General features: G+C 42.8%; 3 protein-coding genes across 9 annotated transcripts in view; 1 reads left to right on the top strand and 2 right to left on the bottom strand.

Annotated features, from left to right (window-relative positions):
- The window catches only part of MTUS1 (microtubule associated scaffold protein 1), a 161187-nt gene extending 136977 nt beyond the window's left edge, over positions 1 to 24210 (top strand). For 6 of the 7 annotated variants that reach the window (XM_069977677.1, XM_069977679.1, XM_069977678.1 and 3 more), the window contains 8 exons: positions 2566 to 2632; positions 16462 to 16676; positions 17049 to 17154; positions 17894 to 17967; positions 18058 to 18156; positions 18872 to 18988; positions 20173 to 20270; positions 22381 to 24210. In XM_069977677.1, the coding sequence (XP_069833778.1) occupies positions 2566 to 2632; positions 16462 to 16676; positions 17049 to 17154; positions 17894 to 17967; positions 18058 to 18156; positions 18872 to 18988; positions 20173 to 20270; positions 22381 to 22594 (990 nt within the window). In that variant the 3' untranslated portion in view covers positions 22595 to 24210. Of the gene's footprint in view, positions 1 to 1393; positions 1632 to 2565; positions 2633 to 16461; positions 16677 to 17048; positions 17155 to 17893; positions 17968 to 18057; positions 18157 to 18871; positions 18989 to 20172; positions 20271 to 22380 lie in introns of those variants that run through there. The other variant, XM_069977682.1, reaches the window with a different exon arrangement.
- A 14370-nt stretch (positions 24211 to 38580) lies between these two features.
- LOC138796843 (cleavage stimulation factor subunit 2-like) lies at positions 38581 to 40252 on the bottom strand. The gene has a single exon (XM_069976555.1). It carries the CDS (start codon positions 40122 to 40124, stop codon positions 38697 to 38699), a length of 1428 nt encoding a protein of 475 aa, XP_069832656.1. The 5' UTR covers positions 40125 to 40252; the 3' UTR covers positions 38581 to 38696.
- Positions 40253 to 47976: 7724 nt separating this feature from the next.
- PDGFRL (platelet derived growth factor receptor like) lies at positions 47977 to 130838 on the bottom strand. The gene is made up of 6 exons (XM_069977683.1): positions 130611 to 130838; positions 112176 to 112467; positions 80805 to 80956; positions 64816 to 65109; positions 63536 to 63675; positions 47977 to 50602 (listed from the first exon to the last, which is right to left on the bottom strand). Exons 1-6 carry the CDS (start codon positions 130663 to 130665, stop codon positions 50414 to 50416), a joined length of 1122 nt encoding a protein of 373 aa, XP_069833784.1. The 5' UTR covers positions 130666 to 130838; the 3' UTR covers positions 47977 to 50413.
- Positions 130839 to 144179: the final 13341 nt, after the last annotated feature.

Below are 144179 nucleotides of genomic sequence, written 5' to 3'. Positions count from 1 at the left end.
TTCTATAAATGTAGGATATTGCAGTTTAAGATTCTCTATATAGTGTACTGTATACAATATAAATGTAGTGATGAAACGGTCTGCTACACAGATTGCAGTCTTACTGTACAACATTTGTCAGCTCTCCAGAAATTTGTAATGCAAATGAAGCCATAATTTATAATTATAAACCAATAGCTTATTGATTTCTATTGACTGTCCTGTTATAGTGCATGTACAGCAATTCCCTCATATTCTCCTATTACAAGGAGGGCAGTACAGGGATTGGGTAGCAGGACGTATGTGATTCCATATGTCTGTCCTCTGGTAATGATTGTCTCCCCTATATACAGGAGGATCAGCACTTTTGAGAACTGCAGATGTTCAGGTTGTTGCTTCATATAGACCTCTCTTCCAGCCTCCAGCTGTTACATGCTTTACTAACGACTTTTATTAATATTTACTAACTACTTTTATTAATATTGCATAGAAATGTCCTGTTTTTTTTATTCTCATGCATATTCCTATGGACTGCAGCTGTTCCTATCCTAACCGCCACTTGCAGTCTTTCAGGCTTGGTAGAGGCTGACTATGGTGCCTTTCATTGCCCCATGATCATCGTTTCGCATATTTCCAGTTCTAAGAACTTCCAGTCACATTTACATACTTGTGTTGGAAGAATATACACTGCTCATCTGATAAACAGCGGCATTAAATGTAATATCTGCAACTTTCACTTACAAGTTTTTTTCATCACTTTTCACCTTTTGAACTAAATCACAAACATCGGATTGCAAAATATATATATTGATATATATATATATATTGATATATCACGCCCCTTGATAAAGCGACCTGTACGCAAAAGGTGCGTCAGGGTTATTGGCGCCAGACACACGATGGGTAAGCATCTTGTATGTTCACTTTATATAATTGTGGGATTAGTTGGATAGTGTATTTAGTAATCCTGCGAGGCTGTGTGGATACACCGCATGGTTACATACATTGACTTTCTTTGATGTTTACATAATATAGTGGCATATTCCAACATTTTGTAAGATCGAGGTGTCTTGGCTGTCATTTTCTACTGGATTCCTTTTGCACTAAAAAAGATTTTTTATGTGATTTTTAATCATATCAAATAAAATTGTGATATTTAAACTTTAGCCTTGTTGTGGTGTAATTATATTGATATATATGTTAGAGTGCCTGAAACCGTAAAAAGAGGAATCCCCCTATGTGCTAAATGTAAGCTGGGTGGAGCTGTGAGTTCAGCCCTCTCCCTCGCCATCCAGGCTGATATTTGAGTAAGTGGCAATCGATCAGGCTAATGTCTGCCTCTCGGTTTTCATATTCGAAAGGGGTTGTGGCTTAAAGTAAGCACTGGCTGCCGGTGCCAGGAGAAGGGACTGCAGTATGTGCTGGGAGCTGGGAGGGATCACTACAAGAAGCACAGGAAACCTGCAAAGCATGAGTGTCAGGCAGACAGGCTGAGTCCTATGGAACTCCTATCAGCTGCTAGTTAAATGTGGCCAGACCAGTTTTGGCTGCAGTGTGTCCTCCAGGAGCGTACACCTTGGGAATACAGGAGCTGTAATATGGGCTGCTCAGGCAGCAAACTCTGCGTCTGCGCCCCATGTGCTGCACCCCGGGTAACTAACGTATTTTTCTTTTTCTATACATATCTATATGTATATACGTTTTGCTTTTTATCATGGAGTTCCTCCAGCTGCTGCAGCACAGGGAGCAGTGCCAGCATAGGACCCATAACAAGAGAAGACGCTTGCAGTTACTTGGTCTGCTTTTTCAGTACTGTTTACATCTAGGAGTGTCTCCAGCCGGATATTAAATATAAGCGGTGAGGCTGCTCATACTCCTTCGTCATCCTGGGATTGCTTTGTTCTTCATAACAGATGATTTTTTATTTTTATTTTTTAGTTTGCTTTCATGCATGCAGTATTTTCCGATTCCTATACATATGCTTTGTTTGACTTTAAATACATTTTGCCCTTCTATATGATGCAAAGTTCTCTATCTGTGCAGCTGTAATGGAATTATGCTCTCTGGGGATTGGCTTGTGTCCATTCAATTATACTAATACAAATTCCTCCTCACATAGGAGATGGTGCACTGAGCAGGGGAGGGGGTGCAGGCAAAGGACACTGTTTTCATTAAGCAAGGAAGATAAATCTTGCAGATCGCTGTGTTTTAGTGCAGAGACATTCACCACTTGTCATGAGATTAATATGCAATCCTTGGCATGGAGTCAGTGGCTGTAGTTTAACATATGTTCATTCTTATGGGTGGATTGATGGTGGTTATTCCTTTTTGTTATTTGAAAGCAAAAAAAAAACCAACAAAAAACTGAATCAACCAACTTTCTTAGATATAGCGTCCATAATCAATGGAGGACTGTATTGATCCCAAGTATCTAATGGCCATAAATACAGTTCACATGGTTGACCACCATTCTGCAGGTGTATCTGGTCATGAAGCAGTTAATAATAAGTCCATATGAAAGAACAATGTTTATACTGATCATTGAAAGATATGTATGCTAATTATAGCGCGGTTCTTGTCTTACAGCGAGAAGAGACGCTAAAGAAACGGAAAGAGCTTTCTCAAGAACTTCAGAACTTGCGGGGAGACTTGGGTAAGTCAGCAAACTTCTCGCTTCATATAAGACACCTTGGGTTGTGTCATATCTCCCAAATGTCCCTCTTTTGGAGGGACAGTCCCTACTTTTGAGCCAAGTCCCTCTGTCCCTCTTTGCCCCTTAAATGTCCCTCTTTTTGACCTAGGAATTAGATTGGCATTATGTAGCTCTAGAAAGTGTCTGGTTTCTTACTGTATAATAGACCCAAACTTGCCTATTATTCCATCATGTGGTGCACGATGGATCCTAAACATTGTTATATTTGGATGAATCATGTGACATTATGTCCCCTGTCACATGCAGATCATATAGCCCCTGTCACACATGTCACACAAGCTGTTCATGTGGCCCCTTACACACATCTGTAGATGTTACGGATCCATTTTTGAGACATGATCTGTGCCATGAAAAAATGATTGAGCCATTGTGCGTCCATGTCCCCTATAGGACAGTGGGTCCCTGCAAATGGGGGCAGTTAGTGAAACCCATTTGCCATCATGTCTGCACTTACAGACAGGGTCACTGATGTGTGACTGGGACCTAAGGATGCAGTCACACATACAGGACCTGCTGCAGATTTGCAGATATCAATCTAACTAAATACATCAATCTGCAGCAGATCCTGTATGTGTGGATACATCCTTGAATTAAAAGTATAGAAATGTCTGCAAACTTTTCCTATAGTGAACCACAAGTGTCCGTCCTTGGCTGTCCAAGAAGTTTGGAGGTATGGGTTGTGTGAACTGTCTTGAGTGTACTCCTCTGGTGCTTGATGCCTTTGTAGACTTGCACTGTGTGTCTATAGATGCCTATGAAGGTAATTTCTCATTGAGATACTCTTCTTTTTGGTCTCCAAAGAGTTAAATATTTTTGAAACCCTGTAAATGGCCTTTCCCCTAAGGCAGATTCCCATGGAAACTCTGCAGTTCTAAATTTCTCTGGAGCCTGTTAGCTGACCCCGGGTTCATCGGATTCCTGGCACTTATCTCAATGAGGCACACAGGGCTGCTTTCTGCTAACCCCTCGCACTGCAAAGCTGCTCTCACAGGTCTAGTCACAATGTATCGAGCCGCAATGGCTTTCTGATAGATCTGACATCTATGGAAAAATCATATTACATGTGTGTTATCTCAAACATCCACAGATTTTAAGAACAAAGGGGCTCTGCAAAACAATGAAACCCCTTTGGCACTGTTCAGAGATTTGTTACTGACACACGGGTCAGTTCACACCTGTATCACTACACCATTCACTCTGTCTTTACTAAAAATGGAGGGAGGCTGATGTCTGAAAGGATCAGTAAGAACCAAGAAGAACAAAAAAAGTCAGTTTTGTGATTGATAGCTTTCACGTGCGTGGAACATTCCTCTTTCCAGTGGGGAATGTGGTCATTGATATCAGTGGGGATACAGAATGAGATTGACCTTAGCCTCTTCTTATCTAATCAGGTTTTTTTTTCTTGAAACTTGAGCCTGATCAGTGTGAACAAAGCCCAAGTACACTGCCATTGGCGTGATTGATTGCTAAAAATGTTGTCATATTTTGGCATAGCTCACAAGTCTCTGAGCAATGCCAAAGGGCTTTGTGTGCATAGAATGCATTTCATTCTAGAAATTGCTGGTGTCATCTGACTGGATTCACCCATAAGCAAACTTGTATATACTCTCTTCATGCCAGTATATGTATCAGTGTCAAACCTGGCTCTCTATCGCCTATCTATTGCTTCTATCTATCTCTCTCTTTCTGTATTTATCTTTGATTCTATTCTTAGCACATGGCCCACTAACAGAATGACCTGGTTACACCAATTCACCCAGTTCTACTCCCCTTTATTTTTTTTTCTGCCCTTGTTTTTAATATGGATGGCTGAATGCCAACTTTTATTTCTCCACCATTAGCTCAATTGGTAAAGCTGGCCGAATGTTATATTGTGATAGCGGGGTAAGCCAGTTTAGACACCCTTAGCACTGCTTGTATTGTGAAACATGTTAAGGCTGGGTTCACACTACGTATATTTCAGTCAGTATTGTGGTCCTCATATTGCAACCAAAACCAGGAGTGGATTGAATACACAGAAAGGCTCTGTTCACACAATGTTGAAATTAAGTGGATGGACGTCATTTAATGGCAAATATTTGCTGTTATTTTAGAACAACGGCTGTTGTATTGAAATAATGGCAGTTATTTACTGTTATATGGCGGCCATCCACTCAATTTCAACATTGTATGAACAGATCCTTTCTGTGTTTTCAATCCACTCCTGGTTTTGGTTGTAATATGAGGACCACAATACTGACTGAAATATACATAGTGTGAACCCAGCCTAAAGGTGTTGTCTGACACAAAAAAACATACCTGCTTTATTCCAGAAACAGTGCCACTCTTCTCAATTTATGTGTGGTATTGCTGCTCAGTGCCATCAAAATAAATAAAGCCTAGTTGTAATACCTCACTCAACCTGAGGACAGGTGTGGAGCTGTGTTTGGAGTAAAGCAGCAATATTTTTCCTAGTGCCACCTTTTAGAGGTAGCTACCTTGTTAGTCATTGTCTGACCCATAGATAGACTTTAGCCAATCCAGAATCCCTACACTATTTTGGTGGTCTCCCCATGGGGTAACCATATCCCCTCAGACCTATATAAACAGGAAACATGTTCTACCTCCATCTGAGAGTATTAACCGTGTCAGTTGTCAAAGGTTTGACATAGACACAAGCAATAGAGGATTAACCAGATGCTCTGTATAGCCTTTCCCTGACACTCTGTATTTGTCCCAGGTCTTAATTTGCAGTGTATTGCTATCAATTCAGGCTGAAGACCCTGAGAACTTCAGAAACTCTTGCATTTCCGATAGTTGTCAATGAGTGCGAGTTCTTGACTTTATGGTATACAGACTTATTACACTTAAATGGATGTGGTGGTAAATAATTTCGATCCAAGTATTATTGGCCAACAAAAAATTGATATATTTGTGATTCAAAAAATCCCTTTGTCAGACAAATTCTCTACACTTAAAGGGGTTATCCCAAGACTTATACTGTATCTTGTGGAAATGTGATAAGTTAAGTATCACATTGGTGGGGGTCCAACTGCTTGAACCCCCCATGATCAGAAGAACAGGGGTACCTTGTCTCCTTAGTGAATGGTGCAGCATGTATGTACGGCTGCTGTACCTGTTACATGCTATGGAACACGGGAATTCACTTGGGAACCAAAGGACTCAGTTTTCATTATTAATAAGGGACCCATAGGTCAGACCACAACCAATCTGATAGGTGTAAAACTTGTTTTATGCTACCTTGGTGGAGAAAGGGGGGGGGGGGACTTTTTGTAAGGTCCTGAGGGGTTAATTAGGAAACTAAAATGGAAATTCTTATCTATTTACTTAGTATCACAGATGTATTGAGTGCCCTTTGAAGAAAGCAAGCTGCTTAACACCTCTTATCATGCCGCTGTTATTTCTGTCTGGAGCCACCAGCCTTGTAATGACCTTGTATCTTGTTTGTATCCCTTTTGTACCCTTTTAAAACTCTTGTCAGATGAGGCACTACTTGTTTCGAGGATCTTCTCAACATTTTGGAAAATCTTTGAACAGTAGCAAAGTGCTTGATAGCTTCATTCTCACACTGGGCTGTAATACTGCTCCGCCATCAGGACTTACATTTCTGACTGTTGTGCTGTGCAGTGGTTAATACCGCGATAAGTAGAAGATAAATGAACATGTGTTTTCCATGCTCCTCTATCCCGGTTGTGTTATAAGGAGGTATAAACCCATTACAAATACTTTCCATCCGTAATCTGCACCATGAAAGTGTCTGGGATCCTTCCCTGTGTCAGGTCTATTGTAAAGGTTGACTAAAATGTGAGGGAAAGCTATTCTTCTGTAATACATGGCTCAGGGTTATGTGATCTGGAACCAGTGCTGGGGATTGGTAAAAGTGGAAACTTTGTAGAATATGTGAGGAGAAAGAATAGAAAATATTTCTGGTGTAATAAACTCTTAAAGGGATTCCAGTAGTATCACTTGAAGGGAAGACAATTTCTCTGTGCCACCTTATGGTACTCTGTATACTGGAGTGCATGCTGCTAGTGCACAACCTAACAAGACTCTGTGGATTGATACGCCACTATTCCAACACACAAGGATTACTATTAGCATACAATGATTTTGGCAGGACAGTTTTTCTATAGATTTTTCTTTCATATTGTAAATCTCCCTGTGTAGCCAGCTATAATATTCAGTCTCCTCACAGGTGAGCGCTTGCTTACAAATTTAATTGTTTTTTGTAGACAATGTAATTATGGTGTACATTGGATTGGATCAGCGTTATCTCGAATAATAGATTACCAAATGGCTTTGTGTATCCATGTATTAAAATGAAGCGAATGTTTACCTGGATGGCAAGATACAAGTGATTAGCCTGGATGGCTGGTGTGTAGCCCATGGCCATACATATTACTTACTGAGCTTTGTCTTCCTGGCCCCTGGTGAGAGGATAAAGACATTATTTTGTCTGGTTCTAATGTAAGCTTGTCATTTCTGTAGGGGTGTGAACCCCATTTGGTTTGTTGATTTTGGTTGTTCTCTTTTCTTTTCCATTTTTGTCCCCCTGAGATGTAACTAGATTTTGGAGATGGATTTTTCATGTATTTTAGTCTGTGGATGTGCAATAGACAGAGTCCTGTGCAGTTAAACCACTGCAGACAAGTAGAATGCACTCCAAATAATAGGCCCCAATAGAGCAATGATATGAGGCCAGCCATTATAACTGTGCTTGTGTGGTTCATGGGTCAAGAAGTAAACAATAATTAACCCCAGAATGCTCATCCATGGGGCTTGCCGCATTTCTTTTGTGTGTCGATCTATTTTTGTGACTGATATAAAAATAAAAAAAACTAGTTTGACATTAGGATAGTTAATGGACACAGAGTATTTTATCCATGACTGAGAAAAATGAATAAGAATGGATTGTTTTAAGGTGCTCATACACCTAAATAGGTGTCTGTTGAATTTACAACAGTCAGCTGTCTCTGTAATTCACCACATACACATGAACATTCTGCTCAGCTGTCTTATACTCTGAAGAAAGAGGATCCTTCTGACTAATGCTGAGTTTACACGGAACGATTATCTTGCGAATTTTCACAATAACTATCTAATTCGAACGATAATCGTACGTGTAAACGCAGTGACCGATTAAGCGACGAGCGAGAAATCGTTCATTTTGATCTTTGAACATGTTTTCAAATTGTCGTTGGTCATTTGCAAAAAATTTGCAGATCGCTCCATTTAAGCAGTCGTTCACCGATTTAACCTATGTGCGAGATAGCCTTAAGCGATCGCAAAACGATTTTTACGTACGTTATATCGTTCCGTCTAAAGGCTGATCGTTATAAAAAGAATTGTTACTTCGAAAACGTTAATCGTACAATCGGGCAAATTATCGCTCCGTGTAAACCCAGCATTAGATGTATGGGGGCCTTTAATCGTATAGACCAGTGTTTCTTAACTCCTGTCCTCATGGCCCATCAACAGGTCATGTTTTGAGGATTTTAGTATTCCACTGGTCATATAATTATACCTTTTATTTTTAATTCTGGATACAGTGATCTTTATTTTCTATTGCAAATATTCCAAAAAACTCTTACATGACCTGGGCCAAATTTATATTAAGACGTTTGTTTACGACACTTTGTAACCAGGCGTGACTAAGGGGGCCTGACCTCAATATAAAAGGAATGTGCTATCTATTGAAAGTTGGCTGTCAGTATAAAGTGTCTCCAAAGTCTCTATTGACTGATGATGGAGATGGGGGTCGGGTGTGATAGTTTTTTACTGCCCAACCCCTTTTATTTTTATACATGATCAATGCAGATGTTGCCATTTTTGTCCTATGATCTACTGACACAAGCAGTGCCCAGATCATGGCTTGTGACCCATTTCATAACTAATTGAATACCCTGTTTGTAGCAGTGTACACTTTATAGCATATATAAGGGGGTTTATTCCATCCACATACATGCTAATGTGACAGAACAATCAATAAGCCTAGTTACTCATTATACAGGTTTCTCTGAGTAAGCGGAATGCATCATTAAGTTGGATTTACATGGCCTGTTTACTGCTGTTCCGTGACCCATGGTTGTAATTACCACAACATCCTCATGGCCCAAGCTCACAAACCTGGACACATTTCAAGAAATTGCCACCCAGATGGGCTACTTTACATGTATTTGAGTAGAAACTTTTTTTTTTTTGTAGCACATATAGGCCTCATCCATAGTACAAACTACATGAAAATCTTCTGAGGTTCTTATAGAACTTTCATAATAATACGCTCCATTTTATTGGTGGTTAGGTAGGTGTATAATTGCAATGGTTACTGCTTTCCAGTTTGCTGTGAAGATTCTGAGTAAGATGGTGGAAAAACCAAAACTTTATAGGGGTGCCTTGTCTAGATCTGATATGTCAACCAACATATCTCAAGTGTCACTGTTGCTTGGGAACATTTTTGACGCGTCTGCTCCTGGCTCTGTGTCACGTGATATCATTTGGGCTCGATAGACTTACATAGGCATTCAGTTGGAGCTCAACTGATCACGTGACACAGAGCTGGGAAAGGATTGCCCTTAGCGCGGTCTTCTCTCGGTTTGTTCTCACAATCAGTAAGGGTCTGAACACTGAGATCTGGATTAATCAAAACTTTTCACATGTCTCTGTGACATGTCAAAAGTTTTTTTCAAACAGTGACACTTTAAACTTGTAGGGTACGTTAAGTTAAATATTACTTTTATTTCATTTAGCACACTTGCCTCCTTCTACTGATATGCTGCTCTTTCCCTCACATTGTTGATGTCTCTTTTTCTGTGTTACCACCCACCACCCTGCTCTAAAAGCAGTGGTCTTGATGGTAAATATAACTATGCTATACGTGTGTGTATACTATATGATATATATGTATAAATATTTATTCTATAGCACTATATACACCTAAGTATAGTCTATTGACATAGCAATACCCCTTTAATTTTTTTGCATTAATACGTTGCCCACCCATAGCAGCTTTCCATCTTTCCAATATCCATTTATTATGGATTCTGCACAGTTTTGCTGTTATCAGGTGCATTTACCCACACTAAACACACAAAATCAACAAATCTCAGTCCACTCTGACACTGCTCCCTGCTCCTGGCCGTGTCGGGATCACGTGTCCTCAGTCTCTTCAATGGGCTGGGTTAGCGCTTCTAGGAAGGACACTGACTGCTGCTGCTGATCACCTGTGGCTGCACTCCTGTGGCCCCCCTGTGGCTCACCCGTGGTTACCCACGCCCTGACTCAACCGCCCCTTACCTGCGCCCCCCCCCACCCGCTGCGCCTAACCTGCGGCTCCCCCGTGAGCCACCAGTGTCCAAGCCCCCCCACCCGCGACTTACTCGCACCGTGCGAGTAAAAAACTTGTAACTATGGAGCGGAAAAAGCTAGAAAGAGGAGAGACTGCTCAAAATACTCAGGGGGACTTGGTGAGTATGACCAGCTAGCTTTGGGAGCATTTTATTTTTTTTAGCTCTTGGGGGGAATACCCCTTTAAGTCCTTGATGTTGAGGGGTATGAAAAGAAAAAATAGACAAGCATACACAGCTTTTGGTCTCATGTGTGGACAGAATTTGTATGGCAGCACCTGGCTGTATTACTTAGTTAGGTAATTTGTAGCCACACATACAGTATGGTGCCTTTATATAGTACCACACACTTGGCGATGGTTAATGTATTGCATTACACACACATTATATTCAGTGTGAGCCCATAGATTTATGTGTATTGTGTTATAGATTTATACACAAATCTGTAATGACTGTAAGAGCAACCCAATATTACATTTCCATAGTATGTTTCCATGTTAAGTAAATGTATGTGTATATGTAGCTATATATTACCATATATTATAGATCCGATCATTTGTCCTGTACCTGTTCCTGTGATTCTTTGCCAGATGAGGATATTAAACTGTTCCATAAATAAAGCACTCCTTGAAGTGTCTGCTTTTTAAGAGGATCAACTATACAACAGTACAAGGAGTGTCTCCACTGCCAACTTCTGCCAACTTCACAGCTGTAATCTACTTTCTCATATTCCCAATGCAAGTGCTAAATTTATCGGCGTCAGGATGACTTTCTTGAAGTGTAGTGTAATTACATCTGTGGTTACAATCGGGAATTCTGTTGCCCCAAAATAAGCTGGGTATGGCCCCATAATGCTGCAGTATTGTGCAGAGTAGCAATCAATTTTTTATTTGTAAAGTAAGTAATATACCATCATATAACCACTCCTTTGAAACCTTTAAAAAAAAAAAAAAAAAAGTTATTCCATATGGAATATTTCCAGGTCGGTCTGACCTCCTCACCTGATGAAGAGGTTGTTCTGACCTGGAAATGTGCTGTACAGAATAAAGCTTTTTATTGTTTCTTGTATTATATTTGTTTACATGCTGCAGCTTTTGAGCAGCTAAAAGGTGTGGACTAGTCTATGTTTCTTTGGAGTAGGTGAGTAGGATGCCGATGCAGCTGCTGCCATTGGTTTTGATATAAAGGCATTCTGAGAGTTGTCTCTCCTGTTGCACAGCGCTACCTGTTGGGCTATTTTTCTTGTTCAGTTATTATACTGGTCTATACCAAGAAACTGTGTTCTCATTATATATTCAAAATATCACCTGTCACTATATTATGAGATGAACATCATTGGATATAGCTAGCAGCCACTTATTCCCTGATGTCTATTGAACTAAACATGCATCCTCAGCAGATCACCAGCATGCATATTTATGATTGGCTGAATCTATAATCTATGAACATGTTTTTTTTTTTTTTTTAATAAATCGTATTTTTATTAAAAATAGTTTTCCACAAGTTTTCATAAAACACAAAGTATAAAACAGTAGCATAATGGGTTTCAAAACAATGTGGGTTTTTTTTGTTTTTTTTACAATTAAAGGATTTTTTTTTATTTTGTATCACATAAAGTATACACAAATGCAGCAAAGGGTGCTGTAAAAAAAACAGTAAGGTGGTAACTATAATAGGCTTTTTTTTTTTTTGCATAGGCTATCAATAGTTTGGTGGGTTGCCGACATCTGGCAACACTGTTCAGCGTCCACACTAGAGTGAGAATGAAGCCAGAAGCAGTAGGCTCTGTTCCCTGTGTAGTGGTGTCACTTCAATAGGAGCTAAGGCTGCAGTAATGTAGTGCCACGCTACACAAGGAACTGAGCCAATTGCATCCAGCTCTGCTCTTACTATAGTGCTGGCACCAAATGCCCGATCATCATGAGAGCAAGGTGTCAGCCCCTTACGATCAACTACTGATAGTCCTGTGGCGATCAATTGTTTTATCTCAGTACAACCTCTTTAATGCCGGCATAAGATAAAAAGGTTCAAAATTGAGACTAAAATGGATTTTCTCAGATTTCACCATTGGTGGGAGAGTGTAACTGTAGAAGAGAAACCACCATAGTAAGTACATAGCAACAATTAGAAATAAATTCCGAGGTGAAATCTTCTGCATGCTTTTCACTTTCATACCTGTCAGCATGCTGGATTCCAGCTCAGGTTGTGGCATTGGTTGTGCAGTGCAGCTATACTCTCTGTACTCTCTGCTAGCTGTCCCAGTTTTAAACTGGGGAATGTCTACAGGTCATGAGTTTCATATTATTGCCAGTTATCTGAATGCATGACTTGCCCTTGTTGGCTTGAAACGTCTCTGTGTTTGGGAAAGGAAAGAGAAATATTAAGCAATTTAAAGGATCAACTATAAAAAAATATCAGAATTGTGTGTATGTTGCCTCCTGTTTTGCTTCAGATTATCTTCTATGACAGGGGAAGGGAACCTTGGCTTTCCAGTTGTTGAAAAACTACAACTCCCTTCATGCCTGGAAAAGCCAAGCTTTAGCTACAACTCCCATCATGCCTGGACAGCCAAAGCTTTAGCTACAACGCCCACCATGCTAAAGCTTTGGCTGTCCAGGCATGATGGGAGTTGTAGTTTTACAACAGCTGAAGAGCCAATGCTATGCGAGTTGAGTGTCTGTTTTCTGCTGCTTCTATATTATAATGATGGGGTGGTCTCTTATCAACTCCATTAATACCACCATGACAGAGTACAGAGCTGCATACATGTAGTGACAGCTGACAGACAAGGTCATGATTCTGGCTACAACCAGACAGTAAGGGCAAGTGAGGTGAGATGAGCTGCGCTCTCCTGACCTCCTCGGCCCCAAGTCTCCTCATTCTTCCTGGTATTAGTTTACATAATCCCTGTACTTTCTAATTTTTAGCAATTTTCTCCTTTATCTCTGGAGAGCTGGCATCTGTTTGTGCAGCGTACGCTTCCTCGCCTTACTGCTCTGATGCAGGATAGTAGTCTACCGTTTTACTGTAATTTTACAATAAAATGGTTAGAGGCAGACACAAACTGTTTAGAATATAATCCCCAGCAATGTCTTTTTGAAATATCCCTACGCAGATACAGTGTATTGTCTGTACATTTAGATTGCCTTCCCATGCAGCACATATGGATAGTGGGATGGTACGCCAAACATTAGAGTATACACTGTATCCTCACTTGACTGCTGGTAAGTGCTGGTTTGACATGATCACACTGACTAATGGATAATTCCCTAATGTCTGCTAATATAAATGCAGTTTAACAAGATAAATCGGCCAGACCTCTCAGTGACAAAATCCAGGCAGCAAAGTTTAGTGAGATCAGCCCTGACTAATGCGTTTAATTACATTAAAACCCAGCCAGCAAATGATTGGGCAGTAAAGCAGTGGTTATATGTGTACGGCACCCCGCCAAGGACTTTATTATGACGTTTTGTAAATTATAATCTGCTAATACATAGTGATCAATTGTGTCCAGGTTAGAGGCCAATCACATCATTTTTACTCTTCTTTTGGCATTTGCGTTGAAAACACTCCCAAACATACATAATAAAAAGGGTTCATAGCCAGACAGCAAAAAGTGTAGTGGTGGTGGTATTAGTCAGTATATTGCAAAAATGGTATAGGATATCTATACATGTAACCAAAGCAATGACTGATTCCTCTGGTGGCATCCATCACAGGCCCCTGGGTAGCTCTAGTAATATCACTCCCTGTATAGGTCTATAGGTCACTGGAGCTTACCTGGCTGAAATAAAAAGCAGGGGGCCTAGAGTAAATCAATGGAGGTTTGGGGGCTTTACTGAGAAGCAGGTACTGGAAAGCTTTAGGATAGTGATGGTGAGGTGTAAGGATGTGTTCCTGCATGATGCCAGCAGGGAGGTCCCAGGAATACAGTAGGCTATGAGAAGACATACTGAGCAGCCCAGGACAGGGGTATATACAATAGTCCATACTAGCTTGAGGTCAATGTAAAGGTGGAGCGGGCTTTATAGATTCTGTCCTCCCCGGACGCTTATATAGATGGATGCATTTCAGCCCCCCATCTGATGATGAGATTAGTCACTTGTGGTGTTGAAGGACGACAACACTGTCTATATGTTCTGTTATGCCCCATGGACCTTTTGTGTGCCAGAATTTAGAGCTGTTCTATGGGCAATGATGTCCATGCATTTCACACATTTGCGTGAATGGTTGACATGTTATGTAAGCCTAGATGTCTATCTAGACCTATGGCAAGGTGTTGTCATAGGACCACACCTAGGCATCTAGTTTGCCATGGGCAAGGATGACAGGTGGTGTTTGACCTGGGGATATGTAGTTAAATGTTTTCTACATACAAGAAATACTTTTTTAAACTAGAAATTCTACTCTTTTTACTAGACTAAAATTACCGGATTGCTTTGTAATTCTTATCCCTGAGTTGACAATGCATTATGCCACCAAGCAGGCATGGGCCGAGTCGCTTTGACAACATGGAGATTCCTTGCCCAGAGATTGTTTCTCTGCCAGCATGCTAGGGTAAAACATTTGCAATAAAACCTTGGAAAACATCTAGCAATTATGAATAAAATATGGCCTTCCTGAGACAGCACATAATGAGAATTGTAATTCAATTAGCTTCTTCATGTGAACCAGCTTGAACTCCTCTGTAAAAGCAGGATAAGAGCATAAAATCCACTATTGCTAGAATATGAGCTCTATTACATTGTGTTTCTTCTAATGCAGGCTGGATAACTCACTTGTAATTGTGAACACCCATTTTGTTTAGGTTTCTGGGGAAAAGCATGTAGGGGTTAATATGAATATGGAAGCTTTCTTCTGACAGATTATTTTAATTTTTCTGCATTGACACCCTAATGTCTTAAGTAGTATTATGCATATGATAGTGTCCTTATATTTGAATGACCTGTATCTCCAGAATACTAGTTGACTGCATGACAAACCACCTATAGCCTGGGAAATCTGCATGCGATTAGGCCATTGAAATGAATGTCAGTCCATGTAATCCATGAGCTTGGTCTGCCAGAGTAGATGATATTTTTGCCAAGCAGCTGTTCATACTTGTAGATAGAAAGCAATGGATCACCTCTGCAATCCTTACACCATCACATGTCCTCATGAAGAAAGCCCCTTTAGAAACATGGCGTTAGTACAAACAGAGCCTGCTTTATAATGGATCCATTCTTGCTGGGATTGATAGATCTCTTGTCTGACTTGGACACTAATTGCCCTTTTGACCTCAGTGGGGATTTTTATGTTCCAGTAAATTGGACAGTACAACTATCTCTACAGATCACCATTCTTGTATTGTCATTCATACAGGAAAACCTGACATTGTGCTCCAACAGACCATTTCTTCTTGTCTGTAGCAGAATTTTTGTCTACATTATTTCCGAATAACCTTTTCACCTGTACAGTCATTGCTCTGCACTATGCACATCTACCACTAATCTGTTACATCACGAGTAACCTCTTCACACTCGAATAGCCCGAGCACATTCCCTCTAATCTATTCTGACTGTCAGACAAGTCCTTACAGGTGAAATGCCAGATTTACCCACACAGGCAAAACCATGCTCCTAAAAATGTCTGCTAAAGTTTAGGAAGAATGATTTACCTTCCTTTGTCTTTCACATTCTAAACTAGCTTGACTGAACGCATCCTTCCCATCTATTCCATAAGCTTTATGCAGCACACCCAGTTCTGTGCAATATCGTAATGATATATTTCTAATGACAATCTTGGTGCGTGTGTAACATTTCTCAAATTCTATTGCAATAGGAAGAGTCCTACTGTGAATTCACCCAGACCTCCCAATAGGGATTTAGCAGGAGAGTTACTATGAAAAATAATCTGCCATATTTCATACAACACTGCCTAAGGGTTTATCTATAAACTGCTAAACAAACCTGATGTCATTCATAAGTTATAATATCTTACTGTTACATGAATAAACTAATAAAGTATGATATTTCTATTTAAGTGAAAGGACTCTCCTTCAATATGTAGTGATGGCATAATGGAGATCCAGCTAAACCACCAGAATGAAGGGTACCGTACCTCTATAGGCAATGAGGCTGTTTTCTATGGATCGGTAGAGTGTCTCATAACTATACTGCTATGGCATATGCAGTATATGGTGATATGCCATAATGTTATTAAGAACCTTTTACACAGGATGATTATCAGCTGAACAAACTAATTATTGTGCCATGTATAAGACCCAGTGACCAGCCAGTGAACGAGAAATTGCTTTGTAAATGTATGTTTACTGTCAACTTCCCTCCTCCCACCCTTCAGGTCTTACCTCAAGCCAAAGTGCAATGTATATGATGCTACTATGGAATTAAAAGAGTTGTCTAATCTTCTATTTCTTCTCCTTTGCAGTGTCTGCATCTGGTACATGTGACCGGTTGGAGAAGGAGAAGAGTGACCTGCTGATAGCTTATGAAGGCATTTTACAGAAGGTAAAGGATGAACACTTTGCTGAGTTGAATGACCTGGAGGAGAAACTCAAGCAGTTTTACACTGGAGAATGTGAGAAACTTCAGACAATCTTCATTGAGGAAGCTGAAAAATACAAGACTGAACTTCAGGAAAAGGTAAACCGTGCGGCAGATCACATGTTAACATGCGCCGGATTCGCGATCAGATTCTGCCTCTTTTTAAATCTATTCCTGGCTTTGGCTTTAAAAATCTGTCATATAAACCTCTCTGTGTAAACACACCATTACACCTTAAGGAAAGTCTACACAAATGTGTGAACTGGAAATGTTAGTTTGTGCTTAAGATAAGGAACTTCTCTCATGCATGTGTTTGAAGTCAAGTATTTTGGCCCTTTGAGATTATAGTAATCTCTACCAACGCCCTAGTATGTGATATAGGAGTTGAAGTCCATTATTCCCATGTGCTCTTTGTCTGTAAATCAGAACATTACTTGTTACCGCCATTAACACTGTATAACTTCTTTATAGGTTGACGACCTTAACACCACTCATGAAGCCTACAGACTGGCAGCAGAGACTAGCCATGCAGAGGACATACAAAACATAAAGGAAGAATATGAAAAATCTTTGACTGGTAATTTCTTTTTCTAAAGCACAACATGTCCGATCCAATTATATACTGTGATCTCCTTAGAAGCCAGTTGAATCATAGAGTATGCTAAAACCAGTCTCCATTAACATGCATAGTCTAATTTATCTAAAATAGTACTTAAGCTGGCCATACATATTAAGTTTAAATCAGCCAAACCCACCGCTTCCATTGGGATCCGTCAACTGTCTAATGTGTATGGGGGCCTACAGCATTTTGGATTTCAGGGAGATAATGTTGCTGCCAGACAGCTTCTGCAGTAGATTCTCTTCTCTCCCCTAATCAGAAAACTCAGACAAGCATTCATGTGTTTATGGGGGGTGGGGGGGACTTAGAGAGAAAGCTGTCACTCAGACAAGCTTTCTCCCAACAGCTGTCTATGTATGACTGGCTTTAGTCCCATGGAGCAGTTGTCCTGCCATTAACTTTGGGCACACGACCACTTTCACGTACTTACTGAGGAAACTCCTGCCACTTGCTTTAAATTTATCGATAGGCCCTCGTTCACCTCACAAAAGCCTTTTTCCCACCATACTGCACCTTCCGTGCAGAATAAAGTTTCCACAAGTAAATGTTGTAGTTTTGATGGTAAACCGAATAGTAACCCAATAAAGTGTTAAATGAACTTGTCACCCAAGTATGTAAAATGGTAATTTAATACTGTGACATCTACTATACACATTATTAGTTCTTAATAAAACCAGTTATGTTCTTCATCCTCTAGAACTAAAAGACAGTCAAGAGCGGGAAAATAAGGCACTGGAACACTCCTTTAAAGAAAAGCAGGCAGAGATAGAGGTTGGTGTTACACATGATATCTGCTAGATTTTCTTTGTCCAGTTCAACCGTTTCTTACATGTGTTTTTGTTTTTTCTCCTGAATCTAAAGAAAAAAATTGAAGAGCTAAGACAAGAGAATGAATCTCTGAAAGAGAAGCTGAAGGCCGAGGAGGAACACAGAAAACTATCCAAAGAGAAAACCCCACAGGTGCGCTTTGTCAGTAGTGTTGGTAGCACATATTCACACATGTAGTACCTGAGCGAAAGTGTTGGTCATTTCTACCTCCTGTCCTCCTAGTTCCTTCCATTTGTGGGTGTATGTTGTCAGTGTAATCTCAGAACATACAGTTTCACTGTTACAGAGTCAGCTGGCTTATAACTGTGGTGTGCTCCAGTACCTGGTGAGCACCACTCCAGGGCTTTGTCCCTTTTAATTCCACCACTTAGAAAGGCCCATCTTAGAATAGGAAATGCCTCATGTGAAAGAACCCTTATACAATAAGCATCCATATACTGTGTGAGTGGAATCTATAAAGAACAGATTTCCCCTATATTAATGACCATAGCAGATGTAACAAAAAAAATTTCATTTTCCTAAAATGTACAGTATCTTTAGATTCAGTTTTCATTTTCATCCGATAAGTTTACAGCCAGATTGATTTAGACTGAATCTGAGGCGGCTGCTGTAGCTGCAACTTAGGTGCAATAATTTATATGTTGTGTCTGTATGAGATCACGTTTTGGTAGAGATTCAGTGCCTGCAGCGAGACATTATAGAAGATGAATTTCTGCTGCAGGACATTTAGTGTTTTCATCATGCTATTGGCGGCCACAATACAATTTCTTGGTTTAAAAGCCATAGATCCTGATATCAACCTGTCAGCCACAGGTTATAGTAACCGGTTACCCTTCATTCCTTACAGAAGAACTCTCAGGTGATGTATCTTGAGCAGGAGCTGGAGAGCCTCAAAGCAGTATTAGAGATTAAGAATGAGAAGTTACATCAGCAAGACAAAAAGCTTATGCAGATTGAGAAGCTGGTATGTACTTTTACGTGGCTTCTATTAAGAAGAAATACTGATTTATCTATTTTGTGAACAACCAAATTGTAATTATAAAGTCCAGGCTGCAGGCAAGTTATTCAAATTATTTTTGGTTGCATGACTTGCATTAGATTTGCTTTGCAGAACTTGTATCGCTGTGTTGCTAGCCTTCACATGGGATTTATTATTGAAGCCCATCCATAGGTTGGGGTTTTGCATGGTATTGCAGTTCAGTTGCATTAATCTGTGCTGCTGAGAGCTGCAGTACTAGGCATAGCCACTAGGAAATGTATAGAAATTTGCCTGGTAAAACAGTAAACAGGCGGCTATTGCTAAGGCACCGTGGCCCCTTACCCTTTATTACACAGCCCGATATTAAGGAGCAGACGAGCACTAACTTGTCAGGTCTGCACTCGCTTGCTTCTCATTCCTCGCTCACTGCCTGTGCTATTACATGCACAGACATCGAGCGGGGAGCAGCAGAAGGGGCTGGCCATAGAAGATAATGCCAGTCTGTTGCCTCCACTCCTATTACACAGAGCGACGGCCAGCATACTGTTGCTATTGTCGTTTTAAAGGTTTTCCTTAAACTGATTGTCTTCAACCAATAACAACTTTGATGGGTATCTTACTTGGGATGTGTTCTCATACGATTTATCAATGTAAAGGTTGCTAATTTCTTGGTTTGATGCCTGTCTGCAGATATCTTGCGGCACTGAGAAGTCTGTTCTCAGTAATGCACCCTCTACTAATTTGTTTCTCCTCTCTTACTGGCTGACAGTAATTTATGTGGCCACTTTTAGTCCTTTATATTGTTGCATATGAATCCATTTTGATTTCTCCATGTAGAAAGTAATTTCTTTTAAACGCATTTAGGAAGCAAGCTCTATAGAGCCAAGGAAATGCTTTTCAATAGTACAGACACTGAACATGCCCTAAGCTTGCATACAATTATATTTTAGCTGAGCAAGCACATTTTACTACATTATTGTCTCCTGTTCCATTTGCTTTTAAGCACATAATTCTGGAAACCGTGCAAACAAATGTCACTGGATGAATATTGATTTTGTTTAATGAGACGTTGAGAGTGGCCAAACCCGGACCTTCATTGCCTGCACTGTTCACGGGTCTGATGCCTCAGTCTTACACAAGTATGGTCATTTTTGTTGTTGTTTTATAAGGTCGAGACCAACACAATCCTGGTGGAAAAACTAAACAAATGCCAGCAAGAAAATGAAGATCTTAAAGCTCGAATGGCAAATCACATAGCCCTCTCGAGGTAAGCTTCAGGTCATGGATTTGCTTCCTTGATAAATTTATTTTGTGTTAAACAAAAATACTCCCAGGAGACCAATGAGGTCAATTATGGGCAGATGTCTTGGCCTTCATTTTGCCTAGTCTCATAATATCTAAGATCAGCTGGATCATAGGGTTTAATCTTTTAGGTTAACACCCCCCCCCCTCTTCTTCCACGAGGTTGTCAAACAACAAGTACTTCTGCTTTTCCAACACGTTCAATGTCTCCATTTATCCATTGTTGTAGTCCTATGTGGTTGAAGTTTACAATGGATATGAATTGGGTCTTCTTATCTCAGTGCAGATAATTGTGAGAATAAACACAAATTAGAACCACCCTTCTCTTGGTAATTTGGATATACAGTAAGAGCTATGTAAGATGGGCCACTCTGCTGGTAACACATGCCAATCTTGTAGAACAGTGCCTGTTGAAGGTGCCTTTTACATGACACAATCATTGTGCAAACAGCACTTTACAATCACTCAATAATTTGTGGCCCTTTACTTTCATGATTGTTGGCCACCCAGCTCCAATTTAGGGCTGTATTACATGACCCAAAATTTAGATCTGTGCTCGCTTACCAAGCCTATCAGATGGCTCAATGATCAGGAAACAAGTATACGCTTTACCTGTCCAAGCTTCCCAGTGTCATCCTAGCATCTCACCGCAACCACTGCTTGCACTGCTGAAGCCGTCTCTGAAGTGACTGCACAGTTGGCTTCAGACATGCCAACAACGGCTGCAGTGAGAAGCTAGAAGGATACCGGGGAGCAAGGAGAGGCAAGTATAAAGTTTTTCACTTTACACATTCCTCAGCCGTCAGCTAGGCATCGCTTTACACATAGTGATTAGAGATGAGCGAACCTCGAGCATGCTAGAGTCCATCCAAACCCGATCGTTCAGCATTTGATTAGCGGTGGCTGCTGAACTTGGATAAAGCTCTAAGGTTGTCTAGAAAACATAGATACAGCCAATGACTATATCCATCTTTTCCACATGGCCTTAGGGCTTTATCCAACTTCAGCAGCCACCGCTAATCAAATGCCGAACACTTGGGTTCGGATGAACTCGAGCATGCTCGAAGTTCGCTTATCTCTAATAGTGATCCATGGCTGATGATTTTTTTTGAAACATGTTAAAAGACAATCATCAGCCCATGATTGTTTGTTTGGTTGATCTTTGCTTTTATTACACAGAGTTATTGGCAGGGCCAATAACTATGAACTGTAATCTGCCAATGAACAACCTTTTTTTTCCGTTCATCAGCTGATTGCTGGTCCTTCTGCGTGGGTCAGTGATAACTAGAGATGAGCGAACTTCAAGCATGCTCGAGTCGATCCGAACCCGAACTTTCGCAATTTGATTAGCGGTGGCTGCTGAACTTGGATAAAGCTCTAAGGCTATGTGGAAAACATGGATATAGTCATTGGCTGTATCCATGTGTTCCAGGCAACCTTAGAGCTTTATCCAAGTTCCTGAGTACACTCAAGAAAAGTTCCCTTAAGAATGATGATCTTACTCTAGTGTCACTAGAGGACCTGTTCTGGCATCTATTAATAGGAGCATTTTAGAACAAATTTTCTCTTTACATTTCTCACATAATAATGTGAATTAAAAAACATCACACAAAAATAACCCTTCAAGATGCAATGAAGCAGGTAGAACTGATTAGTATAAAAAGATAAATTAAATGTTGCCTAAATGGCGAACCATACCTCCTAGTACTTGAGCCAGCAAACTGGTGGCCCACAATTAAATCGGAACGGACATTGACATTGTGTAATGCTACGTTTACACGGAACGATAATTCGCCCAATCGTACGATTAACAATTTCAAAGTAACTATTATTTTTTATAACTATCAGCATTTAGACGGAACGATATATCGTAGGGAATTTTTTACGAATGACTATTTAAGAATATGTTAAAAGATCAAAATGAACGATTTCTCGCTTGTCGTTCAATCGTTCGCTGCGTTTACACATACGATTATTCGAATTCGATCGTTATCATGCAAATTCGCACGATAATCGTTCCATGTAAACGCAGCATAAGCTTCTCGCTTTTAATACACCTTCTTTTGCTATTGCAGGCAGCTGTCCACAGAGCAAGAAGTTTTGCAGAGGTCACTAGAGAAAGAATCCAAAGCAAACAAACGTCTCTCAATGGAGAATGAAGAGCTTCTCTGGAAGCTACACAATGGTGACCTATGCAGCCCCAAAAAACTGTCACCATCTTCTCCCGGTATTCCCTTCCATCCGCGAAACTCCGGAGCATTTTCCAGTCCGACAGTGTCGCCTAGATGACACTATTATCATTAAAGATTAAAAAATTCTCAGACATTTCAGGACGTCATGGTGAGACTGCTTTGGACATAAACAATGGAAACTAAAGCTATATTAGCTACCTAACCATTACAAGATGACTGGAATTTGGGATTTGGGTTAATGGTTCTGTAACCCACTGGAATTTGAAGGAGCAACTGGATAATGTTGTTCTTTCAGCTAAAGAGAAGACTTTATGGTAAATATATATATATATATGGACATTGTTGCACAAAGCACTTACCTAGCAAGAAACAACTATTCTTGCATTTTTTTTGCCTTTTTTCACCTACAGCAAGTACATAGGGAAAAAAGCTCAGGGCCTGTAGATAAATCACAAACTTTATAAAGTTTCTTTATTCACCTGTTAAGTGTTTTTCCCATTGGATAGGGTGCTTGTGAAGTGAATGAGATGGATGATACACACGGCTTGTCTGCCTCATGCTGCCTCCTTTTTGTTTTTTTGTGTTTTTTTCATATATTTTTCTTTTGGCCACCATTTGTTATCTGTACAGGAAGCTTATGAAAACATTACGGTTCAAAGAAAACTTGAGCATTCTGCACAACATATATCTGCCTTGTAGAGCGTCAGAACACCATCCATTAATAATTGAGGTTTTATGGTTCTTGTGACTTTCTCAATCCCTCTAATGTAGACTTACTGACTTTAATGCCTTTGTGAAAAAAAAGTCTGCTGCTTCTCATCTGTAAGTACAGTGATTATCCATCTCCTACATAGTTATATGTACTTTTTGGGACTATGCAAAAAGCACCACATTGGTGTTATACCATTGACCTGCATTAAGTTACTTATTTGCGGTTACAACTCATTTTCTAGTGCAAAAAATGTCTCTAAAAACTCTTGAGAAGTGTGTTATGTCATAAGAAAGGTAATCGCCATCTGTCAATACATGCATCATCTTCAAGTCACTATTTGTTTCAACCAAATGGATGGAGAGGAGAAAATTGGACGCAATTTTGTACCAACAGAAAAGACAGCCAGGAGAAAATTAGATGCAATTCTGTACCAACAGAGAAGACAGCCGATTCGCAACTGTTTGAACTATTTTTATTTTTTTTCCACAGTTTACAACCTGTTTGAGTTGAAATTAAAGTCTGTTAAAGCTTTTTTTTTTTTTTTTTTTTTTTTTTTTTCAAGCATTTCCAAAAAAAAGATTTCCAAAGAGTTTTATAATGTAACAGCCTAAAATAAATGTTTTCTGTTCTGTACGTTTTTTGTGTTTTTGAAGCTCCGTTTTTATCTATTGTTCAATATGTTGCCACTTGGTTCCCTTGGGTAAAGATATTTCAGGCCTGTGACCAACATGTATTGGTTTGTACCCCTGATTGTTATTGCTGCAGTTTTATTCTTCGACACCAATTTGTCAAATTTGGGCACGGAAAAGGAAATGTTTTTGTGTATTTTTGATTTTTTTTTCAGCTTTACTGGGTCATATTTCATCTGTATCATGCAATTGTGTGTAGCTTCTAGCCTACTTGGATGTAAAAAGAAATAATAAAGCTGTAGTTGCTTGGTTTGTAATGATTGAAATATATTCTGATGTTTAAGAGAATAAATTTATTGGTGCAATAATTTACTTCCCATTGTGTGGTCTTGGGTTTTTTTTTTTTTTGGGGGGGGTCTTCGTTTTACCTTACAATATACATTGCTTTTTTGTCATGTGTTGCATGCTTATACAATGGTACAATACAGAGTTTGATTAGAGGTTGTTTTTTTTTTTTTTTTTTTTGGGCTGGGTTAAAATGTGTTTAGGCCTTAGTGATGTGCATTCCCACTATTTTCTGTTTTACCTTTCCAAAAAAATAAAGTAAAAAATAAACTGGAGTGTGACAGGCCTTGCAGTCCCACAGCAGTTTGCATTGATAAAACCATACGTAGGTGAAAAGGAAAAGTGGTCGATTCCGGCACTCCAGACGTGAGGCTAAAACTTAACTTTTAATAAATATGCATTAAAATAGGATGTCACTAGACAGACCAACGCGTTTCGCGTGGCTGCGCTTAATCATGGTCTAACTGCATGTGAGCAAAAGGTTGGTTAAAAACATAAAGCATCCAATTGTGCTAAAGCCACGTCATGATACATAGGGGGGGATCCTGGGGCAAACAGAATATGTTAACCCTTTTGGATCTAAAATATCTGGTACACGTAGGATGGCAGAACAACTATGCGTGGGGGTTATTAAAAAATCATAAATAATGAAATAACAAGTCATTTTTGTAACTCATCCCCCTAGGTCTGCGTGTATCTAGGCGGAAGATAGTTTCGGCTTCTCTATGTAGCAGAATCTTGTGCCAGTCTCCTCCTCTATGTGGCTTGCTGACTTTAATTATGCCATAGAACCCAAATGTCTCTAAGCTGCCACTATGTACTTCAAGGAAGTGTTTTACTGCTCCGGATGAATTGGTAGTGTTGCCTCTTCGTATGCCAGCGATGTGCTCACTAATGCGGTTTTTCAGTTTTCTGATTGGTTGCCAGTGTAATCTCAAATCAGAAAACTGAAAAACAGCATTAGTGAGCACATCGCTGGCATACGAAGAGGCAACACTACCAATTCATCCGGAGCAGTAAAACACTTCCTTGAAGTACATAGTAACAGCTTAGAGACATTTGGGTTCTATGGCATAATTAAAGTCAGCAAGCCACATAGAGGAGGAGACTGGCGCAAGATTCTGCTACATAGAGAAGCCGAAACTATCTTCCGCCTAGATACACGCAGACCTAGGGGGATGAATTACAAAAATGACTTATTTCATTATTTATGATTTTTTAATAACCCCCACGCATAGTTCTTCTGCCATCCTACGTGTACCAGATATTTTAGATCCAAAAGGGTTAACATATTCTGTTTGCCCCAGGATCCACCCCCATGTATCATGACGTGGCTTCCGCACAATTGGATGCTTTGTTTTTAATCAACCTTTAGCTCACATGCAGTTAGACCATGATTAAGCGCAGCCGCGCGAAACGCGTTGGTATGTCTAGTGATATCCTATTTTAATGCATATTTATTAAAAGTTAAGTTTTAGCCTCGCGTCTGGAGTGCCGGAATCCACCACTTTTCCTTTTCACCTACATTCAGTAATCAGTGCCTGGCCAGCACCGGACATCCGTGCACCCTCCACTCTTCGTGATTGCTGCAAGGAAGACTACGCCTAGGTGAGCTGAATCTTCACTCACTCTTTTCATTGATAAAACCATACCCAGAGAATGTTTTTTACTGAGGGTACTTAACTTTTTCAAGGACTTATCCCTGGTATCTCGCCTGGTGTCTGACCTGTTGTGCTGCTCTGGCTACACTGTGATATCCATTTTCCGCTGACATCTGCCAGCAACCTGAAGAATTTAAAGGGGTATTCCGATTTGGAAAAGTTATGCCCTATTCACAGGATTTAACATAACTAAGAGTGCAATTTATTGTCTAAATGGGAATACCTCTTAAAGGAGCCACCCACTGGAGAATCTTGTGAAAATGAGCATCCCCCCCAGTCAGGTGATCACCTTCTATAGCCAATGGTGTCGAGAAAACTGCTCGTAACCGCTGGTATCATGGGGTACTAACCCAGAGGAGAGAGGTGAATTTGGACAGTGGTTTAGATCAGTGCAGATTAACATGGTAACCAAAGGTCTACACTACCAACAGTATACTATTACAGTAATACTACCCTGAGGACTCATGGAAACAGTAAACCAGCATCACACTAAATGGGCCCTCTAACAGTCAGTCTAAGCCAGTTGAATGGCATAACCATTTCTGACCTTGAGGATCATACTAACTTACACAAACTCCTAAAAGAAGGTGGTGGGGAAACACACTTTTAAAGTGCTATTGACGCCCCCTTACTTTATGTGCGGTTCTCTGCACTATCCACAAACTTAGAGGCTGCACATTCAATATATAACTGTATAAAACTTGTCCGCTTCGTCTTCTCTAAAATTCCATCATTTAATCTGTGGACAGTGTCAATTAGATGGGGCTTCACGGCAGTTGGACCCAATTGCCTTGAAACCCCTCCTAGGTGACACCATCAACTGATGAGATGAAGCGAGAGTAAGGGGGTATAGGGACCTTTACACTGAACAGTGCACTTTGCTTGTACCCCTGGTCCGCTTAGCCAATCACTTGTTGGATAAGTCACTTCTGCGTCCAGTCACTGGCAAAGTAGTTTTTTCCTGTGTGTTGAGAGGAGACCAGGAAGTAATGATTAGCGGGAACTCTGGGACCACCAGAATGGAAGTGGCAGGGGATTGGGCACAGTAAGTAACTATTCTCAACCCAAATATTAATAATTTTTTATAAAAACCCATTTAGGCAGCAAGGTCTAAAGGGTCATTACTTAGTATAGTATTCTATGATTAATAGTTCTTATAGCTCTGATAGATACTATTACACTATGAGTGCACTTACATTATGAAGTGACTATAACATTTATTGATTATTGGTAAATGTAGTGATATTGTTTCAAATGTAATCTTAGAATTGTAAGCTGATACAAATATACAAGAAACAATCATTTTGATAATTTTCAGATGTTTTGGTAAAGGTTAAAGGGCTTTCCTGGGCTCCAATGTCTGATGGGCAGGGAGTTGCCTGCCGACTCCTGACTTGGCAGAGCCCTGGCTCCAGCATACATACAATGAGAGGGGATCTGTTCATTGTAAAGTGGTGGTGTTGGATTACTGCTACCACAGAACTGAAAACCCCTTAAATGTAGTGGCATAAGGAGGTTGTTAGCTTTTATATTTTATCCCATATACAGGTGCTAGTGTTTCTCTCCATACAGTCAGTTTTCTGGCCAAGTTTCAAGATCTCAGTTTAAGGCTTCAAAATGATCTCTCTTTAGGGGAATCTGTCAGCTGTAATTCAGGTTCCAAATAGATAGCTGTTAGGACAGGGAGACACACGGTACCTCTCATAAATCCAGCTGAGCTTCCAGGATGTAGAGAAATGATTTTACTCTCTGGTACAAGACAAAGAGGCTTTTCCAAGCTCCTGAATATTTGAAATCTAGAATGTTTTGCCCCTCCCTTCTTGATTGGCACCTGGAAGCTGAGTCCCAAGCAGGTTCAGGTATGGGAGGGGGAGCAAGGAGGTGGTATAGCGTGTTGCACTTTAGGAGCTTGGAAAAGCTGTAAAAAGGAATCTGTCACGTACAGAGCTGTAGATAAGTGATAGGAAAATAAATGATGCCTTTGTAGAGGGTCCTAGGGGCGTTCAGACCCGAACATGGACTTAATCGCTGAAGTCTGTGTTTAGGTCCAAACAATGACCCGAACACACCCACACCAGAAAGGAATAGGTTAGGTGACTGGGAAAGGTGCCAGACCTGGCACACTGAGTTTTCTGTGTCCTGCCTTGGCTGAGCAAACTTGCAGGAGCCAAAACCCAGCACAAAACCCACCCTCCTGATTTTTGTGTTTATTAAAATCGTCAAAGAGGAGTGTGTGTGTGTGGGGGGGGGTTATTTGAATAAAGAATATATTTTACAAATTGGCTCTCCCTTTTTTTTTTTATAAATGCGCTGGGACTACTAGTACCTGTTGTAGGAGGCCAGATCAACCCCTGTCCAGTTTATACCCAGATATAGTTTTGCCTAGGCCAGAGTAAACACCGGGATATAAAATAGCCAAGGCCAAACCATACCCCTCCAGGTCAGAATATACCCTGGGGTATAAAATGGCCTAGGCCAAACTATACCCATTGTGTAAAGTAGCCTAGATCAAACTATACCCCTGTGTGTAACATAGCCTAGGCCAGAGTATATCCATCTAATGTCGAACTAGGCCACAGTATACTATGGGGGATAAACTTAGTTGGTGTGTAAAGCAGCCTGCCATGCTATATCCCTCTGGGCCATAATGTTATTACTTCACAGTTTTTTTCAGCGCAGGCTACAGTATACCCCAGGGAATATATTATATATCGGGGGGGGGGGTGTAAAATAGTCTAGGACAGTTTTTATTGCTCCAGGTCATAATGTTATCACTTCACTGGTTTTCTCACTTTATCTCAAAATCTGCACACTTTGCAAGAAATTATTATTTTTTTTAAATCATTCTCTGATACACAGCTGCTTCCTCCTGTTGGGAAATACAGTACAGTGCTTACATTGAACTGACAGTAGATGGCGCTGTCCCATCAGTGCATCATCTGCACTATTTTTTTTTTTTTTTGAGCAGGAGGAGGTTTTTATGCGCCATGCAAAATTTTACAGTTGTTGCGCAAAAATCATCATTAGACGCAAGAGCCTTAATACATCTTGCACAATTTATGCCTAAGCTTAGGTCCACACTGCGGTTTTTTTTTTTGCATCCTTTTTTGGAAACAAAAAAAAAAAAACACGGACCAAAACACATTTTTTTAGCATACACAAAAATACAGATAACAAAGTTTTTTGTGTACGCCAAAAAAAAAAACGAGGCACACAAACACTTCCTTTTTTTTATTCATCCATTTTGTGCAAAAAATGAAAATTTGCAAAATTATAAATCTAATAAAAACTAGTTAATAGAACAACCCCCCCTTGCATACATTGAAAAAATGTGCAGGCTTTGGAAACTGTGTTAAGATTTTAAGATTTACATCCCAATTAAAATTTTAAAAAATTCTGTAATGTAAATGTAATTCTTGTGTATAGTACTCAATGCTAATGAATTCATGGGGGTAGGAATTGGCCTAGGCTAAAATATACACCGGGGTATCTAGCCTAGGCCATTTTAACCCTGGTATAGTCTGGGCTGGGGGTATTCTCTGGCCTGTTACACCGGCTCTTCCCAGTACCCCTGTAGCAGTGGGTACTGGTATAATAACGGGGTGGGTTAGAGTTAGCCGGTAAAATGGCTATCCACTAACACTAAGCCCGGCTTAGTAATGGATGCCGTATATCAGATGGCTTCCACTACTAAGGCTGTAAAGAAAAAAAATAGTTTTTTGTTATTCAAACAAAAACACCCCCACACTCCTTGTTGACAATTTTAAGAAACAAAAAAAAATCTGCTTTTCATCCACCTAGTCCATGGAATTCTCAGTAAAATGAAATACACCAGAGGCGGGACACTGCTAAAGCCACTGATTGGCTGAGCAGAGACTCTTGCTGTTTAAGCTCAGCCAATCAGTGGCTGCAGCGGGGTTCCACTTCAGCCGCTGACCGGCGTCATTCTTCCCTCGATCACCCTGACACTGGGAGGTAAGTCTAGTGGGCCAGCCAGACTGTGACTTCTGGGCACAAAACACACCATACACATAAGCTATGATGTTTTATAGATGAGCAAAAGGAAAGACATTTAACTTAATGGGAGAGAAACACCACTGTTTGCAGAAAAAAACCCGCCAAACCCTCACCATGCTGCGTTTTGGATAAACTGACACACAGCCTCAAACGCAAGAGAAGAGCGAAAAATGCCATCCCCCAAAAATTTCAAGTATGTATGCCATTTCATAAATTTCCATTGACTTCCAGCTATCATCTGGGCACTGGCATTTTATTTATTTATTTGTTTTTTTTCAAAATTTTAAGGCATTGTAAAAACAGCCTTCTAGGCTTCCTTCAAACCTAATTTTGCACTGCATTTTTTAGGAATGAAAAAGATCCCAACAAACTTCTAACATTTTTGTTTTGTTTTTCTTGCATATTCTCATTGTAAGTTACTATGGACATTTTTATAGTTGGCATTTTATTCCTTGCCAATCATAAAATTTTTATCATGTGATTCCACGATTTTTATTAAATTGGGGAAAAATATGCTTAGATGCATATGGGCATGGGTTTTTTACTGGTGTTCGTATCCCCTTATAGAAGTCTGTGGAGGAGAACGATAATGTTTTTGTGAAAAAAAGCTAAATGCAGAGCCTGCTGCAGTCTCACAAACCTGGAAACGCATTGAAAAATGGTAAAACAAAAACAAAAATAGTACCTGCAGGTAGGGCTGGGCAATATTGGCTAAAATCAATATCGCGGTTTATCGCATATGTAGCTGCAGTAACAATAATTGGACGCCACGAACCCTTTGTAAGCCACACCCCTTTTTACAAGCCACACCCATTTAGCCATGCCAAACTGGGGATATTTTGTTTAAAAAAAAGTAAAAAAAAAGTACAGTAACTCAATGAACACACTACAGGACGTGTATACGCAAGTATACAGCTATGGACACACTACAGGACGTGTATACGCGGGTATACAGCATACAGCTATGGACACTACAGGACGTGTATACGCGGATATACAGCATACAGCTATGGACCACCTATCTGTATGTTTTTGGGTGTGGGAGGAAACCCACACAAACACAGAGATAAAGAGATAAAATCCCACAGACAACCCAGGACTCCAGCGTTGCAAGGCAACAGTGCTAACCACTGAGCCACCGTGCTGCCAATCAAAAAGGGTGATCGACCTGGACAAGGTAGATAAAAGAGGACTTCCTTATAAGATGAAAGCGCAACCAGCCAAAAATATAAACGCACGTATGCCGCTAAATGTGAAAAGGACATAAACATGCATAGCATAAAGATGTATTTAATAAAAAAAAAAACACACATTTCGGCTCATTGTTATCTCATAGAGTCTTCATTAAATAACAACAGTAGGTAATAGGCTTTATCCCGGAATTCCAGGTGGTTCCCGGGCTGTCTCCTCCTTCCCTACGTACCGGAAAGGCATCGGAAATCAAATGCGGAAGGTTCAACAAGGTTCGAGTTCTATAGAACGTAAGATTTTCCGATGTTCGATTATCTCTGACGAAGTCCTCTTTTATCCGCCTGGTGCAGGTCGATGTTCCTGCTTGAAAATGATGACTGCAGAAAAGTTGACCCTATTTTGAAAATTACACCCCTCAAAGAATTCATCTTGGGGTGTGGTGAACATTCTGTCCATTCCGTCTTTTTTTAATAATATCTAGTTTTCAGCTCAAAATTTTTTATTTTCAGGAATTGAGGAGAAAAGCACTCTGCAATTTGTTATGCGCTTACTCTCAAGTAGAGAAAAGTGTGTAGCGAGTATTGTGACCGTACAGGAATTTTTTTTTAAGGTATTTAGTTGTGAAAATTTTATATAATAAAAATATGCTCAGAAATGGACATGAATATAGTTAATCTGGCCGGCATGTCATTCCGGGCCTTGGATGCACAAAGTAACCACATTCTGAGAGCCATAACCTTTCTTTACACCATGACTTTAGGGGACTAGACGATGTAATAGACATTGCAGTACAGATCTGTATTATGCCTGTCGTGTTACACCGGCTAGTTGAACAGTATCCCCTGGCAGAGCATCATTGGCTTCTGTATGGAGCAAACCCAAACCAGAGGCTGTTTGTAGGCCTCCACCCCCCATTAGCACATATCCATTTGCAAGGTGCTAGAGTTTTTGTAAAACTACAACTCCCATCATGCCTGGACAGCCAAAGCTAATTTCACCCGTGAGGCTAGAATCACACATGGTATTTTTTTGAGAAAACATTAGGGGAGATTTATTAAGCTGGTGTAAAGTAGAATGGTTATAGTTGCCCCGAGCGACCAATCAGATTCCACCTTTTATTCCTCAAAGATTCTTTGAAAAATAAAACGTGGAATCTGACTGGTTGGTAGAGGGAACTAAAACAATTCTACTTTACACCATGTTTAATAAATCTCCCCCATTGTGTTCTTTTTGTAGGAGTTTTTCAAACCAAAGCTAAGAGTAGATTCAATAGAATTAAAAAAATAAATAAAAAGATGAAGAGATGATTGACATGTCTCCTTCCTGCTGAATCCGCTTCTGCTTGTGGCAGTTTTCCAAAAACCACTGTCTAAGACACCAGCCTAAATGTGGTGCGTCCATTGGATACCACTTTGCCTGTCATTTTTCTGAAACGTCAGATTTGCCCCAGTGATTGGTAGGAGCTCTTGTGCTAAAAGGGATTGGCCACTTTATAGCACTATTGTTCAGTGTTCAATATTAGTTAATGTCCGCACTGCACTTACTGAGAGAGAGGAGTGAACTTGCAGTACGTTTGCTTTGCAAAACGCTAAATGCTCGTCATTGGACTCCTGGTGACTGGAGAGGTGCATTCATCCTCTCCAGCGACAGAGTCTCACATGCCGAGCAGCCATTTTGCAAAACCGACCTTATTATATGTTCCCTGTGTACTTCCATACAGCCAAAATCAGATGCTCCTTCTCCAGGCTGTGCCATCATGGTCTGTATGTTGAGTCTGCATATGCGTATAGGGGACCCAGAGGGAGGGGCACGGTAACATGCTCCTCCATGCTAAACCATCTTATGGATAGGATCGCCTTTCAGCATACAGAACAGGACGACCTGGAGGGGGAGCATCTGGTTTTGGCTCTATGGGGTACACAGGGACTGACTGTCAGTAAGTACATTGAACAATTTTGAGTGTCTAGGAGTAATAACAGTTAACCCCTTCCCTCATCAGTCACTACATTTACATCCTGATGAAGGAGGAGGGGTTCAGAGTGGGGTCGCACGGCAACTCCGCTCTTAACCGCCGCAATCCCGGGTGCTATGTGTAGCCCGGGACCGCGGCTATTAGCAGGCGCCATCCGATCACTGCCCCCACTAATTATATATTTAAAATGCAGTCAAAACTGACAGCTACATTTAACTGCATGCTGTGCCCCTTTCCCTGGTCTCTAGTGGGGGGATCTCCCTCCCCTCCGCAATGCGATTCTTCTGAGCCGGCCGGGGCTCAGCATCACACCGACGCTGATCCCGGCTCGGCAATCTGTAGATCTGGTCTGCTGCAGACCAGAGTAATACACCACTGATCTGATCGATCATTGCTGTATTAAAGGGAACCATTCACCCCGTGGCCCCCGGCAGAAACTGACATACAGTGACATAAAGGTCAATATACTTACCACATCGCTCCCGGTCCCGTCCCGAAGCCCGTTGTTGACACGGAGAAATCGACGATTCTTCTTCTCGCGCCCATTATGGTAATGAGCGCCGCCGGGTCCGAAGTCCAGCCTTCTCCCCGCCTCCGACACTTGATTGACGCCGGGTCCTCTTCCTCCTCGTCTTCTTTCTTCTCGCCGGATCCCGCGCAGGCGCCGTGACAGTCGTTTTCGGCGCATGCGCAGTTCACAATTGAAGCCGCTCCGCAGCTTCACTGTTTACTGCGCGTGCGCCGATTTGCTCGAACACCGTATCCTGTTTACCGCGCAGGCGCAGAAGAGGTGACGAGACCTTCACAGCGGCGCCTGCGCGGGAATTCAGCAGAAGACTGAAGACGTCAATCAAGTTCCAGGAGGCGTGGATGGGCGGCGACGAGAAGAGGACCTCATGAATAAGTTGGACTCGTCCGTCGTTTCCTATGGACGTTGGACTCATCTCAGCTCATTACCATAATGGGCGGGAGAAGAAGAATCGGCGATTTCTCCGTGTCAACAACGGGATCCGGGACGGGAGCGGGAGCAATGTGGTAAGTATATTGACCTTTATGTCACTGTATGTCAGTTTCTGCCGGGGGCCACGGGGTGAATGGTTCCCTTTAAGTATACTGCAGTGATCTCTATGGCAGATCACTGCAGTAATACTGAAAGTACCCCAGGGGAGATAAAAGTTAAAGTATACATAAAAAAAAAAGGGGGTTTTAAAAAATACCCTCCCCTAATAAAAGTTTGAATCACCCCCCTTTTCCCATTTTATAAATAAAAATAAACAAACAAACATATTTGATATCACTGCGTGCGTAATCGCCCTAACGATTAAATTATCATCTTCCTGATCTCAAACGGTAAACGGCTTAAGTGCAAAAACCCGCCAAAGTGCAAAATTGCGCATTTTTGTCACATGTAATCCAGAAAAGTTGTTATAAAAAGTTTTCAAAAAGTCGCATATATGCGATCAAGGTACCGAAAGAAAGAAGAGATCATGGCGCAAAAGAATGACACCTCACACAGCCCCATAGACCAAAGGATAAAAGCGCTATAAGCCTGGGAATAGTGATTTTAAACATTTAGTTTTTTTAAAAAGGTTTTAATCTTTTTAAAGCAGTCAGATGAAATAAAAGCAATATAAATTACTTATCGTTTTGTACTGACTTGAAGAACATAGATAACATGTCAGTTTTACTTTAAAATTAATGGCGTTAACACGAAACCCCCCAAAATGAAAACAAATTCCTTTCTTTTTTTTATTTCACTGCACAAATATTTTTTTTCTGGTTTCACACCATACTTTATGGAAAAATTAGGTCTGCCATTGTAAAGTACAAATAGTGGTGCAAAAAATAAGGGCTCCTGTGGGTCTGTAGGTGAAAAGAATACATGCGCTGTGGCCTTTAAAGGAAAAAAACTAAATTAGCCCAGTCCTGAAGGGGTTAAAGAGACATTCCGGTATCATTTATTAATGTGCTGGGGATACATTTTAAAGAAACAAACAACATAAACACTTACCTACCTGGTTCCCCACAGCTTTAGCTGCAGTTCCTGTTGTTCCCCCACTGATCATCTCTTCTCCTAGCAGTTGATGAAATCAGAAATCCGAAGGGGATACCCCTAGATTGGTGATGTGGATTTTGCCATGGTTTTGGAGTTGGCCTTATTCAATGACCCTATTTGATGTCTAAGGTACCAGAAGTGGTTTCCAAATAAAAAGCAGAAAAAGTGACATACCTCTTCCTCCAATCAGGGATTCTGCATCAAAGTATGCACAGGAAACTCTCCCAGAGCCAGCTCCTTACTGTTTCCTATAATCAATATGGCTGTTGTAAAATATACAGCAGCAAAATGATCCTGGGTAGTCTAGCTACATGGTGATCCATGTATGTCTGAAAACCTTCCTATTAGTTGATTACCTGGATAAACAGGTAAGTCTGACTGGCTGCAGAGAGATGGTTGGTGGGAAAGTGATCCACTCTTCACCTTGCAGTGATACCCCATTCCCGCTCCTTTTTATAAACTACCACAGCACTGACAGTAAAACACAGTGCCACATTAAGAACCTGCTTAGTGGTAATGTTTTATACAGAACACTGGACATGGGCATCATAATGTATAATCTTTAAAGGGTAACTCCTGTGAATATTTCTTTCTTTGTCAGAAAGATATATCATTTTGTAATTCACTTCTATTTAAAAATCTCCAGTCTTTCAGTACTTATAAGTGTATTGTGTCCAGTCGGACACAGTGCTCTCTGCTGCCAACTCTGTCCGTGACAAGAACTGTCCAAAGCAGTAAAGGTTTTCTATGGGGATTTGCTACTGCCCATACAGTTCCTGTCACAGACAGAGAGCATGGTGTTATACTGGAAACTGTTAAGTACTGGAAGGTAAGGCCCTATTCCACGGGCCGACTCTGAGGAGCAAACGAGCGCTGTTAGCTCACTGCTGCCATTCCACGTGTCAGCAGCCAGCAGGTGAGTGCGGGGGTGGCCGCGGGGAGGCTGCCCGAGTGATCGCTAGATCGTCTGGGCAGCCCATAGGGGGTAGCGGAGGTCTGCTGCCACCACTCCTATTCGACGGAGTGACAGCAGCAGATCGCTGCTATCATAGTCACTTGTTTTTCAACATGTTTGAAAAACAAGCGACACAACGATCAGCCAACATGAACGATGTCAGCTGATCGTTGCCCTCTATTATAACGGCCGATAATCGTTCCGTGGAATAGAGCCTTTAAGATAGATATCAATGCAAGTAATTGCTCACTCAGCTAATCACTAGATCAGTGCTTCTCAATTCCAGTCCCCAGGCCTCACCAACAGGTCCTGTTTTGAGGATTTCCTTAGTATTTCACAGGTGATATAATTATACTCAGTGCATCAGGTATTATCACAGGTGTTCTTTGTGTGGGATATCCTCAAAACATGACCTGTTGGTGAGGCCTGAGGACTGGAACTGATAAGCACTGCACTAGATGATCCCTATTGGGGCTAGTGACTGCCTGAATATTTGTGCAGGGTTGATGAATACCACTTAGGTTCATCAGGAACACACCTACAGGATCTGCAGCAGATTTGATGCTGTGTTCAGTTATTTAAATGAAATCTGCTGCAGATCCTGTAGGTGTGAACACACCATTAAAGAACATTTTAAGAGAGGGATAATTGCTTTGCATCTAGAAAGGATTTTAGCACTTTGGTGCTGATCCATGCATGACTTTGTGGGAAGGTGTGAGGCTTTTCATGCATTTCAAGCTGTGGCTACAGAACCAGAAATGTATTAAGGCGCTAGAGCCTCCTAATAAATGTGCATCGTACTCCAATAGACTTTGGCTAATCAAGTTGAGCAAATCTATAATAATATTTCCTAAACTCAAATCTAATAAATCAGCCATTGATTAATATATTCATGTGTTTCCTGAAAAGGTGGCCTGCCTCATTCTTCAGAAAATTGGAACACTCTGAAAGCATACAAATGTGTTTTTTCAATCTGTGTGCTTGCTGCATATCACAGGCGGAACCCTTACCTGTGACAGGACCGTCTGCCTCATAATTCATTATGATGCAATGAGCTCCTAAACAGCCGGAGCACTAAACTGACTAAGCTTTCTCCATTCAGTGGTGTAGTGCTTTGGTCATTCAGGAGCTTACTGTATTATAATGAATTATGATACTGAAAGTACTGTTAGGGTATGCTCACAATGAGTAATCCAGGCAGAATTCCATGGCAAAACTTTGCCATGGAATCCCGCCTGTCTGTGTGTCATAGACCATCTATGGGAGAGCGTGCACTCCTTTGCTGCCACCGCTCTCCGCTCAAAGAAGAGACATGTCACTTCTTTGAGAAGAGAGCAGCGACAGTGGAAGAGCGCACGCTCTTCCATAGAGATCAGTACGTTTCAAAAGATAAAGCAGTGGCACTCACCAGTGTAGATTATTGTGCAGGTTCCTTTATTTCAATAATGTGTGGACATAAACAAAGCAGACGCCAGCTAGTTGCAGGTACCTGCACCTACCTGGCGTCCGCCTTGTTTATGTCCATGCGTTATTGAAATGAAGGAACCTGCACAATAATCTACACTGGTGAGTGCCACTACTTTATCTTTTGAAACATACGCTTACCTATATGGATATATGCATTTAATGATCACCCCAGTATTCATAGTTCATATGGGACATCAGCGCCTTTGTCCATGATTGCACCTGTAGTGCCGATTGCTTCTGGTCTTGGTGAGAATCTCCCATAGAAGATCCCATGGCACACTGAGGCAGGCGGGATTCTGCCGTGGATTTCCGCCTGAATTACTCGGTGTGAACATACCATAGCAGGTTAGTGTTCAGGCTGTGATACACAGCCGACACAAGGGCCATTGATGTTCAATTCATTAGATTCGAGTTCAGTGAATCAGTCACAGATTAACACTTGATTAAAGAAACGTATTACATTGCTTGACTATCATATGAATAGGGGCACTTAATTGCTGTATTAATACTACACCATTCATTGGCTGCATATCCCTATTACAAAAAGAAATGTGCAGGAAACAAAATGAGGAGTATTTAACCTGATGAAACATTGGTCAGCTTTGCCTCTAAGTAGTGCACTCTGGAAAGGAAATAGTTAAAAATATACTTATAGGGTTAACAAGCCAAACAGCAGCCAAACTTGTCAAGCTATTATTTCCAGAGCACACAGCTTATGGTGTGTTAGACAGAGAAATTTTTCTGACAGATTTTTGAAGCCTAAGCCAGGAACAGACTATAAACAAGGAACAGGTCATAAAGCAAAGACTGAGATGTCTCCTCTTCTCAAATCCATTCCTGGCTTTGGCTTCAAAAATCTGTCAGATAAATCTCTGTATAAACACATCATTAGGGGGAAGAATTCAGCTGAGTGTTGACTTGCTTGGCAGATGATCCCTGCGCCTGTTACACAGTGCAACATTGACCTGACAGGGCCCTTACTGTAGATAAGCTCAACTTAACTAAAAACCAGTGTGTAAATGCCACTCTTTAGTAAATCTTCCCACAATCCTCAAATATCAGCTGTCTTAGTTTTTACTACCACTGTGTTGAATGCAATATGGTTTATTAACAAGCAAACCGCACAAGGCTAAGACAAAACATTGATCTTGTTTCTGAAGAACTAACTCCAGCAGGGTACAGTCACAGTCAGTCTCACGGGGCTCCTGTGGATTTCTGAATCTGCTCCTTTAAGATGAGGATGCTTTGTCTTTGCTCGGGTGGTAACATGGCAATCTGGTCTGAGGTCAACTGCAGAACCTGCATTATCAGAGCAGCCTTTTCATGGTCCTGTGGGGTGATTTGGTTCTGTCCAGGACTAAAGCCTCCTTGTCCAGAAGCTGCTTGAACATTTCCAACCTGTCTTGGCGGCTGAGGACCCACAGACCCTGATACTTGCATTCCGGGAATGGGACCTCTCAATGCGGGAGCAGGAACAGAGCCTCTCACATCCATGGGTCGAGGTTCCATTGCTCTTGACGCTCTTGAATCCAAATTAGGCATACGTGGATCCAACATGGGGGGTCCTCTTGATTCTCCAATCATAACACGAGGTGGTTCTCCCATAGGTCCTCCTCTAATTTCAAGGGTTGCAGGGCCTCTATCATGATGCAATGGTGCGCCGCCCTGTAAAGGTGGCGGCAAATAGTTACGGTTTGGTGGCTCCTCATTTGTTACATTAAGCAGTGTTCCTCCTCGTGGGTCATTGGGGCCATCTCCAAGAAGACCGCGGGGTGGGACATTAGGTGCTGGAGGACCACCACGCTGTAAGGGGGCTCGAGGATCAGGAATAGGAACATTCATCATTGGTCCTTGTCCCGGGTTTATAGGACCAGGAACTCCGCTCTGCATGGGTAGTGATGGCATCATTGGTGGGGCCCCATTCACATGCATGCCCCCCACAGGTGCAGGTTGCCCACCAGGTGCATTTCCTTGACTCAGAGGACCACTAGGACCTTGTATGGGCTGTTGGTTTCCCGGTAATAATGGCGGCACAACTGATGGACGGTGAAGGATTTTCACAGCGATTTCTGGGTCGACAATCCTCATCACCACCTGGGCCTGCAGGAGGGCGTACGCCAGCTGCGGGTTCTGGAGCAGCATGTTGCGCGCCTCCTGGGGGCTGTTCTGGACGCAAAGCTTCATCTGCTTCATCAGCTCAAACATCTGCTCCGGGGGCAGACTGGCCACCGCTCGGCTGATGGACTCCGGGGCGTCTTCGGGGGACACCGGATCCCCGTACGGTGACTCAATGATGGGCGCCCCTGTGCCAAGGCTCTTCAGCTCCTCCTTGTTCTTCTCACTGGCTGCATTATCCACCCGCAGAGCTCGGCCGCTGAACTCCCTGCCATTCAGGTTACGCATGGCACTCAGGGCAGTCTCCTGGTCCTGGTACTCACAGAAGCCATAGCCCTTGGGTTTACCAGTCTCCCTGTCATACACCAGTCTGAAGCTGACCACAGGTCCCACCTCACAGAAGATGTCTTTCAGCTGTTCTTCGGTGGCCTCATAGGGAATGTTCCCAACAAAAACGGAGCGTAAGGACCTATCCACCGCGGGATCGCGAACATTTATTCCCGCCATTGTACACTGCTTCAAACTCCTCGGCAATGATCCGCACCGATCTCTTTCCTTCTTGCTTTTTGCAACTTCCGGTCCGCCGCGTTTATTCTTCCGACGTGAACTTCCGGCGTGAGCTTCTCGCGCGCCTCCTGCTGTAGGAAGCAGTGCGCAGGCGCAGCGGCCGCATCCTGTGACGTCAATATTTTTCGCAGTCACAATGTCTGTTCCTCGTGATGGAACCGCCCACAACCTCGGGCAGGTCACGTGTCCACTGCAGTTGTTTTGACTGTATTTATATGGAGCCTTGTAGCTGCTGTATAGAGCAGTGATGCCAGTCGGTACATATGTAACGGGCAGGGCATGCTGGGAGTTGTAGTTGGGAGTTACTGATAAACACAGAGGACCTGGTAAACCTCCAGCTGTGGGTGCAGAGGGGGAACACATGGTAACACTGCAGGTTGCCAGGGCATGCTGGGAGTTGTAGTTGTACAACAGCTGCAGGTCATGTATACATATATGAAGTGGAATTCCTGGTGCTTTGGAGTTTTTCAGAGACATTTTAGTGTTTATTTCATTTTACAGGTTTCATAGCTATAAAGATGCTTAGTAGATCCTTAGATGATTGTTGCACATTGTTGTATGTGATCCGTCAGGCTTTATTTCCTGTCCTTTATATGTAGTACATTTTTGTGATATAGTGGAAAGTGTTAAAAAAAAAACTAAAAAACTTCTGTTTAATTCTGTTTAAATTGTGTCCTCTCCCCCCTACGGTCATTTTCACATAGGTAACATATTGTCTGTGTATGCGCTATATGGAGAGCCTGTAAGTGCAAGTAGGTGCTGATTGTGTGGGCCTATAGTCAGATACTTCTAATAAATGTGGATATAAAGGGAACCAATCACTCCACAAATGTCCAGCAAGCTATATGGACGGTGTAATAGAGCCCCCTGCGCACATGTAGCTGTGCGCTGACACCTATAAGCTTTGCACATATTCCCCAAAACAAAGGTTGAAAATGTCCTACGCCGTATTCAAATTACCCTGAACTAGTAGCGTTCCTCAGCACCGTACTAGTCACCCATGGTGCACTCAAGTTCACTGTAAGGGTATGTGCACACGGAGCAATTCTCGCGGAATTCCGCCCGAATTCCGCCATAAAAAGCGGGCGGAATCCGCGTGGAATTCCGCCCGTGTAAATGCAACATTGCTCTTTCCATAGAGAACAATGGGATTTCCGACTGCCCGTGCACACAGAGTAAATTTCCGTCCGGAATTCCGCGCAGAATCCGCATTCCGCCCGAAGAATGTACATGTCAATTCTTTGGGCGGATTCCGCTAGAGGAATCTTAAAGAAGTCAATGGGGTTTGAATTCTGCTGGTAATTCCGCTTGAATTCCGCTTGATTTCCGCGCGGATTCCGCTCGAATTCCGCTCAAATTCCGCTCGAATTCCGCCAGAGCAGAATAGGCGAGGAATTTCAAGCAGAAATTTTTCAGCTACAATTCCTCGAGAATTACTCAGTGTGCAAGGGCCCTAAGGCCTCATGCACCCTAAGCAAAAGACGAGGAATTGAAGAGGAATCTGCTCCTAAATTCTGCTTGAAATTCCTCCCGTAAAAGAATGAACAGAGCAATGTCCCATTGTGTTTAATAGGATTTCCGCTCTGCTGTTCACACTGCAGAATTTCTGAGCAGAATTTTCTGCCGCAGATCTGCTTTCTGCCCAAAGAAGTGACATGTTACTTCTTTTGGCGGATTCTAGAGGAATCCTATAGAAGTCAATGGGGGCTTGAATTCTGCTTAAAATTCTGCTTGAATTCCACTCAAATTCAGCTCCTATTCTGCTCGAATCAGAATAGAAGAGGAATTTCAAGCAGAAATCTTCACGCAAAAATTCCTAATCTTTTGCTCAGTGTGCATGAGGCGGTGGGTGGGTTCACATTACGGAATTCTTGCGGACAACGTCCGCGAAATTCCGCAGTATGTCCGCGCGCCTTTCTGCCGGCTCCATAGACACCATTCTATGGGCCGGCGTATTCCGTTATCCGCCGAAAGAAGTGACATGTCACTTCTTTCAGCAGATAGCGGAATTCCGCCTCTCTGGGAGCGTTTGTGGGTGTAATTCTCAATGCAGGAGCCTGCTGCACATCGTAGAGGAGCCGCCCCTGAGCGCCAACACTTCCAGAGAGGCAGGATTACAGCCATCTTTAGTGGGCCATCACTGTGTAGTTTGGGGCTTAGAAACACATGACTAGTTGAGGGTAATTTGCATACAGCACAGAACATTTACAAACTTTGTTTTTCGAGGAGGGGTATGTGCAAAGCTCATAGGTGTCAGTAACACGTGTGCAGGGGGCTTTATTACACCATATTTACAGCTTCCTGGGGATTTTCGGAGTGATACATTCCCTTTTAATCTGACCCAATATAGTTGACACACTTATAGACCAAGCTTTCTTTTGATTTCCTTGTGCTGATGTCCACAAATACATCTGGTTGTTGGATTTGGTACCTGGCTCAGCATGCTGTATACTAAGCACAACTCAGTAAGGTCAGTAGGTACGATACAGTGTAGTGGACACCCTGTTTCCTGTTTCACTATTCTACACTAGGGAGCACTGTGGATTGCCCTGTCAATCAGTCCCAGCTAGATGGGAAGACATTGTTGGGTAATGCCTCCTAGACAGTTTACCTGGCGTCATGGCTTGGTGTAAGTAAGGCATATTTGTCAATAACAAGGGAGCCTCTCAGGATTTCATGCTTTCTGTAGTTTGGGCAGCATAAATCCTGTCCTACTATTTTTAAAATTAATAGCCTCGATTAGGGCTGGGTGATATGACCAAAAAAATAAAATCATGATTTTGTTTGACATTATGGATGATTTAAATTTCGATTTTTTTATTTATATATTTTTTTCTAAATAAAGAAAACATTACTCTCCTTGAAGGCGCCTCAGACAGTAACAGTGCCCCATGTATGCAGTTATGCCCAATATGTGCCTAGAAATAGTATTGAGGTTGCCTTCCTGTAGTATAGGAGGTCTTCTCTGTGCAATCATATAGTAGTTGCACCCCTATGATACGACCTACATTCTTCAGTTTTATTGCAAAATAAAAAATAAAATAGAAAAACGTTTTTTTTCTAAACTACAGTATTTTACGGCGTATACGACGACAAGGCATATAAGACGACACCCAACTTTTCCACTTAAAATAAAGAGTTTGGTATATACTTGCCATATAAGACTACCCCTTTTCCAACACACATTAAAATACCAAAAAACATCAGACAGTAGTGAGATCTGAGAGGCATAGAAGGAGGTACAGTAATACCGGTAGGATACAAGTGGCGGCAGACAGGGTGAAATAGGCGTGTTTTTCTGGGCACAGCGCCACTCTACCACATCTCTTTTTTTCATACCCCAGACGCCTGCAGCTTGCTCTGCTCTTCATACGGCGGGGATGCAGCTGTTTTTTTAGCTCCCCCACCATATGCGGCGACGGCAGATTCTCCAGTCCAGTTCCAAAGCTTTTCAGCACCCACTCTATAAGACTACACATGGCGTATAAGACGACCCCTGACTTTTGAGAAGATTTTCCTGGGTTAAAAATTTGTATTATACACAGGAAAATACTGTATTTGGCTTTGATTTAGGATCTCTACTTGCCATCAGTGGTTGAAATTTTTCATTTACATTGGGAGGCTCAAAAAACGACTACAGCTGGCCATACGTATTAAGCTGGGTTCACACTACGTATATTTCAGTCAGTATTGTGGTCCTCATATTGCAACCAAAACCAGGAGTGGATTGAAAACACAGAAAGTCTCTGTTCACACAATGTTGAAATTGAGTGGATGGCCGCCATATAATGGCAAATATTTGCTGTTATTTTAAAACAACGGCTGTTATATTGAAATAATGGCCGTTATTTACTGTTATATGGCGGCCATCCACTCAATTTCAACATTGTGTGAACAGAGCCTTTCTGTGTTTTTAATCCACTCCTGGTTTTGGTTGCAATATGAGGACCACAATACTGACTGAAATATACGTAGTGTGAACCCAGCTAAAGGAGTAGTTCCCCCCAAAAAAATTATACTTTCAAATCAACTGGTAACAAAGATTTGTAATTTACTTCTATTAAAAAAAATCCTGGCTTTGGCTTCAAAAATTTGTCACATAAATCTCTGTGTAAATACACTATTACATGGGACGATAGCTGCCTCATTCGGCAGATAATCGCTTTGTGTAATGGGGCCTTTAGTGGTGAGAATAAAAACTGCCAGATTTCCGGATTATTTTAAAGCAAATGTACCTCTTCCCTTAGTAAAACATTTTTTTTACACAACCTGTTCAGTGGGATGCAGATCCTGGTGGCACTGTCCATTTTTCAAACCACTGTCTGCTTACCAAGATTCGTGCCAATTTCTCCCTATAAAGACCCAGTGCACTGATATCTCCAGTCCAGTGATATTCCCTCGGTGCACTGGGGGTGCTGGGCCTAAGATGCTGGGAGCCAGGGAACTGTATGCATATGCACTGCATTGTAATGACAGCTATGTGGCTACTTAATTACAGCACAGTGCATATGCATACAGTTCCCCCGCTCCCAGAATCTTATCACAGATGCTGCCTGGGCGGGGATGGGTGGGGGGAGAGTCCCTTGCAGGCATTCCACGTCTGTGTTTCTTTGCAGAAAGTGTGAATGTGGCCTAACACAGACAAAGATGGCAGCAGAGAGCCTGTGTCAGACTGGAAAAAATAAACCACCTTATGCTGGACATACAGCAGCTGATAAGTACTGGAAGACTTAAGAATTTTACGTAGAAGTTTATTACAAATCTATATAACTTTCTGACACTAGCTGATTTGAAAGAAAAGTTTTTCGCTGGAGTACCCCTTTAAAATTGGGTCTGTGCCATGTCCACACTGGTTGCCTCTTCTGTGTACATAAACAGGTTACCAGATCCCACACAACACAGCTTTACTCCACAGCTTTGTCTCCTACATAGTCCTCCATTATTCTTTGCAATTTGATTTAGGCTATGTTCACATTTTGTAAGACACCGGCGGTTCCGTGAACAGGAAGTACCGGCCGGATGATCTTAGGCGCCTCTGAATTCGGATGCGGGCGTGGAGCTGCACGCTCCATTGTGAGCACTTACAGGGTTTTCTGCGGCCGCTATTCAATGAATAGCAGCCACAGAAAACTGACATGTCAGTTTCTCGCTTTGCCGCTAGGGATCCCGTCCAGAGTGTATTCTATGATTTTACTGTCCGTCTGGGATCCCATAGAGGGCAGCACAATGTAAGGTTCGTATAAATCACGGCAGTTGTTTCAAATCGACAACCAAGCCCGTAATATGAACCTTACATTGTGTGAACATAGGCTTACACTGTATGCTCTTCACTAGATTCAGTGAACAACATCTTCCTGTGGTATATGAACATGTAGTTTCTATGTAGTCAGCTGCTGAAGTTATTTGCAGTCATACAGTAATTAGCCTTAATTGTGCCTGTCTTACCTGCTTATTACATAAGGGAAACGTTTCATTGAAGCCTGCATACAGCTGTATATTTCACATCAGGGGAAAACAATGCCTTGTAAGAAAGAAAGAGAATACTGAAAATGACATCTAAATATAGCCTTCAGCTGCCATTAGTTATTTACCTGGACATACAGACTCCATATTAATAAGTGCTCCCATACTGATAATACGGAATAGTTGCTTTAATATTCTTGCTCTTTGCAAAATGCAGCTCAGAAGTCTCCTCTGGGTTATATAAGAGTGACCTGCTCTGACCTCAGATGCCTCCAGTTTACAGTGTCTGGGAGTAAGTTACAGTAAAGCACTGGAGTAGTACCAGATTCCTAGATCAGACTATACACCAGTAGCTACAACTGCATATGCTCAAAACAGGCAAGTATTTTCAATCAAAATTTGCTTACTTTTTAATCCAGCAGTTAACAATAGTCGATAAGGTTCACGTTGCCCTACACTGTTGTGATATAACATTTAATTATATCCAAGTTTGGCTGCTGAGTAGAGAAGTTGGGGTCACACTGTACAAAGGAAATGTGTGGTTTTATTTACACACATAGCACAAGCACAAAAGAAGATATGAAAGCTCTGAATAGAGATAATTCAAGATATTCTGAGGGTCAATAGAGTGAAAAAAGCAGTGCATTCAGAAAGTCTTCACATTTTATGTTGCCCCCCCCCCCCCTTTTATAAATTTGCACAGTAAGCCGGGGGTGGGGTGAAGCATTATAACTGCAGTAATTGGGGGAGAAGGGCCTTCTTGTGACCAAGAACCCAATGGTCATTCTGGCTGAGCTTCAAATAAATTGTGTGAAGATTCCAGTAGGCCAACCATCACTGTAGTAGTAGCAGAGTAGCCAAAAGGATTTTTTCATTTTAGCACAATATAACACAAAGGGTCATGAACACTTTTTAAATGGACTGTATATGATTTGGGCCTTTTGTGCTCTCCGGTCTATACAATAACATGCATGTTGTATAGGCCCGTGTGTCATCTGTGCTCTACCTGTAGGTATCATGGACAGGATCCTGTCCACGGTATCTTCGGCTTTGCAGTCCCGGATCCTAGCCACCTGCTTACTGTCCTATCCTCACGGATTTACAGCTACCCCAGAGGGGTGATATGTCTACAGCCCAAGGGGCACAAAGGTGAGTGGAATCACCCACTCCCCCTATTCTAGTGTCATCTCAGTAAGACACGAGGCGCTGTTGCCCTTGTTTTTTCTTTTTCTATTTGCAGTCTACCTGTAGGTATAACATTTATGCATAGTAAGCTAGATATAAAAAAGAGAGTGTTACTAAGGCCTTATTCATAAGTTCCATAAAATTTGTCCGCAATTACAGACGAAATTAGTGCCCATTGATGTCTGTTGGGCTATTCACACTATGCGTAGTTTAAAGTGTCACTGTCATAACTTTCAAAATCTAAATCAACAGTAGATGTGATATAAACATGTTGTCAATATACAGTAATTTATTTTATGTTATCATGCTGTTAAACAAAGCTATACTTACCAGAAATCCAGGTCCAGTCTCCTGAACGCAGATTTTTAGACTTGTGCTGGTTTTAAAAAACAAGGAATTCCAGCCAGTACAGAGAGTCACAGTTCAATGTGTCCATCAGTCACTAGAGATGATCGAACAGCACTAATGTTCAGGTTCCTTCCCGTACTGTGGGAAAGGTGGAGACAGCCGCAGTACCACCTGAAAAACAGGGATACAGCCTATTAGCTAGGCTGTATCCCTGTTTTCCAGGCAGTACTCTACTGTTGATTTAGATTTTAAAAGTTATAACGACAATGATGCTTTAACAGATCCGCAATCTGTACTGCAGAAAAATAGCACATGTTCTAGTACGGACCATAATTGCAGAGCAGATTAGCCAGCAGAAGCCTATGGGATCCTCAATTTTTGTGGAATTTACGGAGGTAACATCTGTAACCTCCGCAAAAAATACAGGTCTGCCGAAAAATTGTCCAATAAATGTCACAGGCTGAAAGAGATCCTGGGACCTTTTGGGGGTTGGGCATATTTTTTTTAACCAGTTCAACTTTAACTAGCACTGTATGATTTTTGTACTGACCATCTTTTTGCGGATTGGGGATGAGATTGTGGATGTTAATGTACAGACCAGAAAAAAAATCACTGAACATGTGAATAAGGCCTTAAAACGTGGCAGTTGATAAGGGCTGAAAAACATTTTGGTTAGATACAGTAACCAATCCTATTTATTATCTGCTTTCTGTAATTTACATCCAGCTGGCTTCTCATAATTCTTACGATATGATGAGCAATACTTATCAGGCAAAGTTCACAGAAGAACCCAGACTACTGTTGAGAAATACTTTATTACATCCAAATGTGTGTTTAGCTTAAAAGAACTGTCTACAAAGACCAATGTCTTTGTGTATATGATCTGATCCATACAAGATACATTGTATTTCTCTTATTATAAATACTGCGGTAAGTACAGAGCACATATTATGTTTATCGCTCAGAGAAATTGCATAGGAAAGTTTATAAATGGCAGCACTTTATTATTGTATCGCTGGCTTGGCGGACATATTGGACATGGAAAATGTTTTAAAGGGACATCTATAGACTAAGAAGACTATAAGAAGAAACACAAGTGTTGAATAAAAGCTTTCAGTCAAATCTTCACCTCTCATCAAAGGGCTTTAGTGTGATTCATAGCATTTAGGTCCTACATAATTCAATTGAGTGGAACAGGTCACCATCCAGAGAGCTAGGAAAAGCACTTTGATCTGACACAATTGTTATTTATTGTTTCCATGCTGGTGGCTAAAATAACTGTCAAAAAAGGTGTTTTTTATAAAAAAACAAATCTTTCTTTGGTAATGAACACTAAACCTACAAATGCATGTTCAGTCTGTGCGGAGGCACAACAGGTTGCAACGCTATGAGACATTTTGCACCAGATTGCAACACTTTGGACCTTTGAATAAGGTAATCCCCTGCCCTCACCATGAACACAGGTAGCAGTCGTCTTTGAAATGTCCTTCCCTATTGGTGGCCACAAAGGATAATAGTGCTTATAATTTTACCACTGCTTATGCCTACACACTGTAATTAGCCCCTTACTGTAGGTACACATATAAGCTATAGGCTAAGGGTCCTGTTAGACAGCCCAATCATAAACTAAACGAGCGCCGATCTGCCAGAGCAATTAGACTGGCCGACTATGGGGCAGCAAGGGCCTGTGATTGGCTGAGCAGCCGGCAGCCTGTTAGTTCATAGAAGGCAGAGCTGCAGACACCGGGGAAGGCCTCCGAGAACACTGGAGAAGGCCAGAGGACACCTGGGAATGTGGTAAGATGAGTAAATACTTTATTATCTTATACTACAATCATCAGCCATTTGTTGCGCATCACTATTACACAGTGCAATGCGCGCCCGATGATTTTAGGTCAGGACCTAAAGAAACAGCCAATGATAGTTTCATCGTCTGATCACTCTCTATTACACAGAGTGATAATCAGGCAAATAGGACCCTAATTGTGCCCTACACTGTAGATACCCCACTAATTGTGCCCATACATAATAGCCACCCTCAAATAGAACCCCAGTGGTGTAGTTTACTTACCATTAGTGCCCTTCAAAGTAGATAGCACCCAAATAGTACCCCCACAATAGTTAGATTCCTCCCCCAGTTGGGCTCTTTAAAGTTCATAGCCCTTAAAGTTGCGTTCCCCACCCCCCTCTCCCAGTAGTAAGATCTCCAAGAGATCCAGTAAAAATCCTCCCACTTCTAGTAAAGAAACAGGGAAAAAAATGTGGCTTTGTTTCCCAATGGACGATTAATAAGCCAGAACTGACATCCTCAGCTGAATCATTTTTCTTCTAGGCCATGGCTATAAGGAAGAGTCATGGAGTAGGAGCTGTTGGCTCCCAGCTCTGATGCCTGACAGTGGCACTAATTCAGGAATTATAGCCCTGGATTGTGTGGGCCGTTTAAGAATATGGAATAGGTAGATTCATTAGCCATGAGCCACCAGGCTGGATTTAGCCCCCCCATGATCCATAAGTCCCCTGGCCGCCCCCTAAACCATCTTTAGTATTATCAGCATAAAATGTGGTGAGCCGTGCCTGGCAAGCAGGAATATGATATCAGAGGCTCATAACCAAAAAACAGCACTAATCAATTCGTTTTAAGACCTTTCCCTCACAACATCAGTGCCCCATCAAGGTGACAACTATAAACATCCAAAACATCCATTTAGATTAGTTAAAAAATTTAGATTTTTTTAGTTCTGGAATCTGGAACATCTTTTAAGCCAGTCCACTTTATGTAACCAATCATGAAAAAAAGCTGTTTAATCTACAGGTCAATATAGCACTTCAGAGTGTGGGTGAAATGATTTTTCTGACTGATATATCTTGCTATGATTTATTTAAAGCTAAATGTTACTATAATGAAAAATAATAAGTATTTATTTGCTTTTTAATATGATACATGGTTAAATGGAATACTATACATAATGTATTTGACTGGATACAAAGACATTTCTATCATTTTGATTACTGTAAAAGAACCCAGGTTTAGGAATTATACCCCAGGCTACAAGCGTGAGGTAATTTCTTAGACCAACATGTTCCACATCTGGCAGGCTGGATGACATCTTTAGCGCACATGGGCTGGAGAAAAACTGGAATTTGTTATGCGGGTAATATGCTCTTGTGAAATCTGTATGGGGCTTTGAGGAATCTTGTAAGTTTTGTCTTCTTGTCTGGAATGGAGGATCTATTTAATATCTGTCCACTCTTGTAGCGAGTGTTGTCTGTCCTCGCAGATTCTTTGCTCTACAAATATAGTAGCCAGCATCAATTGTTTCAAAGTCTTCTACTGTGATTATGCTCTTTGAAATTCTGGTAGTGTGTCCGATGCCGCGGTTCACTAGTCTCCAGGAGTCTTGAATGGTCACAGGCCTCTCGTACTGATGCAAAATAAAGATACAGTAAGTGTTAACGTTATAATAAAAAAATATATCTTTATATATACATTACTTTTTAGGCAGAGCAATGGCAACCGGGGTAAAAAAGATATCAATGGCAACATTTGGGTCCAGGGCTGGTGTTGGGGGCTGTGCAGAGACAAGAGGTGCATTACGCCTATACAATTAGAGGATAGCTGTCTTTCTTACATTTCCTGCCTGCTTTAATTTTTCCCTTACTCCCCCACCTTCTCCTGGGTGAGGTACACTATGAAACGGGCACATAGGAGTCACAGGAGCAATTGTCATATGTCACAAACTCCCCCTGCTCAGACGACATTGCAAGGAAACTCCTTATTGCTTCTTATCCTTGGTGTGCTTACAACGGAAAGGATTTATAGAGCTTAGCTGAGGGTTTTTCTGAATTCTGGAAACATCAACGTTGTGGCCATGTAGTGACAACCCCTCCAAGAAAATAGAAACCATTGCATGTGTAACTTCACTCATCTCTAGTAATAATGCAAAAGTAGATTTAGATTTTACATGTGACTTTCTTAATCTGCCTGTTTTAAATATTCACCCAAAAAGTCGCATAATTCAGGATTTGCGCCCAATTTATCATTTGCAACTTTTTAAAAATTCAAAAACTGGTGCAGGTCTACATCTGGTCAGTACTAGGTGAATTTTTTTGTGACTTTATACTTCGTGGGATTTACTAGTTTCAATAAACTTTTTTTTTTTATGACAGACTTTTTCACAAACATATTGCAACAAAATAAACCCACATTAGAATAGTCACACACATTAGACTCCTTAGCAAATGTCCCCCAGAGCGTGGTAAATGAAGGTCTCTTTGTGGTAGCTCCGGGTAACATCAGCTTCCTATTACACAGGTAGTCGTGAACACTTCTGATAAATAGTATCCTGTGTGTGTGTTACGAGATCCTTTCCTTTTCACATATTTGCTTTGGCCCTAATCTGAAATAGATAACCCTTTCCTAGACGAAAGTGGTTGCTATGCTTTAAGAAGGTAGAATGTGATAAGATTATTACATATAGACAGTGTCGGACTGGGGTACCTTGGGCCCACCAGGGAATATTTTATTCTAGGGGCCCACCCTACATACACTAGATATAACCAGCGCTAAACCTTTCACATTATTATAGTGACTTTGCACAGTGCTGTGTATGTGACCGGCAATGCTCGCTCACTGTTAGTAACTGGTCAGACACTCTATGCCAGGGATGGGGAACCTTCCGCCTTTCAGTTGTTGCAAAACTACAATTCCCATCATGATGGGAGTTGTAGTTTTGCAGCAACTGGAAGGCCTAAGGTTCCCCATCCCTGTTCTAGTGTATAGGAGTTGTCCAGGCATGATGGGAGTTGTAGTTTTGCAACTGCTGGAGGGTCGAAGGTTCCCCATCCCTGCTTTATGCAAACAGCACAGTCGTCGACTTAAGTTTCTTGAAAGGTGACGTCCCATGAAACTAACTGGGGGATTATATGTCATCCTGAAGCTGCTAAACAGGGATGCAGACCTCCTGCTCAGGGGCCCACCAATGGGTAGGACCCACCGGGGGATTCCCCTGCTCCCCTGTGGGCCAGTCCGTGTCTGCATATAGATCCATCCCGGATATGTAATTTTTTTTTACACTTTTGTTACAATTAACGCAGAATCCTTGGAAGGGTGCCAACTGACAAAGAAAATGAAGAACCATGCTCTCTCTTTCTCTTCCTTAAAAGGAGAAGTTCGGGCAAAAGCATTTTTTAATATGTTATTAGTTAGGAAGAGTTAGACAAATTCAGAAAATACATTAATTATGGGAAATGCACATTTACTGCTATTTTTCTTAATTTAGTAGATCATGGAGACTTCAAAATCTCAGAAATACTGTGACATCACGAACCAGGATGTAATTCCAATGGAGTGTCCAGCAGGGGGCGCACTATATATAGTCACCATTGAATTCTATATAAAGTGCGCCCCTGCTGGACACTCCATTGCAATCAATGGCTGTCTATGGAACAGGTGAGTCTGCACACTGTACTACTCCCCCATCATCTATCTGCTCATAGTATGTAGGCCCCGGTCTCAGGCCTACTTCTCCCCTGAGACCAGGGCATCAATAACAGCGGCGGACCCCCCGGACCCCTGTCGCCGCCGCCGATGCCGCCCCTCGTACGTCCGGCAGGTTCGCTGCTGTAATTGAGGCCCCGGTCTCAGAGGGAAATAGGCCTGAAACCAAGGCCTACTTCTTCCCTGAGACCGGGGCCTCAATTACAGCGGCGGACCCGCCCGGACCCCCTGTAGTCGCCGCCGATGCTGCCCCTCGTACGTCTGGCGGGTCCGCTGCTGTAATTGAGGCCCCGGTCTCGGGGGGGAAGTAGGCCTGAGATCGGGGCCTACTTCCTCCCTGAGACCGGGGCCTCAATTACAGCAGTGGACCCGCCGGACGAGCAGGGGCGGCGGTGATGGGAATAGCCCTGGTACTACTTTCCCATCATCTGCTCATAGTATGAGCAGATGATGGGGAAGTAGTACCAGGGCATATGTGGCGGGGGGGGCGCGGATTGGGGATGGCCCTGGTACTACTACCCCATCATCTATCTGCTCATACTATGAGCAGATAGATGATGGGGGAGTAGTACAGTGTGCAGACTCACCTGTTTCATAGACAGCCATTGATTCCAATGTAGTGTCCAGCAGGGACGCACTATATATATAAGTCAATGGTACTCATTGACTTCTATATATTATGCACCCCCTGCTGGACACTCCATTGGAATTACACCCTGGTTCGTGACGTCACGGTATTTCTGAGATTTTGAAGTCTCCGTGATCTACTAAATAAAGGGAAATAGCAGTAAATGTGCATTTCCTATAATTAATGTATATTAGGAATTTGTCTAACTTTCCCTAATTAATAACATATAAAAAATGCCTTTGCTCTAACTTCTCCTTTAAAGCGACTCTGTACCCACAATCTGTCCCCCCAAACAGCTTGTACCTTCGGATAGCTGCATTTAATCCAAGATCTGTCCTGGGGTCCATTTGGCAGGGGATGCAGTTATTGTGTTTTAAACTTGCAGCCCTGTGTCATGGCATGGCGTAGAGTGTATGTGCGATGCCCCTCCATCCCTCCTCCCCACCCTCTTCATCATTAGGAATGTCCCTGGGTAGGATTTCTCCTATTCATGACTTGTCTGAACACTGCACATGTGCTCAATTGTTAAGGCCCATTTGCATTGTTTAGGAGAAATCCTGCCTAATGACAGGGGACAAGGGATGGAGAGGCGTTGCAGGCCTAGAGAACAGACACTTTTAGGACAATATCTGCATCACTCGTTGAACGGACCCCAGGACAGATCTTTGATTAAAAGCAGCTATCTGAAGGTACAAGTGGTTTTGGGGGGGGGGCAGATTGTGGGTACAGAGTTGCTTTACTCCTCAATCAGGGTAGAGTTGAAAATGGTGATTTGGCTTTATACCCCATCTCCTCCTCTACCGAACTGGACTGAGTCTGCATTCTACAAAGACTGGGCATGTACTACATTCTCAGTACTTATAGTCATCTCCACTGTGGGCCGCATAGTGCCAAGTAATAGGCTGTGTAACTGGGACAAATAAAGGTCTGGGTACAGAATAACTTCTGACACTGTTATGCCTTTGACTGTACCTGGAGGTTATGTCCTGTTTGCTTAGAGAGGATGTACCATCAGGTACATCCTCTTTAATCTGACCCACGGATTGAACGGCACCGTCACAGGGTAGCCGGTGCCGCAGTCCGTTTTTGGAACCGTGACCTGGTTCCTGTGTACAGCGCCGTTCTATCTACTGGTCTCGGGCCGGTGCTGAAGCATAGGAGGCGGACCGCCCACCCCCCTAGTCGGAGGGAATTTCCTCCCCTCTATGACGCAGCTCCATTGATTCCAGTGCTTCAGCACCAGCCCGCGACCCGTGGATAGAACGGCGCCGTACACGGGAACGGGGCCGCAGTTCCAAAAACAGACCACGGCACCAGCTTCCCCATGACGGCAGAGTTTGATCCGCGGGTCAGATTAAGAGCATGTAAAATAAATCAGTATAGAGAACATTCAGCAAACAGCACAAACCTAACCTAAAAAAAACCTATTTGTGTATATTGTTCATGTGTTTCAGAGCCAGGAAGACCATGGGCAGTATAAAGGGTAATGCACATTTTTCTGTTGCTTTATGACCCATTAGACTGGAACGTATACTCTCTATATGTACAATAATATTATTCACTGAGAGATCACATTCCGGTGAGGGTTCAAATAATAATCGATGAGATCAGTTCCTCTAAGGGTCCATTTACACAAAAACATTATCTGACAGATTATCTGCCAAAGATTTGAAGCCAAAGCCAGAAACTATAAACAGAGATCAGGTGATAAAGGAAAAAATTAGATTTTTCCTTATTTCAAATCTATTCCTGGCTTTGGCTTCAAATATTTGGCAGATAATCTTTCTGTGTAAATGGACCCTAAGGTGGAGACTTTCTTAGTGCTACTGATTGATGTTGGCTATCAAGCTACCACTGCAGTCCAAAGCAATATAAGGAGCTTTAGCGCAGTCTTAGGGGCCTATACCACGGAGTGATAATTTGCCCAATTCGGCCGATTACCGCACCGTGGAATACGGTAAATACGATTAGCCAATGACAACGATCATCGGCTGATCATTGATATAGGTTTGAACCTTTAATTGACAGGCGCCGACCGCGCATCGCTACTAGAGATGAGTGAACCTCGAGCATGCTCGAGTCGATCCGAACCCGAACTTTCGGCATTTGATTAGCGGTGGCTGCTGAAGTTGGATAAAGCCCTAAGGCTATGTGGAAAACATGGATATAGTCATTGGCTGTATCCATGTTTTCCAGACATCCTTAAAGCTTTATCCAAGTTCAGCAGCCCCAGCTAATCAAATAACGTTCGGGTTCGGATCGACTCGAACCCGGGTCGATCATCTCTAATCGCTACCTGTAATAGTGTTGTGCGGCCGGTGACTAACGATTAACTTTACTGACCGCAACTGACCGCCGCGGTCAGTGATTGGCTTAGCGGCCTGTCAGCTGAGACAGGCCGCTCTGAAGCTGAAACGCGCAGGACCCAGGGAGAAGAATACTGCAAGAGGAGCCCTGCAGCCAGGATAGGTATAAAGTTTAAGCAAGGGCTGCAAGGACATTGGTAACGATGTCCATGCAGCCCTTGTTAAACGATAATGGGGCCGCGGAATAGGCCCAGTAAACGAGCGCAGATCTAGCAGATCGGCGCTCGTTTACAGTTATTATCAGGCCCCCATCGGCCTGTGTAATAACCCCCTTACTACTGCTACTTGGCCAACAAACATCACACAGTCCTACTTCCTATTGTAACATCAGTAATGTCTTATTTTTTCTTTAGCTTACGCATTATAGTTGTATGCCATGTGGCCAAGAAACTTCTGCAAATCTGCATGTGGGTTTTCCACAAATGACTCTAGTGTTGTGTGATGGTTATTGTTTCTTAGCAAACTTTTATTAGATGTACGGAAAGCCACAGACATAGATGGAGATCACGTGTAGCTATGATATTTCAAGTCATTGCTCTGGTCTATGGTAGGTAGAACCCATCCTACAAAAAATACTCCCTACATGTGCAATATACTGTACTGCCTATGACCCATGCCCATGGAGAGATGACAAAAGCCGACTTTAACCACATGCCGTTTTGCCAAGTTTCTTGGCAACATGGCATACTACCATAATGCGTGCAGTCACATCAGGACTAGTAATAGTGTTTGCTAGAAATTGCAATGTACATTTTGAAGACAAAAGGAACTGTGTCCATATAAAAATCATGAAACTACTGCCACTTTATCACATCTTACAACCAGTTTGCCGTTTCAGTTGATGACTTTCCATAGCCGGTCCATGTTTCTGTAGTTTCAGTGTTTTCTTCCATTTGGAGCTCCACTAATAGCAGTAGTAGTAATTCTCTATAAAGACTCCAGTAAAATTTCTTACTACTAATCAGACAATAAACCTGGTTTCTCCATGCTTTTTCCAGATTGCTGTTCTCATGCATTGGTAGTAAATGGGTTGTTATAAAACTTTGGCAGCATCTTCATATACAGAACATCTGCAGCAGCTGTACTGCTATCTGACTTACTGCCGTATGACAAGTGACTCATTTCCCTCTCATGGCAGATCAGGACTAATGCTTCCTGTTAGTGCATGGCTTCCTCCACATTCCCTGTCAGCCCTTATCATTTCAGGCATTGCCTAGTATCTCCAGCCAGCACTGTCATGTTGTACACAGGCACATAGGTATTCATTTTATGTTTTCCACTACAGAAAGTTAATAGATAGATTTTTTAATGGAACTCTCTGATGAAGCTTATATACTAAAGGTGGTGCTAAATGGAAAGGCAGTGCTGTTCAGGTAGATTGGTGCATGTTTAACACCCGTATAGTACAACTCGGTTATCATGTGGGCAGGACTGATCACTGGAGTGCCCTGTACCTCCGTCATTCCTTGGCTGTGTATTTCCCATTAACATGAAGATGTGCAGCCAGTGAACAAGTATATTCTCATAAGGCAAAACTCGGCTTGTCACTGGGCCTATAACACAATGCGATTATCAGCTGGTTTGTTCAGTGTATTGTGGTGTCCCACTTAAGTTTTACCACTTGATATCGTTAGAATGTGCACTGTATACCTAAGTATTGCACAGCCGTAGTGTTTAAAGGGTTATTGGTTCTGTGATCTGTGCACCAATGAGAGCTCTTTCTCTTTTCTACCTATCTCTATCCTTCTCTTTTCTTGCACTCTCTTCTCATCCACTTACAGCACACGTCACAGATGCTGTAGGAGGTTGTCACACGGGAAGAGGAAGTGTAGACACACCTTTGGGAGTCTTCCTGTAGAGGAAGGACGCAAGCCAGAACGCTCCCTAAAGCTTTCAAGCTGGGCCCTGGCTTATGCCAGGTCCCCTGCTAGAGGACACAAACTGGTCCAGAGTAGTCTAGTCGGAGGTGTGGTAGTGGACAGACGTACATGAAAAGCAAGCGCACTCTCTTCTTAAAAGCAGCACTTCTACACACTAACGCATACTTCTGGCAGGTGTAGCCAGAAAACTCTGACCACTCTGCTCATCCCAGGTAACAAGATCTGTGTCGCCCTCTAGGACGGGTCGCCCGACACTGGTGGGCAATAGTTAGTGCGAAGACCAAAAGAGTCAAAACACGGGCACAAGTATTCTCTCTACTCTCAAGTATCTCTATTTATTCTACTTCTCAAGTTCCGGCAGAGCACAGTACTCTGTGATTCTTATCCAAGCACCTACACAGCCATTGCATCCTCCTTGGGTCATCTCCCCTTTCTGTGGGTGGCAGTGCCAATAGTCCGGGTGGGTCACAGCTCCATTCCAGACCACTGTGATAAGCACCCAACAACCCCCCTCACATCCTGGCAGGTTACTGACCACAGAGGAAAGAGTTTAGCCAAACTCATTAAACTAAAAGCAGGTGTGCCATCATACCTGTGTGCCCAACCGGCACTGGTGTCACAACAGTATAACACCTGGCTGAGCTATTCCCTGACCAACCATTATTCCAGTGGAGTCACGCTTCACCATCTGGCAAGTGACCGGTCGTCCACCACATTGGTGGAGCACCACAGTATTAAAAACAGTAAAAGTAAATGACTTAATATGACTGAAAGGGTCTTATAAAAGTATACAAAAAAACTAGATAGAAAACATACTGCAGGAAGATTGCTCAACACTTTTTACATCAACTCAGAGCAAAGTTATAGGCTATGTTAACACAACGTCAAAAAAAGAGAAAATGTGTCCACCTTTTCTATTTAAAAAGACGTCAGTTATTGCTACAATGTTATCAACTTCAATGCAATGAATTTTTTAGATCCTGTCCTATCTTTTTCCGGAATTACTGCACGGACGCCCCCATAGAAAGCTGACCCCCCCTTCCCCCAAACAACTCAGCAGTCCGATGAGGGGGAGGAGGGTGCAGGGTACACTAGGGGCAATGTGGGTACTTGTGATGTATGTTGGCATACTAGACCATATTGAAAACACTTTATTTTTTTTAACCTGTTCAGGAAATCCTGAAAGCTTTTCCTAATGGTTTCCTGAAGGTAAAGACGGATTACTGTCAGGAAATCCTGATGCTTTACTGATGCCATTTTTAGGCCTCCTGATCAGGATTTCCTGACAGTAAAAACTGACACGGACATGTGAATGGGGCCTAAGGTGAAAACCTTGCTGTCCAAGGAAATCAGTGCAGTGGTAACACTTATAGGCTTTTTTCCCCACATAGTATTTTGACTAGAGTTTTTGTCAGTATTTTGGTCAATATTTGTAGCCCAAATCAGAAGTGGAATTGGCAGGGGAAATTTATCAAGGGCTTTGGGCCTATTGATATTGGATTTTTCACCTATTTTTGGTCTAAGTTGTATTTATGAACCAGTATTTACCAGGTGAATATTTTTTGATGCAACCTTTTTTTATATGCCTGTTACGCCTGTTACAAGTATTTACCCCAAAATTTGCATTATTCAGGATTTGCACCAATTTGTCATTTGCAAATTTTATTCAAGTCACACAGACTGGTGCAGGCCTATGTCTGTTCAGTACCAGGTGAAATAATTTACACAGTTTTTGTGAATATTCTGAGTGCTACAGAATCAGTTGGCGTTATATAAATAAAAGCATCGTTATTACTAACAAAGTTATATAAGTTTGGTAAATTAGTCCTATCTGGCTGGGTAAAAAACAGATGAATACTCTGTAGAAAAAGCGCACGTTTTGGACTCCATAGTAAATGTCCCCCATAGTATTGTGCCTGAGTATCCAGTTAAACCTTGATTCCCAATGTAAGGGTTTATTCACACATTGCAGCCATGTTAAGGTGACTTGTGCAGTTGCTCTAAAATTTTATAAAAACTTAATGTAACATGAGTGCAGATTGCTGATCACGAGCCAGAGGCAGCTGACGTACCAGATCTCCATGTTTTTATCCAGTGATAGCAGTCATTGAAGGACTAGTGAGATTTCACATGAGAGAGCTGAGGATATAATCCATTCCCTAGTTCTACATTCTGCTTTAGTTACTTATCTATTAGGCTGTGACGGAAAGGCTGATGCGGAATACGTCAGGGAATATCAGTCTTCCTGATGGACTCCTTTCTTATCAAGCAGTACTAGGCTAGACATGTTCTCATTTCCTTTAGAATTCTTTCACATGCACCTTTTTTTCTACATTGTGGTGCCATTTTTTCTATTTTGTGACATTCATGCTTTTTCTGAAAAGTGCCATAGAGAAGCCTATGGACTACTAGACTCCACTAACCCAAAACAGGCGAAAAGTGCAACTAAGAGTGCCATGAAAAATTGCAGAAGGCTTAGCCTTAAAGTGTCACTGTCGTTTAAATTTTTTCCAGAAATCAATAGTACAGGCGATTTTAAGAAACTTTGTAATTGGGTTTATTAGCCGAAAAATGAATTTTTATCATAAAAAATTGTTTGAAGCTCTCCCCCCTGTCATCATGGTTCTCTTATAGAGAGGGGAGGGATTGAGGGAGATGAGGCACCGAAACGGGACAACAAAGAGTTAACACGGCTATCTCCTCTGAAGTCAGCAGGGCTATCTCCTCTGAAGTCAGCACTGATCTCTCTGACCTCTGAATAGGTTTTTATACAGCTCCTGCTGTGTAATCCACCTTCCCCCTCCCCTCTCCATAGGTTACACAAGGCTCGACTGAAGTCAAAGAGTCGAGATTTCCTGATAATGAACAGTGAATGAGAGAGAAGAGGGGGGGGACCTGGGGAAAGTCTTTTTGAATGCAGATAATGGCAGATTTGCCTAATAAACCCAATTATAAAGTTTCTTAAAATCGCCTGGACTATTGATTTCTGTAAAAACAAAAAATGACAGTGACACTAAGTTATATTTAAAAATGCTTCTATTAAAATCACTGTAATGTTTCAGATGATACACCATTTAGCTGTTCCATGCCTCGGAGCTGAGCATCCTTGCATGAATAATATTGCCTGACACATTGGCTGTGATTTCAATAAATACACAAGCAAGGAATTTCATTGTTAGCTGTCTCTACTTTAAGAATATTGCTGGTGAACAACTGGGCAGGAAAAAGGCATGTGCACCTGGTGAATAGAAGGCAACCCCAGGGTTTTGTACATTTGGCTTCCAAAATCTGTTAGCTATATGTGTGTGTAAAAGGACCCCTACTTGTCCATGACAGTGGTGTGCAAGTACAGAGCACCAACTTTATTATAGTAGACTTGTAAATAGGACTTGATTTGACTATAGGTGGGATTTATATGTCAGTCATAACTGATTACCCAGCGGCACAATGGAGTTAGTTAGGGCGAGTGCCTCTACTTGGTCTAGGCACATCTGAGCTTCCTGTGTTCTGTCACTACATGCAGGCAAAAATTGTGATATATGCAGCACATGCAGAGGCCATGTACACTTGGCGAGCATGGTGCAGGCTTGCAAAAAATTCTTGGTTGTGCAAAAATAATGCAACTTTTTGCAAGGTGTGCATCAGCTGCAGCCTTAATAGATTCCACCCTATGTGAACCTGTGCAGCCGTTTTTAGAATTTCAGTGCATAGAAAAAGTGAAACAATGCAACTTTGCTAACAGCTAACAGTATCAGTATAGCAACCCCAATGCAGACCAATGTGTATCCATGGAAACCAACTACAAACAAGCCATGTGAAGTCTAATCCCGGAGTAGTACTCCATTCCATTACTTTCTATTGTCTAACCTACAATGTGTACATTAAACAAGAATGTATATGGAAAGAAGCTATAGCTATAGGTGCTGCAGAGGTAGCAGTCGCACCAGGATCCTAGTGTCTGTGGGTGCCTAAATGTCCTGCTTCCACATAATTAAAATCCAGTGGTAGGTCATGGGCCTTTTCTTGAATTAACATTGGAGAGCCAGAAGCTACACCTATGGTTTGTACCATGGAGATGCATAGATTGGCAAAGGTGCATTGGTACAGTGGAATCAGGTTGTAAAGGTGTACACCACCATTTACATATGTCATATATGTAATGGGTGATTCTAGGCTTTCTTGCTAAAGTAACTGGTGAGGAATCAAGGATCTATTATATTGCACAACATTGCTAGCCTGAGCCATTTATATAAGTTTCTGTGATAGTCCATCTTGTTTATGAGGAGTGGAGCGCAGCTGAGCAGTGATGTCATACAGAGCTCCGCTACTGACTGCTCAGTGTCAGCGTGCTCTATGGCCTCAGCTAGGAGTCATGGTAAAGACCTCTTGCTGCCAATACCAACATAATGAGTCGGATCTAACACATTCCCACCCCAGATTCTCACATGCAACAGGAACAGAACTGTCTCTGTGTTTGACAGGAAGATGTGTCTCAATAGGTCAGAAGACAATATGTGGAAAGTATCCTTTGGGTGTGTTCCATTATGAAATGGATATATTGTTATCAGCTCTTGTCTGCCTGCCATTGTACTCACTGAGTATCCAGTCTAGTGCTTTATAAGAGATTATGTGAAATTCATCTGGATAAGCAAATATACCTTGCTATGTCTATATTGTATGTGACCAACTACAATAAAAGATATAGTACTACTATATATCACTAGCATCGGTAGGTGCCAAGATAACTATAGATAAATATAACTAGGTATGTGGAAAACAAAAAGAGAAAACATAGGGGCGCTCCCTAATGCTCCATCATCACAAAATGAATGAACACTTGATATGTGATGAGTTACTCTGAGTTGTCAGAAACACTCCACAGAACCAAAGATTTACTACCCTGTTTCCCCCCAAAAAAAGACATCCTCAGTAAAAAAGGAATAGTGGAGCATTTACAGGATAGCTTAAAATAAGGCATCCCCCGAAAGTAAGACCTCTGCCGCCGCCCTCCGCCTACATGCCGCTAAGGGGAGGGGGGTGGAGGGAGATGGTGGGCTATCTGGTTATGCTGGTTTGTGATGACAACTAATATATATATATATATATATATATATATATATATATATATATTTATTTATTTATATATTGTTCTTTTTTTCTTGTGTAATAAGTGTAAATTCTTCTTCATGGAAAAATAAGACATCCCCTAAAAGTAAGACATAGTGCATCTCTGGGAGCAAAAATTAATATAAGACACTGTCTTAATTTTGGGGAAACATGGTAGAACTGCATGGATAAGACAGTATCCACGAGCCTTGTAACAATCCAGCACCTGAAAAGCCTCTGGCATGGCCTGGTTAAAGGAGTACAGCTGCTGTATGTCCTGTAGCAAGTGGTGTATTATTTCCAGTCTAGAGAGCAGGAGAGGTTTTTTATCAGTATTTGTTACTGCACTTAACAGTTCTTGTCACTGACAGAGGTGTCAGCAGAGAGCACTGTGTCAGATTAGAAAGAATACACCACTTCCTGCAGGACATACAGCAGCTGGAAGACTTGAGATTTTTTAATAGAAGTAAATTACAAATCTCTGTCACTTTCTGACACCAGTTGATTTGAAAGATTTTCTTTTCCGCTGCAGTACCCCTTTACCCCTGCGGTTAGAGAATTCCATGAAGTCAGTTTATCCCCTGCAGCTGGGAACTGTAGTTATATAGGGTATTACAAGTGACAGTAGTATTCTGCCAGAAACAGCCCTGCAGTTCCTGACACAGTCATTGATGTCAGCCCTTACTGCTGCCACACAATATAAAAATGTAAAAATTATAAAAATGTATTATGAAAATTATTAAAATTATATTTAACAGTGATATAGCTTTATTAAAGAAATGAAAGAAATAAAAGTATTCGACAGAATTCCCTTTAAATTATAAACCCCATTTATGAAGCACTAGCACTTTAAAAGTTCACTTTAGTTGTCATCTTACTTGTTGTCCTGGGTAGATCCATGTAAATTCTACTTCTACATTTGGTTCCCCTAGGACTGTGCAGATAATATTGAAGTCACCTCCACTTCGAACCTTGTTGGCTGAGGCTGTAATAGTTGCAGAGGGTGGACCACTGGGAACTGAAAAAAATATAAAGACATATCATGTGTATGTATTGGGGTTTAGGAACTTTAGGGTACTATTACACAGAACGATAATCGGCCGAATCGGCCCTATCCGGCCGATTATCGTTCCGTGTAATAAACACAACGATCAGCCGAGGATCGTTGTCATCGACTGATCGTTGATATAGGTTCAGACCTATAATTGTTGTCCACCAGCCTCGCACCACTACGTGTAACAGCGGTGCGCGTCCGGCGGCTAACGATTTTGCAAAAGAATACATTACCTATCCATGGTGCAGGGCTCCTCCTGCTCCTCTTCTCCCCGGGTCCCGTGCTCTGCAGCTCCAGAGCGGCCTGTCTTAGCTGACGGCCGCTCAGCCAATCAAAGGCCGGGACCGCCGCGGCCAGTGATTGACTGAGTGGCCTGTGTAGCCGATTGGCGCTCGTTTACATTTATTATCGGGCCCCTATCGGCCCGTCTAATAGTACGCTTACTCGATCATCATTAAGGAATACTCTATGGAGGGACACTGTGTCATATATATATTTAGGATTTTCTATACTCATGCACAGAATAAGAGTGGATAGAGCATCTTGTAGTTTGATACAAGATTGATACCAAACAATCAAAATAAAGGCATTTCAACACACAAAGTTTTTCTCTGTAGCCATAGACCATGACACTCTCACTTTTAACTCAATGTGTATATAGGAATTGGCTGAATCCACAGCTAGAGTATACAACAGAATCCAGATGTACATTACAGATGTATAGCAGACAGAACGTTTGGCTTATAAAGACAACAGACAGTTTGCGTAAAAAACTGGAAAGCATGAAAGACCACGGGAAAGAGGCCAATCAATTGAAGCCAATTAGGACTTGATTGTTGGGGGGTCTGGCCAACATGGACATGATCTACCAATAGTTGAATGTATATAACCAATGTTTAAATAGTAGATGTTAGAGAGAATTTCCTAGTTGAGAAGCCCAGAGGCCTGACAAAGCCCTTCAGTGTTGTTATACCACCCATTTCCATGCAACACTCTAGGTAAGAGGACTGCAGCTTTCAAAATCACACATGACCCTCTTTGACGACATAAAATAAGAAACAATATGGTTGACGATATTGACCAAAAGGTGAGCTTTACTTATACCTTCCACATAGAGCAGCTGGTATTTGATGGATATTTGTGGTGCTCCTCTGGCCTCTGCTCGGCAATATACCACTCCACTTTGGTTAGAACTGGGCTGCTGGTAAATGAAACCTTTCTTTACGTCATAGGTGATGTCTTTGCCATCAGCTTTGATTTCTTCAGCTGGAAACTCCCTGTGTAGGGTGACTTTAGCAGAGGCAATGGTCACACGACATGGGATGACAGCTGGTTTGTCTGGGTGCATGTAGACAATCTCGAAATAACTTGGGGATGGTACAAAGAGTTCTCCTTTATCTGCAACAGGAAGAAATTTAGTTGTGTTGTTATTTAATAATTTTATCCAGATAGTCTGACTCCGCTTTTGTATTGCAGAGATCTGGGGCGCAGTAAGTATTCAGGGAACATATTTCCAAGCTCTTTGTAATTATAGTATCACTAGATAGTTCCTTTGTTTATGCCTAGCTGCTGTTATTTAATTTTGTCATGCATAATAATCCAGTTAAGAAAATATCTGGTTCTTCCAATCAAAAGCATAGGCTAAACAGCCAGCAAAACAGTGCTAGCCAATGACTGCCATAAAGATGTTAAGGCCTGGACAGTCAACCCCTAGGTGAAAAACTAGCCATATAAATGTCTTTTTCTAACAACATAATTTTGTGCATTCTCCATAACTGAATCACTGTACAGGTTCCAGTTAATAATATCTTCTGGCATTAATTCACTAAACCAAGAAACCCGGCAAGTGTAAGGCAAAGTACAGTACAAGACACATGACAGGCCAAATTCAACTCCTTAGATAAACAGTCTGGTCAGTATAAAGATTATAAGACAAAGGTCTCTGCCTGCCCTAGATGTCTAGAGCACTATGCATCCTAACCTCTGGCCCATTGTGACTACCAGCCCAACATCTTCTTTTCCCTGCTCTGAGCAATGAATTGACATCACTTGTGTGCAGGAGCACCCTCTTTTGACCGCCTGTGGCCACGAGTGATTTGCAGGGCGGGGAGCCAGTGGCTCCTCAACCTGTCAATTAGAGCCCTGCATTTAACTGCAAGCACTCGTCAGTAGCGCTCTTGCACTTAAAGGGACAGATTTAGGGCAATTTGGAGGCCATTTGCAGCACCTGGGAGGCCCAGTCGGTTAACAGGTGCTGCAATTGATGTCAGCTCAGTATGGGACCACCAGGCCCCCTGATGCAGCAGGCTCAAAGAAGCCCTATAGCTACTACATTGGTAGTTCCACCCATCACAGGTCTCCTTGAATTTTTTTTTCTGTGTATTATTGTAGAAGGAATATTGGGTGAGTATGATCTTTATTCGCTTCATGGGTATCCATGCATGCTGAATTTACTACAATTTACATCTGCATACAGGTATGAATTAAAGCTGAAATGTATGCTAGCTCAGAGCTGCATAGATTTCTAAGGCTGCTGCATGTTCATTTCTGGGCACGTGAACAAGCCCAGAAATACTTAAAGTGACTCTGTACCCACAATCTGTCCGCCCCAAACAACTTGTACCTTCAGATAGCTGCTTTTAATCCAAGATCTGTCCTAGGGTCCGTTTGGCAGGTGATGCAGTTATTGTGCTAAAAAGTGACTTTTAAACTGGCAGCCCCGTGCCAAACGGGAGTATCTGTGCCCTAACCTTGCACCACCCCTCTGTCCCTCCTCTCCACCCTCTTCATCATTAGGAGTGCCACTGGAACATTTTCTCCATGCTGAACATTGCACAGGTGTCTTAACGATCCTGCCCATGTACCGGGCTGCCACAGGTGGGGAATAGGAGGCAATCTGCCTGGAGCATTCCTAATGATGAAGAGGGTGGGGAGGAGGGACAGAGAGGTTGTGCAAGCCAATGGCGTAGCTACCGTGGTCGCGGCGGTCGCCGCTGCGACCGGGCCGCTACCGGGGGGGGGGGCCCACGAGGCCCCCCTTGCCACCACACTGCCCTCTATAAGGGGTATTACCTGGGGGGGCATCTATAAGGGGTACTACCTGGGGGGGCCATCTATAGGGGGTATTACCTGGGGGGCCATCTATAAGGGGTATTACCTGGGGGGCATCTATAAGGGGTATTTCCTGGGGGGGGCCATCTATAAGGGGTATTATCTGGGGGGCATCTATAAGGGGTATTACCTGGGGGGGCCATCTATAAGGGGTATTACCTGGGGGGAGCCATCTATAAGGGGTATTGCCTGAGGGGAGCCATCTATAAGGGGTATTTCCTAGGGGGGCCATCTATAAAGGGTATTACCTGGGGTAGGGCATCTATAAGGGTTATTACCTGGGGGGGGGCATCTATAAGGGGTATTACCTGGGGGGGACCATCTATAAGGGGTATTACCTGGGGGGGGACCATCTATAAGGGGTATTACTTGGGGGGGGCATCTATAAGAGGTATTACCTGGGGGGCATCTATAAGGGGTATTACCTGGGGGGGCCATCTATAAGGGGTATTACCTGGGGGGGACCATCTATAAGGGGTACTACCTGGGGGGGCCATCTATAAGGGGTATTACCTGGGGGGGCCATCTATAAGGGGTATTACCTGGGGGGGCATCTATAAGGGGTATTACCTGGGGGGGCCATCTATAGGGGGTATTACCTGGGGGGCCATCTATAAGGGGTATTACCTGGGGGGCATCTATAGGGTATTACCTGGGGGGGCATCTATAAGGGGTATTATCTGGGGGGCATCTATAAGGGGTATTACCTGGGGGGGCCATCTATAAGGGGTATTACCTGGGGGGAGCCATTTATAAGGGGTATTACCTGAGGGGAGCCATCTATAAGGGGTATTTCCTAGGGGGGCCATCTATAAAGGGTATTACCTGGGGTAGGGCATCTATAAGGGGTATTACCTGGGGGGGCATCTATAAGGGGTATTACCTGGGGGGGGTGCATCTATAAGGGGAAACTTGAAGGCCATCTATTAGGGGGGATTACATGGGGGCTAACAGGGGGCCATCTATAAGGGGGGGATACATGGGGGCCATCTATAAGGGAGATAACACATGCAGGGCCATCTATAAGGGGAATATATGGGGGGCCATCTAAAAGGGGGACTACACAGGGGTGTTTACAATAGGGCATGTACTATAGTGGACTACACAGAGGGGGGCATATACTATAAAGGGGTCACACAGAGTCAGCCTACCCACTAAACGAGGGTGTAAAGGGGCCAATACAGATGTGCAGTTAGTATAGAGATGAGGATGGTGCCAGAGTGAGGAGCCTAATATGTCTGTCTGGCAGATTCGGTGGATTCGTGGTTTGGAGAAGTTCTCATAACAGCCCAGGGCAGATGGAGAAGAAAATGAAAAGGGAAGAACTCCGATCAGAAAATACGTCCCCTGTTAGTCACTAAATCTATCTGCACTGTAATGTATATGGTGTAAAGAGTCTGCGTAGAGCTGGGTCTCCCTCTATGTGACTGTATGAGATTGTATGTGATAGTTATCTTTGTACAGTGGATTTTATTCAGTAGCAGCTGCGGTGTTAGTCAGTATGTGGTGGTGTTAGTCAGTAGCAGCGGTGGTGTTAGTATGTGGTGGTATTAATCAGTAGCAGGTGTGGTGTTAGTCAGTATGTGGTGGTATAATTCAGTAGCAGCGGTGGGGTTAGTCAGTATGTGGTGGTGTTAGTCAGTATGCAGTGGTAATATTTGTTACTTGTAATCTGGTACTGTTTTTTATTGATCTTAGTATACAGCATTTGGTCAGTAACAATATGGTAGTGGTTGTGGTGTGGCGGTAATATTTGCCTCTTACTGGTATACTGGTATTATTGGCAATATTGGTCTCTGTATACAGAATTTGGTCAGTAACACTATGGCGGCAATATTTGTGGTGATAATATTTCCTATATACTGGTGGTATTGGTAATATCAGTCTTGAGATTTTATCTATCTATCAATAGCATCGCTTGGAAGGGGGGGGGGCAAGCTGACCTCTTGCACCAGGGCCCAGGAGACATGCTACGCCCCTGGTGCCAGCCTAATGCATACACAATCTAGGCCACTCCCGTAAAGCACGGGCTGCCAGTTTAAAAGTAGTTTTTTAGCACAATAACTGCATCACCTGCCAAACGGACCCCAGGACAGATCTTGGAATAAAAGCAGCTATCTAAAGGTACAGTTGGTTTGGGGGGGTCAGATTGTGGGTATAGAGTCGCTTTAATGCTTTCTCTGTGTCCTGTGGCCTGGAAGAAATCCCAATGAAAATCTATGGGGTCATCCAAATCTCATAGACGCCAGGCAAGGAGAGGGGCGAATGGCAGCATGATACTTTCCTGGCTCATTCTACTGACTGTTTAGGCTCAGATTTAGACCAATAAAAACTAGGACAAATTTTTTTACGAGTGACGGGTATGCTTTCATAATGATGGTCCCATAAATTGATGGCATATCGCTAGGTGTATGTTTCCCTTTTCTAGTCCTTTTTGTTCTATTTGACTTCGCATCCTCTATGATGATCTGTTTGCTGCCGATTTGACCCTTTGGGGAAGATTTATCAAAGGGTGTAAAATTTAGACTGGTGCAAACTGCCCACAGCAACCTATCACAGCTCAGCTTTCCTTTCAGCACTGTCTAAAGCTGAGCTGTGATTGGTTGTTGTGGGCAGTTTGCACCAGTCTAAATTTTACACCCTTTGATAAATCTCCCCCATTGTGTCTATTTTACTATTTATAGATACCACCAAAACTTTGAACTGGGGTGCTTAAGGTCTTCCTGTGTATTCTCAAGCAGATTTCCAGTTCAGAGGTTTTCATTGGAATATCCTGCTCAGTTCCAGGTTCAGCACTTTTCTATAGATGCTTCTAATTCTGCATAATGTAATGGTGTCCAGCTCTGCCTGTCTGCTTCAAACAATGCACTGGATTAATAGCTAAACCTAATGAAGGAAATAGGAATATTGCTATTTTTAGTCTAGTGAGTTGTTTTGCACACTGGTGACTGTAGAGATGATAGTTGTACCCCATGGCTGGGCACTAAATCTAGCAGAAGAATATTCCTGTTCCAACCAGTTTCTTATAGGTATGTGTGAAAACACACAACTGTGTTTGCCCTATAAACTTTCACATCCCGTATGATGTATTCTAAAACAATGAGGCTGAAGTAAGCATAAAATATTAAAACAAACTATAGGCCATTTTGACTGACTTGATAATTCAATGAGCATGTCCTCTTGTGTTTTTTTTCACAAACTGTAAATTTACCACATTTTTTATGAAATAGGTCCTAAATGTGTTTGTCTTCTGCTGACCTGGTTAAAATGAAGGAGAACCTGGGAATAGGTAAAGCCTTTACAACATTCTTAAAGGCAATCTGTCTCTGGGTTTATGCTGCCTTAAATGAGGGTAGCGTAAACTAGTGACAGAAATTCTTAACAGAACAATGTACTACTTACATCATTCTGTTCAGCCCTGATATGCAGGGATTCATGGTGGGCGGAGTTTGCTGGTGCTCATAAACATCCAAGCCTACTGAGCACATGCACAAAATGGAGAGGACTACTTATTGTCCGTATTATTCAGGAGGATTTCTCAGAAGCAGCTGCACAGAACAATGTAAGTGGTACATCATTATGTTCAGTCTCTGTCACTAGTTTATTCTACCCTTAAATAGAACAGCGTAAACCTACCGATGGTCTCTTTAAGGGGCTTGTCCAGAAACCACTCTTGTTTTCAGTTTTGGTGAGGTTTTGCAGCTCAACTGCATTAAAGTGAATGGAGCTGAGTTACAATACCACACACACACAACCTGGGGGCAGGTATTGGGCTGTTTTTGCAAGATAGTAGCTATACTTTTTCTAATCTTATATAACCCCTTAAAAGGGATCCATTATGGAGGTGATTGTGTCAATCTCAGATTTGCAGGTTAAAGGATGCCCACACCAAGCTGGTATTACTGGAAATGGAAAATATTAAAAGGGTTATCCAGTGCTACAAAAACATGGCCACATTCTTTCAGAGACAACATGATTCTTGTCTCCAGTTCAGGTGCAGTTTGCAATTAAGCTCCATTCACGTCAGCGGAACTGAGCCGCAAAACCCCGCCCAAGCTGGAGACAAGAGTGGTGCTGTCTCTGGAAGAAAGTGGCCATGTTTTAGTAGCGCTGGATAACCCCTTTAAGATCTTGAAGTGGACAGCCTACTGGTTTAGCCTGGTTTCAACTGAAGCATGCATGAACAGCAACTTGCCGCTGGTAACCTGCATTTTTGAATACTTGCCAGTTTTAGCAACATGGCCAGTCATAGGGCCTTATTGCACAAAGCGATTAAAAGCAGAACAGGTTGATACTGCCCTGTGTAATAGGACCAGTGATCAACTGACGAACAAGCAGATACTCGTCGGCTTTGGTCTGACCTGCTACAAAATTATCACTTGTCGGCCCCACATTAACCCATGTGATAGGAGATGTGCGGCTGACCACTGATGGAAGCACCAATGGCCTGTGTGGCCCTACCAGCACTGAGGTGGAGCCTTGTAATAATGTAAACAAGCACTGGTCTCCACATGTAACACGGCCCTTCCTAGCAGTGTAGCTAATTTACTGATAAGCAGTTATGTCTGGTGGCGTATAATCTGATTTCACTAATAGTTATTGTGTAGTCACAGGCTGTTTGGGATCTGGTTTATCTCAGACACATGACTTCTGTGCACTACAATAAAGCAGCATTGTTAGTTCTCTATTCACCTTATCTTTAAGGAACACCAGAGCTTGTTAGGACTATTGCATTCAAGCGTCATTTACAACTTCTTCAGTCTTTGTGTTTTTATTACAGCCAGTGGCATAGCTACCATAAAGCTAGGGCACGCAGCCGCGGGAGGCCCGGGCCACCCATAGTAAAGCGTGGCCGGCCTTTGTGATGCTATGACACGCATCTTAGGATCCAACTCGCTGCCTCCGTGTGGCGGCACCCCCGTCGTGTTGGCGGTATATAGGAGCGGCCCCAGCGCTGCCCCGACTTTCCACAGCCATCACCCCGCCCCATCCGGCATGGCTGAAGAAGCCACCTCTGTCAACTCCCCTCCGTGTCCCGCCAATCAGAGGGCCCCCCTCTCCTGGCGCAGCGTCTCAGCACCGCCCCAGCGCCCCCTTTGCCACAGGTCCCGGTCCCTGCTGTCCCTCTGCCACCCCCCTTATACTGGTACAGTTTCCCAGAGCCCCCTAGATGGTGTTTCAGGGCCGCCCATTTTCCCCCTCCTTCTGGACGAGAGCTTTCCCTACCGGACAGCTGAGGACCAGGAGAGGAGGCCAGAGCAGGAACCAGGACAGGAGGTAAGATTACCCACAGAGAACTATAACCCCCACCGTGTCCTGCTAATAGGTTATGGTAGTTGTAGTTTTGTAACCTGTTGCTCTCACTGTTACAGAACTACAACCCCCATCAATCCCTATTGGCAGTACATAATGGGAGTTGTAGTTCTGCAATAGATTAGAGGATGACTCAGTATGGGGGGGGGAGCAATGGCACAGTAATATGCAGGACTACATCTCAAAGCATGGTGTGTGATAATAGAGGGGACTACATCCCCCAGCATGGTGTGTGGTAATATGCAGGTCTACATCACATAATAGGAGTTGTAGTTCTGCAACAGATAAGATAATGACACAGTAAACAAGGGATAGACGGTGGCACAGTACACGAGGGTGAGCCAGCACCACAGTGTCTCACAGCTCATGTGCTCTGCCTTCATGGTGGCTTACAACACGTTGCATGGCAGAGAGGGTTTCTTTTGGGGCGGGAGGCAGCTGTGCCGGGAAACTGCGCCAGGCCAGGTGAGTGTGTGTCTGGCTGGGGGGTTGGAGTAGGGGGGCCCTATGAATCCTAGTTACGCCCCTGATTATAGCTAATGTGGATTACATGCTACATAGTGATTGTATATAATTTTACATTGAGGGTTTATATAGTTTTATTTTAGTTCATAGAAAACTCTAACAATGAGAAAACCCGACAATGCCCTCAAACCTATGGGACCGTTCGGGCTTCTTTTCTATCCACGTCTGGTCCAGGGCTTTCCTTCTCTACTGGTGCCAATATTCGGGTGAAAAACTTATTTTATTCCGGCAGTGCGGCGAGGCAGGATGTCAAAGAGGAGGGGCCTAGATGATTCATGCCCTAGGCCTGCAGTGCCTCTCTCCTCACCTTTCTTTTGTTTACCTGCCCCTAGGCTGGATCTTTAAATTCGGCAGGCTCTAGGCCCTGCCCCTTTGACACCCTGCCTCCCCGTTTTTCCCTTGAATACTGACACCAGAAGAAGAGAAGCCCCAGACCAGGTGTGAATTAAATAGAACTTCTGAACGGTTCCAGAGGTTTGGGGCGGTATTAAAGCTAAATACAGTTTGCTTTAACACATTCTTTCAGTAATGACGACAACCAGTATGGTTACTACAGGTCATCTATACAAGATCTTATTTACATGCTATTGAAATTTGCATGAAACACAAGTAATCCAGTCATGTATATACTACCTATAAATATTGTTATGAAAGTGGTTATGTAGCAATGAAAGTGGTTATAAATTTTAGATGTTTGAGTGCTCTTCTTTTCAGCTTCCCCTTACATGTGCATACACTTGCAATCCAACATGCCCCATCTACCCCTCGACTTCTGCCTGAGGTCTGCAGGTAGGGAGTATGAATCATGGTGTTGTCCCATGATTAAAGGCCTCTATACTCTTTATACTAAAGTTGGCCGATGTGCTGCTGCTGGTGGGTTCTGTTGACTGTATAAGGTGTATGGGGACCTTCTGACTCTCTACTGATTTTGGCGACAGAAGTCGCCAGGTGTGAGGGATTTTCATTGACCCCCTTTGTTGTTGGAGGGATAAGCTGGTGCTAGAGCAGTCTGGCTGTGGCCTACCTCTCTCCATAGGGAACACATGAACATTTGGCTGTGCCAACTGTTTATGTGTATAGGGAGGATAGGAGAGAGAATTGACGGCTGAATGATCATTTGGCTGACAGTTATCGAAAAGCAACTTAAGACTTATCACTTACCCAAAGGGATTCCAGCTTTTTTCAGATCATCCTTTTTAAAAATCCTCTATAAAAAAAGGGCTCATACTCATCTGTCAGTTACTGTCAACTAGTTTGACGCCTATTAATAACTGGGACTCCTATAGTAACATGTCATAAACATGCCATAACCTAGGGTTGCTAGGTGTTGTTAGCAGTGGGCTAATGTGGTGGTATCACTTAGGCACTTGTCACAGTGGCTATGAGTGGTGATGCCCACCCCCAGCTATACAAGCACTGGGCTTTAAAAAGGGTAGAACCAGGTGTGTGCAGGTGCAGGTGCAGCGGAGTAATAAGTCCAGCACTTAACCAAGATACAACTTTACTTAAATAATCTTTAGTGCAATACAGATTAACATGTGGCTGTAGAAAAGTGCGCCACAAATAATCACAGAGGTATACAATCCTTTCTCCTGAGGGGGCCACACAGAACTTTGGACTTTGGTGCTGAGAGTGCTTGAGGTAGAGTGTGAGGAATAGTTGAGTTGAGTAATTTGAAGGTGTAGTTAGGCAGGTATAGGGACTGTTTTGGGGACCCTGCCTAATTAGTGGAGTACTCTGCTGGGATGGTAGGTAGTGACTTTTGTGAAGAAGAAGAAGACTTTAGTACTCAGGTTTAAGATAGGTAGACAGGACAGGAAGAAGACTGCCTTTTGCCAAACCAGTCCAGCGAGAGTCAGGTTTGGTAGCATGAGTCTTAGGTTTGAACTACTGGTCAAAACTAACTTCTAAAGGTTCCCCAAGAAGGCCGAGCAAATCAGTGCAATATGTCAACTTAGGCTCTTTGTTCCACTGCAGATCAGTGGGCCAAAAAAAAAGCACAGTGCACACAGCTAAACATCAAAAGAATGGTGCACCTCAACACATACAATGTAAAGTGATGAGTAGAAGAAAGAACCAGCGAATGTGTTATATACCGGATGCACACAAAAGAAAAGCTATCATAATATAAATCTTTATTAACCCCTTAACGACATCGGGCGTAAACTTACGCCCTCGCGCCCTGGTACTTGGCGCATCAGGGCGTAAATTTACGCCCGATGTTTCCCCGATCGCTGCGTGTTCATACACAGCGGTCGGGGAAGATGGCCTGCTATAAATCATAGCAGGCCATCTTAGCTTCACGGCACGGGGGGTGGTTAACACCCCCCGTGCTTACGATCGCCGCTATAGGCTGATCAATTCAGATCAGCCAATAGCGGCGATCGGAACCTTTCCGGGTCATCGGCGACCCGATGACCCGGAAAAAAAATGGCGGTCGGTGCTGTCCGAGGACGGCACCGACCGCCATTACTGTAAAAAGTAATGGTGATCGCCGTGCCACCGGCCCGATCGCCGTGAACGGCCGGCCGGCCGTTCACGGCGATCGGGCCGGTGGCACGGCGATCAGAGTCCCACAAAATAGTAAATACCTGCCCTGGACCCCTCAGCTAGGCAGCCGAGGGGTCCAGAGCAGGTATTTGTACATTACTCACCTGTCCCGGGCTCCTGATCGGCGTCTTCCGGGTTCGCGGCATCCTCGTCTTCGTTCGGGTCTTCGGCTTCTTCCGTGACGTCACGTTCGGCTTCTCTCGGCTATTTTCGGCTCCAGCGTCGGCTGTTTCCGTATTTTGCGCTCTGCTGCCCTCTAGCGGCTGATAATGTGTAATACACGTATCAGCCACTATAGGGATGTTCAGAATGTAGAAATTTTTATTTATTTTTTTTTCAAATTTTTTTTTTTCTATTTTCCGCACCCTATCGCTGCTGAGTGTTGATCAGCATCGCACGAAAGTGCGCTGCTAATCAGCAACTCCTCCTTTTTGGCGTAGGGTGTTTTTTTTCTATATTCTACTGCCACGGTCTGCTTATAAGTGCAGACCGTGGCAGTAGAATATATCACCAACTCCTTTGTTGGCGTAGGTTTTTTTTTTATACTTACTGTAAAAAAACACGTAAAAAACACTACATTACACCACACTACATTGAATAAAGTTTGACACTACACCACTACATACCCCATATACTAGTCCCCATATAAAGATGGCCCCCAGGGTGTTTTCGGCGTCAGAGGGATACGTTATTATTACCTCCGACACCGAAACAGCCAGTGAGGATGAATGGGGGGGATCGTTCTTTCCTCCATTCATCCTCATCCTCCAATGACATGTCTGGGGGGTAGCGTAGCGTACGCTGCCCCCCAGACACGTCTTTTCCGCCAGTACCGTCCCAATAAGAGATGACGGTATGGAGTGAAATTCTACAAACTCTGTGAGCGTACCTCTGGGTACACTTACAGATTTAGGGTACGTGCACACTGCGGAATGGCGAAGAATAACCCTTTGTGCATTCCGCAGCTGGCACCCGCCGGCGGACTGATGCGGGCGCATGTCTCTACCCGTGTCATAGACTCCATTCTATGCACGGGCGGATTCCATCGTCCATCCAAAGAATGAATACGTTGGACGGAGAGCGGAATCCGCCCGTGCATAGAATGGAGTCTACGACACGGACGGAGACGTGCGCCTGCATCAGTCCGCCGGTGGGTGCCAGCTGTGGAATGCACAAAGGGTTATCTGTCGCGATTCCGCAGTGTGCACGTACCCTTAGAGTGTATGTAGGAAGGAACACCCGAATCCAGCCCCAGATGCCCACTCCCCCCCCCCATCCTCGGAACAAGTGGGAAGATCGTTTGGAAACTGATCTTCCCACTGCTGGATAAAGGTCACCACCTGTACGGGGATAACTCTTATACCAGCACCCCCTCTTCCGGTCCCTCGCTGCCTGAGCTACTGTAGCTTGCGGCACGATCCGAACATATCAGAAGTAGTAATAGGGCCCTAATATTTAGCAGCCATGGAGCGGACCCAGCGCTTCTGGATATGAAGGACCCCGTATCACACCAGGACAACATTTTCCAGGTGACGTCCCCCACACTGGAGAACAGGAGACCCCAGAAGAAGTGCAGAGTGTGGCGTAACAGGGGGATCAGGAAGGACACCATTTTCCCGTGTGACACCCGTCCTGATCACCCCGGCCTCTGCATACTGGATCGCTCCAAGGCGCACCACACGTCACTGGGGTTCTACATTATCTAAATTCTGTCCCTTATTCCTATTTCAGGGGTCACGTTGATCCAGGGATTATTCTGATCGCCAATATGGAGTCGGGAAGGAATTTTCCCCTGTGATGAGGCTACTGTCGTCTGCCTTACGAGGGTTTTTTTTTGCCTTCCTCTGGATCAACACAGGTTGAGTTTGATGGACACCTGTCATTTCCAACCTTATAAACTAATAATTGGCCTAATCCCCCCAAATAAATTAGAATTGTCCCTTTTCCCCAGCTAAATAGGTATGGCTGCCATTCCCATTAGAGGATGCCATGATGCAATTACAAAGCCTCTGTGCGGCCAGGACAGTAGAAACCCCCCACAAGTGACCCCATTCTGGAAACTACACCCCATAAGGAATCTAAGAAGGGGGGCAGCGGGGATATGGCCCCCTGGTGACGGCCACATTTGGGACGTGAAAATGAAAAAAATTGTATTTTTTATTTTCTCGGCACATGTTCTACGTAAGTGCCCGTCACCAGTGGGGTCCATATGCTCACTGCACCCCTTGTTAGATTCCTTATGGGGTGTAGTTTCCAGAATGGGGTCACTTGTCGGGGGTTTCTACTGTCCTGGCAGCACAGGAGCTTTGTAATTGCGACATGGCCTCCATCCTCCATTCCAGCCTCTAAATGGCGCTCTGTCCCTTTGGTGACTTGCCCTGTGCCCATATGGCACATTATGCCCACATGTGGGGTATTTTCGTACTCAGGGGACACTACCCTACACGTTTTGTGTTCATTTTCTTTTTTAACCCCTTGTGGAAATGGAAAAAAATCAAGGCTAGACCAACATTTAGTGTAATTTTTGTAAAATTTTTACTCTAAATCATTAATCTTGTCATGTTTTTTCATTTTCACAAGGGGTTAAAAGATAAAAAAAACATTTAATGTGTAGAGCAATTTCCCCTGAGTACGGAAATACCCCACATGTGGACATAAAGCGCCATGCGGGTGCAGGGTAAGCCTCCGAAGGGAAGAAGCGCCATTTGGTTTTTGAAGGCTGGATTTGGATGGAATGGATTTCGAGGGGCCATGTTGCATTCAAAAGGCCCCTGTGTTGCCAAGACAGTTGAAACCCCCCACAAGTGACCCCATTATGGAAACTGCACCCCTCAAGGAATGTAACAAGGGGTGTAGTGAGCATATGGACCCCACTGGTGACGGACACAAATGTGGAACAATGTGGCGTGAAAATGAAATATTACATTTTTTACACTATAATGTTGGTTTAGCCTTGAATATATCATTTTCACAAGGGGTTAAAAGAGGAGAAAAAAAACAAAATGTGTAGCGCAATTTCCCCCGAGTCCGTAAATACCCCACATGTGGACATAAAGCGCCATGTGGGCGCAGGGCAAGCCTCCGAAGGGAAGGAGCACCATTTCGTTTTTGAAGGCTGGATTTGGATGGAATGGATTTTGAGGGGCCATGTTGCATTCAAAAGGCCTCTGTGTTGCCAAGACAGTTGAAACCCCCCACAAGTGACCCCATTATGGAAACTACACCCCTCAGGGAATGTAACAAGGGGTGTAGTGAGCATATGGACCCCACTGGTGACGGGCACAAATGTGGAACAATGTGGCGTGAAAATGAAATATTACATTTTTTACACTATAATGTTGGTTTAGCCTTGAATTTATCATTTTCACAAGGGGTTAAAAGAGAAAAAAACACACAATATGTGTAGAGCAATTTCCCCCGAGTCCGTAAATACCCCACATGTGGACATAAAGCGCCATGTGGGCGCAGGGCAAGCCTCCCAAGGGAAGGAGCACCATTTGGATTTTGGAGGTTGGATTTGGCTAGAATGGATGATGAACGCCATGTCGCATTTACAGAGCCCTCGTGCTGCCAAAACACTGGAAACCCCCCACAAGTGACCCCATTCTGGAAACTGCACCCCTCAAGGAATCTAACAAGGGGTGCAGTGAGGATATGGACCCCTTGATGATGGGCACATTTGTGCCATGAAAGTGAAAAAATGAAAATTTTCCCTTTCACGTCACATTGTTCCACATTTGTGCCCGTCACCAGTGGGGTCCATATGCTCACTGCACCCCTTGTTAGATTCCTTGAGGGGTGTAGTTTCCAGAATGGAATCACTTGTGGGGGGTTTCCAGTGTCTTGGCAGCACGAGAGCTCTGTAAATGCGACATGGCCCTTGAAATCCTTTTCAGTAAAATTCGGCTTCCAAAAGCCAATTGGCGCTCCTTCCCTTTGGAGGCTCGTCCTGCGCCCCCTTGGCACTCTATCGCCACATGTGGGGTATTTCTGTACTCGGGAGAAACTGCGCTACACATTTTTTGTCTTTTTTTGCCTCTTATCCCTTTAAGAAAATGAAAAATTGAAGGCTAGAACAACGTTTTAGTGTAAAAAATAAATTTTTCTTTTTTCACGCCATATTGTTCAGAAAATCTGTGAAGCACCTGTGGGGTCCAGATGCTCACCGCACCCCTTGTTACATTCCTTGAGGGGTGTAGTTTTCTAAATGGTGTCCCTTTAGGGGTGTTTTTTAGGTTTTGGCACCCCAGAGCCTCTGCCAACCTGAAGTGGTACAGTCAAAAATGACCAAATATAACGGAGGCGTTGAAATTCACTAGGCGCTCCCTTATATCTGAGGCTTGTGGTTGCGTCAAATAGCGCAATACGGCCACATATGGGGTATTTCTATAAACTGCAGAAACGGGGCAATAATTATTGGGGTGCATTTCTCTGGTAATAGGTTTATAATTATGAAAAATATTGGATTACAATAAAATCTCTGCACAGAAAATTAAAATTTTCAAATTCCTTACACACTTAGCTTTTATTTCTGTGACTCCCCTAAAGGGTTAAAACACTTTCTGGATATGCTTTTGCAGAGTTTGGGGGGTGCAGTTTCTGAAATGGGGTGCTTTGTGGGGCTTTCTAACATACAGGCTCCTCAAATACACTTTAAACCTGAACAGGTCCCTAAAAATATCTGATTTTGAAATTTTACTGAAAATTTGGAAATTTGCTGCTAATGTTTTAAGCTTCCTATCGTCTAAAAAAAATGAAAGATAGTTTAATAAATGCCGCCAACATAAAGTAGACATGTTGCTAATGCTATTTAATATATAATTTATGTGGTATAACCACTTTCTGTATACGCAAAGAAGTTTCAAAGTTGGAAAAATGCATTTTTTCACATTTTTTCACATTATTTGGGTTTTTTTCATAAAGATTTGTTATGAGTATCGACTCCAATTTACCAGAAATGTAAAGTACAATATGTCACGAGAAAACAATCTCAGAATCAGCCGGATAGGTAAAAGCATCCCGAAGTTATTAATGACTAAAGTGACACTGGTCATATTCATAAAATTTGTCTCTGTCATTAAGGCCATTTCAGGCTCTGTCCTTAAGGGGTTAATATACAAAAAACACCACAAAAAAAGAATTTAAAATTACTTAAAAATGACCACAAAGGGTCAAATAATTGAAGCATTCTCTTTTGTGGTGTTTTTTTGTATATTAAGTGTCTGTTCACATAAGGCCATATACATAATACATATTATATCTTACAGTGGAAAAAAGTGACTGTTGCCGAATGTATCCCCATAGCCATTTGTACTTGTGAAGGCGCCGTGGGAAATACTAAATATAAGGCAACCACTGTAAATTTTCATACCTGTTAGTGTAAAATCTAGCAATGAATTATGACTTTATTTTATATCCATTGCAGATTCATGAAAAACATAAATCTATACAACTACAGAGTACAAGATGCTACAGTAAAATCTTTGACATGTATCATCAATGATGTATTATGTCTTCCCTGATTGATCAGCCTTTCCAAACATGGGAAAACTGTACATTTATTTCTAGTTAAACTGGCCTGAGAGTTTTGTTACCTGTGAAAAATATATATGTGGAGCCAGTCTTGGATTCATCCTTCTTGCAGCCACGGCTGTCACAGAGCTGGGCCCAGCAACTGAACTCCCCTGTGTCCGCTGCAGAGGAGTTCACGAGAATCAGCTGCCCATATCGGTCAAGTTGCTTTATGCTGGAGAAAAAACAAAGGACACTGTTCAGCTATCAGTTTATGATGTCTCATACTCAGGCTTCTTTATCGTGACTTCTGAAGGTGGCCATACGCATTAGTTGAATTCTAACTACCAGGCTGTATTCATTGGGTCCCCATGGCTTTTTAATTCATCAATAGTGTGTCGACTCTTCCCTTTGAATATTGGTGACAGTGAGACATACTACAGGGATCTAGCACTTTTATTCCCCTACAGCTGGAGAAGTGCTGCCCGAAGGAATGCACATTTAAACCCATAGGAGAAGTTATTAGTTAAACGCTGGAAAATGAAGGGGATAGTGAGCAGTGCAAATATTATCTGAGTATTAAGTATTCCTATAATATGAGTAATGCAGACTCCCTGTTGTCTCATTAGAAAGATAGTCAGATAAAACTTACTTAAATCAATGTCAAAAGAAAAGCCTTATAAATAAAGATGTTAGGAGGCTACTGGGAATATCGACATTAGTAGATCAAACATACATTAATGCAAGGCTCAAGGCTGCGATCATATACATGTGTTTTATTCAGTACAGATTTGTCTATGCTCTATGGGCAATACAAGACAATAAATAATAATAATTTTTATTTATATAGCGCCAACAGATTCCGCAGCACTTTACAATTCTGGAGGTACATACATAGACAAAAAAAATCGACATTACAGAGATACATATAATTATCCATACATGAGGAGTGAGGTCCCTGCTCGCATGCATGAGCTTACAGACTATCAGGAGGGGGTGCGAGACAAAATGGCAGGGAGGCAAAGTGCATCGTTGTTCTTATGGTCCAGCCATCTTTATGAATAAGGCAGTGCGGGTAAGGGGGGGGTGAACCTGTCACCAGCCAATGCCTGCATGCACAGGTCTAAGTGCTTAAATGCTTGGTGTGTGTGTGTGTGTGTGCGTGTATGTATGTGTCTGTGTGCGTGGTGGAGGTGTGTGTGTGTGTGTGTGTGGAGGGGGGGTTGAGGGTTGAGTCAAAATTAGGGAACCTGGTAAGCCTGTTTGAACAGATGTGTTTTGAGGGCACGTTTGAAGCTTTGTGTATTGGAGGTGAGTCTGACAGTCTTGGGTAATATATTCCATAGAACTGGTGCAGCTCGGGTGAAGTCCTGGAGATGGGAGTGAGAGGTGCGGATCAAGGTGGATGTTAGTCTTAAGTCATTAGAGGAGCGTAGGGCACGGGTAGGGCGGTAGACAGAGATGAGGGAGGAGATGTATGGAGGTGCAGCACTGTGGAGAGCCTTGTGGGTGAGCAGGAGGACTTTATATTGTATCCTGTGTTTAACAGGGAGCCAGTGTAGTGACTGGCACAGGGGGGAGGCATCAGTATAACGGCTGGACATGGGGATGAGCCTGGCCGCTGTATTGAGAATGGACTGGAGAGAGGAGAGTTTAGAGGAAGGAAGGCCGATTAGTAAGGAATTGCAGTAGTCAAGACGGGAATGAATCAGAGCGACAATGAGAGTTTTAGCAGATTCGACAGGAAGGAAGGGACGGATTTTAGAGATGTTTTTTAGATGCAGATTACAGGAACCTGAAAGAGATTTAATGTGAGGAGTGAAGGAAAGATCTGAGTCAAACATAACCCCAAGGCAGCGGGCTTGCTGTGTAGGGGCTATGGTCGCACCACAGACAGAGATGGAAATGTCAGGTGGAGGGTGTTTAGCAGAGGGAGGGAAGACAAGAAGCTCAGTCTTAGAAAGGTTTAGTTTTAGGAATAGGGAGGACATAGCGTTGGAGAGGAGATCGTTAGAGACTTTAGTAAGGGCAGTTTCTGTAGAGTGGTGAGGACGGAAACCGGACTGAAGGGGGTCAAGGAGAGAGTTGTCAGAGAGGTAGCAGGTTAGGCGGGAATAGACCAGACGTTCCAACAGTTTGGAGATAAAAGGAAGATTAGAGACAGGTCGATAGTTGGCAGCACAGGAGGGGTCTAGAGAGGTTTTTTTCAGTAAGGGAGTGATAATGGAGTGTTTGAAAGCCGAGGGGAAGATGCCAGAGGAGAGGGAGAGGTTGAAGATTTTAGTAAGGTAAGTAGTGACAACAGGAGAGAGAGACTGGACAAGGTGTGAGGGAATAGGGTCACTAGGGCAGGTGGTGGGACGAGATGAGGAGAGGAGTCTGGAGACTTCCTCTTCTGTTACAGGTTCAAATACTGAGAGGGAAGAGGAGGAAATACAAGAGGGAATGGGATCAACACTTCTTTGGGACTGGGAGGCGATCTCCTGACGGATGGTATCTATCTTTTCCTTGAAGTAGGATGCTAGGTCTTCAGCACAGAGGTTAGTTACGGGTGTCTGAACTTTGGGTTTGAGGAGGGAGTTGAGGGTATCAAAGAGACGTTTTGGGTTATGGGATAGAGAAGAAATGAGAGAGGTAAAGTAAGATTGTTTAGCAGAATGAAGAGCGGAGTAGTAGCTTCTAAGCACAAATTTGTAATGTAGGAGGTTTGCATCAGTTTTAGACTTCCTCCACGAACGTTCAGCACACCTAGAACACCGTCTAAGAAAACGAGTTGAAGGTGTGTGCCAAGGTTGTGGTCGTCTGCGTTTTGCTGATTGAGGTGTGAGGGGTGCCATTTTGTCAAGGGTTGTTTTGAGGGTGTCGTGATAGCACTTGGCAGCCAGATTGGGACAAGAGAGCGAAGAGATAGGAGGCAGTGATGACTGTACAGAGTCTGTAAGTTGTTGGGTGTTGATGGCACGTAAGTTTCTGTACATGACCAAGGTTGGGGTGTCAGGAGGAGAATGAGTATTAGTGATTGAAAAGGAGAGAAGATTGTGGTCCGAGAGCCCGGTAGGAGTGTTATTAAGGCGAGAAACTGGGCAAAGTCTGGAGAAGACAAGGTCCAGGGTATTCCCACCCTTGTGGGTTGGAGAGTCAGAATGCTGGGAGAGGCCAAGGGAGGAGGTTAGGGAAAGAAACTGAGAGGCCGATGGGGAAAGTGGTTTGTCAATAGGGATATTAAAATCGCCCATGATGAGGGCGGGAATGTCAGAAGATAGAAAGTAAGGAAGCCAGGTAGAAAAATGGTCAAGAAAGCGTAGTTGTGAACCAGGGGGGCGATATATGACTGCGACTCTCAGGGAAAAGGGCTGGAAGAGTCTAATGGTGTGCACCTCAAAAGAGGAGAATGAGAGGGAGGGCTCAGGGGGAATGACCTGGTAAGTGCAGTCCTGAGAGAGAAGTACACCCACTCCTCCACCATGTCTGTTATCAGGTCTAGGAGTATGGGAAAATTGAAGACCTCCATGGGTCAGAGCAGCAGGTGAGGCTGTGTCTGACTCTTGTAGCCATGTTTCTGTGAGAGCCAGCAGGTTGAGCGATTTATTGAGGAATAAGTCATGGGTTTCAGTGAGTTTGTTGCAGACAGATCTAGAATTCCATAGAGCACAGTTAATGGAGATGGGGTCTGGCATGCAGGGAATCTTAATCAGGTTAAAAGGGTTTCTGTAGGTGGCCGATGAAGAGAAGCTGTTAGTAAAGGTTGGAGGACCAGGGTTAGGAGAGATGTCTCCAGCAGTAAGCAGGAGCAGAGATAGAGATAGCAGGTGTGAGTAAGAGAGGGAGGGAGGATGTTTGGAGGGAATGGGAAGAAATGGTTTATTGTATGGGAAAAAGACAGCAGGGGGGGTTAGATCAGCAGGTAGAAGGGAAGAAGAGATAAATATACTATTGCTTGATATAGGAGTTGGGGGTTTGGAGCAGAGTTTGAGTGTTAGGGAAGCAAAAGTGATAGCAAAGGTGAACATTTTTGGAGAGCAGATGAGTATATGGAATGCAGTTACCTTCAGTTCCCTTCTGGTTCAATTCTGGCTTAATTCATCTAGACACTTTGACTGATCAGCACTTAGAGTGATCAGCAATGACCATGGTCAGGAATGAATAAATCAGTAAGCTCAAAGCATTACTGTCATTTATAGTAACTTTTGACGTCATTGGTTATTAATCACATCGGAGACCCACTATGTTATACAGATATAACTGGGGGAGTGCGCTCCCGGGCTGACAATGCGACTTGTTTGCTTTATTGCAGTCTTTGGAGCGAAAGAGTCAGATATTCTGCTGCTGGAAGTGGAGTACACTGCCACACAACCCCCCCACCCCTGGGTTGCGTCTTGGGATCGCAGCAGGTCTCAGGAGTGAGAACCACTGCGATATGTCACTTCTGACATGTCTGATGGCAGGCATGCTGCAGTGCATCTTTATAGAACTAATGCAAAGTCACTAAATAGAAGCTTGCTGCTTATTCATTATGTTGTAACAAACTCACATCGATGTTAACGGCTACATTATTAGCAACAATCTGAGTAGTAATAATAATACTAACAGTGATATTTCTTTGGTGCATCAGTGATATAATTGCCACCTCACCCCAGATTTACCGAATCCTCATCCAGCTAATACAGACAACATGTAGCAATATATAGAACACTCAGAGAATTAGTATTCCCGGTCTAGTCAGGTAAGAGGATGGAGAGCGTGCTTTCTTGTAAAACTGTATATCTTCTGATCGACCTGCTATGATGCTATCAAGGACCTGCCTGCTGTCTGGCATATGGAGGAGCCTAGGTCAGCCACATCCCATTCTTGTTCTAAAATGAGTTGGGAGAACTTTGCAATGCCCAAGAAAATTGGATCCCACACAGGAAAAAGGATAAAGATATCTGAAGATTCACTAAACTCCGTCAATAAATGATACCCCCAAAAATATAGCAGCATTTTTTTTTTTTTTTTTTTTTTAAATCTGCTAATATATTTTTGGGGGTATATTTTAATTGTAGGAGTTTAATAATATACAATATGTTATATATGTTAAAGCTATGTTAAAGCAAATGTAACATCAGGTACATAGCTTAGGATTTTTTACATGAATGGATCGTCGGCGACGCGAGAACGCTGGTGATGCAGTTTATTTTTTTAACCTACCCGGTTCCCACGCACGATGCCAGTCTGTTCTTGAACACCAGCCTGGCATAAGGCACTTGGGGTAGGCTCCCAGTGTGACAAAACTCCCCTCCCCTTTGTGACGCGGCTTGAGAATAGACCGGCACCGTGTACGGGAAGCAGGCAGTGGTTCTAAAAAAGGACCGCACAACCGGCATCCTCAAGCCAGTGCCGAACCATTCGAGTAAAATACCCTAACAGGTGTACCTGATGGTACTTTAGCTTTAAAGGGGTTTCTTCCAAGATGTACCATTGATCGCCTATTCTTGGGGCCCTGTTACACAGAGCAATTTTCCACTAAACAGACTGATAGCACCCTGTGCAGTAGAACCAGTGATCCATCGATTGAAAACACATTGTGCATCAGCCTCACATATCCCTGTGTAATAGGGGATCTGCAGCCAGCAAATAATCCAGGAGGAGGCCTAATTCTCGGTCTTTCCTAATGATGAAATATTCTGTATTAAAAGCATATAATAACGTCATTTTGTTCAAACCCTATTGTTTTGTCTCCATCAATAAAAGCAACGAATCCTAAAAGAAAACATAAATACATTAAGCTATATCATCTCTTATGTAAAACAATTGCATCACTCTATATAACACTCCCAGGCAATTTACAGAAATACCGGCCATACCTTATAGATTATTCATGCTCAGACTTGATGAGAAATGCTTTTCTATTACCATTAGTATGGAGAAGCCTCGCTAAAATGAATAATTATTTATAAAGGAAAATGTTATCGTATAAACAATAGCAAAAAAAAAAAAGAGTGGTATGTATCATACGTAGTAAATGTGATTCATACACTAAAGAATGTTATTTCTATGCACATGGAATTACTGAGGCTGAATAAATAGATTTTATAGAAATTTTGTCCATATCAGATGCTAATTCAGCTGCTTGACTTCAGGACATCACACTGAGCTTTTTAGATGTAGGACAGCTGCTACTGGACAGGGATTTTTGTCATATGTGATGGTTTTCCATAATCTAGCAGCAGACATAGAGCCACATGCAGCTTTATTATGTCAGTGCTCTGTGTTGAGTAACTAATTTATAATAATATGTAAATGAGGGCATTTGGTGCACTGGAAGTGGTCCTTAAAGGTGGGCATAGATCTTCAATAACTGACAGTCGAATGATCGTTCGGCTGTCAGTTATGCAACCCATCCTCCCCATACACAGGGGAACGCCTTATCTCTCTATGAACAAGGGAGAGATCACCTGTCTGTGTTCATTCAGGTGAGCCCCATACACCTTAGGGTGCCTTTACACAATTTTATCTGACAGATTTTTGAAGCCAAAGGCAGCAATGGATTTGAGGGGAGGAGAAATCTCAGTCTTTCCTTTATGATCTGTTCTTTGTTTATAGTCTGTTCCTGGCTTTGGCTTCAAAAATCTTTCAGATAAATCTGTCTGCAGGTATAGCCAACTAAAGTCTGTGTGCACCAATCCACTGGCCTGCTTCTGCAGAGCGCCCACTGATGAGTATGAAGGGGGGCTGAGAAGTTCCTGGCTTTGCCCAGTGGAAAGTGTATTTGGTACCATATAAAAGCTTGATATCTTGTTATGTAACTGTGCCGATATCAGATGTTTACCATTCTTATAACTGTTATTCATTTTAGGTGGAACTTAAGATGACTTGAGATGGCAGAGGCCCAATCTTTTTGCCGCGTCTGTTGAGGTTGTGGGGCTCTCAGTGCAGGGTTCGACTTCAATGGTGAAATGCATCTCAGTGTAAATGTTCTTTGCAAACTTTCCCTGGAGAAACAAAAACTTCATGGCGACCCATAACTCCACGGACATGAAGCTTGCTTGTGCCTCTGCCATATCAAGTTCTACCTGAAATTAAAAATAGTTATAAGAATGGTAAACATCTGATATTGGCACAGTTACATAACAAGTTATTAATCTTTCATATGGTAGCAAATTCATTTTTCAATTCCAGCTGGAAGGAGGCAAAGCCAGGAACTTCTTAGCCCCTCACCCCCCTCTTATTTATCAGTAAATCAGTAAAATAAAAGTTAAAGGAGAAGTCCTGCCTCTGTGTTTTTTTTTTAAAAAGGTAGGTGCACAGGGGAAGGGAGTATTAAGTCACCTATACCCGTGCCTCTTCACCCCCGGAATGCCGCTGCACTGGACACCTTACAACCTGGCTGATGGACAGGCCACCCAGCTAGTCAGTGAGTGGGGCAGGATGCCACTCCAGACACTGATTGGCTGAGTGAGCTGTCCATCAGCCTGGCGGGGGGGTTCCCAGGCCGGCCCCACCGCTCACCGTGAGTAAGGGGAGAGGTAAATTAGGACTAAACATGGAGGTAAATTTGGGTAGCTGCCGGCTACCCATTTTTGAAAATGGCCAGACTTCTTCTTTAAAGTTACTCAAGAATCCAACATAATAAAGGATCATGTAACCTGCTGTTAGATTCTTTTAAAAATTGTGAAAGTATAACATGACATTCTATAACATCTCATTGACAATCCATGTTATCATATTTGTACCTGGCAGTATAACATTTATGAACAAGCTCATGTGCAAAACAACTTATAGGTCGTTGTTGCTTATTTGATGAATAAGTATTGTAAGCAGAACACATTTGTGGCTTTCAGGAATTATTTCACCTGTCTGCCTCTCCACCAGCAATAGTAGCAATAGATGCAGGTCTTTAGTGTAGTTCATTACATCCAACCCAATGCATAGTGAGTAATGGTGGTTTTACATGGAGCGATAATTCGCCCGATCGCACGATTGACGATTTTGAATGAACAAAGTTTTTTTTATAACGATCAGCATTTAGACGGAACGAAACATCGTACAGAAAAATCGTTATGCGATTGTTTTGCGATTGCTTAAGCCTATCTCACACATAGGTGAAATCGTTGAAAGAATGTTTACACGGAACGATCTGCATATTTATTGCGAACGACCAACGATAATTTGAGATCATGTTGAAAGATCAAAATGAACGATTTCTCGCTCGTCATTTGATCGTTCGCTGCATTTACACGTACGATTATGGTTCGAATTCGATCGTTATCGTGCAAAAACGAACGATCAATCGTTCCGTGTAAAAGGACCATAACCCTATTACCTTTCTATTTGTGGCAGGTGCCCTCATCATCAGCTGGGTCCCATGTTCAGCTACACATGTTGCACATGTTGTATTTCCACTCTTGCTGGTAATTTATGTGAGATACTACCAAAGCATAAAGCATTCTACATAGAGCATAATGATCTCTAGGTAACCATATTGCATCCTTATGGTGCGTTTACACAAAACGATAATTGGCCCGATCGTACAATTAACGATGTCGGAGTAACATTTTTTTTTCATAACGATCAGCATTTAGACGGTACAATATATCGTATGGAAAATTCGCTTTGCGGTCGCTTAAGCCTATCTCACACATTGGTTAAATTGGCGAACGACTGTTTACACGGAACGATGTGCGATTTTTTTGTGAACGACGAACGACGATTTGAGAACATGTTGAAAGATCAAGTGAACGATTTCTCGCTCGTCGTTTGATCGTTCAACTTTGATCGTTATCGCGCAAATTCGCCCGATAATCGTTACGTGTAAACGCACCAATACACTGCTCACTTAGGATTATTTTACACACAAAAGATCCTGTTTTTATAGCTTGATGCTATTTAACATGGCATGGTTCTCAGGGTTCACCCTAAAGCCTTGGAGGGGCTCAGACTATCACAAGCCAAACCCTGGCAGTTTACTTTCTGTATGGAAAGACTAGGCCGCAGTTCCTCCCCTGACACAAGGGTACAGTTTCTTCACCAACAATCTGTCACATTGTAATTGTGACCACACCTGTAAATCGTAGTCCACAATGATCCCTTATTTATACAGTCTGATATCACTTGGCGAAGACTCAAACTTATTCTGCCAGATTATTTCAGATGTTTACTTTATGGGACTTAACCTGCCATATCGTCATGGGGAATATAAATGGACCTTTTTATATATAACCTGCCCTCATGGTTATACACATATTGACAGATAGTTATTCAAAGCCATAGACATAAAGATTATTGCTAATCTCCATAGTTAACAATAATCGCTATGTGGTGTGTAACTATAGGGGGTGCAGAGCTGGCAGTCACAGCGGGGCCTGGTGGGTGCACTGATGCCTGTGGTGACCGATAAGAGGACACCAGTATAATAAATGGTACATGGTAGACATGGGGCCCTATTATACATATTACATTGGGGTCCAGGAGCTACAAGCTACGGCACTCATCATTATGTCTATGGAACTAAAGCATTTAATCTGCTCAGCTGCTCCATGTAGTGATAACTGGATTAAAATGACATTTCCAAAGTCATTGGTGGAAATGGCAAAAAGGATAACAATAACTTCACAATTTCTTATTCTCACTGGTCTGGTCTTATGGGGAAGGACTCTTGCCTGACCCAATCACATCTGGATACAAGAAACCAAAGACACTAAACTGTTCATTGACTTTGATAGGAGAGTGTTGAGAGCATGCTTTACATGATATCATATGTGTGAGGAGGGACGCATTGCTTAGCTATCCCTATAACAGAACATTTAACAGAAGGACATAACAGCAGTGTGAACAAAGCCTAATCCATCAAAAGCAGCAGCCACGTGAGTAGGACTAATCCTGGAATATGACACAACTCCGATAGATCTTCTTTTCATGGTTCTGAATGGTTTTACCAGAACTTTCTCATGTAATATTTAATATTACATAGATGTGTTGTTTTAGACTTCATTGCTATTATTGTATTACATTATCACTGCTGTACTATAAAGATTTAGATCTCCTGTCACTTGCAGTACAATATTGTTTTTCTTGTAGTTACCTAAGTAGCACAATAATCACCCCACATAAGTGGGGAACATCATCTGTGTCTTCAGCTCACTTTCTGATTTACATGCTCATAAAATTATTATTACTAATAAAACTATCCTGTCATTGTATTTACAAATGAGAGCTGGTATCTGCAGCTTATAATACTTCAATACTGTAAGACACTGCCACCTAGTGACCATTTGTGTAAGTGATTAAATCTCATTTTTCTGCTGTGAAGAGTGGAATAAAGAAACTTTTAAGGAGTTGTATCACCACAGCAACAACTCTCCAAAAGCCCTTTTAGTGAATAAAGACATCATAGACAGGGCTTTATGTGTTACAAGTCAGGACTAGTATGAAAGTGTGGCTCCTAGTCTGGCAGACATGACTTGGCCAGTATTACATGTTGCCCATTCGGTACCAGAGCAGCCACCTAATGGGAAGTAGTTAGTTATGCAGAAAAAAACCTCATGAATTAACTAATTCTGATTTTATTTTCTAGAACAGTGTTCTCCAACCTGTGGATCTCCCACTGTCATGAATATAAAACTACCGTAACAATGTGGCAGCATGGTGGTAGTTGTAGTTTTACAATAGCTGCAGAGGCACAGGTAAAGGGTACCGCTTTACAGAATAGCTTTTAAAAGGAAAACTATCAGCAGGTTTGTGCTGATAGTTCCCGGTAGCTGCTTACCCCCTCTTAGCGGCGCTGATCTTCTGACGCTTATCAGTCCTGCCGTTTTTTGTGGTATTCAACCATATAAAGCTATGCAAATGAACTTGTTTGGAGCATTGGGGGTGTTTTTCACAACCCCCACCCCGAGAGCACCATTTGGACCGCCTGTCGCCTTAGATGCTCGCACCCATATGACTTTGTAAGGTATTTCTAAAGGATACCACCTTTTCTTAGCTACAACCAAACCTTCCATCTACAATGACCTTCTACTTGGTCATAGATAAAATGTCATTAGACTTTTAACAACTTGGCTCCTTCGCAAGAAGATCAAATCATACAGACTCCCGGCTCATACAGACTCTCCTTTCTCATAGATATCTTATTGAGTAAAAAACCTTTGCAGCTGATACTCACATATTCTTTCTCAGATAAAATCCTCTTTGTAGAGTAATCCTCACCGGCAGGACACAGCGAATTTGTCTTGTCATCTGCCGCCTCCCAGGATATAAAGCTATAAATCTGCAATTGATTTGCTGCTACAACATCCTAATCTTAGACATAAACCCACTTTTTTCTGAAACCAGACATATCTGGACTTGATTTCAGGCAATGCTGGTTTGTGGATTCCTTAGCAGTGTTCATGGCTTTCACATCTAAGAAAATATGACCATTGCATTAGGGTGCATTCACATGTCATGAGTTTGCTGTGGATTTCACGCTGCAAGTTTAGCAGCAAATCCACTGCAATACCCAGACCCAGTATTATTACAGTCTATGGCCCTGCATTCTCATAGTAGATTTTTATTCCATTGCAAGAATGTAGTTAAAGCCATATTTAACTGATTTGCTGCTGGTAAAAATAATAAACAGCAAATACTTAGCTGCCTGTGCTTCCCCAGTGCAATCCTGCTTCAGTCTCCAGGTCCCTGCACATTGATGGCCTGCTCAGACAATCACTGGCTCTAGTGGGACAGCGCACGGATTGCTGGGAAACGCACAGCATGAAATACGCTGCAAATTGCCACTCTAATACAATGATATCCAGGACAACTCTTTTAATTCCTGCTGACTGTAAGTATAATACTTCTATATTTTTTTTATTTTAAAAGGACATGCTGTATGATCCAAGTCAATAAAAGGTGCAGCTTGCCTCACAAAAAGCGCTTAAGGATACAGTCTTTTGCAAAGCCACTGTTAAAAGAGATGCCCCCACAAAGCATTCCTTTTCCCTTTGGCCCAAATGGCTCGTGCAAGCTTTGGACATCAATATTCCACACATGCCCCCCTTCCCACTGAAGCTAAAAGCTAAGAGAGTGGCCAACTTGCTTCTGGCTTCTACTCCAATGTCTACCAAAGAGCACAAAATATTGTTTGCCTCCCCATAAGAAGAGCAGTAGGGGGGGGCGTGGCTAACCGCCGAACAGACCAGACGTGCTGCATGTGAGCTCCGGTTGGTAACCGGCTTACTACCTTTATCCTGCCGATATAAGCTGCCAAATTATATCAAACTGTACCTGAATGACAAGGGGTCGCCCCAGCAGAAGAATGAACCGCACACGGCAGACCATCGCCGCAGAAAAGCTGAAGGAGTACTTTCGGCCGACAGACCAACATGGCGCCGAGCAGCCGCGGGCGGCCCGGGATGCCGAAATGGCGCCAAACACAGCAGCAGCCGACTCGGAGGACCCGGACTCCGAACCTACACTCTCTCAAGTCACCGCTCAACTGCTGGCGGCCATACAATCCTCCACCTCTGCTCTGACAGGGAAGATTGAGGAGGTGAAAATCGACGTGGGTTTACTACGCCAGGATCTCCAGAACCTCAGGGCCCGGGTGAGTGAGACGGAGACACGAATCTCCCACCTCGAAGACCTGACTGCCCCCATGCCAGCTAAGCTCACAGCCCTAGATAGGTCGGCTGCCGCCTGGGCCCAACGAGCTGACGACCTGGAAAATCGCCTCAGGCGTAATAACCTGAGAATCCTGGGCCTTCCTGAGCGGGCTGAGGGGAAAGATCCATGCACATTTGCTGAGCACTGGCTCAAGGATATCCTACCTGATTTTTCTATGGCCTTCGCGGTGGAGAGGGCCCACCGGGTACCTTCCAGGCCGCTACCACCCGGCGCCCCGCCAAGACCATTCCTGGTGCGCCTGCTAAGTAGCCGGGACAGAGACGCGGCGCTATCTGCGGCCCGCAGGCTGGGCCAAGTAACGTACCAGAATGTTAGCATCCAACTGTTCCCGGATTTCTCCGCTGCTCTCCAGAAAACGAGGGCCTCGTTTACGGCTGTGAAGGCCAGGCTGAGAGAACGGCGCATCATCTACTCCATGTCCTTCCCGGCCCGCCTCCGGGTTATCTACGATGAGCGGGCTATGTTCTTTAACACCCCGGCCGAGGCGGATGACTGGCTCCGGTCACTGGGCCGCGACCGCATGGCGCCATCACCCCCGCGTTGAGATTACAAGGGGGGCCTTCCGATTGAGCACGCATGTTTATTCTCCACAGGGACATAACTGAGACTTCTCCCTACACTATACCTCCTGCAGATCTCCGCTGAGGTTGGACATCAGAGACAATGATTCCTGCACTACAGAGGATGTACCGCGGCAAAGCTAACACCCTGCGGTTCAGATGCACGGTCTTATCCCCCCCCTCCCCCCTTCCCCCCCCTTTCCCCCCCCCTTCCCCCCCCCCTTTCCCCCCCCCCCTCCTGCTGATAATACATAGGTTATACCGGTTACCCATTGAAGTACTAAGTCTGAGTACCTGGGATCCCGTTTCTCAGACTTCCCCCGTATAAGAAGCCACGTAGAACTTCTGTGTTCTATTGTCATAGTTTTAGTGTTTGCTAGTTACTGTATATTGTGTTCCTAGTTACATGAGGTGATAGAGTTTTGATATGCCTACACGATTAATGTCCTTGAATGTAAGGGGGTTGGGGACCCCGCGTAAGAGGGCAATGGTATTTGAACATGTTAGGAGGTACAATCCACATATACTGTGTCTTCAGGAGACGCACATGTTACCAGAGTCATACAGATTCCTAGCTAGACCTTGGGTACAGTGGTCCCTACATTCCTCACACTCATCTGCATCTAGAGGAGTATCTTTATTAATCCACAGGGCCCTGCGTTGGGAACCAGGCCACACCTACATAGACCCCGAAGGAAGGGCGGTGTTCGCCCAAGGGAGGATTGCCCAGGTACCGGTGGTCCTCGTTGGTATATACCTACCCCCCCCGGCCCCTATCAGCATTTTACATGAAGCCATAAGGTTTGCATCGGCGTACCCAAACTCCATAATACTGTGCATGGGTGATTATAATATGACATATGATCCTGTATTAGACAGATTCCATATGGCCATAGGGCCTGACGCTGCCTCCGGGCCTTCCCCTCTGGCGCGACTCATGATGGAAGTGGGATGGCTGGACCTATGGAGAATGGCCCACCCTCGGGTACAGGAATATACATGCCATGGGGCGGGTGGGCATAGCCTCTCCCGCATTGACTATGTATTCGGTAACCCCCGGGCCCGAGTGGCCATGGTAGATGTGTTCCATGTCCAACGAGCAGTGTCCGATCACTCGGCCATTATAGTAGATCTCAATCTTACTCCTTTTACTGCCCCGACTGGACCGAGGAAAATACACCCATTTTGGCTGTCATTATTTGGGGACCGGGATAGAATCCCAGACCAGCTGGCCGTGTTTATACAGGCTAATCGGCCTGAGGTCCACAACCCATTATATTGGGAGACCCTGAAGGCCTACCTCCGAGGATGTGTACATTCCTCAATTTCCTTCCATAAGCGAGAGGCCACCCGGGTGGAGGATGAGACGGCTGCCCTATGTGCTAGACTAGAGGCAGAGTTTATTGCCCAGCCCACAGAACATACCAGGAGGGAATGGCTGCTGGCTGGAAGATCCTATATGACTGTGTTACATGAAAAAGCTAAACGCAAGGTGTTCTTTACAAACCAACGTTACTTTGAACAGGGCAACCAGTCCAGCAGTCTCCTTGCCTATCTCATCCATCAAAACACGGCCTCCCCAGCTATACTCCAGGTACGAGACGCCACGGGCCGTCTGGCCACGGGCAGCGAGGAAATCTCAGAGGTCTTTGTGCAGTATTACAGGGACTTATACAGTACCAGATTGATCCACTCCCCGGCAGACATTTCTTCTTTCCTAGCTTCTATCCCCCTCCCTACCCTTACTAATGATTTCATATCTTTCCTAGATGCTCCTATAACACTTGAAGAGCTAGGAGATGCGCTGGCTTCTCTGGCTAAAGGTAAGGCCTCCGGGCCGGATGGCTTCCCCACCGAGCTGTATGTGCAATACCAGGACATCCTTCTCCCTCAACTGTTGGGGGTGCTTAAAGCATCATTTGAGGAGGGAAGGCTGCCAGACTCATTCTATGAGGCCAACATAGTACTGCTGCTGAAGCCAGATAAGGACCCTCTGATATGTGGTTCTTATAGACCCATATCACTTTTAAACTCAGATTACAAGATACTAACTAAATTACTGGCAAATCGCCTTAATAAGTTGGTCCCTACTATCATACACTCGGACCAATCTGGCTTTGTCCCTGGCCGCAGTACTTCTGACAACCTAAGAAGGGTGCAGGTGACCGTCCAGCGGGGAGTGTATGATGATAGGGACTGGGCCTTGGCATCCCTGGATGCCGCCAAGGCCTTCGATTCAGTGGAAATTCCCTTCCTATTAGAGGTCCTAAGACGGATGGGATTTGGGCAGAATTTTGTCCGATGGATCTCTATCCTCTATGAAGCCCCAAGAGCTGCTATAGCACTGAATGGTATACTATCCCCCTCCTTTTCCCTGCAACGTGGTACCCGCCAGGGCTGTCCCCTCTCTCCCCTCCTTTTCATTCTCTCTATTGAGCCACTCGCTTCTCTTCTTAGACATGACCCCCTATTGTCGGGTATTCCCCACTCTGCCGGGGAGGATAGAGTCGGCCTTTATGCCGACGACCTTATTTTATTCCTATCTGATCCTGAGAGGTCCTTGCCTGTGGCCATTCGGCTGATAGATACTTTTGGGACATATTCCGGCCTCTCTATTAACTGGGGCAAGTCCTCCCTGCAGTTTCTTAGTTCATTTAGAGATGGTAGTGTGGGCTCTGAGTTGGAAGGTTTGACCGTGGTGGACCATTTTAAATATCTAGGCATCATGATAGCCAAAACCCCCGCACAGTCACTGGCGCTAAATGTTCTTCCACTGTTGGGACATTTTCGCAACAAATTTAGAATTTGGGCCTCACTGCCGTTATCGGTAGTGGGCCGAATTAATTTAATTAAAATGGTGGTCCTGCCCAAATGCCTTTATACCCTGCAACATATATTTGTCCCAATTCCGCAATCCGTTTTCCGAGACCTTGACTCGGCTATGATCCCCTTCATATGGGGTCCATCGCGGTCAAAGCTCCAGTTTGCCAAGCTGCAGCGCGCAAAGGATGGTGCGGGCGTGTCCCTCCCTAATATGTACCTTTACTATCTCGCTGGGCAGTTGAAATACCTGAACCCATGGCTGCAGGTAAACCCGGGTCCCTCTCCTGACCAACACCTGTTGGACTTCATCTCCCCGACATCTTTGTGGTCCTACTTGGAGGCATCTTCCTGCCCCCGAGTGCAGGCTCTACCCGCCCACAGGGTGGGTCGCATAGTCTGGTTGGCGGCCGGAAACAAATTGCGGTTTCAGGGAACCCCCGTGGAGGCTCCACTATGGAATAACCACTCTCTCCCGCATTTGTTATCCCTCCCTGAACAGAACTATTGGGCACAGATAGGGGTCCTATATGTGAGTGACATGTATGTAGACCATGCCATACGAACCTTTGACTCCCTAAGAGAATCCTTTGGTATCCCGCGTACCTCCTTTTTTAGATATCTCCAATTGCGCCATGCCCTGAACGCGCAGTTCCCCAACCCAGCGACCTCATTGTCCTCGCACCCCTTGATAGGGGTAATCAGATCCCAAGGTCCAGGAGGCTTAGTCTCCACTCTCTACTCTCACCTGATCACTGCGGTGGTGGCGTCCAGCCCTCTCCCGGCGCTAGATAGATGGAAAACATATATCCCTACTCTTGATGACGAGGACTGTGAGGCCCTACTGGAGTCTCACAGACACGTATCCCCAGCAGCTAATAATAAGCTAATCCAACTGTATTTTATCCACCAAGCATACTTAACACCCCAACGGCTTTTCCGCATGGGGCGCATTCCAGCCCCTATATGTCCCAGGTGCCAGACTGGTCCTGCAGACTTTTGGCACATGGTGTGGACATGCCCATCTATTGCCTCTTTCTGGGGTTCGGTAATACAGCTGCTGTCCTCGGTCCTGTTAATGCCGGTCCCATTGTCGCCATCAGTGTGCCTGTTCGGCCTGTTGGAGGAGGAGGTCTGGACGCCCCACCAGCGCACCTTTTTAAGGGAGACGTTATTTCTCGCTCGTAAGTCCATCGCCATCAGATGGATGGACCCCCGTCCCCCTAACCTTTCCATGTGGAAAAAACAGGTCAACACCGTAATGATGTATGATAAAATTGTATATTTGCACCGTAAATGCCCTAAAAAATTTGCTAAAGTATGGGGCGCGTGGAAGGACTCACACCTGACAACATCCCCCCCAGATAGGACTTAATATGGTAAATATATCATTGAATCACCTCAGTTATATTTATGTTTATATTTATGTTTGCAACGAGTTATTTCTGAATGTAAGTCACCTGTATGTAGTACCTCTTGTCATGCTTACCATTCTATTGACCATGATGGAATTGCTCATGATTCTCCTTTCTTGATGCTACCTATGCCAATTCTCTTTTGTACTGCATTTCTATACATTTTTAATAAAACCGAGTTTAAAAAAAAGAAGAGCAGTAGGCACAGGGAGGTAAGGAACCTGATGGCCATCCACACATCCACTTCAAGGAAGGACTGCCCCAATAGGCATTGTACCCTGAAAATTCCCTGTCACAAACAAAATTCCTTGTATACTTTAGCCTAGTCTACCCACTGTAACCCAAATACATTATAACCAGTCCAAACCCAAGTGATTTTGCAGATAACCATGTGTAATAGGGCCTTGGGGCTCCCTATGCCAGCCAGAAGTCTCCACAAGGACAAATAATACCCAGCAAACAAGTACCCTGCTCTCTTCCTATGAGGGCCATGGACACTAAAATAGCTTCTCTACAGGTGGAGATTTTTTTTTTAAGGAGATTCTGGCTTAGCTAAAATCCAATCCATGTTTCAAGGCTCTAACATGGTGCTGACTTTTGGGGAAGCTACATATAAATGGTGGCTTGCCGTTTGTTAATTAGAAAATTGTAGAACAAAAAATAGATTATAGGTGGTGTTGTATCAGTAACAGTATTTTATTTTTCACAGATGCAAAGATGATAAGTAATTATTTTGCAGCTTTATTATTAGTTATTCTAAGTCGTTATTAGCGTGGCTTTCTTGCTCATCCAATCTTACCCTGTGAGAGAGAAAAATTTGTTTGCAAATTGAGAGGGGCATATTGGACATTTGTAACACAATTTCAGAACTACATTGTCACCTATCAGTAACTTTTTGTACCAATATTTTTAATTTAAAAAAGGTAAGTGCATCATCTGAGTAGTCCATTGTCCCATTTTCGTGCCATTTGAAGGGTCAAAACACTCTTTAGAAATCTCTGAGTTAGAGAAGTTTTCTATGCACTAACCCTGTGGTTGCTGTGAGGACTACTGGCCAGCAGGTGGTGCTGGAGAGACTGGCTATTTACTAGACAGTGTCATTTGTTGTTGCAGACCATTTTAGGAGAGGGGTTGGGGTACATTAGTTATAAAAGCTGATATTCTTTATTAGAAACACCAAGAACACCTGGCATGCAAGCCTTTGGTCCTAACAGATTAATAGACTTAAAAAAAAATAAAAAAATTCATGTTACTTTTATGTCAAGTGCCTCACAAACACTGTCCAGATGTTGGTAAATAAAACATACAGCAGATGTACCTCCTCCACATGACATATGCATATAGTGTATGTATCACACCATAGATTGAATGCATAAAAGTGTTCACTATGTAGCCCCATGCCACTTCAGATCAAATAAGACCCACTGCCATGTTTGTAAGGGGATAAGTCTGTGTATAAATATACCACATCTGCCTCTAGGCCCCTGAAAATGTCTTAAGGTGACAAACCATGCTGAGGAAATGTTGTCTAGTAGTTTTGTCTGTAGTAATAACAGATATAGTGGTTTGTGATGCTACCTGGTATCAGGGCAAACATAGGTGTTGATATCATACAGACTGCAGAACGGACATTTACCCAGAATTTATTCCTGAGTGTAGTATTCTCCTTTTCTGGGCCCTAGCCATCGCTCCCAGTACTCAGATACCTCCAGGACTTAAATGAGAACAAAATAGCATGAGAAGCAGATAGACACTAGAAAAGAATACAATGAACATATCAATACCGGCAGAAAACAGGAACAAGATAACTAATAGGTGACTGAAACCAGAAATGATGGAATGGATGACAAACCAAACAAATGATAATTTGTCAACAACCAGAACTGAAGGAAACAAAAGATGGAAAAATGGGAACAAATACAAGCCCTAACCCTAATGCCCCCTTCATATGTCCATGGCACTTTCAAAATTGCAGATCACATCCCAGAAAAAAATTTACATAAAGCGATCAAAAAGACACAAGTGAGGCACCGATTAAAGTTATGGGGCACAAAATTACCCCTATACACAAAAAATAAAAGCGCTATTTATTTAAGCACATTTGTTTTCTTTTTTAAGTTTACATTTTTTTGAAAGTACTAAAATAAAATAAAAGTTATATAAATTAGGTTAGTTGGTGTGTTCATGGTGGTAGAGATGTTAATGGAGGTTCATAATGGAGTACAAGCTATTTTAATGTTTTATTATGTTTTATTAGGGAAAATTGTTTTTTTCTGAACTAAAAAAGCTTTTTTCCTACCTCCCCCTCACTTCTTATCTGTGTATTATCAGAAAAAGCCGTCTTCATTACAGAGGAAGTGAAGATGGGTTTGCTGAGTCCCTTTTTAACCTATGGGGGGAGGGACCAAGGGGGATGAGGGAGCAGGAAGAGCAGACAAGCAGTCCTGTTGTTTGCGGACTGTCTTGGCAGATAAAACGCTGGACTCAGAGGTCAGAAAGGTCATTGCTTATCTGGGAGCTTGGTAAGAGAAGATTGTAGGATGTTGCTATCTACAGGACTGCCTTTTCTCCTCTCCTTGCTCACTCATCCCCTTGGCCCCTCCCCTCTCCATAAAACATAATGGATACAGAAATCCTGTTTCTTCTGAAGTGTGTGTGTATGTGTGTGGTGGGGGGGAGGTAGTTGAGGTCAGAAGGAAATCTTTTGCTTAATAAAACCCATAACACAGTTTTTTTTTTATTTATTCCTGAAAAGTGACATATAAATGAAAGCTACGCTTTAAGAGCGCTTTAAATTACAAAAAAGGAATAGACCCTTGTAATACTTACCTGTATAGTAATGAATTGACAGTTTATACTTGAGGACAGACCCTGGCAGCTAATATATAAACTGCAGTAAATCAGTTCTATCTAGGGAGGATGTACTTGAGAATAAGAGAAAAGGCATGCACATCACACGAGTCCTGGTGAAGTGCCAGATAGAGCTAAATATAGTCCTGGAGCTGTGGATCGTCTGTGCTTTATAGGGAAACTGTGGGTTTTAGTGAGAAGCCAGCTGCTTTATTATTCCAGCTTTGCCGGTTTATTGCATTTTATTTGACCTGCATAATATATTTATAATTGATTCTAAAATCTCACAAGCAAAATGTATTAGTGATCATAAAAGGGGAATGATAGTAACTGTATAAGACATTTAGAAAGCCTTCAACTGGCTCACTGAAGCCTTAGAGTAATATGGTATTAAAAAAAACATGGCTGATTTTTCCCCAAAAAAACAGAGCCACACCTGTCCACAGATACACAGCAATGGACATAACTGGCGTCTACGGACCTCATTGACTGATCAATGACACTTTTACATGGGCCGATACACTGGCCAACAAATTTTCAAAAGTTGTTTGGTTCAGAAATAAAATGAGCCATTTTTAAATGATTTTTATGTGCTGAATTCAAATATCACAAGGAAAAATGTTAATTGGCTCTAGTTTCTATGATATCGAATAGTTCTCATGTTACTGTTTTGTGAATTATATAGAATGCTGGACCGACAGACAGACCACACGTCAGAACGCTATATGCAGCATTCTGATGTATGGCCAGCTCAGCTATACGGCACTGCCTTCACGAAAGTCATGCGCAGACGCATGCATTACGCTTCCTCCGGCACTCCATAGAGATGTCCCTGTCCGTGCCCCCCACCATTTACCCTTGTCACCCTGGCCGTGCATCAGAGTGCCCCCTTGTGCCTCTCTACAGTGCAGCACTATAGGACAGGGGTAGGGAACCTTGCCTCTCCAGCTGCTGCAAAACTACAACTCTCATCATATCTGGGATATCCAGGCATGATGGGAATTGTAGTTTTGCAACAGCTGGAGACCCAAAGTTCCCCATCCCTGTAGTAGGAGATGCCCCCATGTATTGCTGCCCACAGTAGAGGGCTCCGGTGTCCTGCTGCTCCCTATATAGATTGCCACCTGTAATGCTGAAGAGGAAAAAAATGATGACAACTGATGAAATAAATGTATGGAAACTGATATTAAATCATAGGAACTGATAGTTTTTTCTGAAAAAAGGATAGAAAAACTGATGACAACTGATGCCTTTTTGGCATCAGTTGTGACATCAGTTGTGGTCAATATCTTTGAAAAAAACAGACACGGATGCAACTAATATATGTAAGGGTATGTTCACATGACGGTTTTGGCCGCACGTCGGGCTAAACGTCAGAAATCAGCAATAAAAGGATGCTGCCGTGCGGCCGACGGCCACATTGACTTAAATGAGCAGGACGGAGTCATTATGTGGCAACGTTCTGCTCATTTGCCGGACGTACACTGCTTTTGTGCAGGACTCAAAAGCGTGGTCGACTACGCTTTTGAGTCCTGCACAAAAGCCGTGTACAGATAAATTGGTGTAGCGACCATGGATGCAGGCCACGCAGCTGCTATGGGTCACCATGCGTATCCTATGTCTAACAAACCTATCTGCATATCTGCAGGTTATTCTCACATCAGTTCTGATCCATATGGATTTACACAAAGCTGAAAATGTTTTGCTTTTTGTCTTTTTCTCCAGGCCACAGCATGGCAGCAGCTGGTTGTCATTAGTAGCTGGGTGTCATTAGTGTAGAGATGGTACTGAAAGCCAAATCTACTGTCCAACTGTGTAGAGAGAAAAGGGAGGGGGGGGGGCAAAACTGATCCCTAAAGAACCCCAATGCTAAAGGGAAGAGGAGAAGTAGAGCCACTGAAGGAGTAGTCAGACCAGGGGAGAGCGGAGTCCTTGGGGCTGAGCTAGTCCTTAGGCAGAGCATACTGTGGGGTAATGGGTGAGCTGCCGTGTCAGAATCTGCACAAAGATCCCAGAGGGTCAGCAGAGAGTATTTATTCCTGTATTCCTGTATGTGTTTTGTATACTTGTGCTTTTCCTCCAGCTCATGGTTCCTGACATTCAATGCTGAATAATACTTAGAAGTAGAGAATGACATCACTTGATGTGACATGTGACTTCCATTGATGCTGCACACAGTTATGTAGAGGTCAGCTAAAGAGCAAGTAGCACCCTGCACCCTGCCTGCTCCATGGGCTCTAGAGCCACCTTGTTAATGTGACTTTGTGTTATAAATATGTCGCAGAGGGCTGTGTGATCTCCTATGGACAGATTTATAGTTACTGTCTCTCTTTTAGCAGGCGCACAACTCGCTTCCTGACTGTAAGGTTCTCTCATCACATATGAATGTTGGCTTGTGTTGCTCCAGTATGTCTTCTGTGGGTAGAAGGAATTTCATGGCTCTCAGGTAGCAAGTTCTCTATCTACTGAAAGCGGAAACATCAGATTTCTTTACCAATGTAGCTAACATGTGTCTTATGTTTTCATTTAAATATTGCAGACCTTAATATTCCAGCATAGACTTTTACTAGTCTCCCAGTGTAAAGATGGCCAAACACCAGTGTTCCAGAACCAGTGATTCGGGAGACACATGTAGTCCTTAGGTTTCTGCATGCTGGTCCCCAGCTTTACTATTGCACACTATAGTACACTTGTGACATTGAAGAGGTCATAGCATTAGTAGAACATGCTACGACGGTCAAAAGTAAGTTATACAATAAGCTGATGGGTAAGGTCAGCCCTCCTCCAATCACAGAAGGAGAACAGAAGTTCGTTGTCTGCCAAGTGAATGGAGCAGCAGCACACATGCGTAGAAACCACTCCATTTACTATCTATGGAACGTCTAAACATTACTGGGTTCGCTGGGTTATATGCATATTGTAGAGCTGGAGGCCATTGTTAGGGCTCTATAACAAGGAAAGATTATTTTTAGAAAATCATTATATTGTTTGAATTTAAGCAATGATCTTTGTGTTAGTATGCAGGCAACGATCAACGATCAAACGACTAATGAAAATTCGTTCATATGCTGTTGATTGCATCTTTTAAGCCGACCATCAAATCATTGTTAATTGTTTGCTAATCATTTACAGATCTTTCATTGTATGTACAAGTTTTTTCGCTATTATGATTGCTCTTATACTAGAGTGTACAAACGACCATAATCAGGATTATAAATAGGATTATAACTAAAGACTATCATTTCGTATATCATGGCGAATGATTTGCTAAAGAGCTCGTTTGCAATTGTTTATTGTCAATTGGTGAAAATTAAAAATCGCTTTGTCTAATAGGACCCTTTCCAGACTCCAGCTGTCATTGTAACCAATATACCCCCTGTGATTTCAGAATATGAAGGGAAGAGCGATGAAAGAGTCCCCGCCTTCTGTTTTACCACCTAGATACTGTTGGGATCTGCATTGTCCAGTCTGGCCTATGGCTGAATCCATGTTTTCCAGGCAGCCCTGCCTGATTGGTTAGGCAGGGACCCAAACTTACAGTAAGCTCACCGATCTCTAATACTGTGTATGCACAAAGACTGTTAATGATAATTGTTATGTCTTTTGTGGTGTGGTGTTTTATTATAGTACTCGGCCAGTGATGGTATTGCCGTGACTACAGTGCTAGTGCAGCACACATGTTGGGTGGTATACCTGCTTTGATGTTAGGGCTTGCTGTACTGTTGCCCAATGGTTGGTGACCTTTCCGGGTTGTGATGGGTCCCTTGGGCTCTTGTCACAGTGGTCCAGAGTGAGGAGATGACCCACCCACAGAAAGTGGGAAATGACCCAATGAGTGTATAGCTTAGAGGTGTAGGTGCTGGTGCAATGATGAGGGAGTCCCAGTAAAAAAAAATGGCTTTACTAACAGTCTCTTAGGATACAGGATATGCTGGCAATAGATAACTTTTTTGGTACAGATTTGTGTTAACTGGATCTGTGCTGGGAGAAACTTTAAGTGCTGAGGTAGAATAGCGGTGCTTGGTGTTGAGCAGTGAAGAGAAGAGAGTTTGTCGTGAGAGCCCCAATCCAGAGTAGTAGTGTGCTCTGCCAGAACTTAAGAGAGAAGAATACTTGAAAGAAGAATACTTGTGCCCATGTTTCACTAAACCAACTTCTGCCCTGCATTGTCGGCGTCGACACAAGCCCCAGTCTTGGTTACCCGAGAGTAGCTAAGTGTGTGAAATTATCCAGAGTCACCTGATATGAGATAGAGTACGTAGACCTTTGTACGGTTGCTTTGCTCTATCCGGGTCAGTTCCTCTGTCCTAGGATACCACCCTGCAGTGTTTCGAGAGGTTCACGGTGTGGGCTGGTGTGATCTATGACTTGTCCTCCCGTTGGGGTCTAGCACTGCACTGTGTTTATAGATATACTGTTAGAATTGAAAGTCTCTGGATTCTCCACACACTTGTGTCTTTACTTCACTAACACAGGTGGACTGTCCCGGACAGGGATCCTGGCAGAACCAGGCCCTGGCTAAGTTCAGCAGGGATGCCTGTTCTGTGTGTGTGTCCTCCTCCCCAGAGAATCAGAGGGAAACTGATGCTACACTTCCTGTCACCAAGTGACTACTTCCTACCAGGGTGTGTACGAGCGACATCCAACCCAAGGTTCCCTTCCATGGCTATCACTTGTAAATGTGCAGGCAAGGTATCAAAAGCCCGCCCCCTGCCGCCATCCCCTACTGCCAGATGTAGAGCTGCACACAGTGTACTGTTATCCTGTCACCTGCTGCCATACTGTACACTGTCCCTGCTGTATTGTATGAGTGTGCTGTAGTGAGCTCACCCTGGTGTCCGGAAGCTGCCACATCGTGCACTTTGTCCCTGCTGTGCATGGGACATATTTTCAGGGGATGTCTTATTTTTCCATGAAGAATAATTCATAAGACCTAGTGCATCTTTTAGAACGAAAATTAATATAAGTTACTGTCTTATTTTAAGGAAACACGGTATGTATTCCTGATAAAGATGTATTACCGCTCTTTGCCACAAGATACTGCCACTGAGTTTAGCCTAGTTTCCTCCAATGCACTGTTGATAATTATTATGATGTTTTATATGTGCCAGAATATAATTGCTAGACAGTTCATATTCCCTGACCTATCAAAGGTTATTTTAGAAAGTTCCCACCTGTGGGATGTCGAGTCCCCTCACAGTTTCTCCACCAATGGGACAATCGACCCAGTCTCTGTCCGAATTTTCCCTTGTGAAGGCAAAGAGCATCTGTCCGGACTATCTCCAGTGGAGGCAAAGAGCAGCTAAAGCCGATGAACCCCACTATACTGTCGCTTGACCTAATTGGGTAATCTTGAGATGTGAACTACACCTGGTCGTTCAAGCCCGGGGCCTGTTCTCCTGGATCTGGCACTCTGTGATCTTTTCCGGCATGTGACAGTATTCTCTGAACTATGAGTACGGGTTTCTTCTATCAAGTACCAAGTGTTAGGTCACCCTGACATAGTTGTGCACTCCAAAAGCCTTCTTATCAAAAATCTAAGAGACTGTCCTTATTCCAGCTCTATTATCCTACACAGTCACCCAAGTAATCCAAAGAGGAACCTAAAGCCATCACATTCAAGTGCACCCTGCTGTCTGTACACTTGGGCCAAGTATCGAGCTGTGCTGTTGCTTTAAAGAAGATTCTTTAAGTAAAGTATACACCACTTAAGTTATCTACTAAACTCTGCACTGCATCATACACTACATGGGCGACCTACACCTACTGCTGTTTTCTTACAAAAGTGTGTGTTGGTACATCCAGGGGTGGGCAAATACCACCTCTGGCCACCATGACAAGTGCCTTAGCAGTATATAACATCTTGCCCAGCTAAACACCACCTGGCTCCCCTGGGTTACCACAATACCACCAAGTATTCTCATACTTTTATCAAAATTAAATACAACTTAACAATTATAGGCTGTTTTATTTCTGTAGTGTCATTCCAAGAACATGCTCCATGCATAGTGAAAATCTATGCTACTCACTTAAAGGGGTTTCCAGCGCTACAAAAACATGGCTACTTTCTTTCAGAGACAGCCCCACTCTTGTCTCCAATTTGGGTGTTTTTTTTTAACTCAGTTCCATTGAAGTGAATGGAGCTTAAAGGGGTTATCCATCGCTACAAAAACATGACCACTTTCTTCCAGAGACAGCACAGCTCTTGTCTCCAGTTTAGATGGGGTTTTCAACTCAGTTCCATTGAAGTGAATAGAGGTTAATTGCAAGCCACATCTGAACTGGAGAAAAAAGTGGTGCTGTCTCTAGAAGGCAGTGCCCATGTTTTTGTAGCGCTGGATAACCCCTTTCAATTCACCAAAGCTAAGTTTTAAGTGATACAGTTCTAAAACAACATCCCAAGCTTTCGATTCATACCACTGAAAGGCAGCATAAGTGGGGAGATTAGTCCAGGAGAATAGTATTTTATTCAAATAAACCCTTTCCAGATTTATAGCTTCGGCATCACAGGTTTTCCAGATTTTGGCAGCATAAAAATACATTCCACCAAAAACCATCCTTTCTAGTCAATATTTCTAATGAATGTTTATAATCACTGAATTCTCTTGGATGGAACATCCTACATATTTTCAGTTTCATGGTAAAATAAGAATATTAAAACAAGAATCTCAATACTTTACGGCCTTGCACGAACTTGAGATTGTGAAATGATTCCTCACCCTAGGCGTATTTTTTATGCTCTTTATGGCGTGAGAAGCAGAAATGAAACATATGACAGATGCACACATAATGGTGTGGTGGTATGATTTATTTACAGTATTATTCAAGGACTGTGTGCCTTTTTATAGTCAATCTAATGTGGTATTATTTAGTCACTGTTTTATGGTATTATTCAGTAACAATATTGGGAAGAGTTATTAAAGAGTGTAAAATATACACTGAAAAAAAAAAGACAAATTTGGTCATGCTACCTACAACCTGAATTATTGATCATGGCGGAACGGCAGTTGTTTGTACAGCATGTGAACATAGCCTTAAACAGGGGTAGAGTTGAATAATTTTAGTGGATACAGCATTGTGCAAGGATACTATATATTCACATCATCAGTATTAGTATTAAAATGTAGCATGCAGGATTCGTTGTTGAAAAAGTCCCTGAATAAGCCTTTGGCTATGTTCACACTAAGTAAAAAAAGAGAGAGAGAAAAGGCGTCCACTTTTTCTTTTTAAAATGACGCCTGTTATTACCAAAGTTTGATCAATGGAATGCATTGAAGTCAATGAAATGATGGCCGCCCAATGTGCACAGTGTATTAAATAACGAACCTTGTTTGCGTGGCAGTTATAATAGTGATCATGACAATTATTCGTGGACGTTATTTTTTAGTTGATCACACACATTTTTTCTTTTTTCACCATTTTCTCCCAATCTTTACTATTAATTTAAATGGACTTATTAATTAAAGACACACCCAAAGGGCAATCAGTCCACCTGAGCTGAAATAATGTTTCATCGGCTGTTACTATGTTACTGCACTGACGGTTGCTGAAACATGTTAAACCATGGACGTTATTTTAAGTATCAAACAATGGGCAGAAAAAACATCATGTGAACAAAGCCTAAGGATGGAATCACAATAAATCAATATTTTGTACAGTAGGTCCCCCTTGTGCTGTCAAAGCACAATGAACCCAAGGGTTTCCAGCAGAACTGACTCCCATGGCTTGCCTCCGTCCTATAGTGCACCCTGGTGCCATCTCTTCCACAGGTAAGCAACTCACACACATGACCAACCATATGATACAAAAAATAATGTAAACAATTCACACAACCTAAAATAAAAGAAAGAAGCCTGGACCTCAAAAGCTAGTATGGGTATGCTGATGGATCTGCATACCCATACTAGCTTTGAGGTCCAGGCGGCTTCTTTCTTTTATTCTGTGTTTGACATTTAGTGATTAGGGTAGTCACTGCCTAGTTGTGACCTCGGACCCAGAGATTATAGTGAGCTGCACTATCCTAGAATTCACACAACCTGCTTCCATTGTTTCACATGTTCCTGTTCACTTGTTCCCATTGTAGTCTTATTGTTAATCAACAATGATTGTCTTTCCCTGGACCAGTTTTGGTTGGTACTAACCACTGCATTCCAGAAACTGCCCACACTCTTAACCAGTCATCAAGTCATCACAATTTTTCCCCTTACACTTGGGCACTTTTCCTGTTTCCAACACATCTTCCAGAACCAGGTGCCATTGTCTCAATATAACCAATGTTCTAGACTTCACCTGTCTGTGGTATTGATATGGCTGACTAGTGTATATGTACACCGTGTATAATCGCTCCTTATTAAAAATAGTGTGAAAAGGGTCTTTCAACAATCTGTCTTCAGGAATGTAGATATAACTGCAGCCAGTAATTCTGCAATAATATCTAGTCATATTTCCTCGGAATTAACATGCCATTCTGAAGTTAGGATGGGCGATAACAAAACAGCCTGCACATTAAATTACTGTTAAGATGAAGAAAAATGAACCAGAGGGAAAGGGTGAAAATGTGGAATTCCAGCAATGCAAAGATCCTAAAATGACATGTGGCGAACTTGCCTACTCAGCATATAAAAAAACGTTTAGGAAATGTGTTAAAAATACATGCTGTGGAATAATTCAGAAATATACGCCCTGGAACAGTGGGGTCACTATAAAAAGCTTCTACATTAAACTTTATTCTGGATTATAGAAAAATCTGCTAGCACACAAGGTTCCTATCGCAATGTGGAGTATAGGTTACACATTTTATTCTACTTAGAGGAAAGTTTCTTCTCTGGGGTTTGAAATAAAGTAAATGACAATAAGTGCAGTCTAAGTACTAAGTCCGGACTGTGACTATGTCATAGAGAAATGAAGGATGGTATTATCAGCAAACTGCTTTCTGTGGAGCATGTTGTACTTGTATAAGAGAGTGGGTCATATAAAACTGCAGTAGGACATACGTCCAGATATAGGGGTCTAGACTAGAGTTTCACCTATGAAGCAGTACTTTAGTATTGGCAGCCAGTAACGAGAGACCAGAGGGGTTTGTGACCAGCTGAGTGTGAGAGAGAGGAGGCCAGAGAGAAAGTAGTAGTATGAGAATGAGGCCGCCTTATAGATTTACCCTTGCTTAATATCTTTACTGTGATTTACTGAGAACATCCATGCCTGGGTAATAGTAACATATCATCCTCTTCTGGAAAAGATAGACTCCCAATCCTTCTGGCTAAACGCCTGGGGGAAAATGTCCCCTATAATGTGACCCAATTAAAATAGAACTTTTAATTTTACATACGAATAACGGGGGAGATTTATCAAACATGGTGTAAAGTGAAACTGGCTCAGTTGCCCCTAGCGACCAATCAGATTCCACCTTTCATTTTACAAAGAGTCTGTGTGGAAAGTGGAATCTGATTGGTTGCTAGGGGCAACTGAGTTTCACTTTACACCATGTTTGATAAATCTCCCCCAAGATCTGTATATCGAGTGTTAGAAAGAAAATGTTAAAAATTCAACAGACGGTCCTGCTGCATACGGTTTATATGGTAGCAGTTCAACTGTTGTGTTTTTAACATGTTCTTTCTACCACTTGATATACGGATTTAATTTGTACTTAAGATCAAAAGTTATATTTTAGTTGGGTCCCATTATAGGGGGCGTTTGTCCCCAGATGTTTAGCCTGAGTGATTGGGAGTATATTGTATTTGTAACCCCTGGCCGCAACTGGAGGGTCGAGTATTCTGAGTAGTAGGTGCAGAATGAGACAGCAACTAGTGACTGTTGAGTCTGGGGAGATCATGATCCCTCTGTCTAGAGTGGGTACACAGCTCTACAGAGTGAGTAGTAAAACTGGCAGAATTCGGCTTCCGTTGCTCTCCGCTCAAAGAATTGACATGTCAATTCTTTGCACAGAGTTACTGCGGCAGGAACAGCAGCATAGAGTTACTGCGGCAGGCGGGATTCTGTGGAAGAGCTCTCTGCCACGGAATCTCGCCTGCCTCAGTGTCCCACAGTAATTCCACATATTTTACTCAGTGTGAACATACCCTAAGGGTATGTGCACTTTAAGGAATAGGCGAGGAATTGAAGAGGAAAGTTTTCTGCTTGAAATTCTTCACCTATTCATCTCTGGCAGAATAGGAGCAAAATTTGAGCAGAATGCAAGTGGAATTCTAGCGGAATTTAAGCAGAATTCAAGCCCCATTGAGTTCTAAAGGATTTATCTAGCGGAATCCACCCAAATAATTGACATGTCAATTCTTTGGGCAGAAAGCAGATCTGCGGCAGAAAATTCTGCTAGAAAATTTTGCCAGAAAATTCTGCCGTGTGAACAACAGAGGGGAAATCTCATTGAACACAATGGGACATTGCTCTGTTCATATTTCACATGCGGAATTTTAAGTGGAATCCCCAGGAAATTAAGAGCAGATTTCTCTTCAAATTCTTTGCCTATTACTAAGTGTGCACATACCCTTATAAAAATCATGGTGCAGAAGGAACCAACCCAAGAGCATGTTTGGGTGTGTCGAGGATAGAGACTGTGTACTAACGCCTGACTTGTAAACACCCTCTAATATTGACCATAATCTTTAAAAGATAAAACATTAGTATAGTCCCCCCTAGTTGATTCAGTTATTGCACCCTGTGTCCATCTGCCTCTATTTTCTGTGCTCTCCAGCACATGTTCAATTGCATATGGCTTAGTGCTTATGGCATTGACTGGCAGGCAGACTGCCAGCAGAAGATGTTATAGGCCACTGAGGACAGCAAATAAAAAGAAAGATGTTAACTACTGAGGAAGCAAAGAAGGAGAGTGGCGCTGCATTCCAATAGCTTCCCTCATGTGAGGGTACTACCTAATCCTAATTCTGACAGCTGGACAAATCTATATAATATTGAAAATTCTAAAGGGTTCACAAACTTTCAAGCACTACTTTAGGTTAATAGGTCAGTTATGGCCAGTTGTTCATATGAGCTACCAAGTATACATTATTTTCCATTTCCATTCAATTTTCTATATTTGTCACCTTCTGTATTTTTAAGGAAAAAAGTTAATTCCTTCACAACATTTCCATCTTTCTTCAGCAGAAAATTCAGAAGGGTACAAGGATCTTTCCATTCCATTATAGGCATTTACCTGAGTCTAGAGTCCTTGAATGTGTCCAAGTATTTGGGATAGCTCCATGTTATCTTCTCCCCTTTACATCTCAGCTCCATGCTCTGCCCTGCTGTCATGGTGAGCATAGCTGGGGGCTTCTGAAACCGACCTTTGTCCAGAACTTGTGTCATAATAGACTGTACCTTTGAGATGGGCTCTGTGGATTCCTTCAGCTTTGTAATTTTTGGTTTTAGTTTCTTTATTGCAGGCTTAATTTTATTCTCTGCTGGCTCCTTTGGACGTTTCCCTTTGCCAGCTGGTTGGCCGAAAACTAGAATAAAAACAATAAAGTTATTGTTCTGTGAAATAATAACAATTTGCAATAGTTTTTAGAACATCCACATTATGATGTCAAAGAGACATGTCAAAACTTTTAGTTGATCGGGGTCTGGGTGATCAGAACAGGCTGGTAGAAGTGTGTGTGTGCTCTCCCTGCTTTGTGCCATGTGACTCCCAATGTAAGTCTATGGGGTAATCTTGGGTCCCCTTAGAGAACAGGAAGAGAAGTGCTCAGTCACGCACTTCTCTCCCTGCTCATTCTAGCAGTTGGTGCAGTCTAGAGACTCTTAACAACACATCAAACTTTTTTTTATGGTAGGCACACTTTAAGACTCATCGATGACAGAAATGCATGAAAGTCTTTACTTTTGGTACATTTTCTTATCCTAATTTTATTTTATTTTTTTGAGGGCCAGGAAAATCCACTGTGTACCTGACAAGCAGTATACTATTCATATGTGAGCTAATGGGGACAATATATAAGCCAGTTTGCAAGTTGTAGCTTGGCTTCATGCAATGTATAAGAGCTAGAATCTACTCACTGAAGTGAACACCAGCAATAAGAAAACACCTGTAAAATTCAATCTTTGGAAATACAATGTGTGATTTACTTTCTGGGTGGCATACTTTGTGTATGATAAATTCAGTGTTCTAGGCTTCAGTTATAAGCATCACCATGGTTGAAGCTCGTGTAATGTCTGGAAACTCACATGCCGGAGATGGGGAAAATAGAAAACACATTTACTGTAAAGTACTTCATCTTTTATGTTCCCATTCACAGCTGAGTTATGGGCAATGCTTCTGTTACTGAGTAGACTGAGGACACACGAAGAAAAGGATCAAACACTGATGTCAGCTTTAACCCCTTAACAACGCCTGACAAGTATACTCATCATGCCGCCGTTAAGGGGAAGCAGAGAGAGCTCCTGGTGAGGGCCCTCTCCTCAGCACGCGGCTCCCAGCTAAAATCAGCCGATCAGGCTGATTTATGCCCCTGGGTAATTAGCCATTTAAATGCAGCTGTCAAAGCTGACAGCTGCAATTAAATAGCCTGTTGGATGGCAGAGGGGGGATCCCTTCATCTCACCGCGCCGGGACTTAGCGTTGCATTAACACTAATCCCGGCTAGGCAATCTATAGATCTGGGATGCAGCAGCCCAGAGTAATACAGCAATGATCTAATCAATCAGTGCTGTATTAGGTATACTGCACTTACCTCTATGTATTAGAAGTCTTCCAGGGGTACGTCGAATTATGTATGTAAAAAAAAAAGATTTTTTTTTATAAATAAAAAATCCCATGCCCTAATAAAAGTTTAACCCTTTGAGGACCAGGCCCAAAATGACCCAGTGGACCGGGCAAATTTTGATCTTTGCGCTTTCGTTTTTTCCCTACTCCCCTTCTAAGAGCTCTAGCACTTTCCGTTTTCTATCTACAAGGCCATTAAATGGCTTGTTTGTTAAAGGAATAGTTGTACTTTGTAATGGCGTCTTTCATTTTACCATAACATGTATGATGGAATCCCAAATATATTATTTATGAAGATATAAATTGGTGAAATCGTAAAAAAGAATGCAATATGGTAACGTTTGGGGGGTTCCTGTGTCTACGTAATGCACTATATGCTAAAAGCGACATGATACTATTATTCTATAGGTCAGCCCGAACACAACCATATGCAGGTTTACACAGATTCTCTAATGTTATATATATTTTTTTAATGAAAACCTTTTTTTGGCAATTAATTGTTAATAAAATGGGCCTATTGTGACGCTTTATTTTTTCACCTACGGGGCTGTATGGGGTGTCATTTTTTCCGCCATGATCTCTAGTTTTTATTAATACCATATTTGTGAAGATCGGACGTTTTGATAACTTTTTTTATAAATTTTTTATATATAATATATCATTAAATCAGTAAACTGCGCAGTTTTTTCCCTCTTTTCGTCTACGCCGTTCACAATGATGCTTGTTATATTTTAATAGATCGGACAATTACGCATGCTACGGTATATTATGTTTATTTATTTATTTTTATATGTTTTATTTATATCATGGGAAAGGGGGGGGTGATTTAAACTTATTGGGGGAGGGGTTTTGGGGTAGTGTGTTAGTGATTATAACTTTTTTTTTTTATACATTTTAAGTCCCTTTGGAGGACTTGTACATACATTAGTTTTATTGTATACACTGATCATTGCTATGCCATAGGCATAGCATTGATCAGTGTTATCGGCGCTCTGCTGATTGAGCCTGCCTGTGCAGGCTCAGTGAACAGATCGCCGATCGGACCGCGCGGAGGCAGGTAAGAGACCTCCGGTGGTCCGTTTTAACGATCAGGATCCCCGCAGTGTGACTCCCCCTGTCACTTACACTTAAACGCCGCGGCGTTTAAGGAGTTAATGGCACGCTGCAGCGTGTCATCAACAGTGAGGTGCCGGCTGCTGATTGCAGCCGACCCCCACCTGCTATGAGGCGCGCTCCGCGCTTTATAGCTCAGGACGTACCGGTACGTCCAGGGTCGTCTGGGCACAGACTTCCAGGACACACTGGTACGTCCTAGGTCGTCTAGGGGTTAAATCACCCTGCCTTTTTCCATTTTATAAATAAACATATTTGGTATCGCCGCGTGCGTAATCGCCCTAACTCTTAAATGTTCACATTCCTGATCTTGCACGGTAAACTGTGCAAAAACCTGCCGGAGTGCAAAATTGCAGATTTTTTGTCACATCAAATCCAGAAAAATTGTAGTAAAAAGTGATCAAAAAGTCCCATATACGCAATCAAGGTACAATAGAAAACACAGATCATGGAGCAAAAAATGACACCTCACACAGCCCCATAGACCAAAAAATAAAAGTGTTATTGTCACGGCCGCGGCGGCGTCCCGTGTTCGGGGCCACCGCCGCGACATCCTCCTGCCCCATGCAGCCGCCGGCGTCCCTGTGCAGGGACCCGGCGCTGCTGCTAGTTCGGCCCCTGGGGGCGTCTCACCTCTCCTCCGCTCCTGTCTCCGTCTGTGCCGGCCGGCTGTCTCAGATTTAAAGGGCCAGTCCGCCCTTAATTGGTTAATTGCACCTATCACTCCCTATAAATCCCAGCATGCCCTGTCCCTTGTGTTGGAGCCTCTACATGCTTCCCATAGCGTTTGGCCCAGCCCCCTGTTGTTCCTGATTCCTATCCGCTACCTGGTCCCAAGTCCTTGTTCCTGATACCTATCCGCTACCTGGTCCCTACTCCTTGTTCCTGGTTCCTGCTTCCCCGTTACACTTTAGTTCCTGTGTTCAGCCTGTCACCTGCGGTCACGCCTACAGACCTCTGCCAGTACCATCTCCTGCCTACTGCTCCTGCCACGCCTCGCCTGCCGTCACTAGCAACCAAGCCAGGGGTAGCGACCTGGGGGTCGCCTGCCGCAGCAAGTCCATCCCGCCTTGCGGCGGGCTCTGGTGAAAACCAGCGGCCCCTTAGACTCCGCTCCCTGGTGAGGTCTGTGCTATCGCTGGTGACGGTCCAGTGGATCCACTACTCCAGGCGTTACAGTAGGCTCCAACCATGGATCCCGGCGAGGTGCCTGATATCCGCGAAGTCGCCCGAGTGGTCGCCCTACAGGCTCAACAAATCCAGAAACAGTCGCAGCAGATCCAGCAACTCACTGCCGCCTTACAGCAGCATACTACAGCCCAGAGTACACCACCTCCTGCTGCTTTTTCTACACTTCGACTGGCTCTCCCAAGCAAATACGCTGGTGACTCCAAGTTGTGCAGAGGATTCCTGACTCAGTGCACCATGCATATTGAACTTTTAAGTAGTCAGTTTGCCACCGAGCGCTCTAAAGTGGCTTTCATCATCAGCCTATTGGAAGGAAGAGCTCTGGCCTGGGCCACACCACTATGGGACCGTGATGATCCTGTGGCTGCTAATCTCCGAATTTTCCTGGCCGAGTTCCGCTCTGTCTTTGAGGAACCTGCCCGTGCCTCTTCAGCTGAAACTGCTCTCCTCAACCTCTCTCAAGGGAGCTCCTCTGTTGGTGACAACGCCATCCAGTTCCGCACCCTGGCGGCAGAATTGGACTGGAATGAGGCCGCTCTAATAGCCACCTTCAAGAGGGGTTTGTCCAGCCGGGTGAGAGACGTGCTTTCCGCCCGAGACCTGCCTACCTCCCTGAACGAACTCATCCTACTGGCCACCAGGGTCGATACTCGTTTTTCTGAGAGGGAGGAGGAGGTCTGGCATGAACGGCGACTAGGCCTGTCCCGTCGCCATCACCAGCTGGCGCCGGTCTTCCAGTATCCTGACGTTCCGGAGTCCCAGTCGACTCCTGAGATTCCTATGCAGGTGGAACGGGCTCACCTGACGCCTGATGAAAGACTTCGTCGTCTGGAGCTGAATCTCTGCCTCTACTGCGGTAGTTCGGATCACTTTCGGCTGAGATGTCCCCAACGTCCTCAAGCGTCCGGGAAACTCCAGCACCTAGGTCCGGTGGGAGAGGTCTCCCTGAGTGTGAATGCCACCTCTCCAAGTCTGTGCCAGTTTCCATCCAGACACCCTCAGGACAAACTCACCAAACTACTGCCTTTCTCGATTCTGGGTCAGCAGGCAATTTTATTGCAGCTACATTGGTCCAGAGATGGCGGCTACCCGTGACACCACTAGCCAGACCCCTGTCTATCTCCTCGGTCACGGGCGAGATTCTTACCGACCATGTGCACTACCAGACCGCATCTCTAGTCCTCCAGGTGGGCCCTTCACATCTGGAAAAGATCTCCTTCTACGTCCTGCCCCATTCTTCTTCCACCATCCTCCTGGGACTCCCTTGGCTGCAATTACATGCCCCTAAACTGGACTGGAGAACCGGGAAGATTCTCAGTTGGGGTCAGGACTGTTCCAACCAGTGTCTGAGGTCACCTCAGCCTAAGCGTTCTATGTTGTCACCCGAGCCCGTCAAGCCTTTGTCCGGCCTACCGGCGGAATACCAAGATTTGCCTGATGCCGCCTTCTGCAGGCAAGAAAGAGGGGGAGGCCAAAGAGGGGGGGGGGGTCCCGTGTTCCGGGCCACCGCCGCGACCTCCTTCTGCCCCATGCAGCCGCCGGCGTCCCTGTGCAGGGACCCGGCGCTGCTGCTAGTTCGGCCCCTGGGGGCGCCTCACCTCTCCTCCGCTCCTGTCTCCGTCTGTGCCGGCCGGCGCGCGCGTCCCCGCCTCCTAGGGCGCGCGCGCGCCGGCTGTCTCAGATTTAAAGGGCCAGTCCGCCCTTAATTGGTTAATTGCACCTATCACTCCCTATAAATCCCAGCATGCCCTGTCCCTTGTGTTGGAGCCTCTACATGCTTCCCATAGCGTTTGGCCCAGCCCCCTGTTGTTCCTGATTCCTATCCGCTACCTGGTCCCAAGTCCTTGTTCCTGATACCTATCCGCTACCTGGTCCCTACTCCTTGTTCCTGGTTCCTGCTTCCCCGTTACACTTTAGTTCCTGTGTTCAGCCTGTCACCTGCGGTCACGCCTACAGACCTCTGCCAGTACCATCTCCTGCCTACTGCTCCTGCCACGCCTCGCCTGCCGTCACTAGCAACCAAGCCAGGGGTAGCGACCTGGGGGTCGCCTGCCGCAGCAAGTCCATCCCGCCTTGCGGCGGGCTCTGGTGAAAACCAGCGGCCCCTTAGACTCCGCTCCCTGGTGAGGTCTGTGCTATCGCTGGTGACGGTCCAGTGGATCCACTACTCCAGGCGTTACAGTTATAAGGATCAGAATAAAACAATTGAAGAACTTTTTTTTTAAGTTTTAAGTTTTTATTTTTTAAAAGCCATCAAATAAATTGAAAGTTATACAAGTTACATATTATTGTAATCGTACTGACATGAGGAATACAGATAACATGGCAATACAGATAAATTTTACTGCACAAATAATTTGTTTTCCGGTTTCACGACATATTATGGAAAAATGTATTCTGTCATTGCAAAGTATAATTAGTGTCACAAAAAATAAGGGCTCATCTGGGTCTGTAGGTTAAAAAATGCAAGCACTAAGGAGGACAAAATGAAGTGCAAAAATGAAAATTGGCTCGTCCTTAAAGGGGTAGTGCGGCGGTAAAAAATTATTCACAGAATAACACACATTACAAAGTTATACAACTTTGTAATGTATGTTATGTCTGTGAACGGCCCCCTTCCCCGTGTCCCACCACCCCCACCCATGTACCCGGAAGTGTAGTGCATTATACATTACCTGATCCGTGTCGCGCCCGTCCGCCATCTTGTGCCAAACGTCATCTTCGGCTGGCTGGCCCGAACACCTCCGATCTTCCCGAGTGCCGGCCGCCCTCTGCCGCGTCATCAGCCGCTGAGCCGCGATTGGCCGAGCACAGTTATGCTCAGCCAATCGCGGCTGAGCAGCTGATGACGCGGCAGAGGGCAGCTGGCACTCGGGAAGATCGGAGGTGTTCGGGCCAGCCGGCCGAAGATGACGTTTGGCACAAGATGGCGGACGCGTGTCAACACGGATCAGGTATGTATAATGCACTACACTTCCGGGTACACGGGTGGGGGTGGTGGGACACGGGGAAGGGGGCCATTCACAGACATAACATACATTACAAAGTTGTATAACTTTGTAATGTGTGTTTTTCTGTGAATAATTTTTTACCGCCGCACTACCCCTTTAAGAGGTTAAAATAGAATCTAAGATTTTAAAAGTCTTATGAAGGGTATCTGATCACCTTGGCTTATGAGTCTGTATTCACAAGATCGCTAAAGTCTGAAATGTGTAAGCTGTGTTGATCAGGCTTCCTTTTGTTAGAAATAACCTCTTTGTATTTTATCTAGAAGTTGACATTGGTGCTCGATCCTTTCTTCATATGTGTCTACGGTTCAGCTTTTTCTCCAGGCTTTCTGTGGACCAAAAGGCCCCAGCTAGAGAACTGCAGCACTGACCTGCAGCCTCTGCTTTGTTTTTTCATCTGTACAAAAGGCTGGAAAGCATATCTATTTTTTGCTGTAATGTACAATAGTAATATTTATTATCCCAGAATAACAGTATGTGTGGCTCTTTTGTTGCTTTATGCCACAGGGAGGCCATGGGGAGAGTGTAAGATTTCCCCGGACAACCTATTGACAAAAAGTCATTGTCATAAATAACGTATAACACATTATCAGGCATGTCAAAAGTTATTCAAGTTATTCAGTCGGGGAGATACAGTGTGATCCATGCAACGGCCACTCACTGATTCCAAGACTCTACCCTCTTTATAGTCTATGTGGCTAAAGTGTTGGAATTAGGGAACAGCCGGGAAATGGATCACACTGCTGCTATTACTGCACTCTCTCCCTGGTTGTATCTTTATATCGCAGCAGGTCTCGGCAGGGAGATCTGCTGCTATCTGCACATTCTGTCCTTGATAAGTTTCTATCCTTAGGGACCCAGTCCTGGCTTTGACTGCATCAAAAGTTACACTGCCTAAAGCAAAAGTTGGATTTCATTGTTCCTACATTAGGTGACTGCTGTACAGATAATTCTTCCAAATCACAAGAGGAATCTACGTACAGACACTGGGAGGGTTCAGCCAAATATGAAGCTCCTGGGCCTCACTGCCAAATCTGTTACAGGGCTCTTCCAGCATCACTTACTATTCTTAGCAATGTCAGCCTTTTATTTAGTGGAGGGGCCATTGGGCCCCTTTATCTTTATGACTGCAACTGCATATGAAAACTATAAAATGGTGTTCAAAGGCAAACATAAAACTCCATATGGATCTATAGACAAAACATCATTGTAAACGGAAAAGAGTGGGGGACTGGGGGTGGCTGGGGTGGGTGAGAATTGGTAACATAAGTTTCATTTTACGGTGCATGAAAAATTTGTAATTTTTAAAAAAATGCTGTGTGTAAAGCAACACCAAGGGTGCCATTACAATAACAATACAGTTGCATAGGCACTTTGTACCCCCCCCCCCTCTGCACTCACACATACACCTGTCCTAAGGGGGGGGGGAGTATTTTGTGGGTGAGTACATTTTTTTGTATAAAGTTGATTTATCTGATATTAGCCTCCATAATCTCCTAAACCTCTTTTTTTTATTCATATGTTTGGCATCCGTTCAGTGACCACGTTCAGTGACTGCATAGACTCAGCATAGACCACAAACATGGTGTGAGCCTCATATAAGACAGCTTTATTCTCATACCTGCTTACACACATGCAATTGGTGACCTATGACTGCCAATATAAACATCTTTCAGTTGCTGACATATTGTACAGTATTGAATACTCTAATAGAAATCTATTTTCAATGTATTTGAATTTACTGTTTTTCACCCACATAGTGTATTCTTTCTTTACATAGCTCTCTGCTGTGCAGGTGGGCTCTGTGCCTTATATACATGGGATACATTCATAGACAATCTCTTTGCCTTTGCCACTTTTAAAATTTTTTAACATAGAACATGCCTGTGTTTTACACATACTTACTAGCTGGGCTTTATTCTTATGATGCCAAAGTGGCCGATTTATCTGATGTTACTTTGAATGGGAAAGTTTGGATTTTCTGTCTGTCTGATATAAAAAGCAACAAAGTAGGAGAAAGTGCTCTGCTAATAGTTATACAAAGGGCACAAACAGGTACTGTATATGTACGGTGAATTTTCTCTTCTGATATTATATGGCATCACCAACATTATGTTATCACATATACTAGGTGCCAGGGCAGATATCCTCTAATAACATTAGCAGTCAGTTCTAGCCTGGATGTCCTGGCCATTGGCTGCTGTCTAAGATCAACACAGAAGAGAACTGTACTTCACACACTGGAATAAAAACACCTTGTACTTGTCCAGGTTGTTTCCAAAGTGCGCTTTTACAGATCTCTCCCAACACTCCTGTCTGTAATACTCCAGTCCATAAGCAGAGCTACTTCAATGCCTCATCTATTGCAATATTTTCTCTTCTGTGCTATTTTTCACTGCATAAATTAGGTTAGTATGTGAAAAGGTGTACATGCTGTTCCAAAATGTATGCATCCATTTCTCAATTTCATCTATGACGGTGTAAAATTAAATTGACACCCTGGTCACAGTTTAATTTCAAAACACCATTATCTGTATGGTTGCATATGTGACTGCATATAGTTGTATAGAAAGATACAGCTCTCAAGTCTTGTGGCGTCTTGATGTATCACAACTTTTGCACACTTTTGCCTATTAAAATCTATGGGCACATGGGTGTGCAGTTGATGTGGCAGGCATATGTTATAAATGTTATAAATGTAAATGTCATAGTGCCACCCTAAAAGAACTGGCCACAGTGCATTATTACTGCGCCACCTGTGGTGAGCTTATTACAGAGCCAGTGGCATTGCATCTATTGCACTTTTATAAACCTTGTGGGTTTGTCTCATGCAATATATTAACCCTTTGAGGACCAGGCCCAAAATGACCCAGTGGACCGCGCAAATTTTGATCTTAGTGTTTCCGTTTTTCCCTTCTTCCCTTCTAAGAGCTCTAGCACTTTCAGTTTTTTATCTACAAGGCCATGTAAGGGCTTATTTGTTACAGGAATAGTTGTACTGTGTAATGGCGTCATTCATTTTACCATAACATGTATGATGGAATTCCAAATATATTATTTATGAAGATATAAATTGGTGAAATCGCAAAAAAGAATGCAATATGGTAACGTTTGGGGGGTTCCTGTGTCTACGTAATGCACTATATGGTAACAGCGACATTATACAATTATTCTATAGGTCAGTACGAACACAACCATATGCAGGTTACACAGATTCTCTAATGTTATATATTTTTTTTAAATGAAATCCTTTTTTTGGCAATTAATTATAAATAAAATGGGCCTATTGTGACGCTTATAACGGTTTTATTTTTTCACCTACGGGGCTGTATGGGGTGTCACTTTTTCCGCCATGATCTCTAGTTTTTATTAATACCATATGTGTGAAGATCGGACGTTTTGATCACTTTTTATTAATTTTTTTTTATATATAATGTAACATAAAATCGGTAATCCGCGCACTTTTTTCCCTCTTTTCGTGTACGCCGTTTATCGTTCGCAATGACGCTTGTTATATTTTCATAGATCGGACAATTACGCACGCTACGGTATATTATATGTTCATTTGTTTATTTATTTTTATATGTTTTATTTATATAATGGGAAAGGGGGGTGATTTCAACTTTTATTGGGGGAGGGGTTTTGGGGTAGTGTGTTAGTGTTTTTAACTTTTTTTTTTTTACTCATTTGAAGTCCCTTTGGGGGACTTTTACATACACTAGTATGATTTCTACACTGATGAATGCTATGCCATAGGCATAGCATTGATCAGTGTTATCGGCGATCTGCTCATTGAGCCTGCCTGTGCAGGCTCAGTGACCAGAGCGCCGATCGGACCGCACGGAGGCAGGTGAGAGACCTCCGGCGGCCCGTTTTACCGATCGGGACCCCCGCAGTCACACTGCGGGGGTCCCGATCGGTAAGTGACAGGGGACTCCCCCTGTCACTTACACTTAAACGCCGCGGTCGCGCCGCGATCGCGGCATTTAAGGAGTTAATGACACGCGGCAGCGCGATCGCTGCAGCGTGTCATTGCCGGTGAGGTCCCGGCTGCTGATTGCAGCCGGCCCCCACCTGCTGTGAAGCGCGCTCCGCTCCGGAGCGCGCTTCATAGCGGGAGAAACACCCAGGGCGTACAGTTACGCCCTAGGTCGTCTGGGGACAGGCTTCCATGGCGTAACTATACGCCCTGGGTCGTCTAGGGGTTAAGAATATACTGATCATAGTGATAATGGGATCCTAAGGACCTAAATAACTAAGCAGCATTTGGCTGTAATAGCATCAATCGGTGAAACCTTCCTGTCAGGGGTCCACAGCTCAAACCAGTGGAGGTGGCATATTATTGTTGCTAGTGATTTATTGGCGCATCCTGGGTCCTCTGATACCTGGGGATGGATGTTAAAGGGAACCAATCACGTCGAAAATCGTCATAATGATAAGGAAATGTTCTGGCACATCACCCAGCACGCTTCCCAAACATCCCCCTGTACCCTCTATGCCCCCGTCTATTAGACCGTATTCTTACTTTTATGAAGTCCCGCGCTGTATGTAAATTGCGGGCAAGTAGTCACGGTGGGCGTATCTAGTCACGGTCCTGGACGGTTGGAATCACTGTGAAAGACCTGCGTTCTGCTGACGTCAACCGGGGCCTGCTTTCCACAGTGGCGGTGCGCCGACGTCTTCAGGGCACCACGCATGTGCAGTACATCAGTGTTCCCCTGCCGTACAGCGCATGCGTAGCGTGCTAAAGACGTTGCCGTGTCACCGACGTGGAGCGCAGGCCCCGGGTGACGTCGACTTAATGCAGGTCTTTCAATCAAGCCCCTCTGGTCGTAATTACAGTGATTCCAACCGCCCAGGACCTTGACTAGATACGCCCAGGACCGTGACTAGATACGCCCACCGTGACTACTTGCCTGCAATTTACATATAGCGCAGGACTTATAATTTACATATAGCGCAGGAAAAGTAAGAAAACGGTCTAATAGAGGGGGGCACGGAGGGTACAGGGGGATGTTTGGGAAGCGTGCTGGGTGATGTGCCAGCACTTTTCCTTATCATTAGGGGCATATTCGGAGTGATTGGTTCCCTATAAGACAGTAGAGTGTTTATAAATAGGCCAGGTTCATCCCGTCTGCAAGGGTCATATAGTCATGGATTGGTTCCAGGAACATTACAGTGAGTTTTCTGCCTTCCTGACCTTTACAACTCCCAGCTCTTACTCCTATAGAGCATCTATGGGATGTAGTTGGGTTGTTCAGAGATTGGTCAGTATCCCCATCTAATGTGTGGCATTCGTGACAAGCAATCCTGTCTGCACAGACTAATATTTATGCTAGTAGAATCTGTGCCATTGCAGTTGCTGCAATTGTGAAAGCCAAAAGGAGTTCCAATGCACTACTAAATGGGTCTCCAATAAAGTGACCATCCTATTGGTTCTCTTAAGTATGTTAGGCCATAGGCTATGCTTTGAATGTGCTTATGTTATAACTAATGCTCATACGTAAGATGTTTTATCGTTTTTCTGTAATGAATTTCTTGATCAATAATGTTGAAAGCAAAAAAAGAGTAATAAAAAAAAACATTGCCAGTCTGTCACCATTTGTTCTAATTAAATATATCGCCTTAGACTGGCCACTACCGCCATCTGCCACACAACCAGTCCTTATAGTTTTTGGCACCCCACAGAACTACAATAAGTAAAAGCTGTTGGTTTATTTTCCCAGCCACTAGGATCCACCAAAAGTGAAAATCAAAACCAAAAAGGATTGAATCACAACATGCTAAGGCTGGGTTCACACAACGTAAGACACCGATTGTTCTGTGACTAGGTCATGTCACAGAACGGACGGTGTCAGTGAAGTTCATCCTGGCCAGTACTGCAGTATTGGCCAGATGAACTTAATTTCTTTTGAGTTGGGATGCGGGTGCATTCCAGTGTGCTTGCATTCCAATTACCCATAGCACGCAATGGAAAGTGCGGCAAGGGCCGCACTTTACATTGGCTGCGCAGTCAGTCTTGTGACATGTCGTGTCACTGACATATCAGTTTTTCGTGCAGCCACAAGGAATCCCGGCTAGAGTGTATACAGAGTGTATACACTCTGGACGGGATTCCATTGAAATCAGTGTGATCGCCAATTTCATTCAACAGCCGTGGTTGCAAACTTTTAACTACAGCTGTTGTTTAATGAAATTATACATAGTGTAAACTGTGTTGCTTTTAAGAAAATATATATAACAGGATAAATAGAATACAATTTTGGATGTATTTTTTTATAAATAGAAATCTACCATATGGAAGCCTACTCATGGATATCATTGCAAACGTTATGCAGCAATGTGCTCTAGAGACTAGTCCTCTCTCGGAATACAGTATCTTGTAAAGAAAGCTGTCATACTTTCCAATTTCTCTCTTTCATTTTCTGAATTACTATCCTGAATCTGGAGTCTGTGGGGGATATTTATTAAAGGGTGTAAATTTTAGACTGGTGCAAACTACCCACAGCAACCAATCACAGCTCAGCTTTAGGCAGTGCTGAAAGGAAAGAGGAACTGTGATTGGTTGCTGTGGGCAGTTTGCACCAGTCTAAATTTTACACCCTTTGATAAATTTTCCCCTGTGTCTTCAGGTTTTGAATACACAAAAACTTCCAATAAAGTGGTATTTTGCCAAGGCACATGTTAAAGGGGTTATCCAGCGCTACAAAAACATGGCCACTTTTCCCCCTACTGTTGTCTCCAGTTCAGGTGCAGTTTGCAATTAAGCTCCATTTACTTCAATGGAACTGAGTTTCAAAACCCCACCCAAGCTGGAGACAACAGTAGGGGGAAAGAGGCCATGTTTTTTTAGCGCTGGATAACCCCCTTTAAGCAGCGTTCCATCTAAAGAGACAGGAATGATTGCTATGGGTCTTGTGATGGCGGGAATGAAAATGTGGTGCACATGTAACTTTGGCCCCTATACATGTTAATCTCAGAGATGTGTGTATTGGTCTAGGTTTTCAGACCCAGATTGATTGCTAGAACATGCTGGGGGAAGCGTGTCCCATGCTCTTCCCACCTCTCAGCTCTCTCTATCTCACTGCAGAAGATGAGATCCATAGATTTACTTCAGCATCTGTCTTCTGCAGAGAGACATAGAGAGCTTAGCTGTGTAATTCTGCATGTCTCTATGACATGTCAGAAGGTACACATCCACCTACACATGAACGGCTAGCATATGAATGGTTGTTTATCAGTATTTTGCAACTTTACAATCTCTCCTATATAACATTGTGGCTTGTCTGTATCCTGCTGGCAGCTGGCTTTTAACACCCTATAAGTAAAGGTCCTATTTCACGAAATGATTATCCACCTTACCTGGCTGATTCTGTTCAGGACGATAATCATTTTGTGTAAGGCTATGTTCACACTACTTAAAAGTACAGCCATTGTTGCCATCGGCATGTAGTGTAGAACATTGCCTCTTGTTCTATGGGATCCCGGCCGGAGCGTATACACATCGTATACACTCCGGACGGGATCCCATGCCGGGCCGCAAAGAACTGACATGTTAGTTTTCTGAGGCCGCAATTCAGTGAATTGCGGCCGTAGGAAACCCTGTCAGTTCACACAATAAGGCGAGCGGCTCCGGACGCTTGCTTCATTGTGTGCTATGGGGAGCTCTGAAGGGGGGCGCGCGCTGATGCGCCCGCATCAGAACACTACGGCCATAAAGATCATCCGGCCGGTAGGATACGACGTGGGAACATAACCTAAAAGTGCATTTTAAAAGGCACATGCACGATGCTGGCTGTTCAGGATTTTTCAGTTTGGTGAAAAAACACGATCATGTCAGCAACCTGCACAATGATGCTCAATCACTGCTTGAGAAAGGCTAATATAGCCGAAACGTCGCACTCTGATGTATTGAAATAAACCTGGACACCTTTTTTGGATGTGCCGTCTTTTGCTCTTTTTTTTCTGCTCTTTTTTCTGCACAATGATGGTTATTCAGGCAGTCCTTCCCACTGCCCTCCGCTCGCTGTCTGTGTGTGTAATAGCACAGGCAGCAAGCAGGGAATGAGGGGGAAGTGAGCACGGACTTGACAGGTTGGCGCTTGGTTCCCGGGAAAATGCTGTGTAATAGGGCCTTAAGTATTAACCCTTTTCAGTGACTTTACATGTGTTGAATAAAATCATATGTGTTTATACATTGTAGATTGTTCATATGTACAGAAAATAATAATTCTAAATATAACAAATAAAAAGCTAAATATTTGCAGAATGCTTTGAATTGCTTTGTTCCCTTACACAGTAGGGCTATGTTCACACAATGTATATTTTCGTAAAATCATGGGCATTGTACAACGGCCGTGATTATTACGAAGATATGCGCTACCTCTCTTTCTATGGGACCCTAGCGGCGCCGGAAACAACTGACATGTCAGTTTTCTGCGGCAGCTATTCAGTGAATAGCGGCTGTAGAAACCCTGTCAGTGTACACTATGGAGCGAGCGGCTCTGGCCGCTCGCTCCATAGCGTGCAGTGGAGAGTTCTGCGGCCGAACCCTGCAGCCGAAGAGAACATCCGTCCAGTACTTCAGTAACGGCCGGGATGATCTTTTCAGAGACCGGCCGTTCCGTGACTCAGCCGGCTCACGGAACAGCCGGCTTCTTATGCTATGTGAACATGGCCTAGTACATTATACACAGGACCTCCTGCCTTTCATTAAAATGTGGTTGATTCTCCATCCAAATTTATTCTCCAGAAAATTATGAAACGTATTTCCTGACTAGATAAGAATAAGGATCTGTCTGTATGACACAGATGCAGAGAAAATGTGCACATTTGTATACAAACATGAGCAATGTTCATCTTCTCATCGCTCACGAAAACCATGTGTTATTATTCCAACAACGAACACTGAAAAAGTGAAGGCATAATTTATAACATTTGTTTGATCTCATATTCTGTCCATAGCCAAATCCACAATGTCTGCAAGTAAGCATATAATATACAAGTCATTAACACACATGAAATCTAGCACAGAAACAATAAAAATGCTTAACTAAGCTAAGCACTGGAAAAAAGTGATGCAAATGAACACCTTTGGGGGGTGGGGTGCAGTGTAACATCTCATATGTAAGGGTTTTCATCCCCTCAATTTCCCACCACCTAAACGTTTACATCATTACAACACTAGCATGTGACTGCAGCAGTCAAACCAGAGCAGCAGAGGTCAAGTGCCATACATACTAACACCACCACTGCAGCCAGTACTTGGCTATACCATTCTTATGTCAGTACTGAACATAATCCCTGCCGAGATGCAGAAACGTAACAGATGGTGCTAAAAGAAGTTTTCCATCTACATTTGTGGTAAAACTAATTATCACATGTGGGCTTCTTGTGTTCCCCTAAACTCATACAGCTCTATTTCTCCAGTTTTCCTTTCCTTTTCTCCTGTTTGTCCAAAAAGCAACAGCTCCTTCTTCCCCATTTGTCTTTATATTGTACTTTTCATTAGCTACTGGCTAGAGATCCCTCCATTCTTCTTTATTTGCTGATTCTGAACATGGTAGAGACTTCTGCTGATTTTATGAACAGTTATTTTAGGATGATACATGGGTGGGATTATACATTAAAAGGGTATGTATTAGGCATACACGCCAGTCATTGTAGAACATTCACACCCATCTTACTATTAATTAAATTGTCGGACCAATTAGACACCTATAATATTGTATCTCAAGTGTGGGTGTAAAAAGGTGTGTAATCTGGGCACCCTAAGCCATTAAATGGTAGCAACATCTTGGTATTTTAAGATTGGCTACACGTCCTTATGGGCAAAAGTTATGAGGAAAATAAGGAGTGTTGGGCACCTTTCATATTTCAGTGCAGAACAATGGGAAATGCAAAATATTGGGGCAAATGCAAAAAAATTCAATATTAGGGCAAATCCAGCCTTAATTGAAATAAGTACATAGCATATAACAAACTTGATAGCATGAGAACAATTGATCATCACTAATCTTTTTAAAAACTGACAAAAAAAATTAAATGGGCTAGGGTCTGAATGTTCACATCTTGACTAATAGCTAGATATAGCTGGAAGAAGTGAACTCTAAGCACCTTATCGCCAGTCTCGTTCCATGTGAACAAGACTGGCTCCCCATGCAAGTCTATGGGGTCATCTTGGTTGAGCGCACAAAGATCTGGGAGAGAAGTGCTCAGTCACACATTTTTTCCACAATGGTTCTAGTGATCATTCTAGTGAATGTTCATACCCCGACCAATCTAAAATTTTGCAACGTCTCTACGGCATGTGAAAAGTATTTTTTTGTGACATGTACAGCACTCTTAAAGCGTCACTGTTACTTCAGAAAACTTTTGACATGTCATTCAAATTAAGCCCCACTGGATTTACTAAATTTATTAAATCCAGCGAGACCTACACCTGTCGCAGGTCAAATACAGAAATCTACTTCTGCTCTGGACATTTGTAGATTTCTGCCATGATGTACGCCTGTTTACAGGTGTAAATCATGAAAAATTAGGTGTAAGAGGAGGCAATGCCTCATCCCCAACTTGTTGTGCCTCCCTGCATGCCTAGCAGACTGGTTTACGCAAAAGTCTGGACCATTTCCATGGCATTCCCCAGGGGTGCAGTATATAAATCTGCCCACTTAAGCTCAAGCAGATATTCTCTTAATCTATCATCCTAGTTACAAATACCAACATGTCCCTGGTCCTTGCAGTATTTTAATGCAGTGGACAGACATTTCATTGTAGTAAATGGAATGTTAAAGGGCATGCTGTGTATGCCTCTTTTCCAACTGTTTGTCCCCATAGATTTCAATTGAGGAATAACACCGTATAAAACATGCATGTAAAAGCAGATCACCATATAAGCATTTCTAATGATATTTCCAATAATATATTAAAGTGCATCTCCCAGACATAAAAATAGTCACTGTTTATTCTGACATTATGGAATGTCAACATGTTCAATTGATAGCTGGCACTTCTGACATTGGTATATACCAAATATTTAGATGTTATCACTTTGTGTATACCTGTCCGGAATTGCAGTGTAATCGCTTGCACTAGTTAATAATCCAATTATCTGCTCATGTGAATGAACCTTAAGAACTGTGAATATCCCCTAATACAAGCCTGTAAATAACCTGAGAGCAAAGCATACATGAAAGACAGCATATGTGACAGGTGTACTGAAATGGAGTTTCTCCCATCTGCAAGGGCCAAGAATTTAGCCTTTCTGAATAGCAAGAAAAAATTTAATACATTATTACTAAACAGTTTGTGTATACCCAGAACAAGCACTGTATAATTCCATGTCACAGCAAATAATTTTCAATGTGTCTATATGTGATGAATATCCTGTATACACATGACAAGTCAGCAGTGGATATGCCAGAAAATAAGTTGTTCCAGTAATTTCATCCATATTTTGGCTTTCTAGTAGTAATTTCTGAAGTGCAATCCCCGGGGCTGAGAGCTCCTCAGGACTGCACGACTTAGCTACAAGGTGCTTCAGGACTTGACACTAATGAGAGTCAGTAAAATAACTCACCATTTTGTAGAGCTTCATGGGCAAGAATCAGAGTAAAAATGACCCAGAACTTCATTTTCTAAAGTAACGTGGGGTCCCCCAAAGGAGTCTTACCCCCAAGACGGTATGTATTAAGAGCAAAGTCCCAGCTTGCTGTCAGTAAAAGGATGATGTAAAAAAGGCTGCTAGGAATGTGGACTGCTGATTTGTATTTTCCAAAGCATGAAGAGAACCTTCTGAAGGATCAAGTTTCAAGAAATACTGGAAAAGAAAAAAAAATGAAACTTTGTGAAACTTGCCTGCTCTCTGCTGGTTATCTTACAGAATGTAACTAATTCTGCAGAGCATACTTCAACAAGGCAACATATATCAGTGATGGATATATCATCCGTGCAGCCAGTTCAGCTGTACAAGAGCCCACTGAGCTAGAATCATACTGGCCCACTTGAGGATGCTTCAGTGGGCCTCGATGTTTGTGCAGTGCTCGAGGGACAGAATTCCAGGATTGTGCCTTGGATTTCTGGGTTGTTGCTTTCTGGGTAATGCTTTTGACTGTTTGTGGGTCTGTTAAATAGAAGCTGGGGACAGTTTTTTTTTTTTTTTTTATTGTTATAGGGCCATTGGGGTATAAGGGGGGCCTAACTACTATATGGGGGCACAGAGAGGCTTAACTACTGTATTGGGATACAGAGTAGGTTAAATATTATTTGGAGGCCTAATACTGTATGGGGACCTGATATTAGATGGGGGCACTGAGGTACATAACATTGTGTGGAGGCACAGAAAAGGACTAATAGTGTATGGGGGCACAGAGGTGGCCTAAAACTATAAGGTGTTACAGAGGGGTCCAACTACATTATAGGAGCACAGAGGGGGTGTGAGAACTGTATAGAAACATAGAGTGGACCTAACTATTGTACGGCGGCTTATTATATGAAGGAACAGAAGGGACCTATTCTATGGGGGGCACAAAGTAGGCATTATTACTGTGTGTGGCAATACAGAGGGGGAGTTTGTATAGAGGTGAGGAGGGTGCTGGAGTGAGATACTGAAAATGTTAGTCTGCCAGATTCTGATAATTTGTGTCTGGGAGAAGTCTTTATGACACCTCAGGCTAGATGGAGAAGATAAAGAAAAGGGAATTACACAGACCAGAGAAACACCTGTGATTGACTCCGAGATAAGCCTTATCCAAGTCACTGGATGTTACATGTGCAATGTACTGTAATATGCTGAGGGTGTGTGTCTGGGTAGTGTAGTGCAACCTTAGGGCTCACCTTCTGTAACCTTCCTGTCACGGTGGGGTCCAAGGGTGCCGGGGCCCTTCTCCTCTCAGCATACACACGGGGGAATATTTTTAATAAAAGTCTTCACACAGTAGAGGTGAAAGTATATGGAAATGTTACGTGAAGGATAACTATATACAATCCAATACAGTGGCATCTGATGATGAATATCTGCTGGCTTGATCAGAGTCCTTTGCTTCAGGGGGAGGGTTACATTGGTTACTATAACTTAGACTTGGTAGATAGATAAATAGATAGATAGATAGATAGATAGATAGATAGATAGATAGATAGATAATAGATAGATAGATAGATAGATAGATAGATAGATAGGATTTCAAGTAGACAGACCTGTTCCAGGGACTTCCAGGGCGGTTTCCAGCCTTTATAAGGTACGTGTGAATAGGTACTTGAAGTCACTGAAGAGACTTGATGCTGTCAACGCTCACTATCATGTAGGAGGAAGACCCATGGACACACTGACATGGAAATCAGGAAGATGTGGACGGTGAATGGGAGACCCTCTATCACTTCACCAATTTGACATCAGGCACTAATAAATACAGAGGATGTCCTGCTGAGACTTAGAAGACACGTATTAGTCCTTATGGCTGACTGGAAACAGGTTAGGGGGTTGAAGATGGAGTCTGACAGGATTACTGAGGTGACGTAGGGAGGTTAGATGTGACTCCGGCAATGCCAGACTACCAACTGTCACTGACAAGACTGCACAGCCCTCTGGGTGGAAGGTGGGTGGAGCCAGCTTTCCCCTGGCCAATCACTAGAGTGAGTCTGATAGGTTGCTGGGGAGGAGCACTGATCAAGCTCAACACTTGTTTCATAAGAGATTAATACATAACAACATATTAAATAAATATATGGCAGAAAACAATATCACTACAAGAAAGCTAGGAAAAAGCAGCAAATACATAGGCCCTAATACAGACAGTCTAGGGTTGCCAATGGCAACAATATACCTCCAGACGCCTGACAATAAATACCGTTCTGGGCCATTACACATGCTCTATAATCACTTATATTGGGAGGAGGGTGGGGTGAGGTTAAGTTATGGGGGAAAGGCACATTTTTTGCACTGGGGTCCTCTGCAGTCTCTGTCTCCCCCGAACATATTTTATGTATGTTGTTAAAGGGGTAGTCCACCAAAAAAAATTTTCTTTCAAATCAACTGGTGCCATAAAGTGCCAGAGATTTGTAATTCACTTCTATTAAAAAATCTTAAGTCTTCCAGTACTTATCAGCTGCTGTGTGTCCAGCAGGAAGTGGTGTTTTCTTTCCTGTCTGACCCAGTGCTCTCTGTTGCCTCCTCTGTCCATGTCAGGAACTTTCCAAAGCAGGAGCAAATCCCCATAGAAAACCTCTCCTGCTCTCCAGACTGGAAATAATACAACTTCCTGTTGGGCATACAGCAGCTGATAAGTACTGGAAGGCTTGAGATTTTTTAATAGAAGTAAATTACAAATCTCTGGCACTTCATGGCAGCAGTTGATTTGAAAGAAAAAAAATTTTGGTGGACTACCCCTTTAACTGCTAGTCATTATGGCTATTCAATACAAGTGGATGCTGCTAAATTAATCTCATAAAATTGTACCCATATGACAGTACCAGAGGATACCATGATGGGACCAGGATTTGATGGGGTATCGATATCGGCAAGCTGATAACAAGATGATGGAGCTCAGTCTCTTTTTGGCTAAGAGTCTAACAACAAACAATACCATTTAAAACCAACACAAGGAATGATCACTTAGAGGGAAGTTTAGCAAATGGTGTAAAATATACACTGGTGTAAACTGCCCACAGCAACCAATCACAGCTCAGCTCTCAGCTCAGGTATAATCAAAGCTGTGATTGGTTGCTGTCAGCAGTTTACACCAGTGTGTATTTTACACCCTTTGATAAATCTGAGCCATACTGTTGGGGAAATTGCTTTTTAGGCTTATCATAACTTGATAATAATATGACCTGTATATGCAGTGATAACAACAGACTTTGCTGTTGTATAACTTTTGTTGGGTCCACCCAGCTGGGCACTGTTATATCCGTGCGACACAGCCTCTAAAAAATCTACAATCTTTTCATGGTCTTTTAAGAATGTTAACCTAACATGGAATCAATTTTGAAAGGGGTTAAGTAGGATTACATAAATGCTGTGCTGCCAGATGTGTCTTTCCCCCCTCTATTTCTCTCTTTCTCTTTTGTGGCATATATAGTACAGCTGGAGGAAGTGGTGGCTTAGTAGTGTTCCATGCATGCATGTGGCTTACATACATACAGTATATGTGCATATGTCTTTAAGAAATGTATATTGTTTTTAGTGTGTGATGCTACATGTCATACTTGTTGTAGTGTATGTCTGTGTTGTGCCCCAGAAACAAGCCTAGATGCTTGTGGCAGTACCACCATCTCTTGTTTAAGCCTTTTATTGATGACCAGGGAAGTCTTATATGTATTCATTTGACCATATTCCTGGTGTTTATGTTCTGCTTGTGTCACATTCTTGCTCTCATGGGTGTAACTTCATGGATAGCAGACACAGCAGCTGCTATGGGGCCCAACATCTAAGGGGGGGGGGGCATATAATCACAGACAAAGTGCAGCAAATGATGACAATGGGTAACTGAAAATGTTATGTGGCCTCATTCTACATTTTAATATGGGACAGAATGCTTACCACTGCTGTGAGCATTCCTCTTTTTCTACAGCATTATAAATTATTCCTGGACTATGGCATTGTGCTAGCATCATACCTACATAGGAAGTAATTTACAGTCTTCAGGTGTAAGGACTTGCTTTATCCATATTATGTATCTGCTTATTTTCCCTTTAAATCTTCATTTTCTCTTGTTTTGGAATGGTATTTGGGGGGTTTCAGAACCAGTTACCAGTTTTCCAGTTTTGGTCTCAAGAAGATACAATATTTTAAACATAAGATGGTTGTCCTGGAACCAATTAATATTGTAACTTGAGGGACCACTGTACATTAAAACTGGAGTATTCACAAAATATATGGTAAGCTAAATCACAGATGTCTCAAAAAGTAGAAATCCCATTACATCTTCAGTGCACATTTATCATAGACACATTTCCTAAATTATGTACTAGAGTTTCTATAGACATTAACCCCCATGTATTTTATGGCACTTATTAAAGGGGTAGTTCACAAAAAATTTGTATTTCACTTTAAAAAAAAAAAAAAAAATCTCAAGTCTTTCAGTACTTATCAGCTGCTGTATGTCTTGCAGGAAGTGGTATTTTTTCAAGCAGGAGAGGATTTCTATGGGAATTCACTACTGCTCTGCACAGTTCCTTACATGGGCAGAAGTGGCAGCAGAGAGCACTGTGTCAGACTGGAAAGAATACACCACTTCTTGCAGGACATACAGCAGCTTATAAGTACTGAAAGACTTGAGATTTTTTAATAGAAGTAAATAACTTTCTGGCATCAGTTGAAAAGATTAAAAGTTTGAAAGATTGTTTTTTTTTGTTAAAAGAACCCCTTAAAGGGGCTTTATTTAAAGATAACATCTACAGGCAACCGCAAGAGAAGGCAGAACATTATACTGTGCCTGGCTCATAGGAGCACTGTGTATGAAATGGAGGCAGCAGTACTGCCTCTGCCTGGATATCATGTGATCCCTTGTTGATTGGTCACATGACCATGACACACAACCATGACAGCTGCCACTTTGTCATTGTCAGGGGTATTTTTTCCTATCACTTTTGCCAGTATATGTCAATAATTAAAAAAAAAATTCAACTGGTCAGTAAGGCCGAGAGTGCATCCCATGGAAGGAGTTAAAGAGGACACACGGTATATGCAGCGTATTTACTACTGCGATACGCAGCAAATACGCAGCAGATTAGATCTAAATAACTGAACACAGCATCAAATCTGTACCAACAAATCTGCTGCGTATTTGCTGCGTATACGGTGTGTGGGTTTATACCCTTACTATGATAAAATAGCTAAGGGAGTCCTCAATACACACTATTTTACAGTTTCTTGATATGCCTTTCTGTTCCCAAGATATGTGGCTTCATAATTTGTCTGACAATTCAGTTAATAGTCAGATGGGTGTAAATTTAGGGGGAGATTCATCAAACATGGTGTAAAGTGAAACTGGCTCAGTTGCCCCTAGCAACCAATCAGATTCCACCTTTCTGTTGGCTATTCCCTTGACCAATCTATAGCCTGCTCTCCTCAGTGCTAAGTCTTCTGGCTAACACACATTAAACCAATGTTAACCCCTTCCTCCCCTGCCGCCCATTCTCTCATGTACCCCTTCTCTAATGGTCCAGGGCTGCAACACCCATCACCTGACTAAAAATTAAGTTTACGCCTATCTGACTATTAACTGAATTGTCAGGCAAATTATAAACCCAAATAGTGTCAGTATGAGAGGGCTCTCCACGCCAAAAAATTGACATGTCAATTCTTTGCAGGGAGAGTGGCTTGAGCGGCTCTCCGTCGTGGAATTCCGTGGATTTTACTCAGTATGTTATATAGGTATGAAAACAGCTGCATATCAGACACATGGACAGGGGTTGTCCTTATAACAATAATCACTCATAGCATTTTCAAGTATTTTCAGTGACAGTTTTTCACAATATTTCTGTGATATCTTTGGGGCAAAAACACCACAGGCAGATCTTAGTTTAAACTCTAAGGTGAAATATGATTCTGTGGCTGGGTCTCCAAGGTGAGCTACATGTGCATACATACATGAGATGTTAATGCACAGCAGTAATGAAGCTGTAGCCTGATAACATTCCCCCTCCCCCCAGGCTGCTACATGAAAGACACTGACAAAACAAAGTCGATTTTTACTCTTTAGTTTTATATGTAGTGAAAAATACAGAAATCAATACAGAAAAAGAATAAAGAAAAACAATACACATCACTTTGGTATTATACCTTAATGGATAGCACTGGCGGGGGGTTGCCAGTGGTGCAGTCCTTTTTTTTTATACCATCCACAGCACTGGTCTTTACAGGAGCACCAGCCCGCCCCGGAGCACAGGGGGAGGTCAGGCCCTCCGCTCCTTGGTGTGATGATCTCCCCTCCCTCTGTGACGTGGCTTTATTACAATCAATGGAGCCATGTCACAAAGGGGAGGGGGTTTTGTCACATCAGGGGGCAGCGGGCCTACCTCCATTGCTCCGGGGCAGGCTGGAGCTCCTGTAAAGACCGGCACTGCGCACAGGAACCAGGCAGAGGTTCAAAAAAGGGCCATGCCACCACCTATCCACCCGCACCCACCACCCACATCCACCCGCACCAGCACCACCTACACTAGCACCAATCTATTAAGGTATAATACCCAAAGGGATGTACCTGATGGTACATTCGCTTTAAGTATGTAACAAAACCACATATTCTATTACACAGCTGGGATACGTAAGGTCATTTGTAGATGAATATCTATCTATGTATAAGCAGCATTAAAATGTTATGGAACCACTTCCAAGTACTCTGTCAGCCAATAGTATCCTCATTTATGTGCTCATGCTATAGCAGATATATATATATATATATATATATATATATATATATATATACACATATACACTACAGTTCAAAAGTTTGGGGTCACATTGAAATGTCCGTATTTTTGAAGGAAAAGCACTGTACTTTTCAATGAAGATAACTTTAAACTTGTCCTAACTTTAAAGAAATACACTCTATACATTGCTAATGTGGTAAATGACTATTCTAGCTGCATATGTCTGGTTTTTGGTGCAATATCTACATAGGTGTATAGAGGGCCATTTCCAGAAACTATCACTCCAGTGTACAATGTGTTTGCTCATTGGCTCATAAAGCTAATTGATGATTAGAAAACCCTTGTGCAATCATGTTCACACATCTGAAAACAGTCTAGCTCGTTACAGAAGCTACAAAACTGACCTTCCTTTGAGCAGATTGAGTTTCTGGAGCATCACATTTGTGGGGTCAATTAAATGCTCAAAATGGCCTGAAAAAGAGAACTTTCATCTGAAACTCGAAGTCTATTCTTGTTCTTAGAAATGAAGGTTATTCCATGCGAGAAATTGCTAAGAAATTGAAGATTTCCTACAACGGTGTGTACTACTCCCTTCAGTGGACAGCACAAACAGTCTCTAACCAAAGTAGAAAAAGAAGTGGGAGGCCGCGTTGCACAACTAAGCAAGAAGATAAGCACATTAGAGTCTCTAGTTTGAGAAACAGACGCCTCACAGGTCCCCAACTGGCATCTTCATTAAATAGTACCCGCAAAACACCAGTGTCAACATCTACAGTGAAGAGGTGGCTGCAGGATTTTGGGCTTCAGGGCAGAGTGGCAAAGAAAAAGCCATATCTGAGACTGGCCAATAAAAGAAAAAGATGGGCAAAAGAACACAGACATTGGACAGAGGAAGACTGGAAAAAAATGTTGTGGACGGATGAATCCAAGTTTGAGGTGTTTGGATCACAAAGAAGAACGTTTGTGAGACGCAGAACAAATGAAAAGATGCTGGAAGAATGCCTGACGTCATCTGTTAAGCATGGTGGAGGTTGTGTGATGGTCTGGGGTTGCTTTGGTGCTGGTAAGGTGGGAGACTTGTACAGGGTAAAAGGGATTCTGAATAAGGAAGGCTATCACTCTGCAACACCATGCCATACCCAGTGGACAGCGCTTGATTGGAGCCAATTTCATCCTACAACAGGACAATGACCCTAAACACACCTCCAAATTGTGCAAGAACTATTTACAGCAGAAGCAGGCAGCTGGTATCCTATCGGTAATGGAGTGGCCAGCGCAGTCACCAGATCTGAACCCCATTGAGCTGTTGTGGGAGCAGCTTGACCGTATGGTACGCCAGAAGTGCCCATCCAACCAATCCAACTTGTGGGAGCTGCTTCTAGAAGCGTGGGGTGCAATTTCTCCAGCTTACCTCAACAGATTAATAGCTAGAATGCCAAAGGTGTGCAATGCTGTAATTGCTGCAAAAGGAGGATTCTTTGACGAAAGCAAAGTTTGATGTAAAAACAATGTTATTTCAAATGCAAATCATTATTTCTAACCTTGTCAATGTCTTGACTCTATTTTCTATTCATTTCACAACGTATGGTGGTGAAGAAGTGGGACTTTTCATGGAAGACACAAAATTGTTTGGGTGACCCCAAACTTTTGAACGGTAGTGTATAATTTATTTGTTTTTTTTTCTAATGTACAACTTGACCACTCTAGACATCTCTGTGTAGGGAAATCAGCCACATAAAATGATTAATATTCTACAAGTAATGGCAGCAATCCTTTTTGAAGTCCCACAGTAAACTATTCCTAAGAGGGTGCAAGAGTCTAGTCACTTGCTTCTCCTATATACCAGTTGGTCATAGCAACCAGAGTTTGTTATCGACAAGGGCACTTGAGCTGTATGCATACTCTGACAAAACGTGTCAGCTTAATAGATAAGCAACCAGTCATAACACAGTTTTAAAGGACTACTCCAGAATAAAGACTTTTCTTTAAAATTAACTGGTGTCTAAAAGTTATATAGATTTGTAATGTACTTCTCTTTAGCAATCTCAAGTCTTCTAGTATTTATTAGCTGCTGTATGTCCTGCAGGAAGTGGTGTATTCGTTCCAGTTTGACACAGCGCTCTCTGCTGCCACCTCTGTGAACAACAGGAAATGTCTAGAGCAGGAAAGTTTTTCTACAGGGATTTGTTACTGCTCTGGACAGTAACAAATAGTAGGGACGGCTCTCTCTGGTGTTCTGGCAGCATGGGTGAGTGCAATAGAATCAGAAGATAATAATAGCTGATTGTATACCTCTTGCAAATTGTATGTAAGCATATGGGAGACTAGGAGATCTTTTAGTCCCTAGATACATATATACCCCTGTGTGACATATTGAGGCAGAGGACTAGAATTAAAAGAGATTATCATTGCTGCACCTTCCATGATGATGTATATCTGCTGACACCAGTTTTTTATGGTATTATACTTTTTATTGTGGTCATTTTTAAACTTTTTTCTAATGAGAAATATTCTGTATTTGGTACCAATGTATACATAATAAAAATCATATATATATTTTTTTAAAAACTAAAACCCAGTGTTTGTTTGTATAAATTTTAGTGTGGGTTGTTTTTTCGATAAGGTGACATCTGGTGGTGCAGGGTGGTACTGCAGCCTGAGTTGTGAGATTACCCCGTTCCCCTTATCTCAAACCTTGTGTGTAATTCTGGACAGATCCTGTCCAGAATTGCAGTTGAACTTTCAGACATCAGTTGATTTGAATTTTTTCAGAGTACCTCTTTAATACATAAGGATCATGTGACCAGTAGAAACATTTAAAGATGAGGCCTATAGTACTATATATTTAAGTCATTTTGGAAAATTAGTAGCAGTTGGACCAATAAAGAGCTGTCTCCATTATAATATATATAAATAAAAACACACACACATATATATATATATATATATATATATATATATATATATATATATATATATATATATATATTGCCCCACACAGGGTGTGGAGCCATTTTGGTAGTTCTTATAAAATTCATGATAAGCTAATAATAAATTCTAGAGTAATGGCGCCCACCACCAAATGTGTGCCATATGTTTAATACTGGTATTTCCTATATGCCAGGGGGTCTATTATTCCATATAGCTAAGCCCCCCAGAGTACACAATGGCGCTAATAGATTCTTATAAATAAATAGAGTGCATTGGATTTAATGGCTACACTTCAGTGTAAGTAATAACATTCCCTAGAGACATCCTCTGCGTGTTTATAAAGTTTGTTGAAACTGGATTAGGGTCCTACTTTATAACATAGGCCCTGTACTATTTATGGCTTCCAAGAGCAGACTTTAGGGATTGTGGCCATGCGTTATGTCCATGAGTGATTTATCACACATATAGTAAGGTTCTCTTTGTTGCCCATTGAAACCAATCACGGCTCAGCTTTCATTTTACCAGAGTAATATGAGAAATGAAAGCTGAACTGTGATTGGTTGCTATCGGCAACAAAGAGAACCTTAGTATAAAACAGCGCAATACATCTTCCCTTTAGTGTGTATACATAGATTTTTATGTATGCATGTCTGACCCTAGCCTTAATAAAAGTTCCCCATGGTATGTATATAATGTAGAATGTAGTAGAACTATATTAGTTGAGATGAGAATACCCCCTTTAACCCTTTAAGGACACAGTGTATTTTGACCTTAAGGACTACACCAATTTTTATTTTTGCCTTCTAAGAGCCATGGTGCTTTTATTTTTCAACCTACAGGACTGTTTGGGGTCTCATTTTTTGTGCCACGATCTCTAGTTTTTATTGGTACCATATTCGTGTAGATGAGATGTTTTGATCACTCTTTATTTATTTTTTCTCATATAGGGCCGGTGCACACTGAGCAAGATCGTCGGAATTCCGCAGCGGATCTCTCCGCCGCGGAATCCTGCTGTGCTCAGTGTCCTACTTTGAGCGAATGGGAGAGCACGCGCCTGTCCGCTCCCTCTCCTCTCTGCTCAAAGAGTGAACATGAATTCCACAGTAAACCCAATTAGATATACGAGGGGGTAACGTCCTCCACGCCGATATACACACTCCTGTGCTACTATAAAGCAACAAATTTAATTCATAACAAAGTAAGCACTTAGGAACTAAAACATAACTTTTAATCAAGATAATAATAAAAAAGAAAAGTATATATATCTCAAACAGATAGAATCACCAATCTGAATCAAAATCACCGCACTTAGGAAAATAACAAAGAGTGAACATGGTCAATCCGTGAGCGGAGAGCGGCGGCAGCGGAATTCCGACGATCTTGCTCAGTGTGAACCAGCCCATATAATGTAAAAAAATCTGCAACTCTGGCACTTTTTTTGCTTTTTCCGTTCGTGACCTTCAATGTACAGGAACACTATTGTTATATTTTATTATATCAGACAATTACACATATTACGATGTATAATATGTTTATTTCTTTATGTGTTTTATATATAAAATAGGAAAGGGGGGCGATTTAAACTTTTATTGGTGGAGGGACTGTAAAACTTTTTTTTTTTTTTTTTTTTACACTTTTTAAGTTGCCCTAGGGAACTATTACATTCATTCTCTACATTCCTTACACTGTTCAATGCCAGCCATTGCATACAGTAGCATTGATCAGTGTTATCTGACATCTTCACATACTGCCTGCCTGTGGCAGACTCTATTAGAGGTAAGTAAGAGACCCTGGGCAGTTAGGGGAAGTGATCGGGACCCTGCAGTCACACTGTGGGGGTCCCGATCAGACAGTGACAAAAGCCTAACTCCTGTCACTGACAGTTAAATGCTGCGGCACTGAAGGGGTTAATGGCAGGCCTTGTGCAATCATGGCAACCTTGTCATTAACAGTGAGGACCATAGAGCCTCTGACTCTACTGGCGCACCAGTACCTAATGGGTTCTTATGGGGTTAAGTTTTACATTAGGATGTCATAGAGGGTGAACCCCCTACCCCTTTGTGCTAGAACTGTAAAACTGTCTCCTGTGAACTTGAATTTTCTAAATAAATACATGAATGGACATACACCTCAAATGGCTGGCTGCTGATTTGTCAACCTCTTTAATGTTTCAGACGCTTCAGACAATTTTCAAGTTGCCAGGTTTCAATTGAGAAAATGCTGAATAGAATTTAAAAAGAAACCTGTCACATTGAAAATGCAGTCCAATCAACAGACAGCATGTTCTAGACCAGGAGGAGCTAAGCAGATTGATATAACATCTAGTGGAAAATATTGAAGATAACTTGCCAATTATTCATGTAAACTACATTGTTTTAATCCAAGACGAGACAGTAGGGGACATTTTACAATTGCCTAAAAACCCCTTAAGGCTTCCCTAACACACTTTTTCACTGTGTTTTTTAGCAGTTTTGTTTTTGTTGACTTCTCACTTTTTAAATTTATTTTAAATAATTTATTTATTTTAAATAACCTATCTCTGGTGTTTTTTCACCTTCATTTTTAAGTCAGGTAATTCTTTATAAAGTAATTCCAGGATTTGTAGAACTGAAGAAAAAACGCATATAGACATGACATTTTTCTGGGTTTTTTTTACCCACTATATAGAGATCTGGAGACACCAATGTTCCTGTGGACATACAGCAAATGCAGGCCCTGCTGCAATTTAACAAAAAAAAAAATACAAACACACATAAAAAACACCATAACAAAAAAAGTCATGTGGGTATTGCATGCTATATGCATTATGCAACATGGAGAGAAAGGATCTGCCGCACATCACACCTTTGGCTGATACTAATGCCGCTAGGCTATGTTTAAAAACCAACACCAGGATGTTGGTATATAATTTAATCAAACCATATTGCCCCATGTACCACGTGCCAGTCTCCTGGTTCACATGGGTCCCTACTAGAGATGAGCGAACCAGGTTCGGGTTCGAGTCCATCCGAATCCGATCGTTCGGCATTTGATTAGCGGGGGCTGCTGAACTTGGATAAAGTTCTAAGGTTGTCTGGAAAACATGGATACAGCCAATGACTATATCCATGTTTTCCCACATAGCCTTAGGGCTTTATCCAACTTCAGCAGCCACCGCTATTCAAATGCCAAAAGTTCGGGTTCGGATGGACTCGAGCATACTCGAGGTTCGCTCCTCTCTAGTCCCTACGCTAACTCCACACTGTGTCGGTCAGCAACCGCCAACCCCCGCAAAGCGTGCACATGCAGGGAAGGGAAGCCATGGAATGGCCCTGCAACCACAATGTCACAGGACCAAACCCAAAGTGTCCCCCCAAAACCCAGCCGGCACCACCGGCGGAGAAGGCTGGTCGCCACGTCACATGCTATATGCATTAGATGGTTGGTTGGTCCTGCTGAAAGCATCAGGTTTGACGGACATGTTAAATATGTTCTTTGAAAAAAAATTATTTAAAGTGGAAAAATTTTGACAATTCTTGCCTTTGCGCTAGATGTTACTTCTTGAAAGATAAGCAAAAAATATAATTAAAAAAAATGTTTTGGTTTTGCCCCTTTGCACTTCATGCTTTTGCCTTGAAAGACATGCAAAGAAGTCAATGATAAAACTGATCATATATGTATAATATTTATTTATGTACTCTATATGTTAATTTTGCAATTTTTCATATATCAACAAGAGAAGTAAATAAAAGTAATACTTTCAATATAAGAAATAGAACAAATATACAAATTTATACAAAAAGATAAACATTGGGTTTTATTATAGTAGAAAAGCATAGCTCTTACAGATTTAGCAAACTGTATAAAA

Source organism: Dendropsophus ebraccatus, chromosome 7 (assembly GCF_027789765.1).
Source record: "Dendropsophus ebraccatus isolate aDenEbr1 chromosome 7, aDenEbr1.pat, whole genome shotgun sequence".
Classification (NCBI taxonomy): Eukaryota; Metazoa; Chordata; class Amphibia; order Anura; family Hylidae; genus Dendropsophus; species Dendropsophus ebraccatus.
Note: the sequence above shows the minus strand (reverse complement) of the source record. Positions and strands in the feature narration are given on the sequence as shown.

Coding starts and splice junctions, on each gene's coding strand:
- LOC138796843 (XM_069976555.1), bottom strand. CDS start 40,124: ATGGCGGGAATAAATGTTCGCGATCCCGCGGTGGATAGGTCCTTACGC.
- PDGFRL (XM_069977683.1), bottom strand. CDS start 130,665: ATGAAGTTCTGGGTCATTTTTACTCTGATTCTTGCCCATGAAGCTCTA. Junction 65,110..80,804: donor CACATATATATTTTTCACAG/GTAACAAAACTC, acceptor TTCCTGTTGCAG/ATAAAGGAGAACTCTTTGTA. Junction 50,603..63,535: donor GGATCTACCCAGGACAACAA/GTAAGATGACAA, acceptor ATTTTGCATCAG/TACGAGAGGCCTGTGACCAT.